Source organism: Coffea arabica, chromosome 6e, assembly GCF_036785885.1.
Source record: "Coffea arabica cultivar ET-39 chromosome 6e, Coffea Arabica ET-39 HiFi, whole genome shotgun sequence".
NCBI lineage: Eukaryota > Viridiplantae > Streptophyta > Magnoliopsida > Gentianales > Rubiaceae > Coffea > Coffea arabica.
Window position 1 is genome coordinate 8,409,089 of NC_092321.1, and position 119,486 is coordinate 8,528,574.

General features: G+C 37.1%; 9 protein-coding genes, 1 long non-coding RNA gene and 1 pseudogene across 29 annotated transcripts; 7 read left to right on the forward strand and 4 right to left on the reverse strand.

Annotated features, from left to right (window-relative positions):
- The first annotated feature begins 9,078 nt into the window (after nt 1-9,078).
- On the forward strand, nt 9,079-21,353 carry LOC113695051 (probable RNA-dependent RNA polymerase 5). Of its 2 annotated transcripts, none has more exons than XM_072054932.1 (19): nt 9,079-9,609; nt 10,358-10,586; nt 10,669-10,804; nt 12,174-12,248; nt 13,458-13,611; nt 13,895-14,114; nt 14,191-14,278; nt 14,382-14,525; nt 15,859-15,906; nt 16,025-16,096; nt 16,933-16,991; nt 17,486-17,634; nt 17,897-18,122; nt 18,378-18,603; nt 19,116-19,258; nt 19,639-19,801; nt 20,337-20,475; nt 20,692-20,864; nt 20,948-21,353. In XM_072054932.1, the coding sequence occupies exons 1-19, from the start codon at nt 9,204-9,206 to the stop codon at nt 21,188-21,190; spliced, it is 3,093 nt and encodes a 1,030-aa protein (XP_071911033.1). In that variant the 5' UTR covers nt 9,079-9,203; the 3' UTR covers nt 21,191-21,353. The 2 variants fall into 2 exon arrangements, with proteins under 2 accessions (XP_071911033.1, XP_071911032.1); XM_072054931.1 differs by having other exon boundaries at nt 9,080-9,609; nt 16,933-17,039.
- A 2,365-nt stretch (nt 21,354-23,718) lies between these two features.
- Nucleotides 23,719-33,537, forward strand: LOC113697478 (probable RNA-dependent RNA polymerase 5). Of its 2 annotated transcripts, none has more exons than XM_072054934.1 (16): nt 23,719-24,385; nt 24,892-25,141; nt 25,221-25,359; nt 25,686-25,760; nt 26,385-26,538; nt 27,376-27,598; nt 27,681-27,768; nt 27,883-28,026; nt 28,869-28,940; nt 29,062-29,133; nt 29,297-29,403; nt 29,802-29,950; nt 30,249-30,480; nt 31,408-31,633; nt 32,245-32,381; nt 33,134-33,537. In XM_072054934.1, exons 1-16 carry the CDS (start codon nt 23,947-23,949, stop codon nt 33,390-33,392), a joined length of 2,766 nt encoding a protein of 921 aa, XP_071911035.1. In that variant the 5' UTR covers nt 23,719-23,946; the 3' UTR covers nt 33,393-33,537. The 2 variants fall into 2 exon arrangements, with proteins under 2 accessions (XP_071911035.1, XP_071911034.1); XM_072054933.1 differs by having other exon boundaries at nt 23,720-24,385; nt 28,866-28,940.
- A 1,191-nt stretch (nt 33,538-34,728) lies between these two features.
- Nucleotides 34,729-37,632, forward strand: LOC113697479 (uncharacterized). The gene is made up of 3 exons (XM_072055990.1): nt 34,729-35,833; nt 35,933-36,501; nt 36,583-37,632. The coding sequence occupies exons 1-3, from the start codon at nt 34,729-34,731 to the stop codon at nt 37,186-37,188; spliced, it is 2,280 nt and encodes a 759-aa protein (XP_071912091.1). The 3' UTR covers nt 37,189-37,632.
- Nucleotides 37,633-48,295: 10,663 nt separating this feature from the next.
- On the forward strand, nt 48,296-53,405 carry LOC113696183 (NADP-dependent malic enzyme). The gene is made up of 19 exons (XM_027215559.2): nt 48,296-48,746; nt 49,308-49,428; nt 49,545-49,619; nt 49,813-49,964; nt 50,052-50,157; nt 50,302-50,367; nt 50,610-50,705; nt 50,802-50,873; nt 51,020-51,103; nt 51,182-51,280; nt 51,589-51,636; nt 51,729-51,782; nt 51,915-52,013; nt 52,097-52,186; nt 52,270-52,347; nt 52,526-52,600; nt 52,693-52,783; nt 52,866-52,994; nt 53,105-53,405. Exons 1-19 carry the CDS (start codon nt 48,595-48,597, stop codon nt 53,191-53,193), a joined length of 1,776 nt encoding a protein of 591 aa, XP_027071360.1. The 5' UTR covers nt 48,296-48,594; the 3' UTR covers nt 53,194-53,405.
- A 464-nt stretch (nt 53,406-53,869) lies between these two features.
- Nucleotides 53,870-65,616, reverse strand: LOC113696186 (azadirone synthase LFS). 9 transcript variants are annotated; one of them, XR_011816872.1, is made up of 16 exons: nt 65,507-65,525; nt 65,293-65,417; nt 62,449-62,644; nt 61,965-62,063; nt 61,812-61,863; nt 60,741-60,862; nt 60,571-60,671; nt 60,425-60,483; nt 60,009-60,065; nt 59,457-59,502; nt 59,116-59,195; nt 58,663-58,786; nt 57,868-57,957; nt 55,093-55,171; nt 54,888-55,012; nt 53,870-54,086 (listed from the first exon to the last, which is right to left on the reverse strand). XR_011816872.1 is itself a non-coding variant. In XM_027215567.2 (12 exons), exons 2-12 carry the CDS (start codon nt 65,359-65,361, stop codon nt 58,714-58,716), a joined length of 954 nt encoding a protein of 317 aa, XP_027071368.1. In that variant the 5' UTR covers nt 65,362-65,417; nt 65,507-65,525; the 3' UTR covers nt 58,626-58,713. The 9 variants fall into 9 exon arrangements, 3 of the variants coding, with proteins under 3 accessions (XP_027071368.1, XP_071911038.1, XP_071911039.1); XR_011816871.1 differs by having other exon boundaries at nt 54,883-55,012; XR_011816873.1 differs by lacking the exon at nt 53,870-54,086 and adding an exon at nt 54,551-54,589 and having other exon boundaries at nt 54,883-55,012.
- Nucleotides 65,617-66,276: 660 nt separating this feature from the next.
- LOC113696300 (homocysteine S-methyltransferase 2-like) lies at nt 66,277-70,559 on the forward strand (annotated as a pseudogene).
- A 2,979-nt stretch (nt 70,560-73,538) lies between these two features.
- Nucleotides 73,539-74,326, forward strand: LOC113696301 (uncharacterized). Its single transcript, XR_011816869.1, has 3 exons — nt 73,539-73,632; nt 73,788-73,916; nt 74,026-74,326. It is a non-coding gene; the product is annotated as an uncharacterized lncRNA (long non-coding RNA).
- A 4,122-nt stretch (nt 74,327-78,448) lies between these two features.
- Nucleotides 78,449-83,310, reverse strand: LOC113696188 (azadirone synthase LFS-like). 2 transcript variants are annotated; one of them, XM_027215568.2, is made up of 11 exons: nt 83,128-83,306; nt 82,411-82,606; nt 81,937-82,035; nt 81,783-81,834; nt 80,712-80,833; nt 80,543-80,643; nt 80,397-80,455; nt 79,982-80,038; nt 79,430-79,475; nt 79,089-79,168; nt 78,449-78,762 (listed from the first exon to the last, which is right to left on the reverse strand). In XM_027215568.2, exons 1-11 carry the CDS (start codon nt 83,194-83,196, stop codon nt 78,690-78,692), a joined length of 954 nt encoding a protein of 317 aa, XP_027071369.1. In that variant the 5' UTR covers nt 83,197-83,306; the 3' UTR covers nt 78,449-78,689. The 2 variants fall into 2 exon arrangements, with proteins under 2 accessions (XP_027071369.1, XP_071911036.1); XM_072054935.1 differs by lacking the exon at nt 79,089-79,168 and having other exon boundaries at nt 83,128-83,310.
- A 1,366-nt stretch (nt 83,311-84,676) lies between these two features.
- On the forward strand, nt 84,677-85,265 carry LOC113696302 (NADP-dependent malic enzyme-like). Its single transcript, XM_027215736.2, has 3 exons — nt 84,677-84,802; nt 84,885-85,013; nt 85,123-85,265. The coding sequence occupies exons 1-3, from the start codon at nt 84,706-84,708 to the stop codon at nt 85,209-85,211; spliced, it is 315 nt and encodes a 104-aa protein (XP_027071537.2). The 5' UTR covers nt 84,677-84,705; the 3' UTR covers nt 85,212-85,265.
- A 6,202-nt stretch (nt 85,266-91,467) lies between these two features.
- On the reverse strand, nt 91,468-96,324 carry LOC113696184 (kihadalactone A synthase LFS-like). 2 transcript variants are annotated; one of them, XM_027215560.2, is made up of 11 exons: nt 96,138-96,321; nt 95,429-95,624; nt 94,945-95,043; nt 94,791-94,842; nt 93,720-93,841; nt 93,551-93,651; nt 93,405-93,463; nt 92,989-93,045; nt 92,442-92,487; nt 92,101-92,180; nt 91,468-91,781 (listed from the first exon to the last, which is right to left on the reverse strand). In XM_027215560.2, exons 1-11 carry the CDS (start codon nt 96,204-96,206, stop codon nt 91,709-91,711), a joined length of 954 nt encoding a protein of 317 aa, XP_027071361.1. In that variant the 5' UTR covers nt 96,207-96,321; the 3' UTR covers nt 91,468-91,708. The 2 variants fall into 2 exon arrangements, with proteins under 2 accessions (XP_027071361.1, XP_071911037.1); XM_072054936.1 differs by lacking the exon at nt 92,101-92,180 and having other exon boundaries at nt 91,536-91,781; nt 96,138-96,324.
- A 5,857-nt stretch (nt 96,325-102,181) lies between these two features.
- Nucleotides 102,182-107,495, reverse strand: LOC113696185 (kihadalactone A synthase LFS-like). Of its 8 annotated transcripts, XM_027215566.2 has the most exons (12): nt 107,344-107,495; nt 107,067-107,230; nt 106,356-106,621; nt 105,890-105,988; nt 105,736-105,787; nt 104,666-104,787; nt 104,496-104,596; nt 104,350-104,408; nt 103,925-103,981; nt 103,411-103,456; nt 103,070-103,149; nt 102,182-102,763 (listed from the first exon to the last, which is right to left on the reverse strand). In XM_027215566.2, the coding sequence occupies exons 3-12, from the start codon at nt 106,492-106,494 to the stop codon at nt 102,691-102,693; spliced, it is 828 nt and encodes a 275-aa protein (XP_027071367.1). In that variant the 5' UTR covers nt 106,495-106,621; nt 107,067-107,230; nt 107,344-107,495; the 3' UTR covers nt 102,182-102,690. The 8 variants fall into 8 exon arrangements, with proteins under 8 accessions (XP_027071367.1, XP_027071363.1, XP_027071362.1 ...); XM_027215562.2 differs by lacking the exon at nt 107,344-107,495 and having other exon boundaries at nt 102,182-102,726; nt 106,356-106,551; nt 107,067-107,316; XM_027215561.2 differs by lacking the exon at nt 107,344-107,495 and having other exon boundaries at nt 106,356-106,551; nt 107,067-107,316.
- Nucleotides 107,496-119,486: the final 11,991 nt, after the last annotated feature.

The following is a 119,486-nucleotide window of genomic DNA, read 5'->3' on the forward strand; positions in this document are numbered from 1 at the left end:
CGATGAGGAATCAGGAAAGATTAAAGAATAACTCCTCCTTTATTTCTGTGTCAAGGGATTTAAAAAAGATTCCTCCTAGTCGTCTATTCTTGTAAGGTTATGTTGGTCCCTTAACCTTTATCTATTCTGTCAGTCGCTTACGTATATATAGATAGTGGAGACAGGCTGCACTTTCTTGTCATCTTTAAACCTTCTTTTTTTTTGTCAGCAACCATCTTTAAACCTTCTTTGCAATGCTCATATGCGATTTATCTACGGATGTATACGCATTTCCAGCCACTGGCCATTTGGTCCAGTGGTCATCACCATGAAAGGTGATGCTGGAGGTCAGGGGTTCAATCCCTGCCTCCCACAAATTTGTCACAATTTGTGGCGGTCTTAATTGACATTCATCGATGGAGTCTGTACTCACATCGAACCCCCTCCCCTTCCCCTTAGACTAGGCTAGATTAGGTTATAGGACATCTATCGTTTCGACAACAAAAAAAAAAAAAAAAAAAAAGTATACGCATTTCCATGCGATTTCTTGTCATCTTTGAACTTTTCCTTACTGTACTAAATCCAGTGCATTGAGTCCGGACAAAGCACGAGAAGAAATCAAGACCGTCCAGTTATCACTTGGAGACGAAGTAACTGACTGCACACTGCTGGATGATCCTTCAGAGGTACGATGTTTCCACAGAATCGCAGGAAAGTGGCCTTTGATTGACGTGTTCTGTTAGCAGCTTTTTCCTTTACTTTTTTGAAAGTGGCCTTCCCCTTAGCATATCAATGGATCGTGGGTCTAAATTACTAGGTCTTTCTTTTGTCAAAGCCAAAAATTTTTGGATTGCAAGAGAAAAGGGTTGCAGATTTACATGTTTCGTAGCAAAGATTTTGTAAGGGGCAGTAAGAATTGACCTTTTTTTTCGTATTACTTTCCCTCTCATTTTCCCCACGAAAGAAATTGAAGACAAAATCTTGATTATGCCTTGTTTGGATTGCTTATTTCCGTCGGAAAATGTTGTCGTTTTCCGTGATCACATTTCTCAATCACCTTTTTCCCTCACATATATCAAATCGCTATAGTAATTTTTCCATGAAAAATGACGGAAAATGCAATCCAAACACAAAGGTAGGATTTTCCAAGAATTCCAGCCCATACAAAATATACAAAAAAATAAAATAAAAAAACATGAAGGTGAGACAATTAACATGGATAAGTCAAGAAACCTCTCCCTCACTGAATTGGCCAGAAGAGCTCCACCACAAATCACCAACTCTCTACGGCCCTTTCTATCAATGTGTTTGGATAGAGTATTATTTGAAATAATTAGTATAACATATGATGTGATGTATATGAAATAAAAAGATGATTAAAAATACAAAAAGGTGAATTGAAAAATGTATTTATTATTTGAAATAATTTATGAGATAGAAACGAAGGAGAAGGACAATATGATGGTGGGCACTTGAATCGTAGGAGATGAAAGGGGCAGACGGGATCCTCTGTCCAATTTTCTGTGTCTAATTTCCTGTCCAACACAAAACTACGTAGTTCCGCTTATTCTTGTGGCTGACATGGCACATAAAAATAAATGCCTGTTTGGCTCGGTGAGGATGTTATGACATCAATCAAATGACCCAAGTGCTTCTCATAGAAGATGTCGATGATAGACTCTCTCTGCAACATCATAAAAAATGCTCAAACAGGATAAACAATTCAAAGACAATGCAATCAAATCACAGCACCTTCTACTTCCCCCGGTTTAGCAGTGATCACAAAAACCACTGTATGTGAAAAGGAAATATATAATTCCATAAAACCAAAAAATAAAAAAACTGGCTAAGCATATAATCTTCTAGGCATTGACATCTGAAACAACAATCATCGTGAACCAAATTGCAGCACATATATTTGTTTACCACCGCAATCCGTATGCCTTATAAAATGTGTGTATGTGGGTGGGGTGGTGTTTTTTTTCTCTGGGAAAGGGGGGGTGGTAAGAAAAGAAAACAGCTATTACATCTTAAAATAGCAGAGGTCTCCATGATGTTTAAAGGTTTTCAATTTTTATCCATCACATGGTTTTTCATTCAATTAGCAACTTTGTCAACCAAGCCAATGAAATATGTCAGTTTTTAACCATATTTCCCCAAGAGATGGATTATAAATTAAATGAACACTGTATCAATGAAGACATAATTCTACTTAAAAAACAAAAAGAGGAATCAATTTACCAGAATAAAAAATAGATTGCAAAAGGTACAAGAAACACTTTTTCTATCTGAAAATGTTAAAACATAATTTGTTTTCCTTCAAAGAAAGCAAGAAGGACAATTTGTTTTCCTTCACCAATTTGTACTTCCAAGGATTTGATTGTCTCTCTGTATGTCTCAAATTTTGCTATGTCTTTCCGTTAGGCTAGTGGTTTACTTTGGAGGAATTCACGGTGAATGGTTACAATTTGACAGGGCTGTTGCTTGGTGCTTGAGCCAAACAAGCATTTATTTTTATGTGCCACGTCAACCACAAGAATAAGCGGAACTACATAGTTTTGTGTTGGACAGGAAATTGGACACAAAAAATTGGACAGAGGATCCCGGCTGGACTTGGAGGCTCACGTCAGCAACTTTAATTACCCGCCAATCTTTCTTATTGTAAGATTATTTTACACTAATTAGCAATGGCTGCAAATTCTGATGCGCACAAATCCAAGGTGGTCCATCTCACAAAACAAAAGAGCAAATACTTGGGTAGACACGGTCCACGGCTGTCATCCATACTGATTAAAGTACTTGGAAACCGGCAGAATTTTGCTTTGCACAACTCCAGCTGAAGGCAGTTTCATCCGTCCTAGCATACGAAGAGGATGTTCAACCTCATAAACGAACGAACAAAAAAAAAAAAAAAGGGCTCTCTCTCCTCTACAATCAACAATTCAGATGGCTTTCCTTGGGCAGAAATTGGCTTGCAACCAAAAGATCCAGGCCTGTAACAAAATGTGAAGTAGGGAGAGATCTTTATTAGCCAACATCCGAAAGAAGCTTCTGGCGAACAGGCAAAGCTACAGCTTATGCAATATGCAGCAAGCCGTCTTTCTTTACTGTTGGCCTTCCCCTTAGCATATCAATGGATCGTGGGTCTAAATTACTAGGTCTTTCTTTTGTCAAAGCCAAAAATTTTTGGATTGCAAGAGAAAAGGGTTGCAGATTTACATGTTTCGTAGCAAAGATTTTGTAAGGGGCAGTAAGAATTGACCTTTTTTTTCGTATTACTTTCCCTCTCATTTTCCCCACGAAAGAAATTGAAGACAAAATCTTGATTATGCCTTGTTTGGATTGCTTATTTTCGTCGGAAAATATTATCGTTTTCCGTGATCACATTTCTCAATCACCTTTTTCCCTCACATATATCAAATCGCTATAGTAATTTTTCCATGAAAAATGACGGAAAATGCAATCCAAACACAAAGGTAGGATTTTCCAAGAATTCCAGCCCATACAAAATATACAAAAAAATAAAATAAAAAAACATGAAGGTGAGACAATTAACATGGATAAGTCAAGAAACCTCTCCCTCACTGAATTGGCCAGAAGAGCTCCACCACAAATCACCAACTCTCTACGGCCCTTTCTATCAATGTGTTTGGATAGAGTATTATTTGAAATAATTAGTATAACATATGATGTGATGTATATGAAATAAAAAGATGATTAAAAATACAAAAAGGTGAATTGAAAAATGTATTTATTATTTGAAATAATTTATGAGATAGAAACGAAGGAGAAGGACAATATGATGGTGGGCACTTGAATCGTAGGAGATGAAAGGGGCAGACGGGATCCTCTGTCCAATTTTCTGTGTCTAATTTCCTGTCCAACACAAAACTACGTAGTTCCGCTTATTCTTGTGGCTGACATGGCACATAAAAATAAATGCCTGTTTGGCTCGGTGAGGATGTTATGACATCAATCAAATGACCCAAGTGCTTCTCATAGAAGATGTCGATGATAGACTCTCTCTGCAACATCATAAAAAATGCTCAAACAGGATAAACAATTCAAAGACAATGCAATCAAATCACAGCACCTTCTACTTCCCCCGGTTTAGCAGTGATCACAAAAACCACTGTATGTGAAAAGGAAATATATAATTCCATAAAACCAAAAAATAAAAAAACTGGCTAAGCATATAATCTTCTAGGCATTGACATCTGAAACAACAATCATCGTGAACCAAATTGCAGCACATATATTTGTTTACCACCGCAATCCGTATGCCTTATAAAATGTGTGTATGTGGGTGGGGTGGTGTTTTTTTTCTCTGGGAAAGGGGGGGTGGTAAGAAAAGAAAACAGCTATTACATCTTAAAATAGCAGAGGTCTCCATGATATTTAAAGGTTTTCAAATTTTATCCATCACATGGTTTTTCATTCAATTAGCAACTTTGTCAACCAAGCCAATGAAATATGTCAGTTTTTAACCATATTTCCCCAAGAGATGGATTATAAATTAAATGAACACTGTATCAATGAAGACATAATTCTACTTAAAAAACAAAAAGAGGAATCAATTTACCAGAATAAAAAATAGATTGCAAAAGGTACAAGAAACACTTTTTCTATCTGAAAATGTTAAAACATAATTTGTTTTCCTTCAAAGAAAGCAAGAAGGACAATTTGTTTTCCTTCACCAATTTGTACTTCCAAGGATTTGATTGTCTCTCTGTATGTCTCAAATTTTGCTATGTCTTTCCGTTAGGCTAGTGGTTTACTTTGGAGGAATTCACGGTGAATGGTTACAATTTGACAGGGCTGTTGCTTGGTGCTTGAGCCAAATAAGCATTTATTTTTATGTGCCACGTCAGCCACAAGAATAAGCGGAACTACATAGTTTTGTGTTGGACAGGAAATTGGACACAAAAAATTGGACAGAGGATCCCGGCTGTCTTTTGGCGCGGGAAGAACAGACGGGATCCTCTGTCCAATTTTCTGTGTCTAATTTCCTGTCCAACACAAAACTACGTAGTTCCGCTTATTCTTGTGGCTGACATGGCACATAAAAATAAATGCCTGTTTGGCTCGGTGAGGATGTTATGACATCAATCAAATGACCCAAGTGCTTCTCATAGAAGATGTCGATGATAGACTCTCTCTGCAACATCATAAAAAATGCTCAAACAGGATAAACAATTCAAAGACAATGCAATCAAATCACAGCACCTTCTACTTCCCCCGGTTTAGCAGTGATCACAAAAACCACTGTATGTGAAAAGGAAATATATAATTCCATAAAACCAAAAAATAAAAAAACTGGCTAAGCATATAATCTTCTAGGCATTGACATCTGAAACAACAATCATCGTGAACCAAATTGCAGCACATATATTTGTTTACCACCGCAATCCGTATGCCTTATAAAATGTGTGTATGTGGGTGGGGTGGTGTTTTTTTTCTCTGGGAAAGGGGGGGTGGTAAGAAAAGAAAACAGCTATTACATCTTAAAATAGCAGAGGTCTCCATGATGTTTAAAGATTTTCAATTTTTATCCATCACATGGTTTTTCATTCAATTAGCAACTTTGTCAACCAAGCCAATGAAATATGTCAGTTTTTAACCATATTTCCCCAAGAGATGGATTATAAATTAAATGAACACTGTATCAATGAAGACATAATTCTACTTAAAAAACAAAAAGAGGAATCAATTTACCAGAATAAAAAATAGATTGCAAAAGGTACAAGAAACACTTTTTCTATCTGAAAATGTTAAAACATAATTTGTTTTCCTTCAAAGAAAGCAAGAAGGACAATTTGTTTTCCTTCACCAATTTGTACTTCCAAGGATTTGATTGTCTCTCTGTATGTCTCAAATTTTGCTATGTCTTTCCGTTAGGCTAGTGGTTTACTTTGGAGGAATTCACGGTGAATGGTTACAATTTGACAGGGCTGTTGCTTGGTGCTTGAGCCAAACAAGCATTTATTTTTATGTGCCACGTCAGCCACAAGAATAAGCGGAACTACATAGTTTTGTGTTGGACAGGAAATTGGACACAAAAAATTGGACAGAGGATCCCGGCTGTCTTTTGGCGCGGGAAGAACAGACGGGATCCTCTGTCCAATTTTCTGTGTCTAATTTCCTGTCCAACACAAAACTACGTAGTTCCGCTTATTCTTGTGGCTGACATGGCACATAAAAATAAATGCCTGTTTGGCTCGGTGAGGATGTTATGACATCAATCAAATGACCCAAGTGCTTCTCATAGAAGATGTCGATGATAGACTCTCTCTGCAACATCATAAAAAATGCTCAAACAGGATAAACAATTCAAAGACAATGCAATCAAATCACAGCACCTTCTACTTCCCCCGGTTTAGCAGTGATCACAAAAACCACTGTATGTGAAAAGGAAATATATAATTCCATAAAACCAAAAAATAAAAAAACTGGCTAAGCATATAATCTTCTAGGCATTGACATCTGAAACAACAATCATCGTGAACCAAATTGCAGCACATATATTTGTTTACCACCGCAATCCGTATGCCTTATAAAATGTGTGTATGTGGGTGGGGTGGTGTTTTTTTTCTCTGGGAAAGGGGGGGTGGTAAGAAAAGAAAACAGCTATTACATCTTAAAATAGCAGAGGTCTCCATGATGTTTAAAGGTTTTCAATTTTTATCCATCACATGGTTTTTCATTCAATTAGCAACTTTGTCAACCAAGCCAATGAAATATGTCAGTTTTTAACCATATTTCCCCAAGAGATGGATTATAAATTAAATGAACACTGTATCAATGAAGACATAATTCTACTTAAAAAACAAAAAGAGGAATCAATTTACCAGAATAAAAAATAGATTGCAAAAGGTACAAGAAACACTTTTTCTATCTGAAAATGTTAAAACATAATTTGTTTTCCTTCAAAGAAAGCAAGAAGGACAATTTGTTTTCCTTCACCAATTTGTACTTCCAAGGATTTGATTGTCTCTCTGTATGTCTCAAATTTTGCTATGTCTTTCCGTTAGGCTAGTGGTTTACTTTGGAGGAATTCACGGTGAATGGTTACAATTTGACAGGGCTGTTGCTTGGTGCTTGAGCCAAACAAGCATTTATTTTTATGTGCCACGTCAGCCACAAGAATAAGCGGAACTACATAGTTTTGTGTTGGACAGGAAATTGGACACAAAAAATTGGACAGAGGATCCCGGCTGCGGGAAGAATAAGAGATCCCCAGTGCCGCTCACAATCCGCATATTATTATTATTATATATATCTACCTATTATATAAGAAAAAAGCCAAGTTACTATAACACCCCATCTTTTTGACACATGTATTGCACATATTTTTGACAAGTGGATTATTGGTCATTTTAGCTAAACTTTTCCTTCCCTTTTTTGATTCAATTGGGCCAAAATAATTAAAATATTTTTTCTCTGAGCCAAGTTACTATAGCACCCCATCTTTTTTACACATGTATTGCACATATTTTTAACAAGCGGATTCTTGGTCATTTTAGCTAAACTTTTCCTTCCCTTTTTTGATTCAATTGGGCCAAAATAATTAAAATATTTTTTCTCCTTCAGAAAATCAACTGTGTCGCTTCTTCTTCTTCTTGCGACAAGTGCTTTTATTTTTTATTTTTTAAAACTAATCTAACTAAAATTGTCGCCATGTTCTTTTTTTTTTCGTCGAGATGATTAGCTACTTAACAAAGAGAAATTTTTTTTTATCCCATTTTACATTTTCTTTTCTTCCTTTTTTTTCTTCATGTCTAATCTCTCATATTTGCTCTATTCTTAGATCATAATGTTATAGTCAACTGGCATTTGTTTGTTAAATTTATAGGATGATGCTATTATTTGGTATTTTTCATGGATAAAATGTGAAATATTAAAATATGTAAAAAGATCTTAGAATTCATTTTATACCAATGATCATTTTCTATGAAGAATAGAACAATAATTCTTTCTTGTCTTTTCTCCTCCCACGATTTGATTTCTTACTTCACATTTTTTTTCTTTTTCTTTGTTTTTTGGTTACATTTTGTAATTATCTACAATTTTGTGTATTTTTAAAGAGAAAATATATATCATGTGATGCTTCCACCAAGATAAATCTAGCTAGGCATTCTTCTACCTATGTGTTCTATAAGATTTTGTATATGTTTAAACTAACGTTAATTTTTGTTTGTTTTTTAATTATTCAGGTTCTGTAGTATCAATTGGGTTGGCATATAAAAATTGTAGTTGGTGGTAGAAGTCACAATTAAAAATTGTTAGAAAATTCAATTTTGATTAGGAAGATGTTTTTGCAATAAAAAAAAATGGTTCAATTCTAATTTGTATATGTAGATCTGGAAACATAGCAATTCATATTTTTTATCTAACCTTGCTATTTATATTCTGGAGCTGCAGGATAATGTTGTCACCTTTAAACGGGATTTAAATAAATAAAGAAAGAAAAATGTGAAACTTTAGAGTAAATTATATTGATGTTGAAGATTGTGACATGTCTTAGTGGCTTTCTAAACTTTTTCTCATTATTAAAATACTGGAAGCATTATGACTGCTTTTGATTTAGTTACAACTAAGACTATGCTACTAATTAATACAGCAATGCACTTGTAGTGTATTGATTTTCTCTCTTTTTTGGGTATTATCATAATAATAGTTCAAAAATCTTTATTCAAATCACAATAAATAGAGGTATTAACTTCATAGATGGAATTTCTCTTCACAACAAATTCTGAGGGAAATTTTATTTATACTCCATATTTTATTAATTGTATTCCTACAATAAATAAAAACTATATGATAAAAATAATAGTGAAAATGTGATTAACAAAAATGAGAGTTCAAATAACATTTGTTAATTTTAATTGTTTTGAGGCCCAATTTTCTCCTATATTTCTATTGATTTATCATGTGCTAAAATAATTTGATATTATGTGTTTGACTAAATTTCTAGGGGGCCCAAGCTGTGCTTTGCACAGCTCAAGTACCTCTAGTAATAATATAATAAGGAGTGGAGAACTGCGTCCTCTCCTATGTGACAAAAGTGATCGTTAGAACCCGGAATTCAATTTCCCAGTCAAAAGTCTCTTCTGTCCCTCCCAAATTCAAAACATTCCTCTGCAGCAAAGACGACTATTAGCACTAGAACTAGTAGAGTATTACACCCCAAATATCTTGCATTCCCGGCAGTACAACAAACAATAATGGATAATCATTTTCGGACTCCACCTCCACCTCCACCGCTTCAAGGTCAAGTCCCTCTTCCACCAAAAGTAGAGGAGGTAATAAACAGAATCTGCGCAGAAAAGCACCATGATCCGCCGGATCACTTGGCCCGGAAAAAGCTGGCACAGGTGGGTGAAGAAGCTGCTCTTGATGTCGTGAGGAGAATTTACAATACCCCGAACCCCATCCGAACCTTGAGCGGTTACATTACACATTTGGTCAATCAGTCAGACTGTGGAGGTGCTGGCGCTAGTTGTAGCCAAGTAGCAAAAGTCTCTTGTGCTACCACTACTGCTGCTCCAGAGGGATCTATTCCTTACTATTTCTCTCCTCTGAAACGCCCTTTGCCCTCATCACCTTCTGCTTCTCCTATATCTCCCCAAAGTAACATTCTTTAACTCTCTTACGACTTGCAGTTTTGTTGGTTCCTGTTATTTTGCACCTTTGGTTTTAGTTGCTTATTCGTATGCAGCTTGTTTTTTGTTCTTTTAAGTGCCTTCCTCCAACCCAAGAAAAACGGGGAAATAAAGAAAAACAATAAAAAGAAGAACTTTTAGTTCTAGGCTGCCGTTGGAGTTGTCTCTCGTGTAACTTTGGCCACAGCCTCCAGCTCTTCGCTGCAGTTGGACTTTGTCCGTCTTGTCATCTTCAATTTGGCAAACAGGCTTGGTTCGAATCTGATGGGCACTTGCTTATGCTTCTTCAAATCTAATAGCAACTCCTTTTGCATTTCCATATTTCCCGGAAAAATGCTCATTTCGAACCAAAAAAATTTCAGTCTTTTTGCTCTTTTTCGAGTCTAATCATTTCCAAAATGTGCCATTTATTTAGACAAGCAAATATCATTACTCTTTCGAATGTCTTCTTATTATCTTACTCGTATTATCAAACTCGGATTTTTTTTTTCTGGGTTACTTCTTCATTAGCGTAATTAAAAACATTTTGGCCAAATCTCCTCTAAAATATCTCTTGCTCGTGAGTGGAACTTCCATGCAATAACACGTCCAATGCTTTTTGCTTCGTGGTCAACAGTGGACTCATTGAACAATTTGGTAGACTGCATTCGCTATGTATATCTGAACCACTCTGTTGAGATGTCGTCTGATTGATGCGGGCTTTAATGAATATACAGATGGTGAAAGCTCTGGCTATCAGAAGTTGGACCTTCATGTGGGCTCACCCTCATCATCAAATTTACCAATGGCAAAGGCTAGCAAAGTTAGTCGCCAGCTACAGTTTTCTGGTGAACCTGAGTGTAATGAGGAGAAGATAACTCCTGAGGTTTTCAGCTACCAGAGGACTATCTTAACTAGTAAACTGGAGTACAGAAAGCTATTCTTAATTTACAGTTACATTGGAAGGTCGGTTAATTCTTTAATTCCAGTATTAAACCCTGTTTGTTTACACTGTAGCAGTTTCTGACTGAGCCAGTTTCATTTGCAGGAGAAAGTTCGAAGATGTTGTCAGTGATGATGATGCAGACGAAATTTTGGAGATGAAAGATCTCCCGATGGGTAATTTTGAATCCCGCATTTGGGATGCTTATGGAAAGCGATACGTTCCAGCTGATAGAAGACAGGTGAAGCTTCCATTCGAAGTGCCGTCCTTTTTTATTTTTATTTTTTGGGATTCTGAATGTCTTTTAGTTTATAATTGCTCATATTTCTGCACGGTCATCATCTGATCATTGAGAACAAATTAACTTGGTGTTTCAATTGTGTAAACTTGAAATTTTGCAAGGATGAAAAATTGATAGAAAATCATGTTTGGTAATTGGCAGTGTTTTGAAAACCGGACCGGATCGGCCGGTTCGACCGGTTGAACCGCGAACCGGCTATGGCACCGGTCCGGTTTCTATGATAGTGTTGACTTTGTCAGAAAATCGGTCAAATCTGGTAAAAGCCGTAAAAACCGTTGAACCGGATCGAACCGGTTTTCAAGTTTCCCCTCTTTTTCTTTTTTTTTTTTTAAAAAAGTTTTGCAAAATGCTTCTATCAAGATTTGAACTCAAGACTTTTGTAACAAAAGACCAATATAGTAATCATTACACCATCATATCTTTTTTTTTTTTTGATAACATATATATATAAAACAAACATCCATTTTTCTTTTTTCCATTTTTCTTACAAAATCTCATTCTCTCACGACTCTTTCTTTTTAATCTTCAACACACACACACACACTTTTTTTTTTTGTCACTCCTTTTTTAATCAAACCTCTTTAGTTTTAATTTATTGATGTTTTCTTCCATCTTTTTAATTTTGTTTTTATCCATAAAATTGAAAAAAGTTAAAAAAGAATTATTTTTCTTTAATCCAAATTATTTAATGCTACAAGCCACTCACTTTTATCTCATTTTTTGTTTCTTATCAAGTTTGCATTTCTATTTTCGATTCTCTTGACTTCCTTTGAACTCCAAACTTTCTTTTTTAAATTGCAATCTCTAAATCCCAAAGACGTAAATTAAAATTTAAGTTTACAATGTCAAATTCTCATAGACGTGAATTTTGTATAATTTCAAAATATTGTGATATGTTTGAGCTAGATTTAAGATTATTTTGGTAGATATAATTGAAATTGAAATGAAATTTATTTGTTTTAACTTATAATTTAAAAAATTTATTTTTGAAAATCCAAGTTATTCAAAAATAGTAAACTTTTCATCATATAAAGTTTTAAATTAATCTATTGCATGTCTTATTTTGTGCATATATATATTTATATAAATTATTTTTAAAAAAATTCATTGAACTGAGGTTGAACCGGTCCGATCGGTTGAATATCGACCCTTTCGCTTCACCAGTTCAATTGACGGTTCGGATTTTAAAACATTGGTAATTGGTGTGCAATTTGACCAATGACATTGGTTTGGAGCAGACCTTCTCAGTGTTGTTCTTCTGCTAGTTTGATAGCATTTACCATCACTATTTAATCTGTTGGTCTTGCAGAGCACCGAGTGGGATACCGGGAAAACGCATCTGTATTATTGTTACGTATACGCAGATGGAAGTTGTTCTTTTAAGGTTCGTGTTTGTAGAATAAAGAGAAAAGCATCTACTAAGGTTTTTTTTTTAACATAATTTGTTTAATTAGTTGCACTACTATTTTCTTGCTTTACTGCACCCTGCAATTTTCTTTGTTTGAAGTTTTCCCAATACTATACTATTTTGTCTTGCGGAAGCCATATCCGTCGTCACCTGCCACTCTAAAACAAACTTTTGTGAGAAACCACCTTGTCTTTTGTGACAAGGCCATGGTTTTGCGTCCTTATAATTAGATTTATTTTTTTGTTTTAAATGTGCGGGACAAAGTCCGTCATTTTCTCTTTTAATTTTGGAGGGGGTAGAATTTTATCTTCTGGTTTTGATTTTTGCCCAAGGCACTGATTACAGCCCATCCTCGTAAAGGTGACGTAAAAACATCCTGATCGCATGACAACAAATTCAGTAGTATGTTCTCATTTTCCGTTGGAGTAATAATTTATTTGTCAAATTTTTTCCTTCCTTTTGTTTTGGTCAATTTTTTATTTCAAATATGTACACATGGGAAACTAACCCAAGTCATCCTTCACTATTTTAGAATTTTTTTTTCATTCCCACATTTAAAATAATGCAAAATCATCCCTAAAATTTTGAAAATGCACCATTTTTGTCCCACAATGCAATTCCAATCAACCTTCAAGCTCAAAGTCTCATGTCCCAGCCACACTGACACACATATTATATGAGGGCCAATTCAAAACCAGAAATAAGATTCTTCCCCTCCAAATTTGAAAGACGAAAAGACCAATTTTGTCCCTCACATTTTCAAATATATATATATATATATATATAATATAATATGTCTATTATTTTACGGGCTATTTGTCAAACAAGTGATGAAAACAAGAGTGGCTGGCAAACTACAAGTCTAAAATTTGATCTGCTTCACAAATGATGAAGTAGAAGGCAAACAATTCATTTCTCATGTTCCAGGCAAGCCTGTAAAAATGCTTCAACTAGCTGGTAATTTACAAGCTCTCTTCTCTGAATTGTATATATGCATGTGTTTTAGCCCCGGGAGAGGGGGGGGGGGGGTTGGTATATTCACCATGGCTTATCTGTCAATTCAGTACAGTGTCATGTTTGCCATAATGACATTATGAACATGAATGCTCAATCTTAAAATTGGAAGCGAAGCTTCTATCTGTCTTCTTATTGCTGTAACACATATGTTAAATTTGTGTTGTTCAGGGACCTTGTTTGGATACTACATCAACTCACCTGCAAAGAACATTAGGAGACGACAATATACTAATTGTCGAGTTTGCTGAAGATGGAAGGAGTTGTATTGACAGGATTTTAAAGGAAGGAATCCTTGTTGGTTTGAGATGTTACAAATTTTTTGGTGAGGTTTTCCCTCCTTTTCCTGATCAGAAATGCTTAAATGTTCTCTGTTCCTTTCTTTGTTAATTATATTGCTCTACTTTAAGCTGCTTTGTACCCAGAATATTCTTGGTAATTATATACCTGTTGAAAGTACGTAACCAAACCTTAATGCCTATTGTGTCTTCTCTTTGACTTACAAGTATTGAACTTTTCTTTTAATAATAATTTACTTGCTTATATGATCTTTTGGAAGGCTAAATGACTTACTACTATTAGGTTTTTTTTTTATCTTTATTTTGCAGTTATTAAAGATGAAAGCAAAGGTACCAAGAAACAAAAGGAGATGGAGAAGGATAAGACTTCACTTTCTCCTGCTGTTAGATGCTATTTCGTTAATTATGACTCTATTGCTGCTCGTGGTAATAGTGAATCATATAGTTTGTGTCCATCGAACTTAAACAAAGCTAGATGCCATTTTATGCACGTTCACATGGTATCTAGCTTGGCAAAATATATGGCAAGGTAAGATTCCTTAACTTTATTAATGACCAAGTCTTAGAACCTTACAAGTAGTAACACTTGTTACCTGTTAATGCAGGTTTTCGCTGATATTGTCGAAAACAATTAAACTTCCTGTTGATCTTTCTAGCATTGTTATTGAGAGAATTGAAGATATACCTTGTCGTGTATAAGATTTGCTTCTTTTTATTCATTGCCATCGCTTGTATACAAGAAATTTGCTTCTACTAAAGAATTATTTATTGTATTTTGAAATTCCATCAATTGTAGGATGGAAATGGTGATGAAATCCGTGATGAAGATGGAGAAGTGCTTGTACTCACAGATGGAACTGGTTTCATCTCAGAAGATTTAGCTCTGAAGTGTCCCCAAAATTTTTGCAGTGCAAAATTTTTGAAGGATAACGATTTTGAGGTGACATGCTATGCTTGTAAACTAAACTGTTAGCGTATCCACCTTTTACTAAATGATTGTTCAAAGGGTCAAAGACTAGCTTCCTTATGTTAGGGTCAAAAGATTGTTTAGACAATGAAGAGTTTGAATGTCTAGATCGCCCAAATGTTTAATTCGAATTCAAGGATTTACAGATAATTTTGAATAGGAAAAACATGTCTGAAATAAGCTGTAGTGCCATGATAACAGATGTTCTTAGGTTGTTGACCTGAGAGCAAATTTAAGAAGTGCCTAGGAGACAAAGTTCTTTTCTTTTCTCAATTAAATTGATCAGTAGTAGTTAAAATGTGCGATGAGATTTGTCTGAAGATGACAATTCTTGTGGGCTGAATTTCTGGATAGTGCGACCTTATCTAGTTATGCCAACAGGGTGCCTACATAATTGTAATTATAAAACATGATAACTATCATTCTGCTGATGTGATACAGAATTTCAGTAGTGCTCAAGCAATGGTTCTTTTACTGTCAAATTTGAAAAACTATAGGAAACTGTGTCCCAGTTTAGAAGGGCTGGACAGCACTTTGTTAGCACGTGATTCAAGGGGATTATCAAATTAATATTGCAACTGATTTTCAATGATGGATTAAAGATTGAAAACGTTCAAGATGAGAACGAAAGTATCACGTAAGATTATAGGATCCTATTGAGCCTTTTATGTCATGTTGCAGTTCTTTTCTGTTTCGTCCTATGTTTTTACTTCTTGTGACTGCTGGTAAACTCTATCATAAGCTTCGTACATGTGGTTGTTCCGTTGAACATATAATCATGCATACATTCATGGTTTCCAACTTGAATTGCAAGCAAAGAAAGTAGCTTGTGAAGCAAAACAATGAACTGTGGCGAACCCAAAACATCTAAGATTCAAGGTAGGGGATGATCCTTATAGCAGTGATCATTCTTTCTTCCACAAAATGATACACGTAACAGATGCTCATATGGGAAAGTTGACTCTTGGATTTGGAACCTGGTTGAAAAGTGGGAAGAAAAATTAAAGCAATGGCATGGGCTTTTAATACTGCTACAACTTTTAAAGCGCTATGAGTTGGAGTATAGAGATGACCATTATATAGTATGACTGCAAAAGCCTCTAGGCAAGCAAATGGCATAGTAGAAGTATTCGGCATGGAAATGTGCTGAGTTGATCTCATAAACTGCCTTGTCTTTAATTCAAATACAATCTTATGGTGGCCTGGTGTGTTTTTGTCTTGAACTTTCTTTTTAAACCTGTTTATGTGTCTTTCAAGTTTTATTCACTTGTTCTTTTCTTACTGGACTATTTTTGTTGAATTTGAGGATGTGCTGCGTCAAGAAAGAAGAGTGGAAGATTGGAATAGGAAACCGGTACAAGCTTAAATCTATTACTTTCTTTGTTCTATTGTTTTGGGAATTTCTCAGTTGATTTTTCCCCCTCTCAGTGGGGATATGATTGTAAACTCTTCTTTTTACCTTTTTGTTGTAGCCTCTACTGATGCAGTGCCGTCTGTTCAGTAGAGGTTTGGCAGTCAAGGGAACACTTCTTGTTAATAGAAAGGTACTTTCTATCTTTTCTTCGTAGTGTTGTAAAATGCCAATTATTTTTTGCACTTGTCTTGTTTACAAGGACAGTGGTGCCTTCTGTATGTGACATGATAATGGTCTTGGAGTGTTCTGGTGGGATCTTCGTGGACAGAAAAAGTTTGCACTCGGTCTCTGTCTCAAGTGGTTTGGAGAGAGACAGTCCGGCTCTTATGCCTTCTGACTTGCTTGTGTTTTCCTTTAAGCCCATATTTGCTTCTTCCTATCTACGTGGAACAATTATCCTTGCACTGAGAAAAGAATATCCAACGATTTGCACATAAGATGACACCAGTCTTTGAACAACCCTAAATCTTACATTAGAATAGAAGAACAATACTTGCAGTTACGTTGCCACTTTTTGGATAACTTTTCCAGGAATGTGGTCCAACATTTACTTTTCAAGGTTTGCTGCATTGAGCAGTCCTGTCATTTCTTTGCCTGTGATTCACGTTGATGTGTAGAATTTCACTTTCATGGTGAGAATGGTGATAACCAACTCAGAGTTATGGGTTTTGTAGAAGATGTTTAGTCAGTGCACCTCTAATTAAGCAATTAGTCAGTGCTCCTCTACTTTAATGGTGATACCCAACTCATAGTTCTGGGTTTTATAGAAGATGTTTAAGCAATTAGTCAGTCCTCCCCCCCCCCCCCCCCCGGGGGCAGGCGACAGAAACCACCCCATAAAAGAAGGAAATTTATCAAATTGTATCAACCGTTATAAATGGGATTTGTTTGCTGTTAAAGCTATATGCCAGTTTGTCTGTTGAATTTGACACCAGACATTACGAATTTATCCTTGTCAAATTTAAGCTTGATGCAGGAACAATTCAGATCAGATCCTCCATGGTGAAGGTCGAGAGGGATATCAGGTGTCCTGTTACTCCAACATTTGACTCACTTGAAATTGTAGCAATAAGGTGTCTTCCTCTCCTGAGTGATCTTTATTCCTTTTGCTCTTTATACTGCTGCAGTTTAGTGAAGCTCAGTGCATGAAGTATTAAGTTGTTGCTCTTTATACTGCTTTCATTTTATTAGAAAATCGATTGATCTGTGCTTTAATTTGGGTTGATCTCAAACTAGTGCAAAATTTTGTCATTCTGGCTTACAGTTCATGTTCTTAATAATCCAAGCTTTAGTTTGCTGCAGCTGACAAGGTTATGATTTATCTGACTGTTTTAATTAATTCAATGTTTTACATTAATCAACTCTTATGTCTTATCTATACCTAGGTTGCAACCAGCTTTGCTTGCTACTTAAAGGTGTTAAACTGCAATTTAAAGATTGAAGAGAGAACAATGCAATGTGATGCATCTAATTACAAGTTTGATTAGTGATCATGAAACTTTTGTTTTTCATATTTCAGCCATAAACCAAGGAGATGCCAGCTATCAAAAAATTTGATTGCTCTACTGAGCTATGGAGGAGTGCCAAGAAACTTTTTCCTGGATATGTTGAGAAATGTTCTTGAAGAGACGCAAGCGTTATTTACAAACTTGCATGCAGCGCTTAAAGGTATTGCAGATCTGAATCTTATCTGCCATATTTGCTTTAGAGGACCAATCATTTTACATGCTCTCCTTTGATTGATGAGGATTTATAAAACTCTCTTGGCCAAAGATGGATGATGATGTCTTTCAAATAGTTGTTCCACTCAGAATCTTTTTTATGTTATTTTACTTCAACAGTCACCACCAATTGCCAAATTTTGAAAAACAAAACCTTCTATACAAACAACATTGAAAAGTATCTCTCTTGGGGGCAATTGATGTTGCAGTTTCTATCAGAAATGGAGACATGGATGATGGTTGGACTACCGCAAGAATGATATTAGCTGGAGTGCCTCTCAGTGAGCCTCACCTTCAGGATCGTTTAGCTAAACTGGCAAATTTTGAGAGGAGATCACTTAAAAAAGGAAAGCTCCCCATTAGTGAAAGCTTTTACGTGATGGGAACAGCTGATCCAACGGGCCTGTTGAAAGCTAATGAAGTCTGTGTGATCTTGTATGTGGACTACTTGGTTTCTTGTTAGTTGCGCATTTTACAATTCAGGCACATTTTGTAGGTGTCATTCACGGGAGTGAGGAATTGTCCTTGCAAGCATTTCATATCTTTTTCGATAATCTGGTTGAGTTTTGAACTTCTTGTTTTCTCCTCTACTGATATTGTTCGTCTATTTTGTACCATAATCAAGAAGTGTGTTTTTGCAGGTATGTAGAATCTTATCTGAATGTTAACATCTATATTCCTGTCTATTAGGGAGAATGGGCAAATATCAGGAAAGGTACTAGTATACAGAAATCCTGGTCTTCACTTTGGTGACATACATGTCCTTGAAGCAGTGTATGTGAAGGAGTTGGAAGACGTAATTGGTAATGCCAAATTTGGCATATTTTTCTCCACCAAAGGACAGAGATCAGTAGCAAATGAAATTGCCAATGGAGATTTTGATGGTGATATGTATTGGGTTTCCAGAAACCCGCAGGTTGGTACTGATATAAGCCTTTAAACCTATCCCTTATATCAAGATACACTTCACTTTTTGAATGCTTATTATGGAGCTGATGTGCTTAATGTAATGATTTAGTCTATGTTGAATTTTTCAGAGAGAGACAAAGAGACAGATAAAGAGAGCACTACAATATTTGGGTGATAGATATGTAAACAATATGGTGGCTGTTTAGAAGTAGCCAAGATATCAATCCGTTGGCTTCTTTTCTTCCTTTTTTCTAAAAAATAAAAAATCATGAGGCCAAGTATTGTGGTTAAAGCTCATGTTGATAGTTTTTTTACTCGACGGACATTATGCTTTAATTGCAAACTTTTCGCGGATCCAGGAAATTGCATTTTTGTCGAAGGATCTGCCTCTCTCTTTATATTTCATCTGGTCTACATCTACTTATGAGCTTCCTTGTCTTAATGATAATTACTATAGTTCGTACTCTTCTGGATATGACAGAAGTTGTTGAAGTTTGTCCACCACTTTTTATATTTCAGCTTTTGAAGTACTTTAGAGCCAGTGAACCATGGACTCGAGTGTATTCATCTCCACCAGCAGAAAACAAGAAGCCCAGTGATTTTTCAGCTGAAGCATTAGAATATGAGCTTTTTCGACTCTTTCTAGAGAAGCAGAAGCCAAGGTATGCAGGCTATGTGCTCATTATAAACACATACAGAGGTAGACGTAATTAAAACTTTCAACAATCTCAAATCTGATACCTTTATAGATGCATGAACCTAGATCTGTGGTATTACCGAAAGGATATGAGTTACTTGTTTGGAGAAAAGTTTTCTGTTGAGTATGAACCAGGAGACCATGGGATGTTGGAATGTTTTTGGACGAATCTGTGCTGTTAGTTAAAGAAGCACTCCTTGAGCATCTCTAGTTGTATCATGTACATTATTGTTTGTTACTCCTATGACATTTTTTTTTTTGACCAGTTAAATCACGCGTTATGTTTGCTGGCTCATTATGTGATGTTTGTATGTTGTGAATGGTTCAAATGATTTGCTGTTTCAGCTTTAACATGGCTGTTGCTGCTGATAGCTGGCTCGCATTCATGGATTGTCTTTTGGTACTTCGGGATGAAAATGCTGGTGACACAGATGGTCTAAGGCAAAAGATACTTAAATTGGTTGACATATATTATGATGCATTAGATGCACCCAAAAGCGGAAAGAAGGTAAGCTTCAGCACTTGAGAATTTTCTTGGCATTTTTATTCAACGTGTTTTGGCCTTGTGGATAGCTTTCTTAATTTTTTATGATCTTGACATGCCTTTTTTCATGGAATTTGATCGCGGAATTACACACTTCTTAGTTCAATGCTTTGGTTAGGTGCACCCATTTGTGAGTCATGTGAATGGGCAACCCTTTCAAAGCTCTGGTTCCATGTTTGGTTTGTCGTGATACCAAAAAATGCCAGTTCCCAAGTACAATCAAATGGTGAATTGAGCGTTCGACCACTTATCTTTGCTTCAGTGAAGAAGATGTTTTGGCTTCCATTTACATGTTTTTATATGCTTATCCTACATGCAACTTTACGTACAAATAGTTGGCAGATGGGGTCTAGCAGGTGGAGGACATTTTTTTTTTTTCCTTTTTTGTTGCCCTTCTCCTTTGAAGGGGAGGAGAATAATTATTATCTGATGAGGGATTGTTAGTCTGTCCACCAACATTCATTTTCCTCAGCATATCCTTCCTGCTTTTCTGAAACAGGTAAATGTTCCCAACGACCTGATAGCAAAAAGTTATCCACACTACATGGGAAAAGGAAACAGCTACCATTCTACATCCATCCTGGGGGATATCTTCGATCAGACTGAGCAGTTTCAATCTGAAAGGCGCTCTATTGGAGGTAAAAAATTGGTATTAATCGAAGTAAAAAGGTCGTGCAAAAATATACACTCGGGATGTTTAGGTTGATGAAACACTTTGTAGTGAAATGCAACGTTGAGAATTGTGGGTTTGTGACCGTCCTCGCTCCTACATTTTTTCTATTTTCTTTGTTTCTTGACTAGAAGAAATTGAAGTAGTATCCATCATTTGGGCATATTATATTATTTTCTGCTAGAAATATGGAAGCTGCCTTGTTTCAATTCACGCATCCCTGAAGAGTACTTGAGCATGTGGAGGGCGAGGTACGACGATTACCGGTATGAGATGCGAGACGCATTGGAACAAAATCCCGCCGCCGACGACTTGAAGAACAAGGCCGCAGACAGAGTGATCAAGAAATACAAGGAGGTTGGTAAATAATTACTCCTAGCGAAATGGATAGGATAGAGGATTGAATAGTTGGCTGAAATGAAGATTTTTTGCTCGTGTAGTTGCTGTATGAAGCGGCAGAGTTGCAGGAAAGTAAGAAGAAGATGGAAGAAATCAATAACGAGGCGCTTGCCATCTACCATGTGAGCTATGATCATGCCATAGGTCGAGGATGTATTAGCAAATGCAGTTTTGCTTGGAGAGTGGCGGGTTCTGCTCTCTGCAATCTTCATGCCACAAATACCAGCACCAACGAATATCCAACGCTAGTTGTACCATCAATCCTCCGGAATGCTTTATTTTAGCCCCCATTCTGCAACTTTTTTTTTTTTTTTTTTTTTTGCTTCTTCTTTTTTGTTTTTTTGAAGTTTGTAAGCGTGAAAATTTTTGTGTTCATGTCAGTAGTGCGCTCGACTTCCCTATATGTAGAATGATTAAAATTATCAAAAAAATAACTTTGAATTTTAACTCTTTTTTTCTTTGATTATTTAAAAAGTTTATAATCTAAATGCAGAAGGAAACAGAAACATTAAAAACTCCATGTCTAAAATCAGAAAATATATTTCCCTCTAGGCATCTAAAGGACATAATTATAGAATAAAAAAGGAGTATATTTATGATGTATTATTGGATATTCACCTCACTCAAACGGAATATTTATTTTGGCTCCGTTTGGATTGTATTTTTCTGAATTTTTTATAAAAAAATTATTGTAGCAATTTAATATATATGAGATAAAAAAATGATAGAAAAATATGTTCATAAAAAAATATAATAATTTTTCTGAGCAAACTCGCAATAATCCAACATGTTCTTTCGTCTCTTTTTGGGGCGAATCCGAAGAGTAATCGACTTACGAAAAGTCTTTTTTTTTTTTTTTTTATGGCTAATGAAAGTCGCCCAATATTATGACAAATTTTTAGCGGGAGACAAAGGTTGGTGGTGATTAATGGCACGAACAGACAAAGGCCAAAAAGGTAAACAGACAAAACTCCCCAGTTATGATGCTACCGCTCGATAAGACATGTCGGTAGATATTTTCCTCAAATGTCACTCAAAAGTAAAAAGTGATCATGCATTAATATTCCGTTCCCACGGCCCACGGGCACGGGAAGTTTTTCTTTTTCCGCTGCCCCCGGGGGCGGTATGTGGGGTCGTCAGTTAGCTATGATCTCGAAGGCAGCAAGTTATAATTACGAAAAGCACACACACACATGTGCTTTTAGATTTGCTTTCCTTAAATCAGTCCGTGTACGATACTGGGAAATTAGTACTCTAATTATTAGCTTAGTTTGGGAGTTTAGAATAGAAAAGAAGAGAAGAGAAAAGAGAAGTTAGAAAATAAAAGAAAAGACGGAAAAGGATTCAAGCTCCGATTTAAGTTGTTTGGAAGTTTTAAGAAAAAAAGAGAAGGTAAATAATTTCTTTTATTTTGGAAGTTAAAAACAACTGAAAAAAATACTCAAATAAATTACTTTAAAAATTTGTTCTTTTTGTAAATAAATGTGAATTAAGTAAGTTGAGAGACTCATCTGATTGGAAATTAAGGTTGTGTTTGGATTGCATTTTTCGTGATTTTTCATGGAAAAATTACTGTAGCGATTTGATATATGTGAGGGAAAAAGGTAATAGGAAAATGTGATCACGGAAAACGACATAATTTTTCGACAGAAACCGGCAATCCAAACAAGGCCTAAAATTTTTTGTATCATAATTTCAGGGGCAATATTATCATATTAAAAATTTTACTTAAGCTTCCCTTCCTTTTCCACCCTACTTTGGACAGAAAGTTTTCCAAAACACAGAGGAAAGTGAAATATTTTCATATCTTTTCTTTTCCTTCTTATTTTTGCTCTCAAATAATAGAAAAAGTTTATAATCCTTTTCAATTCATTTCCTTCCTCCCAAACTAGCCATAAGTAAAATTTTTGCAGCAGCATTTTTACCATTAAAATTCAAATATCAATGGATATCTTCGGATTTGAGCAATTAAGGAGGTTGTCAAAGGAAAAAAAAAAAAAAGGAAGAATGAAAAAGTTAAAAAAAAATCCATAGATACACACAGTAGGCCTACCAATAAGGTGGTTAATGGGATTCACACGCCGAACAGTACAGTACAGTTTGAATAGTAAATTCTTTTGAATAGTTTTTTTTAATAAAAGTATTGCAACACACTTTTTATCTGACACGTTAGAGAGTTTGGATACCACAAATATCTCAAATAATATTTCGCTTACATCATAAATACATTTCTTAATCTACCTTTTTATATTTTCAATTACCTTTTTATTTCACATACATCACATCATAAAGAGTGCTACAGTAATTATTCCAAATAATACTCTATCCAAACAAACTAACCAGTGAAATAAAAATATAATTAAAAAATATGTTGATGAGATAAAATTTTACAAATAATCCCCAATTTCCAAACAAAGTGAATGTATATCTTCTATATAATGCACACTGGGATCTGAATATAATTTTCTCTTTTTTAAAAATTTTTTCTCTTGATGAATTCCATGCATCGGTAAGTGTCGGACAGTAAAATTAATCTGATATTCCTAACACTTACCCTCAGATAAATTGTGCGTAAACTGATTTGTTTGTTTAGGCCTCAGATAAATATTCCCACCCATTTGTTCTTCTTTTTTTTTTTTTTTTGGGTGCGAAATTCTCCTCCAATTATAAACTAATAAAGTTGGTGGTTTAGGCCGGGGCTCCAAAATCCTAGCGCCCGAACCGTTTGACAATCGGACAGGCCTCCTTCGGACTGAAGCTAATCGAGAAGAATCAACCACCCTTTAATTTGCGCGGGAATCTTCCTCTCCTTTCCCTTTTGTCTCCTCTCTCTCTCTCTCTCTCAGAAGTCAGAGTTTATACCTTGTAGACTAGAAAGCAGCGACAGCTATGGACTACTACTACTGCTGCGTAGCGTAACGACGATAGCAAGTCAGTTCCCACTGCCCACTTCCCAAGACAACGCCCGCCACTTCCATTTTCCGGTTTCCTCCTCTTCACTGGTGTACTAAGTATTACAAGTATAAAGCACCTGCGAAGAATGGGAGATTATCATCCTCGTCAGCCCACCGCTTTGCACCACGCACCCGCTACCTCCAAGGCAGCAATAATGGCATCTTCTCCTCAAACTCAACTTCGAGGGTCGGTTTCACTTTCAGAACCAGTGGAAAGAATGATCGAGCAAATCTGCATAGAAAAGCAGCAGCCACCACCTGATCATTATGCTCGCCAGAGGCTTTTTGATATTGGCGAAGAAAAAGCTTACGAAATTGTGAGGAGGATATATTACTCCAAGCAGCCCATCCGGACTGATCTCAGTCGCTACATTACCTGGTTCGCCGACAGCCCTCAAAGTCCCATTCGCCAGTCCTCTTCTCCTCCCTCCCCGCGCACGCCGCCACCCCAACTTCACGCCTGCTCTTCCCCTCCTAAGCGTGCTCTGCATTTTCCTCCGCCTCCTCCCACTTGTTTTTCCCAATGTACGAGTACCTCCTTTTCTTCTTACTCCTACTACTTCAGTTCTTCCATAATTTACTGCACGCTGGAGTATTGATTTACTACTGCGGGTGTTTTGGTTGGTCCTTCTTGCCGTTGCAATTATTCATCTGGACTGTTTTTCTTTTTGTTCTTTGATATACATTATTATGTATTTGTTTCCAACGTTGGCTTTCTTTCTTCATCTCCGTTTCTTTTTTTTCTCATTTTTCACCTCCCCCCCCCCCCCCCCCAAAAAAAATACCCCCAAGAAAAAAAAAAAAACCGTTTGCGGCGCTAGTGGTTGTCCTTATGACCATGATCAGCTTTTTCTTCCCCAAGAAAATATCTGTTGCTTAATGTAAGTGAGCTTCTAGACAAGAGAATAAGTATTAACGAGACTGTATTTTTTAATAGTTTATTCTTTTTCTCGAATTTTTGTTGCATTCATTTTACTAATTTGTTGTCCCTATGATTCGTGATGGGCTTGGACGTTTGTACTGCAATGCAGGTGATGAAAGCCCTTGTTCTCCGATGTCAAAGCAGAATATGAGCTCTCCCTTACCGCATCCTGAGAGTGCAAGCCCTTCACAGACTACTCACAAGTCAATGTTTTGTTGTGAACCTGGCGTTGAAGAGAGCACAAGCACCCAGGATATCGGTTATCATTTTAAAGTCCTCAATGAAAGCAGCTACCAGTTGACGGTCCTTAGTCAACTTGAGTTCAGAAAGTTCTTTCTATTGTACTCTTACATTGGGAGGTTAGTCCTGTTCTTCATCCACATGTCAAGTCTGGTCTATTGTTGGCCATTTCTTTAACCGAGCCAGTTCTTTTTGCAGGAGCAAGTTGGAAGAGGTTATAACTACCGACAATGCCAATAAGATTTTAGAAATGAAAAATCTCCCAATGGGGGTTTACGAGTCTTGCATTTGGGATATGTGTGGAAAACAGTTATGTGCTCCGTCAGATAGAATAGAGGTTAAAATCACATTCAGTCTTTCTGATATTAGTTTTCTTTTGTATATGATTGTCCTGCTTTTTTCCCTGTTAGAGCCACCTTTCTCGTTGAGAGTCATAATTGGCAGGCATTTCTTCTGCATGCTTCCTTTTTTTGTTCAACCCACCCCTTTTGCTTTCCCTTTTCTAAACTTTGAATTATATTATGGTCCAGAGTTCTATATGAAAAGTGAAAGTGTTGATTTACTGAAATGTTAATTAACCAACAACGTTTGGTTAGAGCATAATATGACAAAATGATAAAGTAATATTTATGAACTTTCAATCCATCATCTTTTGTCTTGTAGGTCATCGATTGGGACTCTGGGAAGACGCATTTTTACTATTGTCACGTTTATCAAGATGGAAGTTATTGTTTCAAGGTTTGTGTGAGAATAGTGAAGGAAGATACATCAGGTGTTCATTTTTTTGTATTTTGAAAAGATTTGAATTTTGCAAGAGCCTCAGGCATTTGTAATATACTGCAATTATCATGACTTGAAGCTGTTCAAGTAGTGTAGAAGGTGATCTCTTCATCATGGTTGGTGTATCTTGGCATGCTAACCGAGGCGAGGCTTTCTTATAGTAGTGTAATTTTACTTTATATATCGTGAAGAATATTAGGTTTTAGAAAGATACTGAGTTTTTAGTATTTCCAAATTGTCCTTGTACTGTAAACAAAGTAATCATTAGCTAGAAGGTTGAAAATAAAATGGGTGAACAGAGTTTTCTGAACTGGTCCAAGTTTCCAACTGGCTACCAAATCATCTTTCCCCACATCCTTCTGTAGTTGTTTTTTCCCCTTCGTTAGTAGTTATCTCTACCTAGATAATACTACATGTTTTTATGACCATGTAGTTTCGTTAGCTCTCATTTTGACTTTACTTTATTCACTAGTTTAATAACCTGTGTACGTTATTGTAGAATTTGAACAAATGCTGATACTCAGTTTGAGTATCATTTGTAGAATTTGGCCAAATGCTACATAACAGATTGCATTTTCTCAGGGACCTTACTTAAAGACCATAAGAACTCACCTTCAAAGAGCGTTAGGAGATGACAACGTGTTGATTGTCAGGTTTGTTGATAATGGCAAATGTAATTCTGACAGGATCATTGAGGATGGGATTATTGTTGGTTTGAGGCGCTACCGCTTTTTCGGTTGGTTTCCACTCCTTTCCCTAATTGGAAGACGTTCAATTGTTTCATCTTGATTTTCCATTTCCCAAAACATAATTGCTTGGAATTGCTTTTATATTCTTTGTTCTAGACAGCTATAACTTCTTTAGATGCATTGCTAAACTTGCTATCTTTTGCATTTCTTTGAGTCGTCTGTACTTGAGTTATTTCCTGTCAGCAACAACATAGTCTATTGCCTCATACAGCCTTACCTTGGTCCTGCCAATTACATCAAGATTAACCTGACATTTTTTTCAAGTTTCTTCCAATTGTACCAAGGTTCTGCTTTAAGCTGGCATTATTTAATGAAAGCACTGGCCTACTAGGTCAATATTTGGGTAAGAATGCAAAAGAAAAGACTTAATTGAGCAACCTTGTTATTGTTGTCATCATTTAAACTCTTTTTTTTGCTCGTTTGTAGATGTCATGCTGTACATGGTTATGACACTTGAACAGAGTGCATGAATCGTTCTACGAGGTTTTACTATTGCATTCCAGGCTGCAACTATCCTTCTAGATAACCTCTTTCTCTCGTACACTAGCTTGTTTGCCATTTTTCAATAAGAAAATGATCATCTGTTCTTGGTCAACAGCAATTGGTCGCAACTTTGTTTGTTTCACTTATAAGGATTCTAATTACAGGTTTGGCATATGGTAACAGCTTGCACATAATATGACATCTATCTAATTGGCTGTTGGCACTTTCATCCCATTTCCCTCATGTTAAGCTTTTGGTTTGTTCTTGTACAGATTGTTTTACTAAAAGTAGGCAGTATCTTGTGCAGTCATGTGATGATTTCTTTGTTGTTAATTTTGCAGCTTTTAAAGATGAATGCAAAGATGCCAAGAAGAAAAAAAAAGGATTGGAGAAGAATGAAACTCCTCTTTCTGCTTTTCCCAAGTGCTACTTCGTTCGATTTGACTCTATTGCTACTTCTAGCACTGATGAGCCATACCTTTTATCTTCACTGGAAGTAAATGAAGCAAGGCGCCTATTTATGGATGTGAACATGGTTTCTAGCATGGCAAAATACATAGCAAGGTGATACTTCTATTGTTAATGTGGATGTCCATATCTAAGACTTGTACGAGTGGTAAATGTTCTGTACTTGTTCTAAGTGCAGGTTTTCCCTGATCTTGTCAAAGACGATAAAACTTCCAGTGGATCTTTCTTCTGTTGTCATTGATACAATTCAAGATACAGAATGCCATGTATGACCTTTGCTTCTTTTCCTTGTCGTTTTCACTTCCTTCCTCAGCTAGAAGCAATTTCCTTCTTCCTCTCATAGTGGACATGTTCTTGCTCTATTATCCACTCTACTGTAGGATGGGAATAATCAACCTATCAAAGATGATAATGGAGGACCTCTTATACATACAGATGGAACTGGTTTTATCTCCGAAGATTTAGCACTGAAGTGTCCGCAAGATTTTGGTAGAGCAAAATACATAAAGGACAAGGATTTTCAGGTGAGAACAAAGTTCTTTGAAACGCCAAGTTTTCACTTTCAATTGCATTGATAAAAGTTCCAAGTGTCAAAGAACATGTGCCATGATGGTTTCAGTTGACATATGTAGAGAACTAATCAGATTTTGTTTTGAGATTTTGTATTAACTTAAAGGTCCATTTTGCTATACATATAATTCATAGTTGTGATAGAGGAAAAACCTGTCTGATACCATCATCCTTCCTCTCCTTAATAAAAAAAGCTGTGGAGCTTTCTACTTTTGCCCCCATTGCTGAGTCCTAAAATATCATGACTACATGACAATTTTCTTTACATGTTACTGTTGATTGCATTTCTGTTTTTTAAGGTTCCATGTTGCAGTATAGTGGCACTTCTTGAACCCTGTACTTTTAGGATAAATTTAAGTTATTTGTATTCACCAGGTCGGGAGTGTATACTCCATATTAACATGACAAACATGATCTCAGAGATGGCACTAGTTGTAGTTTCTATCACAAATGTAAACATTGTCTTCTGCGCAAATTTCTCCCACGTTTTGACTCAATTTGAGATGTACTTTGGAGTCAAATATTCCAACAAAGGGATCTACTGCAAAGTGTGGGTTAGCATTTATCTTAAATTGGGCTCAGAACATTTCATATGCATGTCCATATTCTTGCAGTACACCCATAAAATGGAGATAAACATTCACTACCTGAACAAATCAAAATTAATGCTCACCTAGTTGGCTGTCATTTTATTGATAGATAAATAATCTGCTAAATCATCTTGTGTACTGTCTTTTTTTTTTTATGGCTGAATTGTTCAATATAATTTTCTAACTGTTTATTCTGCATGTAGAAGTTTCACAATTTTGTCGGATTCGTGGATGCGCCATTTGAAGTGAGAGGTACAGAAGCTGGGAATAGGGACCCGGTACGGGCACAGATCTTAATTTTTTCTATTAAATTTTATGAATGGATGTCTGGAAGCATCTCAGCTGATGTTTTTAAGATCTTTAGAAGTTTTTCCTTTAATATTTTTGGTTTTCTTCCAGCCTCTGTTGATGCAGTGTCGTCTCTTCAGTCAAGGTCTTGCTGTTAAGGGAACTCTTCTTGTAAATAAAACGGTAGCATACCGTCTTTCCATGTGAATATTCTTATTGCAAAAGATGTATCTAAATGCTCTGTAGTTTTGCTAAACTGAGTATGTTTACTGCACAAAGCATTTGATTTGTTCGTATTTTTTTTTAACTGTCACCATAGCTTATAAAATCATCTCCACAAATTCAGCTTAAAGCAGGAACCATTCAGATTAGGCCCTCCATGATAAAGGTTCGGAAAGGTAGAAAAGGTCCCATTGGGCAAACATTTGACTCGCTGGAAATTGTTGCAGTCAGGTAGGCCATATAAACCCCACACCAGAATCCCTTACTTCCAAATGTGGGATAATCAAGTCCCACTCCCCTTACAGTTGGGTCATAATATGCAATAACTTTGACACTTAAATAAGGCTTTGCATTTTTTAAAATGATTTATGATTATTTATCAAGATTTAATTTGCTTCGAGACATAAGTTCAATTTGTGGAAAACAAATTTGTCCTTTTCAAAAAATTATCTATTCTTTATTTATCACTATAATAATTAGGTCCACTTGCTAGAAGTATCGTAAATGTGGTTAGATATTAGGACAATTTAAAAATTGTATCATAAGGAGGGAGCAAATATCAAAAAATTGTACTGCTTTTGGTGTGTCCTGTTAGAGATTGTAAACTGTTATTATTATTGGCCTTTCAGTCATAGACCGAGGAGGTGTCATCTATCAAAGTATTTGATTGCTCTTTTGAGCTACGGAGGCGTTCCCAGGACGTTTTTTGTGGATCTAGTGACAAGTGTGTTGGAAGAGACAAATGCTGTCTTCACAGATAAGCGTGCTGCATTCAAAGGTGATCTGAGATACTATATTTCATTCTATGAAGAGCTTCTTTTACTTTTGCAATTTTGGGAAGTTACCTATCCTTTTCTTTTCTTTTTTTCTTTGACAGATACAGAGTATTTTGTTAAGCACAAGTTACTGAATTTGGTTGTTTTTCTTGAAATCTTTGTTGTCCTCAGTTTGTTGTTTTGCTTAACTATACAGCAAAAAGTGATAACCTAGTTACTTTTTCGTTATTTTTCTTCGTTTTCCTCATATGTAGTGATAATTTTCTAAATGTTGTTCCCTCTCTGCTTTAATTAATGCAGTTGCACTAAATCAAGAAGGTTTTTATGATACTGGCGGTGCTCTAAGACTGTTGTTAGCTGGAATCCCTCTTAATGAGCCTCATTTACAAAAACGTCTATCTGAGTTGGCAAATAATGAAAGAACCCTATTGAAAGAAGGAAAGATCCCTATTAGTGAAAGCTTTTACTTGATGGGAACGGCTGATCCTACTCCTACAGGCTTGTTGAAAGAAAATGAAGTTTGTGTGGTCCTGTATGTAGACTTTTTACATGCTCTGTTCTTTTAATTGGCTTCGATTATTCTCACCACTTGCATGATTTATATTTAAGTGAAGTGATTTTATTTCATCCTCGTTCTTTATGCATCAAGGGAAGTACTAGTTTGGAGAGAATGCCATGTACTCGAATTAGTACCATTATCTTTAACTTTGTTTAAGGACTCTCATAACAAATGTGGTGAAAACAGGTCCTTTATGCAAGTCCACAACTCATCTTGCAAAGATATGAAGGGATAATATTAGAAACCTCCCTTAAGAGATTTCTCTTAATATCACTTGGCATTCTTGAGGTTTTTGAAATATCACTTACCTCCCCCCTCACTTGACACATAATTCACATATCAAATAATTGTAGCTCAAAAGTAAAAGTAACTTTCTTCTCTTACCTTTTTTTCTATCATTCTCTATTACTCATTTTTTGTAATTGTGATAAAATGGGGTATGATTTATTTGGTTATTTTGAGTTAATTTTTATAATGATTGGTACAATGTAATAGTTTGGGCAAGGGTTTATAAGAAATCAGTTTTAAACATATAGAGTGAAATTGGTGCAAGTGTATTTCATTTCAAATTTATTTTTTATGCGGTATAACATTATGATGTGGTAGTACTATAAGAGATTGTTTTTTAGGCGATGGTTTTTTTGAAGTGAACAAAGTGATTTAGGAATATTGTTATTTAGCAAGTGAATGGGTAGTTTAGGGCTTTTAAAAATTTTGTTACACAAATAACAAAAATAAGGGAGGTAAGTGATATTTTTAAAACCTTAGGGGTGGTGGGTGATATTAAGATAAATCTCAAGGGAGGTTTCTGATATTATCCCATATATGAATAATATACGATTGGAATCCAAAATAATATCTTCATGCTAATTTTGATATTTCTGGTTTCTTGTATATTAGGGATAATGGTCAGGTATCTGGGAAGGTTTTAGTTTACAGGAATCCAGGTCTGCATTTTGGGGATGTCCATGTCCTTGAAGCGGTTTATGTGCCGGAGCTGGAGGATATAATTGGCAATGCCAAATATGGTATATTCTTCTCCACGAAAGGTCGGAGATCTGTTGCTTCTGAAATTGCAAATGGAGACTTTGATGGTGACATGTATTGGGTTTCTAGAAATCCTCAGGTTCGTATTCACTAATCTTGTGATTAAATTAATAGTAGTCATTTTTTGATTCCTATTCTGAATTTTTTTATATTGGTCATAAGATTTTATGTATCTTGAGCGTGTGGGTATTGATGTGAAGGAGACAGAGAGAGAGAGAGAGAGAGAGAGAGAGAGAGAGAGAGAGAGAGAGAGAGCAATCAGAAACTTAAGATGCTAGTCAATCTGGTTTTTGCTTGCAAGTTGCAAATCTATCAATCTAGTTCTCTTGGTCTCGTGTTGCTTATAAGGTAAAACGTGAAGAGAGATGTTGAAAATATAAAATGCTGTGGCACTTTTAAGTTAAATCTGGTCCAGCAATGAGCTGTGCTGTGTTTCTTTGGTACCATGTTATGTTCATGTGTTATGGTACCTGTCTGCTTGAGGTATCCCAGCATATATTACAACTCTGAGATTTTTCATTTAGCTAGATCCACAGAATTGCTTGTCTTGGAATCTATCTCTCCTGGCATTTTTTTTTTTTTTTGGCTTCTAGCATTCATGTATTTGCAGATGTAGCAAAGTTTGCATATGCTCTAAATTTGTGTAAGAAATTGGATCTAGCTTTGATTTTTTATCTCCGTGGATGACAGCTCTTAAAGTACTTCAGAGCAAGTCCACCATGGACGCGTGTTTATCCAAGTCCGCGAGCAGAGAGTAAGAATCCAAATGCATATTCAGCTGAACAATTGGAGCATGAGCTTTTTCGACATTTTCTAAAGAAGCCAAGGTATGCTGCCATCTCTGCATGTAAGAATAGCATGTGCATATCGTTCATGCATTGACAGTCACAAACAAGCATAAACATGCATGGTGTTTTAAAATATTTATGTATCTCTGTACAGGAGATAACATGTTTATCCATATGATACGCATATGTAAACACAACTTAGCATATATGTAGTATTATGCACATACAGATACTTTGCTCGAACATGGTGAATTTGGGCTTATTACTGGATTGATTAGATACTCATGTGACACCACTGGGTTCAAGCTTAGATTTATGTACTTATTCCTGTTTGAATGCCTAAATGTTTTGTGAATCTTTGCAGAGTACTGCCTGTATACAAAAGGAGAACCATGTGAAATTTTGTGAAGTACTTGTGTCATCAATTATTATTCAATTCCAGATAACGGGTGTTTCCAATATTTCTCTGTTGTGTAGTAGTGAGTTAGGAGAAAACATAGAAGCAAATTCCTTTCAGAAGAACATGTTGGAAGTTTTGGATGCTCAAGGATGATGGTGATGAGGCTATTAATCAATAATATTAAGAAAAATGGCTCAAATGCATAGATCATCTACCTTGTTTATGGAAGTGATAAGAGCGTACGAGCCCAAATTGAATGTTTGTCACTGTTATGTCCTTCGATTGCTATCTCCTCAATTGCAAATGCCACATCAATTAATATCTGGAAATAACCTCCCGACAGATTTTGTTTTTGTTGTGAATGTCTCTAACGTTTTGATCTTCTTTTCAGCTATAATATGGCCGTTGCGGCTGATAGTTGGCTAGCTTTTATGGACCGTCTCTTGATATTGGGTGATGACAATGCCAAAGAGAAAGATGCTTTGAAAGAAAATATGCTTAAGTTGATTGATATATATTATGACGCGCTAGATGCACCAAAATGTGGAACGAAGGTCAGTTCTGTGGATACAAATCTTTTTTGCAACTGCCATTCAAATTTTTGTGGACGAGTCTGTCATGGTTACTTTCTAGATTCTTTTTTGGCTTGATGTGCTTGTGTATTTGTGTGCGTTCCTCTAGCACTTTGAAGTTGTGCTTCTTCGCTTGGACTCTAAATAGCTCATCCCTGAGCAAAGTATTGCAAGGAGCCTCAGAAGTTCGTATGTATTTTTGTTGTGGCCTCATCTTCCCTAAGCAACTAGTTGTTTGTTGTTGTGTAAATTTCTGAGCTCCTATAGCTTCTGTAAATATAGGGCTACGCTCAGACAGTCGCATGCATGTATGTGTTGGAGATCGCAGTGGGTCGGATGATGCCGTTGTCTAAGCACCTGCTAATATTATTGCTATATCTTTCTGTGTCTGCCGGTGCTTTTGCATTGGTAAAATTTTCAGTAGCCTTTTGACCTTTCCTGTGTATGCTTTTGCATTGGTAAGTGAAGAAGCGCAGACGCTTCCCCGAGGAGAGCTGACCTGATCAGCTCGGGGTGTCGATGGGAGAGCTGATCCAAGACCTGCAAAACAGAGAAGATGAGCTAACAGAGTGGGCCCTGAGGTGGTCCCCGAGGGCACTCCGACGGTCAAGTTAGTTTTCCGGTGAGTAGGGTTCACGGGGATTAACTTAGTCAGAGTGTATTAGCCGAGTAATCAGCGTCCTTTGTACAGTAGATGTGTGCTATTATTTATACCTGCGAGGGAGTCCGACCTCCGCACGATGCGGGACTTGCCCGGTATAGATAGTGTCCCGCACTCTGGGGGGGGACTTCCCCCGACCTCTTCGGGATGGACCTTCGCCTCCCCTGGGAGCCCTAGTCAGTACGGCCCGGGGCTGCTCCCAGGGGTCTGAGGGTCAAGGCCCAGCTCGGCCATTCCTGGGCTGCCGCGTGTCTGGGCCCGGAACGGGGCCTCTGCACTAGCCCCCTAGATTGGGTAGGACTGTCAGGCAGACCTAATCTACCTCCGCCACGTGGAAGGCCAGAGCCGCGCACTACTCTGCCGAGGTCACTTCTGGTACAGTGCTGTCACAGGGACGCTGTGCCCGCGTCCTTTCAGCTGTCCCGCCTCTTCGGTTTTCGTACCAGCATTAAATGCGTTCACATGGGGGTCGGTTCAAATTCACGCAATCATTTTCCCTCCACTCTTCCCCCTATAAATAGGGGATGCCAAATTCTCATCTGTCCCATTTGCCATTTCCGCTTCTTCTTGTGCATTTCAAGTTATCACGCTCCCTGTGCACTCACATTTCCATTTTCCAGCAACCTCCGGCGTCCTGTGCCCAGATTCCGGCGAGCCTTCAGTCCTTCTTCTGCCGTTCTCAGTAAGTCCTTTCTGCGATTCATCTTCCCCCTCTGCAGTGTCTTTTTTGCCCTCTGCTACCTCCTACTTTTTATGTCGGATCATTCTTCCTCCTCTGTTGCTATAGTATCAGTCCGCCGCAGAGCTCCCCGAATCATCGCTCTTTCCTCGCCTTCACCCTCATCTTCGTCACCATCTTCTCCTCCCCCTCTTTCCCCTTCTTCTGCTTCTAGTCCCAGCTTCCACACCTCAGACCTGCCCGAGCCTACTGACACCATGAGCTCTCCTCCACCCCAGTCTCCTTCATCCCATCCTTTTTCTGCCCGCGCTCTAGAGGAAACGGCTGAGCTCGACGCCTACCTCGAGCGAGAGGCCGCAACCACCTCCCCTCCCCAGTACCCCCATGATTCCCCTGGCAGGGCCCAGGGCGGAGCTGGGGAAGACAGGGACCCCTCTGAGGGGACCTCTACCTCGGAGCAGGGGAAGGATCCCGAATTCTCCTACGGTTACCCAGACCTACAGGAGGCCACCCTATTGCCCCAGGACGTGGCCGAGCTGGCCGAGTCGTACTCCATCCCTCCGGCCTTCGAGCCGAGGGCGGCCGGGCCCGACGACCGAGCCTGCCGACCTCCCCCAGGCTTCGTGGCCATCTACAGGGAGCAGCTCATCGCAGGGCTCCGTCTCCCCATCCATCCAGCTCTGACCAATATTCTGACCTACTGGGGGCTCAGAATCACCCAACTTCACCCTACCTCCATCAGGATCATCACCGGATTCCTGATTTACTGCCTTCTCTGCGACATCCCCTACTCTCTCTCCCTTTTCCGAGCCGCCTTCATTTTTAAGTCCTCCCTTCCGGGGTGGTACTACTTCTCCCGTCGGGGCCCCCAGACCAAGGGAGGGAAAGGGGCCCAGGAGTTGTTCTTCGGCCTCCCCTCCTCCGTTAAGGATTGGAAGGAGGATTTCTTCTTTGTCAGATCCACACATTTTCCCCCCAATGTGTGGAAGGTTGGGGGGGTCAAGGCCGACCCCTACCCAAAGGACCTGGGCTACGAGACCCTCAGCCCGCTGTTGGGCTCCAAGGTGAAGCTCGATGTTACCAGGATCTCTACCGAGCAGATCTCCGCAGCAGGGCTGATGGGGACGTTGTCCGGATCTTCTGGGGAAGTGGCGACCCCCCAGCCCAAACTCGACACCTGTAACGCTGGCTCTGTCCCTGTCTTTATTCATAGCGTATAGATTTTCCCTTTTTTGCCTTTTACTGTCTTTCGTTTGGCTGACCTGGTGTTCATTTCAGTGAGTAAGCTCTCCCAGCTGTTGGGCGCATCTCTCGAGGAGGCCACTCCCGACCCCCAGCCCGGAGCTGCTCGGGGGTCCCCAGGTGGGTCTTCCACCCCGGGGGGCGGCTCAGCCCCCCAGAAGGAGATATCACAACCATCCCCCTCCCAGCAGGCCGCCAGCAAAAAGAAGGCGGCCGGACAGAAGAGGGGCAGAGGGGACGAGCCCTCTCAGGCTGGGCAGAAGAGGCACGCCCTGGTCTCCGCACAGCCTCCTCCTCTTGCGCGGGTCTCCGGGGGACCAGTCCACCTGGGCGTGGGCTCTGCCGGGGAGCAAGTCCAGGAGTCGACTCCCCCGAGCTTGTGGCACTTCCGCCACGTAGCTCCCCTGAAGCCAGGCCAAGCCCCCACGATGCATGACCCCCGCCACTTCTGTCCGTCCTGGAAACTCTCCATCAACGACCGAGCCCAGTTCCCCGAGGTGGCTCGCGAGCTGATGGTGGGATCGGTCCTTCTTAGGGACAGGAAGTGGATGGAGCTGGCCAGCCCCTCCGAGCTCTTGGACGCGTACTACACCGCCCAGGCCCAAGTAAGTATCACCCCTGGGTTAATTTCACCCCCGTGTCTGGGTTAAGTGATGTGACATGCTGATCTGCTCTCTCTTTTTCAGTCCAACGCTGCCGGTGCCGCCTTGGCTACCCGCTTCTCCGAGCTGTCTCCCGACCTGGAGAAGTTGAGGAAGAAGAACCTGGAGGTGGAGAGGAAGCTTTCCCAGGCCCTCCAGGAGGCCAGCTCCCTTAAGGCCAAATTAGACAAGGCCGAGAAGGAGATGGATGCCGCCCAGGTCCAGCTCCCCTCAACCAGGTCGGAGCTCGACCAGGAGAGGGCTGGTGCGGCCAGGCTGAAGGAGGAACATGCCGTAGAGCTCTCCGGCACCGTCAGCCGAGAGCGGAAGAAGGCTGTTCGGGAGTTTATCTCCTCCGATCAGTTCGAGGTGGACATCGCCCTCCTCAACCGGCCCATCCTCCAGGTTGGCTCTACGCGCGCCCTGACCCAGGTGCAGGGCCTTAACCTACCCGGCTTCAACGTGGCGGACTTCAAGGACTACGATCCTGCGGCCGAGGATAGGCTGGACTGGCTCTTTGATGGGTACCGGAAGGGGCATGCCTTGAAGAGCCTGGTCCGCCGAACCGACGTAGGAGCAGACCTAGAGGAGGTTCCCCTGGAGGAGGACGGGTCTCCAGGCAGAGCTGCCGGGAAAGAGCCGGTGGCCTAGGGCGGTGGCCACTCCAGGAGCCCTTTCTGTCTTTTTGTAAGGATGTGACCATGCTCCAGTTGAAAATGCTCTTGGAGGTCCATCCAGGACGGAATGGGTTTCCTGCTTCCGGGCTCCTGAATAGCCTTCACCATACGCCTCTCAACATGCTTGAGGTGTACTTTCAGCTTCCACCCCGGTCGGGCCACCAGCAGGTAGAACAGACATCGAAGGAGATTACCAGCTCGGAAGTTTTACGGTAGATAGGCAGCTCGAAAGCTCTGTAATAGATAGGCTTGCAATGTATACATAAGATTTCGAAGTTATTTTCTTCTTTCCTCGCCCACTCGCAATGCTATGTGCCAACCTCCGGGGTCGAACACCTCACACCTCACGCCCTTGGGGCTGAGTGCTTTAAATATTAAGCGCGTCCTTGCCGACCTCCTAGGTCGAGCAATTCGCACTTCCGACCGAGTACTTTAAGCATTAAGTGCGTTCTTGCCGACCTCCTGGGCCGAACACTTCACACTTCAGTATTTTAAGCATTAAGTGCGTTCGTGCCGACCTCCTGGGCCGAACACTTCACACTTCACCTGCCGACCTCCTGGGCCGAACACTTCACACTTCACCCACCACCCCTAGCCCCCCACTAGGACGTTGAGCGAGGGAGTGCTGAATGTGCTAGTGTAAGGTGCAGGTTTGAAAATTGTAAAATGAAACAAGTACAATGGAAAATGAAAACGAGCTGTGATTGAATGAGAAAACAAAAATCCGGACCTAGAGAACAAGCAACTGGTCATCCTGGTTTTACCTACGCTACAAACAATCGCAAATTGGAGATATGCCATGTCCGAGGTACTTCAGATCCATCCATCTTAGCGAGCTTGCAATAGCCAGCTCGGCTCGCCTCAAGGACCTTGTAGGGGCCCTCCCAATTTGGGTCGAGCTTGTTGGAGCCGTGTACCCGGCTTATCGAGTTCTTCCTCAGGACGAGGTCTCCTGGCTGGTACTGTATGGTCTTTACTTTGGCGTTGTGATAGCGAGCGAGCTGGCTTTTATACTTAGCCATTCGAATAGCCGCTTCCTCCCGCCTGACTTCGAGCATGTCCAGGTTGCACCTAAGCTCTTCCTCATTGGATGTTGCCACGAAGTTCTGTGTTCTGGGTGAGGGAAGACCGACCTCCGCGGGCACCACGGCCTCTACTCCGTATGTTAGGGAGAACGGGGTCTCGTGAGTAGCCGTCCTGGGCGTAGTGCGGTAAGCCCAGAGGACACTGGGGAGCTCATCCAGCCAGCTTGATTGGGCGGACTCCAGTCTAGCCTTCAACCCTTGCAGGACAGTTCGGTTAGCGTTCTCCACCTGGCCATTGGCCTGGGGGTGGCCAACCGACGTGAAGTGTTGGTTGATTCCGAGCTCAGCGCACCAGCTGCGGAAAGGGTTCTCGGCGAACTGGCGGCCGTTGTCGGATATCAGGGCATGCGGAATCCCAAACCGGCAAACTATGCTCTTCCAAAAGAATTTCTGAATTGCCTTCCCCGAGATAGAGACCAGGGGCTCCGCTTCCACCCATTTTGTGAAGTAGTCTATGGCTACCACGAGGTGCTCATATCTTCCCGGGGCTCGGGGGAAGGGACCCAGGAGGTCTATCCCCCATTGAGCGAAGGGCCAAGGATTATGGATGGGAATCATCTCCTGAGCTGGCTGATGACGCAACGAGGCGTGTACCTGGCAAGCTCGGCATTTCCGGACCAGATCCGCTGCGTCTCGGAAGACAGAGGGCCAGTAGTAGCCCAAAAGGTGGCACTTTTTGGCCAACACCCGAGATCCCACGTGTGCCGCATATATTCCTTCGTGGACTTCGCGCAGGACGTAATCACCTTCCCCGGGAGTCACGCACTTTAACCAGGGGGACAAATACGACCTCCTATAAAGGGTACCCCCGATGTAGGTGTACTTGGCAGCCCGGAGCTGGATTCGGCGTGCCTCGGCTTTATTTTCGGGGAGGGCACCCGAGCTGAGGAAGTCAATGAGGGGCGTCATCCAGGTGGCCGAGCTGTCTATAGTCAGGACCTGGACCTGATCGATACTTTTCTGCTTTAGCACCTCCACCCATACCTCCTTGCTCAGGTGGGCAAATGAGGAGGATGCCAACTTTGAAAGGGCGTCTGCCCGCTTGTTCTGGGACCTTGGCACCCGCTCGATTTCGAACGTTTGGAACAAGGCCACCGCCTCTCGTACTTTGGCCAGGTACTTCTTCATAACCTCGTCCTTGGCTTCGTACTCCCCAAGGACTTGAAGGACGACGAGCTGCGAGTCGCTCTTGGCCTGGATCGCGGTTATTCCCATCTGGTGGGCTATCCGCAATCCTGTGAGCAGGGCCTCGTACTCGGCCTCATTGTTGGACGCGGGGAAGTCCAATCGGAGGGCGTAGGTCAGTTCTTCCCCGGTGGGTGAAATGAGTAGCAGACCAGCCCCGCTTCCTTCCTTGCTGGAGGCCCCGTCCACGAACAACACCCAGGGCTCCTTCGGCAGCCGCTCCTCGTGTTGGGGGCTTAGCTCGGTTAGACTCAAGCTAGCCCCTTCAGCAAGGAAATCCGCTAAGGCCTGGGCCTTGATGGCTTTGCGGGGCTGATAGCCGATGTCGTGCTCGGCTAGCTCGACAGCCCATTTGGTCATTCTGCCCGAGACCTCTGGCTTGGTGAGTATCTGACGCAGGGGCTGGTCAGTCAGGACTACAATGCCGTGAGCCTGAAAGTAAGGGCGGAGCTTGCGTGCCGCATGTACCAAGGCAAGGACCAACTTCTCGGCTGGCGAGTATCGTGTCTCTGGCCCCTGTAGAGCTCGGCTTACGTAATACACCGGCCTCTGAGCCCCCTCATCCTCCCGCACCAGGACCGCGCTGACGGCCTCGTTGCAGGCGGATAGGTATAGGAATAAGGTCTCCCCCGGCTCTGGGGCTGTCAGAGATGGTAGCTCGGCCAAGTATGTTTTTAGGTCGATGAAGGCCTTCTGGCACTCCTCAGTCCAGTGGAAGTTTTTCGGCGCTTTCAGTACTCGGAAGAAGGGCAGCCCCCGGACCGCGGAGCGCGAGAGAAACCTATTCAGGGCGGCCATCCTTCCTGTTAGCCGTTGGACCTCCTTCACGCTCCTCGGAGGGGCCATGTCCATGATGGCCTGGAGTTTATCCGGGTTGGCCCGGATTCCGTCTCGGGACACCAGGAAACCGAGAAACCTTCCCGATCTGACCCCAAAAGTGCACTTCTTCAGATTTAAGCGCATCCGGCTCTTCAGTAGGATGTCCAGGACCTCCCGCAGGTCGGGTATGAGGCGCTGGTCAGTTCGACTTTTGACGATCATGTCGTCCACATAAACCTCCATGCTCCTGCCGACCTGGTTTCGGAATAGCTTGTTCACCAGGCGCTGGTAAGTTGCTCCCGCATTCTTCAGTCCGAAGGGCATGGTCCTGTAGCAGTAGGTTCCCTCCTCGGTGATGAAGGAGGTCTTGTCCCGGTCCTCCTCGGCCATCTCTATCTGGTGATACCCCTTAAAGGCATCCAGAAAGCATAAAACGTCAAAGCCCACAGTAGAGTCTACTAACCTGTCAATTCGAGGCAGGGGAAAGCAGTCCTTTGGGCAGGCTTTGTTAAGGTCTGTGAAGTCTACACACATCCTCCAGGTCAGGTCCTCCTTCTTGACCAGGACGGGGTTGGCCAGCCAGGTCGGGTAGTAGACCTCCAGGATAATCTTGGACTCCAACAACTTGCCGACCTCCGCCCTGATCACATCATTTCTCTCGGGGGCGAAACTCCTTTTCTTTTGCTTTACTGGCTTGAAGTGAGGGTCCACGTCGAGGTGATGGACCGCCAGGTCCGTGGGGATCCCGGGCATGTCGTCCACCGACCAGGCAAAGACCTGGGAGTATTCCCTCAACAGAGCTTTCAAACTCTCCTTCTCCTTGGCGGGCAACAGGGCTCCAATGCGGAGAATCTGATCGGGCCGATCCTCCCTTAGGGGGAACTCCTCCATCTCATCTTGGGTGCTTAGCTGCTGGGCCTCATCCCCTGGGATGTAGGGTTCCAAACAGGTTGTCTGGGCGACCACCTTCTCATGCCCCCGAAACGTGGCCAGGTAGCATGCCCTGGCTACCGCTGGGTCGCCGCGCACCTCGGCTACCCCCCCAGGGGTGGGGAACTTGATGCTGAGGTGGAAAGTAGAGGAGACAGCTCGGAGGGCGTTCAGGGCGGGTCTCCCCAAGAACACATTGTAGGGGGACGACTGCTTGACCACCACGAAATCAACGAGAATGGTCCGGCACCTGGGGGCCTGTCCGACGGTGACCATCAGGGTGATCATTCCCTCCGAGCTGATGGGTGGTCCGGTGAAGCCCACCAGAGGTGTCCGGACCGGGGTCAGTTGGTCATCCCTTAATCCGAGCTCCTTGAACACGCGATAAAACATGATGTCAACCGCGCTACCCTGGTCGACATACACCTTCTTCACCCGGTAGTTATTGGTGACAATGTCTATCACAATAGCTTCATGGTTCCCGGAAGCCAAGGGAACCGCATCCCTTGGTCCGAAGGTAATCTCCTCGTCCATGCGCAAGCGCTTCAAGGAGTCGTCCCCCTCGGGGGGAGGTCGCTTGTTCTTCCGAGCCGCATGACTGTCCCCCCCCGTGGGGCCTCCGGCGATGGTGTTTATCACCCCCGCCAGGTTCTGGGTGTCCCGGTCGGGAGAGCAGTCCCGAGGGGCGTCGCGCCGCTCCGGGCGGTCGCGCCTCCGTCCCTCGTGCCTATCTCCGTAGTGGTTGCGTCCAAGCCTCTGACCTGGTCGGCGCACGAACCCCCCTAGAAAACCGCGCTGGATCAGGTCCTCGATCTCCTTGCGCAGGGCCCAGCACCCCTCCGTGTCGTGCCCGACGTCGCGGTGGAAGGCGCAGTACCGATCCTGATTTCTTTTGTTCCGGGGCGTCCCCATCTTGGGCGGCCGATCTCCCAGCCCTTCCGCCTCCATAACGGCCAAGATCTGGGCTCTGGGCCGTGTTAGAGGGGTGTAGGTCTTCTCTGGGAGGGGCGGCGGAGCTGGTGCCCTATCCTTGGAGAGACGGTCGAAGACGTTCTTCCTGACTTGGCCGTCCTTAGATTCAGGAGGGTTTGCCCGTCCTTTCCTGTCCCCGAACTCCCGATCTGATTCCCGTTTCAGGCGGCCGGCCTCCTCTGCATTGGCGGCGGCGTGAGCCCGGGTCAAAAGCTCTCCCAGGTTCTTGGGAGGTTGTTCGACAAGCTTGTAGTAGAGATCCTCTACCCTCAACCCGTTCATGAAGGCGGCCATAACCACCTTTTCGTCCTTATCCCTGATCTGCAGGCTCTCTGTGTTGAAGCGCGTCATGAAGTTCTTCAGGGACTCATCCGGCTTCTGCTTAACGGCCATCAGGTGGGCCGCGTTCTTCGAGTAGGTCTTCGAGGAAACGAACTGGGCGGCAAACTGTCTGGCCAGCTCGGTGAAACTCTGAATAGACCCCGGTGCCAGGCCCTGAAACCAGAGCCGCGCCTTACCCTTGAGAAACATGGGGAAGGTCTTGCAGCGGAGGGCATCCGCGGCGTTTTGCAGACGCATGTGCGTCAGGAAGACCGAGAGGTGGTCTTCCGGGTCGGTCGAACCATCGTACAGCTCGATGTTCGGGATTTTAAACCTCCGGGGTAACGGGTAGTCCTCGATCTCCTGAGTGAAGGGCGAGGCTGCGTAGTTGTCCCCGTACGGTTGTGGTCGCAGGATCTGCTCGAGCTCATCCCGGACGGGCTGCCACTGGGGGGGGTCGCGCGGGCGACTCCTGACAGATCGGGCGGGGGAGCGTGCGGGCCCATTTCGCGTAGGTTTCCGTGGGGAGGGGTCCCTTGGTCGGCTCCCCACGGACCGGTCGTGGGAGTACCTCTCGCTATCCCCGACCACCGAAGCTCGGTGACGAGGGGGAGTCCGCGGCCGTTTCCTCCTAGGGGGCTGGTCCTGTGACCCATCCTCCGAAGGGTCAGGGATCGACTCCTTCTCCTTCTCCTTCCCCTGGGCTTTGGAAGTTGGTGTGCCCCCCGCCTCCTCTCCTCCTTTTGCCTGCCGGATTATATCCTCCAGCATGGGGAGATTCTCTGTCACGAACTGGAGCATCTGCCGTCTCCGGTCTCCTGAGAGGGCCGAGCCCCCAGCGCCCCCGGCCGCTTCGTTCTCCTCTCGACGAGACCCCTCCCCGGCCCCGGCTCCGGTGCTTTCAACTGTTCGCTTGGACCGTGTCCTCGCCATCAACACTAACAATTACCTTTCGTTTCCCACAGACGGCGCCAACTGAAGAAGCGCAGACGCTTCCCCGAGGAGAGCTGACCTGATCAGCTCGGGGTGTCGATGGGAGAGCTGATCCAAGACCTGCAAAACAGAGAAGATGAGCTAACAGAGGGGGCCCTGAGGTGGTCCCCGAGGGCACTCCGACGGTCAATTTAGTTTTCCGGTGAGTAGGGTTCACGGGGATTAACTTAGTCAGAGTGTATTAGCCGAGTAATCAGCGTCCTTTGTACAGTAGATGTGTGCTATTATTTATACCTGCGAGGGAGTCCGACCTCCGCACGATGCGGGACTTGCCCGGTATAGATAGTGTCCCGCACTCTGGGGGGGGACTTCCCCCGACCTCTTCGGGATGGACCTTCGCCTCCCCTGGGAGCCCTAGTCAGTACGGCCCGGGGCTGCTCCCAAGGGTCTGAGGGTCAAGGCCCAGCTCGGCCATTCCTGGGCTGCCGCGTGTCTGGGCCCGGAACGGGGCCTCTGCAGTAAGCATTATTGTTATGCTTATGCTCAGATGAATGTCACATATCTTTAAATTTAAATTTTACTTATATGATATTTATCTAATAATGATAATATATAAACAGTTCGTGTATATAAGATTTACTCATATTTATTTATGATGAATTGATGATGTCAATTCTATGTTCACATTCAGAAAATTGGTTTATTGATAACACGTTGCCTTTTTTTTTTTTTTCTTTCTAATTGAAAGGTGTTTAGTTGTGATTGAGTAAGAATGATTTTTATGTTGTCCCCATTAAAATAAAAAAATAAAAAGAAAAAAAAAGTGTGGGGGATGATTCAAACAAAATGTGGTCACTTTCCTTTTAACTAAGGCTTGGGCATCTACCCATCTAAGCAGTGTGTTGGTTGACTGATTGAATTTTCATCTCTTTTGTTTCTTTTTATTTTTTCGACAAAGGCCCCACTAGAAACTAGAAAGCGAGGGGTTATTAGAACTCAAAGTTGGTTGCAGTTTATTGTTTCAGTTTCCTCCTGTGGCGCCGGGTGGGGCGGGGCTGCTTCTGCATACGAGGGTGGGCCAGGGCTGCTTCTTCATATTATAAAATTAAAGTTGACATTAATCCGATGTAGGCCTGCAAACAAATCGAGCCGGCTCGCGGCTCGAGTCGAGCTCGAGCTGGCTCGAGTTGAAATCGAGCTCGAACTCGAGCTCAAAATATTAAGCTCGTTAGCTCGCAAGCGGGGTATATATATATAATATTTTTTTTTATTTTAAGTATATATATATATTTTTATTTTAAGTATATATATATATTTCTTTATTTTAATAGTAAAATTACATATATATCCTTAATATTTTTATTATTTTTTAAAAAAATATTATTTTATTTTATTTTTTAAAAAATAAAATAATTATTTTTTTTATTTTTTTCGAGCTCGAGCTCGAGCTCGGCTCGAATTGATTCGAGTCAAGCTCTCGAGGTCGAAATTGCCGACTCGTCGATCTCGAACTCGAAATTGCCGGCTCGTCGAGCTCGAGCTCGAGCTCGAGTTCGAGCTTGGTAAAATTTAGTCGAGACTCGACTCGATTAGTCCAAAACTCGACTCGACCCAGCTCTTTTGCAACCCTAATCCGATGCCATGTCAGTCCAGCCCTCCCCGTTTCGATCATGAATTATTGGTGAAAAAAGTCAAGAGTCAACTTGCTGGGCAAATTTATTTTTTAGTTGGATTAATTGACGCGATCGCCGAATCGTATTACTTATTGGGAAAGGGCTACACAAGACTTGTATTTTGTTAAGAAGTATTTTTGTGGATAAAATCTTATATATCAACAACGGCCACGGGTTTCTTCTAAGAGTACATGACAATGACAAGAGGTGAGTCCAATGTTTAGTTGTCTATAAAAAAATAATAATAATAATAATTTTGTATACAAAAATTTTAAACAATTTACCAAATAAGATGAATAAAGTGAACTGCCAATGAGAAAAAAAAATGATAATATTTTGAATTTTACATTAAATCTACTCTTATCTATTTTGTCCGTGATAAAAGCCGCCAGTGTATTATGTAATTATGTATAGCCGAAATCTTCCAATGGTCGGGGCGTTGGGCACGCTTTGGAATAGTATACCAGATCTCAACGTAAGCAACAAATGTTTTTTTTCTCCTCGTTTTGGGAAGGAAGGAACAGAAGTGAATTTCATTTACGACAAATGCGCAAGTGCAGATCTCAACGCAAGCAACAAATTAATATATATATATATAGTACTAAATAAAGTCACCTGAAATTAATATATACTAAAGTACCGTCTAAGCACGTCATGGAAAAAAAAAAAGAATGTACTTTGTCTTTATTCATTCAATTAACTAACTAAGAAGAGCCAACAATCACGGATTCAATCAAGAAATCACATCTGAGGTCTGACCTCAATGAATGTTTCATTGAGTTGTTCGCGTTTTGTTCTTACAAGTTGTTTTCATGAGTATTTTTCTTATCAATTAACTGGTCTCCAACACTTATTTACAATTAGAAGTAATTTATGCTGTGACTTAGATAAAAAAAAAAACGGGGAAAAAAATTCAAAATTTTTACGCGCTAGTACATTTAATATTCAATTAATAAATATTTTTCTTGTAATTAAATAGCAACAACTCATAAAAATCACTAGTAAAATTTTGCTTCGATGCACAACAATAATGTCATTCCGTGCGGTGCCTTCTTTACTTTTCGTTATTAGGTAATCACTCATCCAAAAAAAAAAAAAAAAAAAGATTAACCAAGTTTCTTAAAATAGTACTGATACTGCAGCAATCCAAATATTCAGAAATTAAATTGCAGATATCTCCTTTAAATGTGTACAAATTTCCTTACTATTTGTGCCCATGTTAAGTTCCAACAATTATAATTATATGTTTCTTTATGGTCATTATGTTAAATTCCCTTTACTTTTACTCAATCTCTCTTTTTTTTTTCCTCATATTGGGAGCGGACAAAATGAGAACATCCATTTTCCGCACAGACAACAATTCTGACGTTGACTGGACCGCGTGATGGGCTTCATGAGTCATCGTCGTCAAATTACACGCGCCTGAATCTCTGAAGCGGAAGTCCTTTTTTTTTTTTTTAATTAATGATGATTAGCACTCCATCACATCATATCGGACAAAAGATCTCCGACAGTGGCTCATAATTGTGGAGAATCTTTCTAGATAATCATTATCGTAGACTTGTAGTTGGAGGACTAAAATTTAAAAGGCAGAAAAATGTGGATCCAAAATAACTACTATTAAACATGTTTAATAAGTAGTTAGTTCAACGGTAATAGAAAAGTTCTACTTTGATAATATTTAATTACATGCTAATTTACATGCTAAATAGGATTCATTTGATATGTTGAATGAAATGAATTGGGATCCTAAAACTTTTTATTCGATTAGAAAATAACTATTAGACATATATTTGATAGTTATTCTGAATCGGCATAAAATTTTTCGGATTGTAAATGATCAGCTCGATAGAAATGCAAAGAAAGATCCATCATAGTCTTCCCACTGCTTTGAAAAAAAAAAAAAAAACTTTTCGTTTTGGGTTGGCATATACTGTAGCGCTGATTGAGGTTATCCCAAGGCCTAGGATTATAGATTTTTTGTAACGTTCTTAGAAGCGGGGAAGACCTGATTGACTAATACAACAAGTGGTCGTTGCCATCTGGCTTATATAATTGGGGGATAAGTTGTGGACCCGTCCTGTGGATTTTGATACTCCGGTTCAAAGCTTATGACGTCGTCATGACAGCAATGCAACACAGGTTTTGTTTTCCCGGTCGACGACCCCACCATACAATATCCAAATGTTTGATTATTGGAAGTTGCCAACAGATAGATAAGCTCTCCCCACCTTTCCACAAATAAATTCGATATTATTAATAAATAATACTAGCTGGTGCTACATGAACATTGTAGCGTGTCCGAAAAGAAAGATTTGACCGTCGTCAGGACCAACAACTCGATAAGTTTAGTAGTTAGTAGTGTTTGATCAATAAAAAATTACTACTGTCGATTAACGAAATAACAACACGTCACGATCTTATTTAGATTGTACTTAACGTGGAGTTAGCGGGGTCTACAATTTTAGATAAAATATTTTATTTTTATTGGTCAAAGAATAATAACCAATTTGTCAAATAATTAGCCGGGGACGTGATAAAATTTTGAAGACTTGTTCCTGTGGCATATACTGAATTTGGAGACAATTTAGACTTGGCAGTGGTTTACTAGTGGTAGTCGCGGGTAGGGAAACAAACAAATTGAGTGGATTGTGACCTGACCGATCAAGCAATTGACTCGACTCTGAGTCGATCGAATTCCAGTAGATCTCGAGCGATTTATTTAGCCAAACGAGTTGAGTATCGATCATTTTTAATTAAGATTGATAGTTCGTCGAATCTTATCAAACAGTACATATAATATGTATATATTAGTGTAGAATAAACTACATGTATAGGAATTAAGTTATTGTAAATTTTTAAAATATCTTATTTTCTAATTGAGTTCAATACATCAATTTCCAATTCAAATTCGAGTTCCATTGGATTTGAGTTTGCTCAAGCGCAGATGAGTCAAACTCGGACATCTCAAAAATATTACCGAATTAAGTTTAATCTATAGAATTTCATATTCAATAGTTCGAATTTGAACAGTCCTGGCTGTTGACTAGGGGCTACGTACGTGTGAAAGCGGTGCGGGAATAACTGAACATGGGAGTATGATATAGCCGAAATGTAATAAAACGATGAAATACTTGAGACTTGAGAGGTGTGGATCTGGTAAGTATATACTCCCATATACTACTACGATATAGTACTTCCGTTTCTCTGTGTGCGTGTGTCTATATATACATACATAGAGTTCCCCCTCACGTCCGTCGGGGTAGCAGTACCATTACTTGCTCTGATATTTTGTGTGTGGTAGGACTGCAGAGTATCATAAAGTCACCGGAGTACCTTGCCTTACAGGCTTGCTTAAAGTTTGCACTGTTATTGTTGCTTCGGTGTGTGACTGTGCTTTTTGTTTTTCTGTCCTTTGAGAGAGAGCGAGAGAAGGAAGCGCAAACCAAAAAAAAGAAAGAAATGGAGAGCACGATGAAGGATTTGAGGGGAGGGGAATCGGTGCTGGACATGTCACCGCGCGCAACTGTCGGAGGCGGTGTTGAGGACGTCTACGGCGAGGATCGTGCCACTGAGGAACAACTCGTCACCCCCTGGGTTACTTCTGTCGCCAGGTCCCTCTTCTTTTTCCTTCGCCCAAATTCCTTTTCTTCTTTCCGTTTCCTTTTCCGTCAACTTCTTGTACAACTAAACTAATTGAGTGATGAGAACTACTGCTAGTGTTTTGAATGAATTTTAGTTGGCGTAGTAGATAGGCTAAAATTTTAGTAAGCGATAGTAGTAGTAGTAGTGGTAGTGATTCTTCATGCCTTTTTTTTTTTTTAGTTAGTGATTCTTCATGCTTGTTTCTTCTTTTGCTAAGATTTTGCTGTTTGTTTAACTTCATAATTCAAGGTAGATTCTGAGAAATCTTTGTTGCTTAGTTCCAACAGTTTGCTAAAGTTGAATTTTTTCTTTTACCGATGCTAGTAAAATTTGGTGGATCTGATCATTGTTATGTAAATAAAACAGAATTTAGCCAGATTTTTTACTTTCTGCTGACCCCTTTTTGATTCAAGTGTATTTAAGTTCCTCTCTTCATGCATAATTTGCATGTTCTGAAAGCTTTCGATCACATTAGTAATTGTGTAATGCTTTATTTTGTTAGTGATTTGACTTGACTTGTTTGAGAATAGTGGTTATAATTTGCTGAGAGATCCTCGTTACAACAAAGGACTTGCATTTTCTGAGAAAGAGAGAGAAGCTCATTACTTGTGCGGTCTTCTGCCTCCGGCTCTTATGACTCAGGAACTTCAGGTACTATAATCTGGTCAACTTGGGGCTTGGAGAATTTGCTTATGTTTTATCATGTACTCTGTGCCTTTTGCTTGACAGTTCTTTTTAATCAAGTACTTTTGCTTCTACCTTATCAGGAGAAGAAATTGATGCACAGCATTCGCCAGTATCAGGTTCCTTTGCAGAAGTACATTGCTTTGATGGAACTGGAGGTAATGCAAATTGGCTTCTCGGTTCTAGTTTCTTCTCACTTTTAACTCAGAGCGTTCGTGTGGTATTTGACTCAGAAAATTAGATTTTCTGGTTTTGATGCCAAAGAGTATTGAAGTTTCCACCTTCATATTGTATCTGAGGATGGCCAGTTGATTGTCTGTTTAAGATTTTCTTGCTACTAACCTTTTACAGGAGAGAAATGAAAGATTATTCTACAAGCTTCTTATTGATAATGTGGAGGAACTGCTCCCTATTGTGTATACTCCCACTGTTGGTGAGGCTTGCCAAAAATATGGGAGCATTTTTAGGCGTCCCCAGGGTCTCTTCATTAGTTTGAAGGAGAAGTATGATCTGTGTGGAAGCTATTCTTTCGAAGGTTACTTGTAGGGTATTATTTTACTCATCCAAATTAAATTTTTTGGAGCTTGCAGGGGTAAGATTCTTGAGGTTTTGAAGAACTGGCCAGAGAGGGCAATCCAAGTTATAGTTGTGACTGATGGTGAAAGAATATTGGGACTTGGGGACCTTGGCTGCCAGGTAAAAGCTGAAGTTCAACATATTTCTGCTTTTCTTCTGTGAATGCACATAATTTGGATTTAAATGTGCTGTATTTTCAACAATTCAGTTATGATGCTCGATTGGTTCGGTAGACTTCACTGGACTTGTTTTGCACTATTACAGGGAATGGGAATACCTGTTGGGAAATTGGCTCTGTACACTGCACTTGGAGGTGTCAGACCTTCAGCTGTAAGCATCAAAGTTTCCCTAAGCTTCTCGTTTTACTTGAAAAATATTAGATTAGAAACTCTTTTTTTGCACCATAAAGGGTGTCTGGAGTCATAATCATTTTGCATATGTTGAACCTGAGCAGTAAAGTTAAAGCTTCTATTCAGGTTTGTTGTGGGTACAACCTTCTCTGGTTGATTGGAGTTTTTGAGTGAAATTTGGTCATTTGGATTTCTGTGATGGCTTCGATCTTACTTGTGCAGTGTTTGCCTATTACCATTGATGTGGGGACAAATAATGAGAAGCTACTAAATGATGAATTCTACATCGGTCTCAAACAGAAGAGACCAACTGGAAAGGTGAAAATTTAGTACATTCTGCATGCGTGCTTCTGTATCACCATCTTTTGATTATGGGTTCCTTAGGGTTGACGTGATTTGTACTTTTAATCACAGGAATATTATGACTTCCTCCATGAGTTCATGACTGCTGTAAAACAGAATTACGGAGAAAAAGTCCTTGTACAGGTTAGTCCCCAGACCTGTCAAAAGGTGGCCATATGAGATGATACCATGCTTTCAGGGTGTGTGTGTGTGTGTTCTTTTTTTTTTGCTTTTTTTTTTCAATAATGTAGTTCTGGATAGAATTATTAATTCAATCTCTAACTCTGCAGTTTGAAGATTTTGCAAATCACAATGCTTTTGAGCTGTTGGCCAAATATGGTACCACCCATCTGGTATTCAATGATGACATACAGGTATGTGGATGCTTACTAGTAGAACCTTGTTGCAGGATTCCCCGTGCTTATTTATAAACATGACCTTGTTTATTTCAGGGGACAGCATCTGTTGTCCTTGCTGGTCTTGTTGCATCACTTAAATTGCTTGGGGGGACCTTGGCTGAGCATACGTTTTTGTTCCTTGGTGCTGGAGAGGTAAAGCTCTGGCTTTTGCTCAAACTATTGAAGTGCATTTCTGTATTATGAAGATAAAATGTAAAACCCCATTTTGACCTGTCTCTTCGACCGGCATGAGCACATCTGTATGTATTAAAACAAGTAGAAGATGAAAGGAATGATAATTTAGGCTTACATTTTTTTTTAATCTTTTGGGTACCATAGAGGTGTTTCAACTTTCTTAGTGTATATTTTCCTGCTCTACATGGTTCCCTTGCTGAGACACATGACGCAAACATGTGCAAGATTGAGCTTTCATATCTCACCTAGTTGTCTTGTAATTGCAGGCTGGTACTGGCATAGCAGAGCTTATAGCCCTTGAAATGTCAAAGAAGGTAAGGACTTGTACCTCTCATTCTGTGTACGGTGAGGAATTCTATTCAGCGGGTTATTTGCAGTAATGTTTTATATCCATGCAAAATTGCAGGCAAATGCTTCTGTTGAAGAGTTGCGTAAGAAGATTTGGCTGGTGGACTCAAAGGTCGTAAAATATTTAATGATTTTCTCTTGGACCATATTTTGGTATTGGTCTTGTTGGTTATTATTTTGTACTGTTACATGGATATGATTATCTAGATTCTTGAATATGCACTCATCGGGAATCATATTGCAGGGTTTAATTGTTAGTTCTCGTAAGGAGTCCCTTCAACACTTCAAGAAGCCTTGGGCTCATGAGTGTGAACCCGTTAACAATCTTTTAGATGCTATTAAGGTTGGTTTATTCTCAATACATCTATGCAACCTTTAATAAAACTTTCACGAGCCTTAATCTTTTTTTCATGTGAACTTCATCAGGCTGTCAAGCCTACCGCCCTAATTGGGACCTCTGGAGTTGGAAAACAATTTACAAAGGAGGTCATCGAGGCTATGGCTGCCTTGAACGAGGTTTGTTAATCTCTCTCCTTTCTCGAGGAAATAAAAGCCAGTACAGGCTTAATTCAGTCTCATATTAAATGCATGATATGCAGAAACCTCTTATTATGGCTCTTTCCAACCCAACGTCACAATCTGAGTGCACTGCTGAAGAAGCTTATAAATGGTCTGAGGTGAGATAAATAAAAGTTTTTACTGAGCATTGGTTCTCGTCTTACGGCCATTAGGTCTTGTAAAGTGTTTTTGTTGGTTTGTTTATTTGTGATCAAATTATATGGTAGTGTGACCGTGATTCTTCAATAAGTGATTCTATAACCAAATCTTTCTTTTCAATGTGTGGTATTGGAAAAGGGTCGAACAATATTTGCAAGTGGAAGTCCATTTGACCCTGTTGAATTCAACGGCAAAGTTTACGTCCCTGGCCAGGTTTAATAAATTTCTCATGTTCCTAATTTTGTCACAGTTTCCTTCATTAACCGAGCGGACAGTAATTAAATTATGCTGTCTTGGGAATGCAGGCAAACAATTGCTACATATTTCCTGGATTTGGTTTTGGTTTGGTCATGTGTGGTGCAATTCGTGTTCATGATGATATGCTTCTGGCAGCATGTAAGTATTTGCATGTCGAGGTTTGCTGTCTTGTTAATTGTAGTGTAGTATGTTGATACGTTTAGTCTCTATATTGGAACAGCGGAAGCATTGGCTAAGCAAGTTACAGACGAGCATTATGCACGGGGGATGATTTATCCTCCATTTGCAAATATCAGAAAAATCTCAGCTCATATTGCTGCTGGTGTTGCTGCAAAAGCATATGAGCTCGGTGGGTGCTCTCTACATATTTTCCTATGCGGGGTGCTTAAAAGCCCCTCCTTTTTTCTCTCTAAAACTCAAACGAGATTTGTGCCTAAATGCTGTTTGCTTATTATGTAGGTGTGGCAACACGGCTTCCTCGACCTGCGGATCTGGTGAAGTTCGCTGAAAGCTGCATGTACACTCCAAACTACCGAAGTTACCGGTGATTTCTCAGTTTTTCCTGCTGCTGGTGTGCCTTCATCCAATGGTTTGTCTTATGGATGACTCGGGTGTCACAGTGGTCTCTAATAAGCTGCGACGAAATGTGTCTGTACCCTGCCACGTTATCAGCTGATTTGTTGTAAAAATATGACTCTGTGTTTCTCCTTGCTGTTGTGAGATCAATAAAATATTTTCCAGAGTTTGGTTGCCCTTCAAATCGAATATTGTTGCTCCTTAATTAGTCCGGGGAATTTTTTTTTTTTTTTTCCGGGAGCAACTAGTTGAGGAGATCCAGAAGTGCAACGCACAGAAGTACTACGTAATTTTTAGTTTGAACAAAAATGCAGGGGAAAAGGGAAGGGATTTCTTTTGGCACTGCAGAACTTGCATGTTGCATAACGTGGTTGATATAGACGAAGTGAAGATGCTGGGAGGAAAAGACATTTTCATTTATTTCGTACTCCGTACTTGGAGAAGGGAAGGGCTTTCTCTTTGCTACTGCAAAGCTTGCATTTTGTATAACATGATGGTTCATGGGCTACGTCAAGTAAATCCAGGAGCAAAAACAACATGGCTGATTGGCCTAGGCCTTGGAGAAGTGATTCAGCAAGTGAGCCGCCATTTTCATTTATTTCGTGCATTTTTTTTTATAGTCGCAGAAGTATTTAGTTGTTCACGGGGTATTTTAAGGGCATTCATGAGTACATTCAAACTAGTGTGAATACCCGTGCCACGCACGGTGCTGACATTATTGAAAAAATGAAAATAAAAGGGTGAATTAAAAAAGGTTAAAAAATTATACCAACACAATTAAAATATAATATATGTCTAATAATAGTTTGAAATATGATAGAATGTGTATATTATTCAAAAATTACCTTTTTTCGAAAAATAGATCCTGAAAAAATAATAGAAATTTATATTAGAAAATGAATGATATATGAATAAAAATGAATGTAATTAAATGTTGTTAAAATAAAATACTTACAAATATTATGCATTCGATTTGACAATCTTGCATGAAGGTGCGAACACTCTTCACACCAATCAACTTTTAGTACGAAAGCCAAAATTGGTGATTTAATTAATTCTGTTGAATTTTGTGGAATGCGTACTACAAATGAAAATGCACGATCTTTGCATGAATTGATTCGTTAGTTGAACAATCTATCACTATTGTCCTGAGAATTAAGTACGTGTGAAATTCAAAATTAGTGTATTTTTTTTTACATAGTTTATAAATAGCATTATAAAAAATAAACATATATCAAGAAATTCTACCTTCCTTTATATTCTCTGAGATAAGAAGCATTACAATCAAATATGAATCGTGCATGTCTATCCTGTAGATTAAGATGCATGTTACCACTGGAATCTTTGATTTATATATTAACATTGTACCTGTTTGACAACTAAAATGTTATAATACAATACAGAAAAATTTGTTGAAATTAATTACCTAACAACAGTGTCGACCACGTCATTACAATGCATACACACTGTTTTTGAAAACGACCTTTACATAGTTATCTACAATTTTTGCATAGCTCATAGAACATGTTTTCTATGTTAATGTTCTGAATATAAACGAGTATTCGAAAATATTTAATCTAGTAAAAATGAAAGAAGGTATAGGTTACGATTATAAATTTAAAAAATTTGTGCAGTAATTAAATTAAATAGAGTAAGTTTACCGTACGCATGATTGTATATTTGAATATCCATATTCTCTTTGAATTTGCTATCAACAATGCTTGTGATGTTGTAAAATTGCTTGACCTCAATTACGTAACTAACTTTCGAGCATATGTATCATTTTCAAACCTACAATTTTTTGAAATATATGTTGATAAGAGTATGAAACAATATTAAAAGTTTGATGTAGTGTTACTGATGGAACTCACCAACTGTGCAGGTATCGAGCAAAATTTAAATTGTGATCGATATTAAATTTGCTAGCTCCAATTGTACAGAGTGATGGTCCTGCATAATATGATTATATTCATTAAAAAACTATTCAAATTATATAGAGTATAAGTAAAAGCATTTGATTTACCTCTGAAATTTCGTACGCAAATACCACATGCTAGTAAAATATTTTTGTTTTGTAGTATATTCAATAACTTGATACTCAAATCACCGATGAGGCAAAGTTTGTCTAAATAAACTTTACAGTGTCCTAACTCCTTGCAAAAAAAAAAAACACTAAATAGTCCTAATTGGCATCGCAAGTTACGGCAACGTGCCAGTGCCATCTAGGCCTAATTTTTTTTTGGGGTCAAAATCTAGTCTTAATTGGTTCTGTTGTTTCTTGATCATGTTGTATGCTTGTGAATTAAAATTGTATTAAAATAGCATGTGAATAAGCACTTGTCTTTAATTAAGGAGTAAAAAGGATTTAAAGTATAAATAACAAACTTAAACGGTTTATGAAATAGATTATGAAAAAGATTTTAATTTTAAATTTGACTGGTGATAGGGTTGGTTATAACCCACTATTTTTTATGTATTAAAATAAATACAAAAATCTATAACCCACTACTTGTTACGTTTTTGGGATTTTTTTTAGGGTTAAATATAGTAAACCCCTTAATTTTACATTTAGCTGCACTTTACCCCCTCAACTTTACATTTAGTTGCACATTTGTGATTTTTTTGAAACGTGATTGTAATTTGCAAAACTCATTTGCAGGGTTGGTTATAGGGTTAGTGTGATGACAAATATTTCTTAATTATAAAAATGTAACATGGTATTAAAATAGCATACGAATGAGCATATGTCTTTAATTAAGGAGTAAAAAGGATTTAAAGTATAAATAACAAAGTATAAACGGTTTATGAAGTAGATAGTGGGAATGTTTTAAATTTTAAATTTGATTGATGATAGGGTTGGTTATAACCCATAACTTTTTATGTATTAAAATAAATACAAAAATCTAGAAAAAAGAATGAGAAGTTTGGAAGTTATTGAGAGGGTCTGCTAAAAATCCCTTCTGCAATACATACAGACTAGTGTGAATACCCGTGATATGCACGGTGCTGACATTATTGAAAAAAATAAAAAATAAAAATAAAATGGTGAACAAATAAAGGTGAAAAAATTGTACCAACAAAATTAAAATGTAATATATGTTTAACAATAGTTTGAAATATAATAGAATGTGTATATCATTCAAGAATTGTCTTTTTTCGGAAGATGGATCCTGGAAAGAAAAATAAAAATTTATATTAAAAAAGGGAATGATATATTTCTACAAATAAATGTAATTGAATATTGTTAAAATGATAATCTTGTTTGAAGGTGCGAACACTTTTTACACCAATCCACTTTTAGTACGAATGCCAAAATTGGTGATTTAATTAACTTTGTTAAATTTTGTGGAGTGCGTACTACAAATGAAAATGCACGATCTTTGCATTTTTGTAATAATGACTTGTACTTCGATTGCACTTGAAAATTTTTAGTCCAATGAAACTACTGAAAATTTCCCGTTACTGAACCTTCCCATCCCACGCGTCCGATTATGAGCACCAAGGCGAGGAGACTGTAGAGTAGCTCACTTTTTCCCTCTAATTGCTTTTGTCTTTTTAGATTTTTTCACATGTCGCTAACTGCTTCATTCCCTCTGCTATCACTTGTATATTTAAAATCAATTTTTAATATTAAATAAAAAGGAATCCATTAGTTTATAAAATGTTCATAATGTAGATAAATTATTAAATTTGGAAAAGGGTGTATGTTCTTATAGGCTTCTTTTCTTTTCTTTTTTTGGGGAAAATGAGTTTGTTCTTGTAGGTTTTTTTTTTTTTTTTTTATATAGAATTGTTTTTCAAAGATTTTGGTTCTTAGTCCCTACTATGTTTAAATCATCTTTTAATATCCAATTCAATATAGTCTTTTAATTTGGCAGCCTCTATAATTTTAATTTATTCTTTTGGTTTAAGTTTAGTTAGAATTCAGAATTTTTCAAATACCAAGAGAAACCATATTTTTTTTTAGTCACCGTCTTCAATTCCCCATCTAATGACCCTTGTGGATTTACCGATTATGAATAGGATAGATGATGTGATTATTAGAATTTAAAAGCTACCACCATATTGTTCCTATTCCGTTTTTCTTTATTTCTTTTGGGTCAAGGTAATCTCTAATCCTTCCAAGTGAAGTTTAAATATGATTGAAAAAACAGGGCCTTCAAGTACATTGCCAAGTAGCTTTAATGAGCGAGGCTATTGCAGGCCTAAAAATTGAAATTCTAGAAGATCACGTTGGTTAATTATTAGAGGTTTAACAGGCCCTACTCTGATGGTTCGAGTTTGTGTCTTATCATGAACAATAAGTGCAACTAAACTTTACAATTTTGTTATTCACACACGTCGTTTCCACTTTCCATTTTCGCTGAATTGTTGCTGTTTGAGTAGCAACAGCACGGTCGGTGCATAAATCATGCCTTTAATGGATATTTTTGGAGCATATGCTTGTGATTTTGTGTTTATACTTTATCCCACTGTTGAGTATCTTTACTTTACGATGTAACAATAAGCAAACAACCGTACATAGGATTTTGTAAAAAAAATTCAGGAATAATGGATGATCAGAAATTCAATGCAATATCATTCATGACAAAAAGCAAATCAAAAGCAAAACATACTTAAAAGGCAGAGGGGCAGAGGGGACAGACCTGAAAATTTAAGCTGGCAAGAATATACTTCCAATTCTCTGCAAGAAGGCTGATTTCCGCTAAAGTCTCTGCACATAATCTCTTTTATAACTGCTCACAAAAGAAACAAAATCAATACATTTACAAATCAATAGAGAACTAAAAACAAATAAGAAACTGAGAGAGAGGGTGGGGGGAATTGGGGGTGGAATTCTTTGGAGGAGTTTTAATTGAGGTGGAATTCTTAAATTGGAGGACTCTTAATTGGAGTAGACTCTTAATTGAAGTGGGAAACGTGAGAGAAAATGCAAGGGGAAACGTGAGATGATGATTAAAGGATTTGTAGGAGCGGTTGTATGATGAGTTAAGAGATAGTTGGAGTGGACTCTTAATTGGAGTGGGAAACGTGGGAGGAAATGTAGAGAGAAACTTTGGATGATGATTAGAGAATTTGTAGGAGTTGTTATAGAATGAGTTAAGAGATAGTGGAAATATTTTAAATTTAAATTTGATTGGTGATAAAGTGGGTTATGAGTCATATATAGATTAGATTTAACTTATTATGTCAATAAATATGCTTAGATACTTTCCAAAATTAACTTCTACTTTTATATAAAAATTTAACCATCTCCACTTTCCTTGCATCTCCCTCACCAGCCCCCCCGGGCCCCCCCAACCACCAAAAAAAAAAAAAACACCCAACAAAAAAGGAGAAAAAAAAAGGAACCTGCCACCCACAAAAAGAAAAAAGAAAGAAAAAAGAAAGAAAGAAAGAAAAGTTAAAAGTGGAAACCAACAGATAGAATGTTTATCTACCATCCGTTACATGAAACAACTGATGCCTTGCCAATCAAGGGTCGAACTATCCTAGGAGCTCTGATCACCATACGTATCTTCATATCTCTGCATCAAGTAAGCTCCACATGTGACGGGTGGGAACCTGAATACAGATACAATAAATCAATGGCACAATAAGACCATTACATCTGGCCAAAACATACAAAAAAGTTTTCCGCTGATCCACCTTGGGTGGGATGTCAGAGGTCAAACTAAATTTACTAACTAAATAGCTTGGCATCTACTATTACCGGTTCCAAGAGCGATTTTTGACGAAAAAAAGACAAAACTTGTAATTGAGAATTAACGACCAAACCTTTTACGTACGTGAACATTGCAACCAATAGCAGATCTCTTCTGGCCAAAACAACTAAAAGAAGGATAACAATGACCTACAAAATCCCATATCATGTATCTAAATGCAATACATACTTCGGAGGATCATCCTCTGAGTGGCAGGTTGGCAAGCATTTGACAACACAATTGAAACTGGGCAGCGCGAAGAAAGCAATCTGCCCACCATCACAGAGAGAAGAAATTAGCAAGGCACTGATCGCTGCTTACAGAACTAAATTTCTCATGGAGAAATCAGCTGAGCTTGTAATGTCCACTGTATCTGTAAAGCTATGGCTTGAGAAAGATTTAACTATTTAGAATTACGTCTGAAACTTTCCTTGTGCTAATATATTTGACGCACACACTGTTTAAGATGAGGATCTCATTCCAACAAAACATTGCTGTTACAGAACATAAGGAGGTTCAGAAAGCCTTACAGAATATCTTTCTTGACCGCCAACCAAGACTCGATGTAGTGTTGACCTGAAAATGATCCCCACAACAGAACAATTTCAACATCACGGAGATGAAAGTTCAGTAAATTAGATATTCAATTATTTTATCTCCAAGAAACCATAAATTCCAGGCCCTCAACTATAAATTTTCAGGTTTCCTGAATTATGAAACTTCATAACCCAACCAGTGAATATGGATGACTGCTTTTACGAAGAGTTTGTAACTTCAGACATCAGTGATTGTTTTTCTTACACCGAAACCACCATAAAGATAATTAGGTTCAATGTGTGCTAGAACATGAGAGCTCCATGACTGAAACAGCTGTCTAATTAAAAACTGAATGCTTCTAGAAAAGACTGGTAAAATATGGGAACTCCTTGTCTGTGTTAGACATTCAATTATTGGTGCATGATTTGTGTTAAAACACAGATAAGAAAAATGAGAACTAACAGTTGCAATAGCTCAAGATCCATTCTCATTTTTTCAGGAGGGGGAAAAAAGGATTACTGTGCTTAGTAGAAACTCATAATTACCTAAAAGAACAATTGCTCCAGCGCTCCAGTAAATCTCCAAGATTCACAATAAATGCTCTGCATATCGTGCATCAACTATTTATTTGCAGCCATCATAGAATGCAGCATGATACTTATCATTGGGACTAATCTATAACAGTTATGCTGCAACAATAATTTAACAAGAAGTCCTCAAATAAAAATAAGAATGGCAGAATGCCAAGAGCATAACCATAAGAAAGTTCTTTAGGTTAATGACCTATACTAATTCATGAGCTGAAGACTTTTTGATCTATGGAGTGACTGCATAATATCCTTTTTTAATTTTTTTTGAATATATGTACGATGAAATGTCCAAACACACCAAACAAGGAATCAGGAACAGAAAATTCCTTTCTACTCGAGAGAAACTGATCGTTGAGAGAAAAAGGCCTTACCCTTTTACTGGTGACACGTATTCCCAAATCTGAGGCTCAACATGCTTGTCCTTGCATATCTGCAATGGAACAGCAGGTTCATGGTCCCACTCAAGAATAATTATGGGATCATTCCTAAGCAATCTAATTCCAACGTTTGTGCATACCTGAAGACCAGTGACATCATCTGTGGCTAACAAGGTAAGCAAGCCAAAGTCACTGTGGGCACCTGCACCATATATTCCTCTCTCTGGTTCAGAGATTTTACCTGAAATTAATCAAGCTCATGTCAGCTTATAAATACAGCCTTCTTTTAGGAAACTGTCCACAACCTGACCTTCATAATGTAGCAGCCGCAAAATTGCAATAGGATCGCCTAGCATTTCTGATTGATCAAAAAAGTTTCCATCCAGGTCAAGTGCTAGGGCTATAATTCTAGCAACTGCCCTTGCAACCTCACTGAACGCAAGAATAAAGATAGAGTGGATGTCAGTATCAAACAAGCTATAAAAGCAGTCTGCAAGATGTAGAGCTAAATGTAGGAAGATTTGGAAAGAACTGCTGAAAGTACATCACAAGATAATAATCAAGAACCTTTCAAATTTGGCAATAGAAAAGATGCAGAACCAGACAATGACTTCAGTTTCATTTCAACGTCATTGACTAGTATTGTACCTTGGAACAAGATAAGCCTTTCCAAAATGAAAAGCACCAATATTTCAATGGTCAAATGATAAACAAAATGATAGGTTCTCGCTTGAGAAATGTGGTGATCATTGTTTAATTACCTGATAATTAAACACAGAATTCCATTCTTCAAACTAGGAAGAATTAACAGTGAATGTGTAGATTCAAGCAAGTGCTTAAAGACATCATAGGCGAGTCAAAAGATTGTGTCTAAGTCTAATCAATTAATGTATTAGAAATGACAGAAAATACAAAAGCTATGTATTTGGACTTATTCAACACGATTTGATGACACATATTCATCAATAATGACTGTTCCGCTAAAAGAAATAATGATTTATCTGATTTTGTAAATATACAACCGCATGGGAGCAGAGATATAACATCTTATGCATCAGTGACATCGAAATAAGTAATTTAACCGGATGGCCAGCAATTTACAATCTAAGTGGCCCATCAACCAATTTCATCAGAATTTAACACATCAAATGTTGTTAAGGTGATGGAACTGCAAATTGGTTAAGAAAAAAATATACCCTTGCACGCAAAGATGATTAATCAATATGATTAACTAAATTGATCTGCTGCTTACTCATACAACAGCAAAGATGATTCAGGTCAGTACTTGACATTAAGTTACTTCTGCAGCACCGAGGAGTACAACCACATGCAAGAAAAATAGATAGTTTTTCTGTTACATGATAGGCATCTCAATACTTACAGTGCTTCGCGGTGGTATCTCTCCATAGTTTCTCTCCATCCAGGCAAAATATCTTTACGGAAAAAAAAATTCCACTTTTAACCAAAAGATTTGCAAGATTTATGAAGCAAGATTGATGTTCAACATGTAACAATAATTGCGTAGCAAAGTTACCTGCTGTAGGCCACAAGTTTGGTCCATGAAGTGGTTTTTCGGCTTGAGGATCATCTTCTGGTACTTCCACACCAATGGAATATCCTTCTTTATAATCTCCTACAAGAACATCAGGGCGCAGAAATGCTTAGCTCAAATAAAAACACGAACTTAGTTCTGCTGCTCATTCTGGTAAGTAGCATGTACAAACATCACATAAGAGAACAGAGGATGCAGAAAGAAAAGGAGCATATAAACAACATAAAAGAGGCCTGATAAGTGACATTTGATAGCAATGCAAATATAGCCACAACCAGGAGTTGATATAGTCAACATGTAAGGCCGGAAAGTGTAGCTGAAAATGAAAATACTCTAAAGCGACAAGAGAATGAACTCCAACTATTCACTTGTATAATGCATTGGCTACACCTGTCCTTATATTCTGGTATTAACAACCATCGGATATAAAAATTAGGATAAACGCAATAGGTATGAGAAAACAAACCATGTATCTGGTTGGCAGGATCCAGATGCTGATCTAGAAGAGGAGTGTAACCACGGTTTTTTTCATTCCTGAGAAGCTTCATCTTTTCATCAAGTGGTAGACTAAAGAACCTTTTGCTTTGAGAAAAGACCTCATCCATAAATTCTGGGCTGATACCATGATTGACTACATAAAAAAATCCAGAGTCCAAGCAAGCCTAAATAAACGATAACATCGTTAGGAGTAAGTAACTCAACTCCCAGAATGATGCCAATCATTGGTAAGCACTGATATGGAGAGTGGAAACGGCTTTAGATAAAGGTGTATATTATTGTAAGAGTATTTGTGCAGGCAAGAACAGGTTATCCATGTATAGCTGCAATAACAAATTAATGCAGCACTAATCAATAAAAGTGATCATAGAATTGAGATGCAGAGTTACGGAGAAATTTCTAAAATTGTGATGATTTTTAAAAAAATTCTACAAAGGAGGCATTTTTTGTATGGAATTCCGTTCAGGGGGTCTTCGCATTCAGCAAATGCGAGCTCAAGAAACTCGCATTTGCTGAATGCGAGGTCTCCCTGAATTTTCCTAGCATTCAAATCAAAAAAAAAAAAGAAAAAGAAAAACAGACCTCGCATTTGTTAAATGCAGGTCAATACCTCGCATTTAACAAATGCGAGGTTCTCGCCCAGGCAACTCACTCAACCGTAGCTCTCTTACAAACCCAGCTGCAAAGTTCCTCCTTTTTCTCTTAGTTTCTCCTCTGCTTTTTTTTCTTTCCTGCTCCAGCTCATCCTTTCCAACCCTCCGAAAGCTTCTTGCTTCCACTCTTCCCTTTTCCCCTCATTTCACTCTTGCTCTTTGTCTTCCTCAGCCCCTCGAAACTCTCAGCCCCAGTTCTTCCTTTTTTTCCCAGTTTTTCTTCTCCCCGAAAATCTCAACCTTCTTGCTTGCCCTTCTCGCTTTCTTTCTCTCCAAATGCCACTCCAATTTCTCTCCCCTTCCAAGCTGCGTTCCTCCGCTTTTTATAACTTCAAGAAATCCCTCAACCCTAGCATCCATGGTAATTGTTTGCTGCATTTTTATGGCCAGAATTTGAGCCGTTTGATGCTCTTAATTCCAGAATATTCTTGGGATCTTCTGGTGAGTGAGGTGGAATTGTGTATTGGTAATCTTGGAGAAAAAAGAAAAATGAAGAAAAATCCCATTTGTTGCTTCTCATTTCCAACCGCGAGGTCTTGTACTTCATGCTGGTTTTTGTACCAGCAAATGGAGCAAGAAGATTGAGTACCTCGCATTTCTTGAATGCGAGGTATCTCAGCTCGCATTCTCCAAATGCGAGCTTATAAGCTCGCATTTGGAGAATGCGAGCTTTTTTTTCTTTTTTTCTGAAAACACTTACCTCGCATTTGTGAAATGCGAGGTACCTGAACTCGCATTTCACAAATGCGAAGATCACATTTGTGGAACCAACTTCACAAATCACCCCCTTTGTAGAATAACTTTTTTTTTTCATCACAATTTAAGAATTTTCTCCAGAGTTACGTTACGTTACTTACTGTATCTATTGCATCGTTGAGAAATTTCCAAAATGATGATGAAATTTAAAAAATTTCTGCAAAGGAGGCATTTTGAGTATAGAATTCTGTCCAAGGGGTCTTCGCATTCAACAAATGCGAACTCCTGAGCTTGCATTTGTTGAATGCGAAGTCACTTAAAATTTTTGACCCACAAAATCCAAAAAAAAAAGAGAGAGAAGAGCCCGACCTCGCATTTGTCAAATGCGAGGTCAGATTTCTCAGTTTCTGCACTACTAGTTATGCTTACTTTTCTGCACTACCGGTTATGCTATTGTTATCTTTTCTGCGCTACTAGGTCATTTTTTGAACTAGTTTTTCCCGGTGTCTGAAGCAATATTTTAAAAAGCTACTACTTAGCTAGCTACACTAACTTTCACTGGTCCGAGATGCTCATTTTCCTTTTTCTAGCTTTCTGCTGTTGAAACAGCAGATGCAATTCCTAGTGATGCAGCAGGGCTGATGCATTTCCAGTAGACAACGGAAGGAACAATAACAAATTAGAGAAACACACAGTGATGACAGCAAATCATGAACAACACCTATCTCAAGCACGTCGACGTTTTCAAGCTTTCCAGCGACTACTTTTCCGGAGATGGAGTGAGTTTTTGCAGCTATTGGGAAAAAATCTGGAACTCCTTCAAATGTTTGAAAGCTGATGCTAAAATGCTATGTTTGTAGCGGTTTGACTCTTGGTATTGGCCTCAATTTCGTCTTCGTTTTGGTGTTCCCAAATCGAAATCGCGTTAGGGATTTAGAATGTTAGAGCTGCTCTGTTTTGAACATTCACCGGCTATTTGGGAAGATAGCTCACAAGCTCGCATTTTACAAATGCGAGCTTTGTGGTTTTTTTTTTGGCCAAAGACATTTCTGAAAGCACTAACATCGCATTTGTCAAATGCGAAGTCCTTGAACTCGCATTTCACAAATGCGAAGATTCTAGTCTTAGAATTAGCTTCAAAAATAACCCCTCTTGTAGAACAATTTTTTTTTTTCATAATAACTTAAGAATTTACTCTTGCATCGTTGCATGGAAATACTATATACTAACTTAACAACTGAACAATTCATTACTTGCTAAGAAGTATTAGTCCCACTTTCTACTCATATATTCACTCTTTTAGTTCTTCAACCTTCAAACTAAATTACTCATCATCGGAAAAAACTGTAAATTTACCCCACAGATAGACCAAAGAATGCACAAAAATAAACTTAAATCGAACGATAGCAGGTGTTGGGGGGGGGGGGGGGGAATAAAAAGAAAAGGAGGAGTGGAGTGCCTGCCTGTCTGAGGAGAGAAACAGATTTTTGTATGTCGGAATCGGAGAGGTCTATACAATTCAGTGCCGCCATATTTGCAGATGCTGCCGGAAGCTTTTGTTCGTCGATGGCTTTTTCAACTCTATGGTCTAAGAGCAAATATGAAGAACACCGAGAAAAGTGATGAGTCCGCTATATATAAAAAAAATAATTAAAAAAATCTGACAGTATCACTCACCTCTTGACTTTGTGGTTAGAAATTGGAATTTTGCAGATAAGATAACACCGAAACAGGGCCACCACTGGGCCAATGGCTCAGTGGCCACCAGGGACCAGCAGCGAAAAAAATCTAAGGATTATGCCATAACACTTCTTTGGTCTAGTTGGATCTGTATACCCACTAGCCCCTATCACAGCCTCCTTAGGCTCCCCCTCCTCCTAGATTAGGATAGAATAGGTTATACAAATGTATCGTTGCTGACAAAAAAAAAAAAAAGATAACACCGAAACAGGTCTCTTATCCGGATAATATGAAGATTATGATGCCATTAATTTGAGAGTTATAAACGTTAATAAACCATTAATAGTTTTGTTATATAAATAATCTTTCAATCTAATTTTACTAACCACTTATCCCTAACTTTTAAACGCTTATCCTTAACTTTTAGGTAATTCCATTGTTAGATTGTAATGTAGACTTTCATCCCAATTTTTAAAAATCGGAAACGAGTTCGACTACAAACAAACGTGTCTTGTCTGGTCCTAACTTTACAGTTTCCATTCCAATCGACCACGTAACTCGTCAAGTTAAATCCATTCTAGTCTGAGCCAACGAACAAAAAGAAGGCGTCGTTTTTCAACATAAGTAGATAAAGTGCGAACGCCCTTCGGCCAGAGTTTCGTCGTCCTCTCACGTGCCGCACATGTGGATTGAGAACATTGTGTTCTTCGCGCATTGCGTGCCTCTTCTCCTCTGACAGTATCTCATGTGCCTCCTGCTGCGTTGTCTGTCGCGCTGCCTATTTGGTAAACTTGTTTCTCTATCTGGGACTATCACATGGCTCTTTTTATCGTTGCCTTCTCTCTCTCTCCTTCTTTTGGACAATGCTGCTCTGTTGCTTATCCGCCTATTCTAAGCCTGGTTCACGCCCTGCTCGGATATCCGGTTCTCTTCATTCGTTGCTTAAGCTGTGGCCTTGGGGTTTGCTCTTCCTCCCTGGTGAGCTTTCTTCCTTTTCCTTTTCCTTTTTCCTTTTCCTTTTCGGTGAGATGCAGCCTTTGCCGTGAGCTTTCTACCTGATCCTTAGCTTTGAGACTGATATTTTTTCCTTTTTCTTTTGTTTCCCTTCTCGCAGCCGCACAAGGCCCATGTAGCCAGACATCGGCCAATTCTGGGTTTCAGTGGTCGGGATCAGCTGCCGCCCGTTCGTTTCTCTTCCTCCTCATCCGTTGTAAGTCTTCTTGATCTTCCTTTACGGTTAGTTGCGGTTTTTTGTGCGAGTTTTCTCTGTAAGTTTTTTTTTTGTATTCTTTAGTTTTTGGGTCCTTTAGGTCCTCTAGATTTACTATTTTGCTCGCCGGAAAGTTGCAAACTTTAGTAAAGCCAGTTATGTGGTTTGTGTGTTTTTTTTTTCTCCTCATTTTTTTCCTTATCTTATCTTATGTTATGTTATCTTATCTTATGTTACTTGATTTGAGAATATTTTCTTGCAAGGTATGTTCCGGCTTGTGTATTTGGGAGACTTGGGTTCTGTTCTCTTATTGGTTCTAGCTACGTGTGCATTTGTGAGTATTTTGAATCGTCCTCTTGCCTTGTGTCTGAGTGGTTTCGGCAAATGAACTGCGAATGTCTGCTATATAGCTTATGTTCACCACTGATGTGAACCATCTTCTTACTCTCTCAGTGCTTTTCTCTTTTACTGGTTTGTGGGGTGATTCTTGAAACTGTTTCCTTACAGGCCAAGGAGGTGCCATCTTTGACCTTTTTTCCCACCCCGAACGCAGGCCTTCTGTTTTTTCTCTCGAAGCAAGGTACGATCTTGCCCCTCCTGGTTGTTCCAAGGTTGTTCCAGTGTCTGGTGCGTTTTGTCTGTGGAATGTTGCGTTTTTCCCCCCCTTCTGGTCCCCCACCCTTTGCTATATTGTCTTGTGCTCCAAAAAATAAAAGGGAACCGTCCCTTGACCAAAAAAATAAACTCTTTTGTTTTTTGTTCCTCTTCTCTGTTCTTGGTCTGTTGCTGATGCCTATCTCTACATAATTTGGTTTTCTTTCATCATCATTTAGATAAATTTTGAATTTTTTGTTGTTGCTTGGTAAAGTTTCTGCCTTTTTGGATTTTTGTTTAATTGGTGCATTGGAGGGAAACCAGTTTTTTTTTTTTTCCCTTTTGCTATTATGGTCTGTGAAACTTTATTGCCCCTTTTTTGCCCCTCATTTATTGCAATGTCGCCAACCATTGGATGGTCAAGGCCTATATTTCTGAGATTCTTTGATAATGTGCCTATAACATCGTGATGTTTAGTACTTCCAACGCGTGGGTTTACATTTTTAAAAATTTGAATATTTCGATAGTTCATGGTTGATTAACTTGGTTAACCAAATTAGTTTGTTTCTAGCTGTATTGGAGAACTGCTTTTCCCTTTCAGCTAAACTTAGTTTTAAACTTGCATGTCCTTTTTTGCGTTGCTCCTCTTTTTTGTGTTGCCGTCTGTTCCAATTCTTACACCTAGGGATCTGCTCCTTTAGAGAAGTTTTGCCTCATGCATTTAAATTTTTTTCCCCTGGCTTTAGATAATTAGTTTTTTTTCACTTAGAGAAATTTTGTTGTTTTTTGGTTGTTGTTTGATAATTTTCTGCCTTTTTGGATTTTGGTTAAATCGATGAATTGGAGGGAAATCTGCTTCCCTTTTGACCTTTTTGCTATCGTGCTTCATGATACTTTATTGGTTTTTTTTTGCCTATCTATAGATAATTTGTTTCTTTTTTCATCATCATCGTCATCGTTTGGAGAAATTTTGATGCTTTTAGTTCCTGTTTGATAAGGCTTCTGTCTTTTTTGGATTTTTGTTTAATTGATGCATTGGAGGGAAATGTGCTTTTCTTTTTGCCTTTTTGCTATCATGGTCTGTCACACTTTACTGGATTTTTTTCCCCTACCTCTTGATTTTTTTTTTCTGCACTCGGAGAAATTTTGATGCTTTTTGGTTGTTGTTTGATAAAGTTTCTGTCTTTTTTGGATTTTAGTTTAATTGATGAATTAGAGGGAGATCTGCTTTTCTTTTGCCCCTTTAGCTATCATGCTCTGTGATACTTTATTGGATTTTTTTTTTGTTAATAAAAAACTCGCAAATTGCCCTTTTTAAGGTACTACCTTCTTTGTTTTGATGTTCTTTCCCATTTTTTCTATTTCCCTTGTTCAATCTTTTGTGGATTGTCCTTTGTTCGAGCTTTTGTGGATTAGCCCATATTTTCAAAGCGACATCGTTAGTACTCGTATATAGCTGGTTCACACCATGGTCACATCATGAATTTGTTTTTATTCTCAGGTATGAAGGTGCACGATCTGCAGAAGCCTTGCTAAGTTTGTGAACAGTGGAGAAGGTAATGTTATTGGCTAGCTGGCTTATATTTTATGGTCCATAAGTGTAATCCATGTTAATGAGTTTGATAGATTTATGTTAAACCATATTTTTGTAAAAGTGTTGAATAATCCATGAGGTTGTTAAAATCCAATCCATATTACTTATGAAGATTAGAAATTTACTTCACCTTAAGATATCACACGAAGAATTGTGCGGTGATTTCTTAAGGGGAAAAAGATCAATCCATTTTTTTAATGTTTTCTATATTGGATAAAATTTACAATGGATTATTTCAGGTTGTGATAGCAGTGAAGGCTACAATTAAGAAACAGGTTAGTTATTAATTTGCTTCTTATGTGGTTTTTCTTTGCCACTCAGTGGTCTATTATTAACCCTCACTATTTCTTTAATTCTTTCTTCTATTTCGATTTTTCCCTTAACAAAAGGTCTATCTACAATGGATTATTTCAGGTTATGATAGCACTGAAGGCTATGATTAAGAGACAGGTTAGTTTTTAATTAGCTTCTTATGTGGTTTTAATTCTTTTTTTGGGCTCTGTGGTCTATTACTAACCCTGCATTGCTACCAGTGATGGCAAAGAAACTATTCAGCATAATTTTAAGAAGTTCCAATGTAGCCAGCTTAAAAAGTTGTATGAATTTGGCCTTATTCTTTTAACTACGATTAAATATTAGCACCTTGGCCATGTGGTTTTCTTGTTTTGTTCTTTATTGTTTGTTTCATGTGACAGGCACACCTTGATTACCTAAAAATTGGTGCTAATATCATAATATCTGCATCATATCAGATTGTATGGCTGTCTTTTTTAATTTTTTCATTTTTCGGGCCTTCCTATGGATATCGTTTAATTATTATTGGAAGAATTTATTATGAAGTTGAGGACTTCTGATTTGCCTTGTTTGGGAGACAGGCTACTCTTCAGGGATTTGTAACTAAGGGGATATCAAGAGAAGATGGTGAAGCTTTACTCAGGAAAAGTGTTGAAATAGCCCGCGAAGATATGGGATATATATTATGATAGAGCCAGCAAAGGTTCTTAGGATGTTATTGGAGATCCAAAAGCTTTAAACGTCCACTCCTTGTTGCTGCTTCTGTTGGTTCTGAATATAGGTGAAACTTTTAATTCTCTTCTTACATTGGAAACAGAGTAGTATTTCAGTGCCCAATGCTGAATTGAAATATTTGAACTTGTGCTACAAACTTTTCCTCTCAAGCACTTGTGACCTTCTCATGCATTGCAGTGGCATATATGGGGATGCAGTGACTCTAGCGACTTTGAAAAATTTCCATAAAAGAAGAGTTCAAGTTCTTGCTGACTCTGGTGCTGACCTGATTGCATTTGAGACAATTCCAAACAAATTGGAAGCTATGGTATTGTTTTTGAGTTGTGACTATCTCAGTGTACCTCAAACATTTATTTCGCTAGAGCAATTTAGATTATTTGTTGTCCATTTTGCCTAATAGCTTCTTGATATAGGACTATACTGAGATTCTTGAGGAAGAAAACATAAAAGTTCCAGCCTCGATTTCTTTCAATTCTAAGGATGGGATCAATGTAGTTAGTGGGAATCCTATATCAGATTGTGCTGCAATTGCTGATTCATGCAACTGAGTTGTTGCTGTTGGAATCAACTGTACTGCTCCTAGATATATTGATGGGCTTGTCCAATCAATCAAGAAGGTATAACCAATTCTAGGATGCATTTGAAATGAATGAAATTGAAAACGACAATCAAATTTAATTAGGAACATTGATTTTAATTATCTCGGGAAATCCAGTTAGTTTGTTTTCATGTCTTAGTTCTAATTGCAGTCTTTTAATCACAAGATCTTTTTTTTTTTTTGGTTTCTAAGAATTCTCATTAGAGAAACCAATTCTAGGTCATGATTATTAGACGTATCTCCATTGCATCAATATATTAGAAAGCAGAAAATCTTGGATGTCCATTTATGTATGTGGAACTTATTGCTTTACTTGCTAATATACTAAACCGATCTTGATATATTAGCGTTTTCCTTTTTCTCTTTCCACAGTCTTCCCAAGTTAGGGGCTCAATTGAAAAAAAGAAAAGAAAAAATCAGAAACCATATATATATATATATATATATATATATATATTCTAAGTATAAAACTATGAAGTGAAGTACATCTTTAAACAGATGTACCAACGTTTCGGCTGTGTGTGAAGTGATGAGCTTCCTGACAATGTTAGTTATTCTAAGCATAAAACTATGAGAGTGTTTGTTGATACTTTTTGTTGGCTGATTTCAATTACCGAAGAAAGGAAAATGCTGTCTTATTAGGATTTTATGGTTCTTAAGCTATTTACACTTGCTAAATTGCTACTGGGTATTTTCCTTCGATTTCTTGTTGGATTATGGATCTGTTTGCACGAATGTTTTCAAATCACTTATTCTTAGGGTGAGGATTACTGATCAAACTTTTGTTTGCTTGTACTTGTCACTCAAATTAGATAATGGGATAAGTGAATAAAGAGAGGCTAGGAGAATTCCTTGGGGAGTTGTAGAGGAAAGAGGATACAAATGACAGGTATGTTGCTGCTCTGCGAGGGGAAATGTTGATTAGAAACCCATATGTGAGAATGCAACCTTTCCCGGAGCAAAGCACAGTTGAAGTTAGCAAGGAACAAGAGTAGATAATGAGATTGCTGTTGGTAGATTTTTGTACCCAGAACTTTTTTCTATTTTTTCCTCCCTTTTCACTATCATTGTAGAGCACTATTATGTATGTCTAACGGTGGCTTCTGGTTTACTGGTTCTTTATTACAATGGGATCGCCAAAACTGAAGCTTAGCTTGTATACATTTGTACTTTATAAAAAGGACAAATATTAGATGGTACAAGGATAGACATTATAAAAAGGACAAATATTAGCTTTGTTTTAACTTCAGAATTTATCTTTAGTTAGTTTATGTAAACTAAGAAAGTGTACCACCACATGGTGGTTATTGATTTTTATATTGTTAGTTGAAATTTGTATCCATTCTTTTGTGATTTTCCTACTTTTGATATATTTGAGTTCTCATATGAATCAGGAAGATTTGGAATATGGTCTATTTTCTGCATTAAAAGCCCAAAAATTATATTAATATAAATATTTTCACTATTTTGAGAGCATATCCATTTTGGAATAAGTATGAATCATTTTAATGGATTGAGTATAAATCATTTTATTAAATTGGGCATGCTCATCTCTTTTTTCCACCGCGCGCAGCGCGGTTTATGCCTCCTAGTTTCACGTGAAAAGATTGAGACAACTTTCCGTTCTTCCGATCGTCGTATATGATACTTTGTTTGACGGCATGCGATGGAAATGAACGTGTGGAGCTGATTCATCATCATTTACGCAACATTTTTGTGCCACAAAAGTGTGCATGGACTCATTTATGAATTCTTTTGTAAACAAGTACTTGATGCGTTTATGTGTTAAATTTTTTTTCTTAGAAGAGTGGAGATCAATTGAAAAGACACATAAATGCGAGGGAAGTTAATAACTACGAGTGTCTTCTTTATTCATACAATAGATTAGGTATTATTTAGATATGCTAACAAAGTGTCCGTAAACACTAATGAGAAAAACCCAGGAATAAGGAACTGTTTGGATTCATCAGTTTCTTAAAAATTAATTTTTTATATACTATAAAATTTTTTAAAAATATTTTAAAAAGTAGTCAAAATTTTTTTTAATATTTAAGAAATATTTCAAAATATATTCTAAAAACTCTACTACTCTTAAATATCTCAAAATATACGCTAAAAGCTCTGCTACAGTAAGCCCAAAAGGATTTCAAAAACACCCTAAAAATAAAAAAATAGCTAATCCAAACGGATAGATTCGTTAACCCCAGAAGGAGAAATACGTCTTTAAACTTTTACAACACAAATGCTTTAACGCAGCTTTGGATCCTATGTCTCGGTGCATTACATGTCTGCTTATAAAAAAGAGAAACAAAGGGGAAAAATGAAAAACTCGGGGAATAGAAGGAAGTAAAGGACGTCTGCATCTTCCAATCGATATCTAATAAAGGAGCATGAATATTCATAACAAATTGTAGCGTCTGATTAATCAGCTCCAAGTCTATATTTATGACAACGGAGCATGATTCATGTTACAGAAATAATTAATTGATGCAAAATCGAAGGGGAAAAAAAAAAGAATGTGTATTTTCAAATGATGAAGTGACAGGAAAAGATGTTTAGGTGGCAGTGAGAACTGTGGATCGGCAAAGAGGACAAGAATTGTGATCTGAGAGCCACTGAGCCATACAAGATGAATGGAAGACGTGCCTACATGGAACTTGTTTGCCGGACTCGAAAACTTCCATGCAAATTATGCAGTCTCCAACTGCTTCGACCATCGGCATTTCACTCAGTTGATTATGGTTCAAAGTCTTGGCTTCAAACAACTTTGTCTGGATATAGTTCTCCTCCATAGTTGTCATGGACAGAGCCATCTCCAGATCAAACATTCCTTCCATTGGCTTCAAACAACTTTGTCTGGTTATAGTCCATTTGACCCTGTTGAATTCAACGGCAAAGTTTACGTCCCTGGCCAGATTTAATAAATTTCTCATGTTCCTGATTTTGTCACAGTTTCCTCCATTAACCGAGCGGACAGTAACTAAATTATGCTGTCTTGGGAATGCAGGCAAACAATTGCTACATATTTCCTGGATTTGGTTTTGGTTTGGTCATGTGTGGTGCAATTCGTGTTCATGATGATATGCTTCTGGCAGCATGTTAGTATTTGCATCTCAAGTTTTGCTGTCATGTGCGGTGCCGTTCGGGGATTTTCCGGTTAATTCTACAATATCTTCATATTTCAGGTCTTGATATTTGCTTATGTTAATTGTAGTGTAGTATGTTGATACGTTTAGTCTCTATATTGGAACAGAGGAAGCTTTGGCTAAGCAAGTTACAGACGAGCATTATGCACGGGGGATGATTTATCCTCCATTTGCAAATATCAGAAAAAGCTCAGCTCATATTGCTGCTGGTGTTGCTGCAAAAGCATATGAGCTCGGTGGGTGCTCTTTACATATTTTCCTATGCGGGTGCTCAAAGGCCCCTCCTTTTTTATCTCTAAAACTCAAACGAGATTTATGCCTAAATGCTGTTTGCTTATTATGTAGGTGTGGCAACACGGCTTCCTCGACCTGCGGATCTGGTGAAGTTCGGTGAAAGCTGCATGTACACTCCAAACTACCGAAGTTACCGGTGATTTCTCAGTTTTTCCTGCTGCTGGTGTGCCTTCATCCAATGGTTTGTCTTATGGATGACTCGGGTATCACAGTGGTCTCTAATAAGCTGCGACAAAATGTGTCTGTACCCTGCAACGTTATCAGCTGATTTGTTGTAAAAATATGACTCTGTGTTTCTCCTTGCTATTGTGAGATCAACAAAATATTTTCCAGAGTTTGGTTGCCCTTCAAATCGAATATTGTTGCTCCTTAATGAGTGCGGGAGATTTTTTTTTTTGCACGGGAGCAACCAGTTGAGGAGATCCAGAGAGTGCAAAGCACAGAAGTACTACGTAATTTCTAGGTAATGCAGGGGAATAGGGAAGGGATTTCTTTTGGCACTGCAGAACTTGCATTTTGCATAACGCGGTTGATATGGTACTGGGACAAGCGAAAATGCCGGACGGAAAAAGTATTATCATTTATTCTGTAGTCCGTACTTGGAGAAGGGAAGGGCTTTCTTTTTGCTCCTCCAAACTTGCATTTTGGATTACATGGTTCATGGGCTAGGACAAATAAATCCAGGAGGAAGGACAACATGGCTGATTGGCCTAGGCCTCGGAGAAGTGTATCCGCAAGTGAGTCGTCATTTTCGTTTAGTTCGTGCATTTTTTTTTTGATAGTCGTAGAAGTATTTAGTTGTTCACTGTGTATCTATATCTATATCTATATGTAGTGTGGAAGGGGTTTCTAGCAGAAACCCTATAACTTCCAAACTTCTCATTTTTTTTTCTAAATTTTTGTATTTATTTTAATACATAAAAAGTAGTGGCTTATAACCAATCCTATCACAAATCAAATTTAAAATTTAAAACATTCTCACTATCTATTTCATAAACCGTTTATAGTTCGTTATTTATACTTTAAATTCTTTTTACTCCTTAATGAAAGATAAATGCTTATTCGTATGCTATTTTAATACAATGTTACATTTTTATAATTAAGAAATATTTGTCACCACACTAACCCTATAACCATCCCTACAAATGAGCTTTGCAAATTGCAATTATGTTTCAAAAAAATAACAAATGTGCAACTAAATGTAAAGTTGAGGGGGTAAAATGCAGCTAAATGTAAAGTTAAGGGGGCTTACTATATTTAACCCTAAAAAAAATCTCAAAAACGGAACAAGTAGTGGGTTATAGATTTTGTCTAGATTTTTGTATTTATTTTAATACATAAAAAGTAGTGGGTTATAACCAACCCTATCACCAGTCAAATTTAAAATTTAAAACTTTCCCATAATCTATTTCATAAACCGTTTATAGTTTGTTGTTTATATTTTAAATCTTTTTTACTCCTTAATTAAAGACAAATGCTCATTCACATGCTATTTTAATACAATTTTAATTCGGAAGCATACAACATGATCAAGAAACAGCAGAACCAATTAGGACTAGATTTTGACCTCGAAAAAAAAATTAGACCTAGATGTCATTGGCACGTTGCCGTAACTTGCGATGTCAATTAGAACTATTTAGCACTTTTTTCTATTGTAAAGAGTTAGAGCACTGTAAAGTTTATTTAGACAAACTTTGCCTCGTCGGTGATTTGAGTACAAGTTATTGAATATACTACAAATCCTATAATATCAGTCTGCTACAAAAAATAATTATTTTACTAACATGTGTTATTTGCGTATAAAATTTCAGAGGTAAATCAAGTACTTTTACTTATACTCTATATAATTTGAATAGTTTTTTAACGAATATAACCATACTATGAAAGACCATCACTTTGTACAATTGGACCTAACAAATTGTACATCAATCACAATTTATATTTTGTTGGATACCTGCGCAGTTGATAAGTTCCATCAGTAACACTACATCAAACTTCTAATGTTGTTTTATACTCTTATCAACATGTATTACAAAAAATTGTAAGTTTGAAAATGATACATGTGCTCGAAAGTTAGTTACGTGATTGAGGTCAAACAATTTTACAGCATCACAAGCATTGTTGATAGCAAATTCAAAGAGAATATGGATATCCGAATATACAATCATGCATACGGTAAACTTACTCTATTTAATTTAATTACTGCACAAATTTTTTAAATTTATAATCATAACCTATACATTCTTTCATTCTTACTACGTTAAATATTTTCGAATACTTGCTTACATTCAGAGCATTAACATAGAAAACATGTTTTATGTGCTATGCAAAAATTGTGAACAATTATGTGAATGTCATTTTTCAAAAATAGTGTGTATGCATTGTAATAACGTGGTCGACACTGTTGTTAGGTAATTAATTTTATATACCTTTAATTTCAACAAATTTTTCTGTATTGTATATAACATTTTATTTGTCAAACAGGTACAATATTAACATACAAATAAAAAATTTCAGTGGTATCACGCATCTTAATCTACAGGACAGACATGCATGATTCGTATTTGGTTGTGATGCTTCTTATCTCACAGAATTACAAAGGAAGATAGAATTTCTTGATATATGTTTATTTTTTATAATACTATTTATAAACTATGTAAAAAAAAAATACACTAATTTTGAATTTTGCACGTACTTAATTCTCAGGACAATGGTGATAGATTTTTCAACCAATGAATCAATTCATGCAAAGATCGTGCATTTTTATTTGTAGTACGCGTTCCACAAAATTTAACAGAATTAATTAAATCACCAATTTTGGCTTTCGTACTAAAAGTTGATGATGTAAAGAGTGTTCGCACCTTCATTCAAGATTATCAAATCGAATGCATAATATCTGTAAATATTTCATTTTAACAACATTTAACTACATTCATTTTTATTCATATATCATTCGTTTTCTAATATAAATTTCTATTATTTTTTCAGGATCTATCTTCCGAAAAAAGGTAATTTTTGAATAATATACATATTCTATAATATTTCAAACTATTGTTAGACGGATATTATATTTTAATTGTGTTGGTACAATTTTTTAACCTTTTTTAATTCACTCTTTTATTTTCATTTTTTCAATAATGTCAGCACCGTGTGTAGCACGGGTATTCACACTAGTACTCTATATAATTTGAATAATTTTTTATCGAATATAACCATACTGTGCAAGACCATCACTTTATACAATTGGACCTAGCAAATTGTACATCAATCACAATTTATATTTTGTTCGATACCTGCACAATTGGTGAGTTCCATCAGTAATACTATATCAAATTCTAATATTGTTTCATACTCTTATCAACATGTATTTCAAAAAAATTGTAGGTTTGAAAATGATACTTATGCTCGAAAGTTAGTTACGTGGTTAAGGTCAATCAATTTTACAACATCACAAGCATTGTTCATAGCAAATTCAAAGAAAATATGGATATTCGAATATACAATCATGCATACGGTAAACTTACTCTATTTAATTTAATTACTGCACAAATTTTTTAAATTTATAATTATAACCTATACATTCTTTTATTATTAATAGGTTAAATATTTTCGAATACTTGCTTACATTCAGAGCATTAACATAGAAAACATGTTTTATGTGCTATGCAAAAATTGTGGACAATTATGTGAATGTTATTTTTCAAAAATAGTGTGTATGCATTGTAATAACGTGGTCGACACTATTATTAGGTAATTAATTTCATGTACCTTTAATTTCAACAAATTTTTCTGTATTGTATATAACATTTTATTTGTCAAACAGGTACAATGTTAACATACAAATCAAAAATTTCAGTGGTATCATGCATCTTAATCTACAGGACAGACATGCATGATTCGTATTTGATTGTGATGCTCCTTATCTCAGAGAATTACAAAGGAAGATAGAATTTCTCGATATATGTTTATTTTTTATAATGCTATTTATAAATTATGTAAAACAAATACACTAATTTTGAATTTCGCAACCAATGAATTAATTCTTGCGAAGATCATGCATTTTCATTTCTAGTACGCATTCCACAAAATTCAACAGAATTAATTAAATCACCAATTTTGGCTTTCGTACTAAAAGTTGATTGATGTGAAGAGTGATCGCACCTTCATACAAGATTATCAAATCGAATGCAAAATATCTGTAAATATTTCATTTTAACAACATTTAATTACATTCATTTTTATTCATATATCATTCATTTTCTAATATAAATTTTTATTATTTTTTCAGGATCTATCTTCCGAAAAAAGGTAATTTTTGAATAATATACACATTCTATAATATTTCAAACTATTATTAGACAGATATTATATTTTAATTGTGTTGGTACACTTTTTTAACCTTTTTTTATTCATCCTTTTAATTTCATTTTTTCAATAATGTCAGCACCGTGCGTAGCACGGATATTCACACTAGTTTTATAGTATTCATGAGGACATTCAAATTATATTTAACTTATTATGTCAATAAATACACTTAGATACTTTCTAAAATAAACTTCTACTTTTACCACAAAAAAAAAGGAGAAAAAAACGGAGCCTGCCACCCGCAAAAAAAAAAAAAAAGAGTGAAAAAGTGGAAACCAACTGATAGAATGTTTATCTACCATCCGTTACATGAAACAACTGAGGCCTTGCCAATCAAGGGTCGAACTATCCTAGGAGCTCTGATCACCATACGTATCTTCATATCTCTGCATCAAGTAAGCTCCACATGTGACGGGTGGGAACCTGAATACAGATACAATAAATCAATGGCACAATAAGACCATTACATCTGGCCAAACCATACAAAAGTTTTCTGCTGATCCACCTTGGGTGGGATGTTAGAGGTCAAACTAAATTTACTAACTAAACAGCTTGGCATCTACTATTACCGGTTCCAAGAGCGAATTTTGACGAAAAAAAGACAAAACTTGTAATTGAGAATTAACGACCAAACCTTTTACGTACGTGAACATTGCAACCAATAGCAGATCTCTTCTGGCCAAAACAACTAAAAGAAGATAATAATGACCTACAAAATCCCATATCATGTATCTAAATGCAATACATACTTCGGAGGATTCTCCTCTGAGTGGCAGGCTGGCAGGCATTTGACAACACAATTGAAACTCGGAAACACGAAGAAAGCAATCTGCCCACCATCACAGAGAGAAGAAATTAGCAAGGCACTGATCGCTGCTTACAGAACTAAATTTCTCATGGAGAAATCAGCTGAGCTTGTAATGTCCACTGTATCTGTAAAGCTATGGCTTGAGAAAGATTTAACTATTTAGAACTACGTTTCAAACTTTCCATGTGCTAATATATTTGACGCACACACTGTTTAAGATGAGGATCTCATTCCAACAAAACATTGCTGTTGCAGAACATAAGGAGGTTCAGAAAGCCTTACAGAATATCTTTCTTGACCGCTAACCAAGACTCGATGTAGTGTTGACCTGAAAATGATCCCCACAACAGAACAATTTCAACATCACGGAGATGAAAGTTCAGTAAATTAGATATTCAATTATTTTATCTCCAAGAAACCATAAATTCCAGGCCCTCAACTATAAATTTTCAGGTTTCCTGAATTATGAAACTTCATAACCCAACCATTGAATATGGATGACTGCTTTTACGAAGAGTTTGTAACTTCAGACATCAGTGATTGTTTTTCTTACACCGAAACCACCATAAAGATAATTAGGTTCAATGTGTGCTAGAACATGAGAGCTCCTTGACTGAAACAGCTGTCTAATTAAAAACTGAATGCTTCTAGAAAAGAGTGGTAAAATATGGGAACTCCTTGTCTGTGTTAGACATTCAATTATTGGTGCATGATTTGTGTTAAAACACAGATAAGAAAAATGAGAACTAACAGTTGCAATAGCTCAAGATCCATTCTCATTTTTTCAGGAGGGGGAAAAAAGGATTACTGTGCTTAGTAGAAACTCATAATTACCTGAAAGAACAATTGCTCCAGCGCTCCAGTAAATCTCCAAGATTCACAATAAATGCTCTGCATACCGTGCATCAACTATTTATTTGCAGCCATCATAGAATGCAGCATGATACTTATCATTGGGACTAATCTATAACAGTTATGCTGCAACAATAATTTAACAAGTAGTCCTCAAATAAAAATAAGAATGGCAGAATGCCAAGAGCATAACCATAAGAAAGTTCTTTAGGTTAATGACCTATACTAATTCATGAGCTGAAGACTTTTTGATCTATGGAGTGACAGCATAATATCCTTTTTTAATTTTTTTTACTATAAGCATGATGAAATGACCAAACACACCAAACAAGGAATCATGAACAGAAAATTTGTTTCTACTTAAGAGAAACTGATCGTTGAGAGAAAAAGGCCTTACCCTTTTACTGGTGACACGTATTCCCAAATCTGAGGCTCAACATGCTTGTCCTTGCATATCTGCAATGGAACAGCAGGTTCATGGTCCCACTCAAGAATAATTATGGGATCATTCCTAAGCAATCTAATTCCAACGTTTGTGTATACCTGAAGACCAGTGACATCATCTGTGGCTAACAAGGTAAGCAAGCCAAAGTCACTGTGGGCACCTGCACCATATATTCCTCTCTCTGGTTCAGAGATTTTACCTGAAATTAATCAAGCTCATGTCAGCTTATAAATACAGCCTTCTTTAGGAAACTGTCCACAACCTGACCTTCATAATGTAGCAGCCGCAAAGTTGCAATAGGATCGCCTAGCATTTCTGATTGATCAAAAAAGTTTCCATCCAGGTCAAGTGCTAGGGCTATAATTCTAGCAACTGCCCTTGCAACCTCACTGAACGCAAGAATAAAGATAGAGAGGATGTCAGTATCAAACAAGCTGTAAAAGCAGTCTGCAAGATGTAGAGCTAAATGTAGGAAGATTTGGAAAGAACTGCTGAAAGTACATCACAAGATAATAATCAAGAACCTTTCAAATTTGGCAATAGAAAAGATGCAGAACCAGACAATGACTTCAGTTTCATTTCAACATCATTGACTAGTATTGTACCTTGGAACAAGATAAGCCTTTGCAAAATGAAAAGCACCAATATTTCAATGGTCAAATGATGAACAAAATGATAGGTTCTCGCTTGAGAAATGTGGTGATCATTGTTTAATTACCTGATAATTAAACACAGAATTCCATTCTTCAAACTAGGAAGAATTAACAGTGAATGTGTGGATTCAAGCAAGTGCTTAAAGACATCATAGGTGAGTCAAAAAATTGTGTCTAAGTCTAATCAATTAATGTATTAGAAATGAGAGCGAATACAAAAGCTATGTATTTGGACTTACTCAACACGATTTGATGACACATATTCATCAATAATGACTGTTCCGCTAAAAGAAATAATGATTTATCTGATTTTGTAAATATACAACCGCATGGGAGCAGAGATATAACATCTTATGCATCAGTGACATCGAAATAAGTAATTTAACCGGATGGCCAGCAATTTGCAATCTAAATGGCCCAACAACCAATTTCATCAGAACTTAACACATCAAATGCTGTTAAGGTGATGGAACTGCAAATTGGTTAAGAAAAAAATATACCCTTGCACGCAAAGATGATTAATCAATATGATTAACTAAATTGATCTGCTGCTTACTCATACAACAGCAAAGATGATTCAGGTCAGTACTTGACATTAAGTTACTTCTGCAGCACCGATGAGTACAACCACATGCAAGAAAAATAGATAGTTTTTCTGATACATGATAGGCATCTCAATACTTACAGTGCTTCGCGGTGGTATCTCTCCATAGTTTCTCTCCATCCAGGCAAAATATCTTTACAGAAAAAAAAAATTCCACTTTTAACCAAAAGATTTGCAAGATTTATGAAGCAAGATTGATGTTCAACATGTAACAATAATTGCGTAGGAAAGTTACCTGCTGTAGGCCACAAGTTTGGTCCATGAAATGGTTTTTCGGCTTGAGGATCATCTTCTGGTACTTCCACACCAATGTAATATCCTTCTTTATAATCTCCTACAAGAACATCAGGGCGCAGAAATGCTTAGCTCAAATATAAACATGAACTTAGTTCTGCTGCTCATTCTGGTAAGTGGCATGTACAAACATCACTGAGGATGCAGAAAGAAAAGGAGCATATAAACAACATAAAAGAGTCCTGATAAGTGACATTTGATAGCAATGCAAATATAGCCACAACCAGGAGTTGATATAGTCAACATGTAAGGCCGGAAAGTGTAGCTGAAAATGAAAATACTCTAAAGCGACAAGAGAATGAACTCCAACTATTCACTTGTATAATGCATTGGCTACACCTGTCCTTATACTCTGGTATAAACAACCATCGGATATAAAAATTAGGATAAACACAATAGTTATGAGAAAACAAACCATGTATCTGGTTGACAGGATCCAGATGCTGATCTAGAAGAGGAGTGTAACCACGGTTTTTTTCATTCCTCAGAAGCTTCATCTTTTCATCAAGTGGTAGACTAAAGAACCTTTTGCTTTGAGAAAAGACCTCATCCATAAATTCTGGGCTGATACCATGATTGACTACATAAAAAAATCCAGAGTCCGAGCAAGCCTAAATAAACGATAACATCATTAGGAGTAAGTAACTCAACTCCCAGAATGATGCCAATCATTGGTAAGCACTGATATGGAGAATGGAAACGGCTTTAGATAAAGGTGTATATTATTGTAAGACTATTTGTGCAGGCACGAACAGGTTATCCATGTATAGCTGCAATAACAAATTAATGCAGCACTAATCAATAAAAGTGATCATAGAATTGAGACGCAGAGTTACGTTACGTTACTTACTGTATCTATTGCATCGTTGCATGGAAATACTATATACTAACTTAACAACTGAACAATTCATTACTTGCCAAGAAGTATTAGTCCCACTTTCTACTCATATATTCACTCCTTTAGTTCTTCAACCTTCAAACTAAATTACTCATCATCGGAAAAAACTGTAAATTTACCCCACAGATAGACCAAAGAATGCACAAAAATAAACTTAAATCGAACGATAGCAGGTGTTGTTGGGGGGGGGGGGGAGGGGGGGAATAAAAAGAAAAGGAGGAGTGGAGTGCCTGCCTGTCTGACGAGAGAGACAGATTTTTGTATGTCGGAATTGGAGAGGTCTATACAATGCAGTGCCGCCATATTTGCAGATGCTGCCGGAAGCTTTTGTTCGTCGATGGCTTTTTCAACTCTATGGTCTAAGAGCAAATATTAAGAATACCGAAAAAAGTGATGAGTCCGCCATATAAAAAAAAAAAAAAAAAAAAAATTTGCCAGGCGCCTGTATTAGTGTAGTGTACAATTTCTACCTCTTGACATTGAGGTTAGAAATTGGAATTTTGCAGATAAGATAACAGGTCTCTTATCCGGATAACGCCGAAACATTTTTGTGCCACAAAAGTGTGCATGGACTCATTTAATTCTTTTGTGGATAAGTACCGATGCGTTTACGTGTTAATTTTTTTTTAGAAAAATGGAGATCAATTGAAAAGGCATATAAATGCAAGAGGAGCTAATAACTACAAGTGTCTTCTTTATTGATACAATAGATTAAATATTATTTAGATATGCTAACAAAGTGTCCGTAAACACTTATTAGAAAAACCTAAGAATAAAAGAACTGTTTGGATTTATTAGTTTTTTAAAAATTAATTTTTTATATACTATAAAAATTTTTTAAAAAGTAATCTAAATTTCTTTTAATATTTAAAATATATTTTAAAAACTCTACAACTCTTAAATATCTAAAAATATACTCTAAAAACTCTGCCACAGTAAATCCAAAAGGATTTCAAAAACACCCTAAAAATAAAAAAATAGCTAATCCAAACGGATAGAATCGTTAACCCCAGAGGCAGAAGAAATACGTCTTTAAACTTTTACAACACAAATGCTTTAACGCAGCTTTGAATCCTATGTTTCAGTGCATTGCATATCTGCTTATAAAAAGAGAAACAAAGGGGAAAATGAAAAACTCGGGGAATAGAAGGAAGTAAAGCATCTTCCAATCCATATCAAATAAAGGAGCATGAATATTCATAACAAATTGTAACGTCCGATTAATCAGCTCCAAGTCTATATTTATGACAACGGAGCATGATTCATGTTACAGAAATAATTAATTGATGCAAAATCGAAGAGGGAAAAAAATAAAAGAATGTGTATTTTCAAATGATGAAGTGACAGGAAAAGATGTTTAGGTGGCAGTGAGAACTGTGGATCGGCAAAGAGGACAAGAATTGTGATCGGAGAGCCACTGAGCTATACAAGATGAATGGAAGACGTGCCCACATGGAACTTTTTTACCCCCAACGCCGGACTCGAAACCTTCCATGCAAATTATGCAGTCTCCAACTGCTTCCACCATCGGCATTTCACTCAGTTGATTCTGGTTCAAAGTCTTGGCTTCAAACAACTTTGTCTGGATATAGTTCTCCTCCATAGTTGTCATGGACAGAGCCATCTCCAGATCAAACATTCCTTCCATTGGCTTCAAACAACTTTGTCTGGTTATAGTCCATTTGACCCTGTTGAATTCAGCGGCAAAGTTTACGTCCCTGGCCAGATTTAATAAATTTCTCATGTTCCTGATTTTGTCACAGTTTCCTTCATTAACCGAGCGGACAGTAATTAAATTATGCTGTCTTGGGAATGCAGGCAAACAATTGCTACATATTTCCTGGATTTGGTTTTGGTTTGGTCATGTGTGGTGCAATTCGTGTTCATGATGATATGCTTCTGGCAGCATGTAAGTATTTGCATGTCGAGGTTTGCTGTCTTGTTAATTGTAGTGTAGTATGTTGATACGTTTAGTCTCTATATTGGAACAGCGGAAGCTTTGGCTAAGCAAGTTGCAGACGAGCATTATGGACGGGGGATGATTTATCCTCCATTTGCAAATATCAGAAAAATCTCAGCTCATATTGCTGCTGGTGTTGCTGCAAAAGCATATGAGCTCGGTGTGTGCTCTTTACATATTTTCCTATGCGGGTGCTCAAAGGCCCCTCCTTTTTTATCTCTAAAACTCAAACGAGATTTATGCCTAAATCCTGTTTGCTTATTATGTAGGTGTGGCAACACGGCTTCCTCGACCTGCGGATCCGGTGAAGTTCGCTGAAAGCTGCATGTACACTCCAAACTACCGAAGTTACCGGTGATTTCTCAGTTTTGTCCTGCTGCTGGTGTGCCTTCATCCAATGGTTTGTCTTATGATGGAGGACTCGTGTGTCACAGTGGTCTCTAATAAGCTGCGACAAAATGTGTCTGTACGCTCTGCCACGTAATCAGCTGATCTGTTGTAAAAATATGACGCTTGCACGGGTCTCTGTGTCTGTGTCTGACGCTTGCACGTAAAATTAATTAGTGAGAAATGAAAAATTTATTTTTTGAAATACGAGGGATGAAGAAATTCATTTTGTGAAATGTGAGGGATGAAAAAAATCATTTTATAAAATGTGAGAGACGAAAAAATTTATTTTATAAAATGTGGAGAACTATAGATCAGATTATGTAAAATATAATTTGACAAATTTACCCTTCAAAAATGATCACGTGCCTTGCACATGATGGATTCTGGCCAAAAAATGATCGGAAACCTAGTTAGAGACTAAATTTGTCCGATGTGAATATGTAAGGGATATAAAATTACACTTTTAAAAGTGAGGGACGAAAAAAGTTATTTTACAAAATGTGAGGGACAGTTTGGACGATTTCCCCAAAAATATTTTCTAGAGTTTAGTTGCCCTTCAAATCGAATATTGTTGCTCCTTAATGAGCGCGGGAGATTTTTTTTTTTTTTTTTTTTGCACGGGAGCAACCAGTTGAGGAGATCCAGAAGTGCAAAGCACAGTAGTACTACGTAATTTCTCGTTAATGCAGGGGAATAGAGAAGGGATTTCTTTGGCACTGCAGAACTTGCATTTTGCATAACGCGGTTGATATGGTTCTGGGACAAGCGAAAATGCCGGGCAGAAAAGGTATTACTCCCTCCGTCCCACTTGATAGTTTTGTTTTCCTTTTTCATCTGTCCCAAATTATAATACACTTTCCAATTGAAGAATGTAGTTGTATTTTAATTTTCTTAAAATACCCTTATTCAATGTAAGTTGTTGTTACTATAAACCTACCACATTTAATGAGAGTTGACTCTTTTTTTACCATCAATTCAAGTTCCCATAAAGTTGTACTCTATTTAATGTGAGGATATTTTAGAAAAATAGCAATCTAAATTTACTTTTCCAACAAAGTTAACTACTTTTTCTTAAACTGTGTGAAAAAAAAAACAGGACTATCAAAGTGGGATGAATGGAGTATCATTTATTCTGTAGTCCGTACTTGGAGAAGGGAAGGGCTTTCTTTTTGCTCCTCCAAACTTGCATTTTGGATAACATGGTTCATGGGTTAGGACAAATAAATCCAGGAGGAAGGACAACATGGCTGATTGGCCTAGGCCTCGGAGAAGTGTATCCGCAAGTGAGTCGTCATTTTTGTTTGGTTCGTGCATTTTTTTTTTTGATAGTCGTAGAAGTATTTAGTTGTTCACAGGGTATTTATATCTATATCTATATGTATTGCAGAAGGGATTTCTAGCAAAGACCCTCTTAATGACTTCCAAACTTTTCATTTTTTTTCTAAATTTTTATATTTATTTTAATACATAAAAAGTAGTGGGTTATAACAAACCCTATCACAAATCAAATTTAAAATTTAAAACATTCTCACTATCTACTTCATAAACCGTTTATAGTTTGTTATTTATACTTTAAATTCTTTTTACTCCTTAATTAAAGACAAATGTTTATTCGTATGTTATTTTAATACAATGTTACATTTTTATAATTAAGAAATATTTGTCACCACACTTACCCTATAACCACCCCTACAAATGAGCTTTGCAAATTATAATCATGTTTCAAAAAAATCACAAATGTGCAACTAAATGTAAAGTTGAGGGGGTAAAGTGCAGTTAAATGTAAAGTTAAGGGGGCTTACTATATTTAACCCTAAAAAAAATTCCAAGAACGGAACAGGTAGTGGGTTATAGATTTTTGTCTAGATTTTTATATTTATTTTAATACATAAAAAGTAGTGGGTTATAACCAACCCTATCACCAGTCAAATTTAAAATTTAAAACTTTTCCATAATCTACTTCATAAATCGTTTATAGTTTGTTGTTTATACTTTAAATTCTTTTTACTATTTAATCAAAGACAAATGCTCATTCATAGGCTATTTTAATACAATTTTAATTCGGAATCATACAACATGATCAAGAAACAGCAGAATCAATTAGGACTAGATTTTGACCTCGAAAAAAAAAATTAGACCTAGATGCCACTGGAACGTTGTCGTAACTTGCGATGCCAATTAGGATTATTTAACACTTTTTTCTTTTGCAAGGAGTTAGGACACTATAAAGTTTATTTAGGCAAACTTTGTCTCATGGGTGATTTGAGTATCAAGTTATTGAATATACTATAAATCCTATAATATCAGTATGCTACAAAAAAATAATTATTTTACTAGCATGTGTTATTTGCGTACAAAATTTCAGAGGTAAATCAAATGCTTTTACTTATCTATATCTATATGTATTGCAGAAGGAATTTTTAGCAGAGACTCTCTTAATGACTTCCAAACTTCTCATTCTTTGTTCTAAATTTTTGTATTTATTTTAATGCATAAAAAGTAGTGGGTTATAACCAACCTATCACAAATCAAATTTAAAATTTAAAACATTCCCACTATCTATTTCATAAACCGTTTATATTTTGATATTTATACTTTAAATTCTTTTTACTCCTTACTTAAAGACAAATGCTTATTCGTATGCTATTTTAATACAATGTTATATTTTTATAATTAAGAAATATTTGTCACCACAATAACCCTATAACTACCCCTACAAATGAACTTTGCAAATTACAATCATGTTTCAAAAAAATCACAAATGTGCAACTAAATGTAAAGATGAGGGAGTAAAATGCAACTAAATGTAAAGTTAATAGGGTTTACTATATTTAACCAAAAAAAATATTTCAAAAACGGAACAAGTAGTGGGTTATACATTTTTGTCTAGATTTTTGTATATATTTTAATACATAAAAGGTAGTGAGTTATAACCAACCCTATCACCAGTCAAAAAACTTTCCTATAATCTATTTCATAAACCGTTTATAGTTTGTTGTTTATATTTTCAATTCTTTGTACTCCTTAATTAAAGACAAATGCTCATTCACATGCTATTTTAATACAATTTTAATTCGGAATCATACAACATGATTAAGAAACAGCAGAACCAATTAGGATTAAATTTTGACCTCGAAAAAAAAATTAGACCTCGATGCCACTGGCACGTTGCCGTAACTTGCGATGCTAATTAGAACTATTTAGCGCTTTTTTCTTTTGCAAGGAATTAGAACACTGTAAAACTTATTTAGGCAAACTTTGCCTCATCGGTGATTTGAGTACCAAGTTATTGAATATACTACAAATCCTATAATATCAGTCTGCTACAAAAAATAATTATTTTACTAGTATGTGTCATTTGCGTACAAAATTTCAGAAGTAAATCAAATGCTTTTACTTATCTATATCTATATGTATTGCAGAGGGGATTTTTAGCAGAAACCCTCTTAATGACTTCCAAACATCTCATTTTTTTTCTAAATTTTTGTATTTATTTTAATATATAAAACGTAGTGGGTTATAATCAACCCTATCACAAATCAAATTTAAAATTTAAAACATTCCCACTATCTATTTCATAAACCGTTTATAGTTTGTTATTTATATTTTAAATCATTTTTACTCCTTACTTAAAGATAAGTGCTTATTCGTATGCTATTTTAATACAATGTTACATTTTTATAATTAAGAAATATTTGTCACCACACTAACGTTATAACCACCCCTACAAATGAGCTTTGCAAATTACAATCATGTTTCAAAAAAATCACAAATGTACAACTAAATATAAAGTTGAGGGGGTAAAGTGCAATTAAATGTAAAGTTAAGGGGATTTACTATATTTAACCCTAAAAAAAATCTCAAGAACGGAACAGGTAGTGGGTTATAGATTTTTGTCTATATTTTTTTATTTATTTTAATACATAAAAAGTAGTGGGTTATAACCAACCCTATCACCAGTCAAATTTAAAATTTAAAACTTTCCCATAATCTTCTTCATAAACCGTTTATAGTTTGTTGTTTATACTTTAAATCCTTTTTATACATGTAATTAAAGACAAATGCTCATTCACATGTTATTTTAATACAATTTTAATTCGGAAGCATACAACATGATCAAGAAACAGCAGAATCAATTAGGACTAGATTTTGACCTCGAAAAAAAAAATTAGGCCTAGATGTCACTGGCACGTTGCCGTAACTTGCGATACCAATTAGGACTATTTAGCGCTTTTTTCTTTTGCAAGAAGTTAGAACACTGTAAAGTTTATTTAGGCAAATTTTGCCTCATCGGTGATTTGGGTATCAAGTTATTGAATATACTACAAATTCTATAATATCAGTCTACTGCAAAAAATAATTATTTTACTAGCATATGTTATTTGCGTACAAAATTTCAAAGGTAAATCAAATACTTTTACTTATATTCTATATAATTTGAATAGTTTTTTAGCGAATATAACCATACTATGCAAGACCATCACTTTGTACAATTGGACCTAGCAAATTGTACATCAATCACAATTTAAATTTTGCTCGATACCTGCGCAGTTCATGAGTTCCATCAGTAACACTACATCAAATTTCTAATGTTGTTTCATACTTTTATCAACATGTATTTCAAAAAATTATAGGTTTGAAAATGATACATGTGTTCGAAAGTTAGTTACGTGGTTGAGATCAAGCAATTTTACAACATCACAAGCATTGTTGATAGCAAATTCAAAGAAAATATGGATATCCGAATATACAATCATGTATACGGTAAACTTACTCTATTTAATTTAATTATTACACAAATTTTTTAAATTTATAATCATAACCTATACTTTCTTTCATTCTTATTAGGTTAAATATTTTCGAATATTTGCTTACATTCAGAGTATTAATATAGAAAACATGTTTTATGTGCTATGCAAAAATTATGAACAATTATGTGAAAGTCATTTTTCAAAAATAGTGTGTATGCATTGTAATGACGTGGTCGACACTGTTGTTAGGTAATTAATTTCATGTACCTTTAATTTTAACAAATTTTTCTGTACTGTATATAACATTTTATTTGTCAAACAAGTACAATGTTAACACTTAACATACAAATCAAAAATTTCAGTGGTATCATGCATCTTAATCTACAAGACAGACATGCATGATTCGTATTTGGTTGTGATGTTTCTTATCTCAGAGAATTACAAAGAAAGATAGAATTTCTTGATATATGTTTATTTTTTATAATGCTATTTATAAACTATGTAAAAAAAAATACACTAATTTTGAATTTCGCACGTACTTAATTCTCAGGACAATGGTGATAGGTTGTTCAACCAATGAATCAATTCATGCAAAGATCGTGCATTTTCATTTGTAGTACGCATAGAGATGTAATCGAGCCGAGTCGAGCTCAAGTAGTGCTATACTCGAGCTCGACTCGACTCATATATCCCTAGGCTCGAGCTCGGCTCGATCTCGACCGAGTCAAAAAAATTGATACTCGAAACTCGACTCGATGTACTCGCTCTAAACTCGAAACTCGACTCGATAAGGCTCGATAACGAAGGGTATTTTGTAAATTCCATATAACTTATACCCATAATAGTCATTTTATAATTATAATACATATATATTATTTAAATTATAAATATATTATTTAAATAACCCCGGCTCGACGAGCCTCGAGTCGGGGATTTTTGACTCGAAACTCGACTCGATTTTCATTCGAGCTACTCGAAACTCGGCTCGAACTCGGTCAACCCGAGTTCGAGCCAAGTCGTTGACCAAGCTACTCGCGAGTAGCTTGGCTCGCGTATACGGTACACCCCTAAGTACGCATTCGACAAAATTTAACAGAATTAATTAAATCACCGATTTTGACTTTCGTACTAAAAGTTGATTGATGTGAAGAGTGTTCGCACCTTCATGCAAGATTATCAAATTGAAGGCATAATATCTGTAAATATTTTATTTTAACAGCATTTAATTACATTCATTTTTATTCATATATCATTCATTTTCTAATATAAATTTCTATTATTTTTTCAGGATCTATCTTCAGAAAAAGGTAATTATTGAATATTATACACATTCTATAATATTTTAAACTATTGTTAGATAGATATTATATTTTAATTGTGTTGTTACAATTTTTTAACCTTTTTTAATTCACCCTTTTATTTTAATTTTTTCAATAATGTCAGCGCCGTACGTAGCATGTGTATTCACACTAGTTTTATAGTATTCATGAGTACATTCAAATTATATTTAACTTATTATGTCAATAAATACACTTAGATACTTTCTAAAATAAACTTCTATTTTTTCCACCAAAAAAAAAAAAGAGAAAAAAAAGGAGCCTGCGACCCGCAAAAAAAAAAAAGAGTTAAAAAGTGGAAACCAACTGATAGAATGTTTATCCACCATCCGTTACATGAAACAACTGATGCCTTGCCAATCAAGGGTCGAACTATCCTAGGAGCTCAGATCAACATGCGTATCTTCATATCTCTGCATCAAGCAAGCTCCACATGTGACGGGTGGGTACCTGAATACAGCGACAATAAATCAATAGCACAATGAGACCATTACATCTGGCCAAAACATACAAAGGTTTTCCGCTGATCCACCTTGGATGTTAGAGGTCAAACTAAATTTACTAACTAAACAGCTTGGCATCTACTATTACCGATTCCAAGAGCGATTTTGACGGAAAAAAAAAACCTTGTAATTGAGAATTAACGACCAAACCTTTCACGTACGTGAACATTGCAACCAATAGCAGATCTCTTCTGGCCAAAACAACTAAAAGAAGGATAACAATGACCTACAAAATCCCATATCATGTATCTAAATGCAATACATACTTCGGAGGATCATCCTCTGAGTGGCAGGTTGGCAAGCATTTGACAACACAATTGAAACTGGGCAGCACGAAGAAAGCAATCTGCCCACCATCACAGAGAGAAGAAATTAGCAAGGCACTGATCGCTGCTTACAGAACTAAATTTCTCATGTAGAAATCAGCTGAGCTTGTAATGTCCACTGTATCTGTAAAGCTATGGCTTGAGAAAGATTTAACTATTTAGAACTACGTCTGAAACTTTCCTTGTGCTAATATATTTGACGCACACACTGTTTAAGATGAGGATCTCATTCCAACAAAACATTGCTGTTACAGAACATAAGGAGGTTCAGAAAGCCTTACAGAATATCTATCTTGACCGCCAACCAAGACTCGATGTAGTGTTGACCTGAAAATGATCCCCACAACAGAACAATTTCAACATCACGGAGAAGAAAGTTCAGCAAATTAGATATTCAATTATTTTATCTCCAAGAAACCATAAATTCCAGGCCCTCAACTATAAATTTTCAGGTTTCCTGAATTATCAAACTTCATAACCCAACCAGTGAATATGGATGACTGCTTTTACGAAGAGTTTGTAACTTCAGACATCAGTGATTGTTTTTCTTACACCGAAACCACCATAAAGATAATAATTAGGTTCAATGTGTGCTAGAACATGAGAACTCCTTGACTGAAACAGCTGTCTAATTAAAAACTGAATGCTTCTAAAAAAGACTGGTAAAATATGGGAACTCCTTGTCTGTGTTAGACATTCAATTATTGGTGCATAATTTGTGTTAAAACACAGATAAGAAAAATGCAGTTGCAATAGCTCAAGATCCATTATCATTTTTTCAGGAGGGGGAAAAAAGGATTACTGTGCTTAGTAGAAACTCATAATTACCTGAAAGAACAATTGCTCCAGCGCTCCAGTAAATCTCCAAGATTCACAATAAATGCTCTGCGTACCGTGTATCAACTATTTATTTGCAGCCATCATAGAATGCAGCATGATACTTATCATTGGGACTAATCTATAAGAGTTATGCTGCAACAATAATTTAACAAGTAGTCCTCAAATAAAAATAAGAATGGCAGAATGCCAAGAGCATAACCATAAGAAAGTTCTTTAGGTTAATGACCTATACTAATTCATAAGCTGAAGACTTTTTGATCTATGGAGTGACAGCATAATATCCTTTTTTAATTTTTTTTTAATATATGTATGATGAAATGTCCAAACACACCAAACAAGGAATCATGAACAGAAAATTCGTTTCTACTTGAGAGAAACTGATCGTTGAGAGAAAAAGGCCTTACCCTTTCACTGGTGACACATATTCCCAAATCTGAGGCTCAACATGCTTGTCCTTGCATATCTGCAATGGAACAGCAGGTTCATGGTCCCACTCAAGAATAATTATGGGATCATTCCTAATCAATCTAATTCCAACGTTTGTGTATACCTGAAGACCAGTGACATCATCTGTGGCTAACAAGGTAAGCAAGCCAAAGTCACTGTGGGCACCTGCACCATATATTCCTCTCTCTGGTTCAGAGATTTTACCTGAAATTAATCAAGCTCATGTCAGCTTATAAATACTGCCTTCTTTAGGAAACTGTCCACAACCTGACCTTCATAATGTAGCAGCCGCAAAGTTGCAATAGGATCGCCTAGCATTTCTGATTGATCAAAAAAGTTTCCATCCAGGTCAAGTGCTAGGGCTATAATTCTAGCAACTGCCCTTGCAACCTCACTGAACGCAAGAATAAAGATAGAGAGGATGTCAGTATCAAACAAGCTGTAAAAGCAGTCTGCAAGATGTAGAGCTAAATGTAGGAAGATTTGGAAAGAACTGCTGAAAGTACATCACAAGATAATAATCAAGAACCTTTCAAATTTGGCAATAGAAAAGATGCAGAACCAGACAATGACTTCAGTTTCATTTCAACATCATTGACTAGTATTGTACCTTGGAACAAGATAAGCCTTTGCAAAATGAAAAGCACCAATATTTCAATGGTCAAATGATGAACAAAATGATAGGTTCTCGCTTGAGAAATGTGGTGATCATTGTTTAATTACCTGATAATTAAACACAGAATTCCATTCTTCAAACTAGGAAGAATTAACAGTGAATGTGTGGATTCAAGCAAGTGCTTAAAGACATCATAGGTGAGTCAAAAAATTGTGTCTAAGTCTAATCAATTAATGTATTAGAAATGAGAGCGAATACAAAAGCTATGTATTTGGACTTACTCAACACGATTTGATGACACATATTCATCAATAATGACTGTTCCACTAAAAGAAATAATGATTTATCTGATTTTGTAAATATGCAACTGCATGGGAGCAGAGATATAACATCTTATGCACTAGTGACATCGAATTAAGTAATTTAACCGGATGGCCAGCAATTTACAATCTAAGTGTCCCAACCACCAATTTCATCAGAATTTAACACATCAAATGTTGTTAAGGTGATGGAAATGCAAATTGGTTAAGAAAAAAATATACCCTTGCACCCAAAGATGATTAATCAATATGATTAACTAAATTAATCTGCTGCTTACTCATACAACAGCAAAGATGATTCAGGTCAGTACTTGACATTAAGTTACTTCTGCAGCACCGATGAGTACAACCACATGCAAGAAAAATAGATAGTTTTTCTGATACATGATAGGCATCTCAATACTTACAGTGCTTCGCGGTGGTATCTCTCCATAGTTTCTCTCCATCCAGGCAAAATATCTTTACAGAAAAAAAAAATTCCACTTTTAACCAAAAGATTTGCAAGATTTATGAAGCAAGATTGATGTTCAACATGTAACAATAATTGCGTAGCAAAGTTACCTGCTGTAGGCCACAAGTTTGGTCCACGAAATGGTTTTTCGGCTTGAGGATCATCTTCTGGTATTTCCACACCAATGTAATATCCTTCTTTATAATCTCCTACAAGAACATCAGGGCGCAGAAATGCTTAGCTCAAATAAAAACACGAACTTAGTTCTGCTGCTCATTCTGGTAAGTGGCATGTACAAACATCACATAAGAGAACAGAGGATGCAGAAAGAAAAGGAGCATATAAACAACATAAAAGAGGCCTGATAAGTGACATTTGATAGCAATGCAAATATAGCCACAACCAGGAGTTGATATAGTCAACATGTAAGGCCGGAAAGTGTAGCTGAAAATGAAAATACTCTAAAGCGACAAGAGAATGAACTCCAACTATTCACTTGTATAATGCATTGGCTACACCTGTCCTTATATTCTGGTATTAACAACCATCGGATATAAAAATTAGGATAAACGCAATAGGTATGAGAAAACAAACCATGTATCTGGTTGACAGGATCCAGATGCTGATCTAGAAGAGGAGTGTAACCACGGTTTTTTTCATTCCTGAGAAGCTTCATCTTTTCATCAAGTGGTAGACTAAAGAACCTTTTGCTTTGAGAAAAGACCTCATCCATAAATTCTGGGCTGATACCATGATTGACTACATAAAAAAATCCAGAGTCCAAGCAAGCCTAAATAAACGATAACATCGTTAGGAATAAGTAACTCAACTCCCAGAATGATTCCAATCATTGGTAAGCACTGATATGGAGAATGGAAACGGCTTTAGATAAAGGTGTATATTATTGTAAGAGTATTTGTGCAGGCAAGAACAGGTTATCCATGTATAGCTGCAATAGCAAATTAATGCAGCACTAATCAATAAAAGTGATCATAAAATTGAGATGCAGAGTTACGTTACGTTACTTACTGTATCTATTGCATCGTTGCATGGAAAAACTATATACTAACTTAACAACTGAACAATTCATTACTTGCTAAGAAGTATTAGTCCCAATTTCTACTCATATATTCACTCCTTCAGTTCTTCAACCTTCAAACTAAATTACTCATCATCGGAAAAAACTGTAAATTTACCCCACAGATAGGCCAAAGAATGCACTAAAATAAACATAAATCGAACGATAGCAGGTGTTGTGGGGGGGGGGGGGGAATAAAAAGAAAAGGAGGAGTGGAGTGCCTGCCTGTCTGAGGAGAGAGACAGATTTTTGTATGTCGGAATTGGAGAGGTCTATACAATTCAGTGCCGCCATATTTGCAGATGCTGCCGGAAGCTTTTGTTCGTCGATAGCTTTTTCAACTCTATGGTCTAAGAGCAAATATTAAGAACACCGAAAAGAGTGATGAGTCCGCTATATATAAAAAAAAAAAAAAAAAATCTGACAGGCGACTGGTACGTATGCCTCCTCATGTCTACCTCTTGACTTTGAGGTTAGGAAAAAAAACCACCGGTCCGCACCAGACATGAGGAGGCATACCTGCCAGACGCCTGTAGTAATGTAGTGTACAAGCAGTCGGTCCAATTTCTACCTCTTGACTTTGAGGTTAGAAATTGGAATTTTGCAGATAAGATAACACCGAAACAGGTCTCTTATCCGGATAACACCGATCTTATGAAACTAATAAAATAAGCTATTATTATATCAAGTGAAATATTGGAGAAAGAAGTAGAGAAATAGAGAGTGATATTCTTATATTCCAATAAGATACAAAAGTCAAACCAAAGGGTGTCAATGTATCTCTATATATAGGTACTACAAGATTAAAGGTACATCAATTCTATTAAACACCCACTATTACAAGAATATGAAGAAACTCATGAAACGGTTTCTCCACTACATGAGTAGATTTATGGATTGTAACTTCTATACATAATATAGTCATAAATCATGAATTAATCCTCTTGAAAATACAAAGGGACATCCACACTTTAAATTGTTTCATAACACTCCCACTTGGATGTCCATTACACAAAAAATATGCCTCGTTAAAACTTTACTAGAGAAAAATTCATCGGGACAAAAACCCTATGAAGGAAAAAGAGTACACTATTCCTGTGTATTAATTTCTCCCACTGATGCAAACATCATTTGAGATCTTTTAATCGTCGCATTTCAATATTCTTCGCCAATTGCACTGAGATATGGTACTTCAGGACCAAGTATCTCTTCATTTTCCTCTTGCGGTCTAAAAGGATCCTTATTAGGATCTAATGATCTGACAACCATTGGAATACTTAATGTATGTACCTTATTCATATAAAATCGCTTTAATACCTTCTGGGTATAAGCAGTTTGGTGGACAAAAATTTCACTTTTCAAATGCTCAATTTGTAAATCAAGGTAGAATTTTGTTTTTCCAAAATTCTTGATCTCAAAATCCTTCTTCAAATATTCAACATTATTTTGAATTTCTTCCGGAGTTCCAATCAGATTTAGATCATCAATATATATAACAATGATCACAAAATTTGATGCATTTTTTTTTTATAAAAACACATGGACATATTGGATCATTGGTATAACGTTCTTTAGTTAGACATTCATTGAGGCGGTTATACCACATACGTTCAGATTGTTTGAGGCCATACAAAGACCTTTGTAATTTAATAGAATAAATATCTTTAGGATTTGATTTGCATGCTTCAGGCATGTTGAATCCTTCGGAGATTCTCATATAAATATCATTTTCAAGATTTTCATATAAATATGCAGTAACGACGTCCATTAGACGCATATCTAGTTTTTTCATGTACTGCAAAACTCATAAGATATTTAAATATGATAGTATCCACTACAGGTGATTACGTTTCATCATAATCAAATCCAGGCCTTTGTGAAAATCCTTGGGGTCCAAGTCTTGCCTTATACCTCACAATTTTATTTTTCTTATTTCTTTTTATCACAAATACCCATTTATATTCTACTGGCTTTACACCTTCAGGTGTTTGGACTACAAGTCCAAAACTTTTCTTTTAACCAGTGAGTCTAATTCAGATTGGATCACATCTTTTCATTTTGACCGATCATTTCTATACCGACATTCATCAATCGATTTAGATTCATAATTCTCGTTAATTTCTATAATATCAAGTGCTACATTTTATTAGGCTCCAATTAAATTTTCTATGATTTCATTCTCTTCAGGAGTTGGCTCTTCGGGAGCGACCTCTTCAAGGGGTTGAATTTTATCATGACATTTATTTAATCTCCGGAGTTATTCGAAATCAATTTATACCTTATTTAGGTAGGCCGGCCTTAAATTTATTTATAGCACTTGTGCATGTCCTTCAGGGACATCAATTTTAACCAAAGTATTTCCTGCAGGAATAGTTGATTTAATGACTCTTCTGGAGTCGATAAATATAACTTTCTACAAATGAAGAATTTCTTGAACTTCTAGTTTACATTATTTTGTATGAGGATCGAGGAAATTCAATTTTTCAGGTGATTTTCTTTCGGTTGATTTTTTCCTCCCCCTAATGTCGGGAATCGTAGCTCATCAGAATAAATAAATCATTCAATAGATCACTCATCAATACTCATTAATATTTCTAACTCAAAAACTTATTTCAATTTCTAACTGCTAATCTTACAAAACAAGAGTTCGTACCTCTTGATATTTCTGAAAAAAATTATTTATCATAGGTATTAGATGTTGAAATTCATCTTAAGGCAATGGGTCTTGGTAATACTATTGTGGAAAAAAATGAATTCTCAAGTCAAGACCGTGCCAAAGTTATGATTTTCCTTCGTCATCATGTAGATGAAGGATTACAAATAGAGTATCTTACTGTTAAAGATCCTCTTGTCCTTTGGCGAGATTTGAAAGAAAGATTCGACCACCTGAAGTTGGTCGTTCTTCCAAAAGCCCGATATGATTGGCTTCACTTACGCTGCAAGATTTTAAATCTGTCAACGAATATAATTCAGCCATGTTCAGAATAACTTCTCAATTATCATTATGTGGCGAAAAAATCACTGATGAAGATATGTTAGAGAAAATATTTTCTACTTTTCATGTCTCTAACATGCTCCTGCAGCAGCAATATCGAGAGAAGGGATTTAAAAAATATTCTGAACTTATCGCATGTCTTCTCTTGACTGAACAAAACAATGAGTTATTGCTGAAAAATCATGAGTCCCGACCAACTGGTGCAAGTCCATTCCCTGAAGCGAATGCGACCCAATTTTAAAATTCTGGTCGAGGCCGTGGACGTGGCCATAGATGTGGCCGTGGAGGAGGCCGTGGACGTGGCCGTGGCCGTGGACGTGATCGTAGTAAATTTGTGCCCCGCGAAAATTTTAACCGTGGCAAACAACAAAATGTTTTCCAAAAGAGGGAAAATAACTACGATCAGAAAAATGGAGAAAATAAAGTTTATGAAGAAAAATGCTACCGATGGGGTATGGAAGGTCATTGGTCCCGTACCTGTCGTACGGCTGAACATCTTGTTGACCTCTATCAAGCATCATTGAAAAAGAAAGACAAAGGTGTTGAGATAAATTTCATTGATCAAAAGAATGATTATGATGATGGTGATGATGTTGATATGACACACCTCTATGTAGCTGATTTTTTTGAGCATCCTGAAGATGTCAACAAATATCCCATGATTATTTAAATATTTTTATGATGTTTTATATCTTTCATGTAATTTCCTTTCCATTGAATATTTATTTTCGCATCTTTATTAATATTTATTTTTGTTTGAAATTTTCTTCCTGAAGAAGAAATAGATGTCAAATATTTGAAATTAAATAATGGTGATGATAATATTTGTCTCATTGATAGTGTTACTACGCACCATATTGAAAAATAAAAAATATTTTTCTTGTTTGAAAATGGGGGATACAAACGTTAATACCATTAGTGGTAGTGCAAAATTGATTGAAAGCTCCGGAAGAGCCACTATATTTCTTCCTGAAGGGACTAAAATTATTGTAAATAATGCACTATTCTCTACCAAGTCTCGAAGAAACTTATTGAGTTTTAAAGATATCCGCGAAAATGGATATCATATCGAGACAATGACTGAGACAAATGGTGAATTTTTATTACTCACAAGTATCATTTCTGAAAAAAAATGCGTAGTAGAAAAATTACCTTCTTTTTCTTCTGGATTATATTATGCACAAATTAGTGCAATTGAAATTCATCACCTAGTAGACCAGAAGTTTACTCTTCCTAATGATTTTATGGTTTGGCATGATCGTCTCGGACATTCCGGATCTATAATGATGAGACGAATAATTGAGAATTCACATGGCCACTCATTGAAAAATCAAAAAGTATTAACAGCCAATGAATTCTCTTGTGTTGCTTGTTCTCAAGAGAAATTAATTATTAGACCATCACAAGTCAAAGTTGGGACTGAATCTCCTGCATTTCTAGAATGAATTCATGGTGATATATGTGAGCCTGTAAATCCACCATATGGACCATTTCGATATTTTATGGTGCTAATTGATGTATCAACTAGATGGTCACATGTATGTTTATTATCTACTCGTAATTTGGCGTTTGAGAGATTGCTTGCTCAAATAATTAAATTGCGAGCACAATTCCCAAATTACCCAATAAAGAAAATTCGTCTAAATAATGGTGGTGAATATTCCTCACATGCTTGTGACGATTATTGTATGTCCATTGGAATAACTGTTGAACATCCTGTAACTTATGTTCACACACAAAATGGTCTAGTCGAATCACTTATTAAACACCCACTATTACAAAAATATGAAGAAACTTATGAAACGATTTCTCCACTATATGAGTAGATTTATAGATTGTAACTTCTATATATAATATAGCCATAAATCATGAATTAATCCTTTTGGGAGTACAAAGGGACATCCACACTTTAAATTGTTTCATAACAACCGAAACATTTTTGTGCCACAAAAGTGTGCATGGACTCATTTAATTCTTTTGTGGATAAGTACCGATGCGTTTACGTGTTAAATTTTTTTTAGAAAAATGGAGATCAATTGAAAAGGCATATAAATGCAAGAGAAGTTAATAACTACAAGTGTCTTCTTTATTGATATAATAGATTAAATATTATTTAGATATGCTAACAAAGTGTCCGTAAACACTTATTAGAAAAACCTAAGAATAAAAGAACTATTTGGATTCATCAGTTTTTTTAAAATTAATTTTTTATATACTATAAAATTTTTTAAAAATATTTTAAAAAGTAGTCTAAATTATTTTTAATATTTTAAAATATATTCTAAATATTCTACTACCCTTAAATATCTCAAAATATACTCTAAAAACTCTGCTACAGTAAACCCAAAAGGATTTCAAAAACACTCTAAAAAAAAATAGCTAATCCAAACGGATAGAATCGTTAATCCCAGAAGGAGAAGAAATACGTCTTTAAACTATTACAACACAAATGCGTTAACGCAGCTTTGGATCCTATGTCTCGGTGCATTGCATATCTGCTTATAAAAAGAGAAACAAAGGGGAAAAATGACAAACTCGGGGAATAGAAGGAAGTAAAGGACGTCTGCATCTTCCATTCCATATCTAATAAAGGAGAAGGAATATTCATAACAAATTGTAACGTCCAATTAATCCATATCTACGTACCTTTGTCTGGTTATAGTTCTCCTCCATAGTTGTCATGGACAGAGCCATCTCCAGATCAAACATTCCTTCCATTGGATTTGGCACGAGATTTTATAATTAGGATATAGGCTAGCTAGGAATTACTCACCAGTTATCTGGGATTGCGGGTATTTTGTAGTGTCTTGCGATCTTTCTTTTGCTTGGACGTGGATGTACTATACTATAGTACATCATAAAATTAAATCTGAATTTTAAATCTGAATCCAATTAAATCATAAAAAATTAATGGAAGTAATCACTAATAACTGTAATCTAACCAGGCACAATATTCTGGCCTAGATCATCTCCCGAGACAGGGACATTAGGCATTTGGGCAAAAGATGGTGTGTATGGCAACATTAGTCGTTTGGGCAAAGATGGTATGTCATTTATGAAGCAGTATCAAATTTTCGGATCATCCACCGCAAATAATAAAAGCCAGCCAGCCAGAGCCAGATGTCTTCTGACATCCAAACAAATATGCACACAGGATATGGTGAATCAGAAGCATAGACGAGAGATTAATGACCTGCTAATAAAACTAACGTTGTTTACGTCTAACCTGCTGTCTACCGATAATCCGGAAAGAGTGACCAGCATGATGGATCTCTTGGAAACAACAAAATTTTATGTACTAGATTTCTGTAACATTTCATATCATTCATAATGTAACGGCTGAATATACAATTTCATGTATTTTAACGTTTCAAAATCTGGACTATTTCAGCTAAGTCATAATTTTTGTGTTCCTAACCATCAAATACTAGGGAAAAACCAACTGATAAGAATGTACATCTACCATCCGTTACATGAAACAACTGATCAGCAAAAGGTTCAACAACCTTGCCAATGAGGGACGAACGCCCCCAGGGCATATGGTGCAGCGGTTGAGGGGTCAACCTTGTGTTGCTGGTTTCCCCATTAACCAGGGTTTGATTCGTACCCTGGTCCCCACTGACCAGGGTTCGTGCCCGCTGCGTCGCACATCCTGACTCGCCCAGAAAAGCTGTATGGGGCTGTCGGCTTCCCTCCGGTTTGGTGTGTCGGCTCGGATCCAAAGGCTTTGGGTCGGGACATGTTCCGGGTTACCCAAAAAAAAAAAATCAGGGACGAACTATCCTAGGAGCTCAGATCAGCATGCGTATCTTCATATCTCTGCACCAAGTAAGCTCCACATGTGATGGGTGGGAACCTGAACACAGATACAATAAATCAATGGCACAATGACACCATTACATCTGGCCAAAACATACAAAGGTTTTCCGCTGATCCACCTTGGATGTTATAGGTCAAACTAAATTTACTAACTCAACAGCTTGGCATCTACTATTACCGGTTCCAAGAGTGAAAAAAAAACTTGTAATTGAGAATTTACGACCAAACCTTTCACGTACGTGAACATTGCAACCAATAGCAGATCTCTTCTGGCCAAAACAACTAAATGAAGATAATAATGACCGACAAAATCCCATATCATGTATCTAAATGCAATACATACTTCGGAGGATTATCCTCTGACTGGCAGGTTGGCAGGCATTTGACAACACAATTGAAACTGGGCAGCACGAAGAAAGCAATCTGCCCACCATGACAGAGAGAAGAAGTTAGCAAGGCCCTGATTGCTGCTTACAGAACTAAATTTCTTACGGAGAAATCAGCTGAGCTTGTAACGTCCACTGTATCTGTAAAGCTATGGCTTGAGAAAGATTTAACTATTTAGAACTACGTTTGAAACTTTCCTTGTGCTAATGTATTTGACGCAGACACTGTTTAAGATGAGGATCTCATTCCAACAAAACATTGCTGTTACAGAACATATGGAGGTTCAGAAAGCCTTACAGAATATCTTTCTTGACCACTAACCAAGACTCGATGTAGTGTTGACCTGAAATGAAAGTTCAGTAAATTAGATATTCAATTATTTTATCTCCAAGAAACCATAAATTCCAGGCCCTCAACTACAAATTTTCAGGTTTCCTGAATTATCAAACTTCATAACCCAACCACTGAAAATGGATGACTGCTTTTACGAAGAGTTTGTAACTTCAGACATCAGTGATTGTTTTTCTTACAACGAAACCACCATAAAGATAATTAGGTTCAATGTGTGCTAGAACATGAGAACTCCTTGACTGAAACAGCTGTCTAATTAAAAACTGAATGCTTCTAGAAAAGACTGGTAAAATATGGGAACCCCTTGTCTGTGTTAGACATTCAATTATTGGTGCATGATTTGTGTTAAAACACAGATAAGCAAAATGAGAACTAACAGTTGCAATAGCTCAAGATCCATTCTCATTTTTTTAGGAGGGGGAAAAAAGGATTACTGTGCTTAGTAAAAACTCATAATTACCTAAAAGAACAATTGCTCCAGCGCTCCAGTAAATCTCCGAGATTCACAATAAATGCTCTGCATTTTGTGCATCAACTATTTATTTGCAGCCATCATAGAATGCAGCATGATACTTATCGTTGGGACTAATCTAATCTATAACAGTTATGCTGCAACAATAATTTAACAAGAAGTCTAAAAATAAGAATGGCAGAATGTCAAGAGCATAGCCATAAGAAAGTTCTTTAGGTTAATAAGCGATACTAATTCATGAGCTGACTCCACAAAAGACTTTTTGATCTATGGAGTGACTGCATAATATCCTTTTTTAATTTTTTTTTTAATATATGTATGATGAAATGTCCAGACACACCAAACAAGGAATCAGGAACAGAAAATTCGTTTCTACTTAAGAGAAACTGATCGTTGAGAGAAAAAGGCCTTACCCTTTTACTGGTGACACGTATTCCCAAATCTGAGGCTCAACATGCTTGCCCTTGCATATCTGCAATGGAACAGCAGGTTCATGGTCCCACTCAAGAATAATTATGGGATCATTCCTAAGCAATCTAATTCCAACGTTTGTGTATACCTGAAGACCAATGACATCATCTGTGGCTAACAAGGTAAGCAAGCCAAAGTCACTGTGGGCACCTGCACCATATATTCCTCTCTCTGGTTCAGAGATTTTACCTGAAATTAATCAAGCTCATGTCAGCTTATAAATACAGCCTTCTTTTAGGAAACTGTCCACAACCTGACCTTCATAATGTAGCAGCCGCAAAATTGCAATAGGATCGCCTAGCATTTCTGATTGATCAAAAAAGTTTCCATCCAGGTCAAGTGCTAGGGCTATAATTCTAGCAACTGCCCTTGCAACCTCACTGAACGCAAGAATAAAGATAGAGAGGATGTCAGTATCAAACAAGCTGTAAAAGCAGTCTGCAAGATGTAGAGCTAAATATAGGAAGATTTGGAAATAACTGCTGAAAGTACATCACAAGATAATAATCAAGAACCTTTCAAATTTGGCAATAGAAAAGATGCAGAACCAGACAATGACTTCAGTTTCATTTCAACATCATTGACTAGTATTGTACCTTGGAACAAGATAAGCCTTTCCAAAATGAAAAGCACCAATATTTCAATGGTCAAATGATGAACAAAATGATAGGTTCTTGCTTGAGAAATGTGGTGATCATTGTTTAATTACCTGATCATTAAATACAGGATTCCATTCTTCAAACTAGGAAGAATTAACAGTGAATGTGTTGATTCAAGCAAGTGCTTAATGAGATCATAGGGAAGACAAAAAATTGTGTCTAAGTCTAATCAATTAATGTATTAGAAAAGAGAGCAAATACAAAAGCTATGTATTTGGACTTACTCAACACAATTTGATGACACATATTCATCAATAATGACTGTTCCACTAAAAGAAATAATGATTTAGCTGATTTTGTAAACAAAGAACCACATGGGAGCAGAGATATAACATCTTATGCATCAGTGACATCGAAATAAGTAATTTAACCGGATGGCCAGCAATTTGCAATCTAAATGGCCCAACAACCAATTTCATCAGAACTTAACACATCAAATGCTGTTAGGCTGATGGAAATGCAAATTGGTTAAGAAAAAATATACCCTTGCATGCAAAGATGATTAATCAATATGATTAACTAAACTGATCTGCTGCTTACTCATACAACAGCAAAGATGATTCAGGTCAGTACTTGACATTAAGTTACTTCTGCAGCACCGATGAGTGCAACCACATGCAAGAGAAATAGATAGTTTTTCTGATACATGATAGGCATCTCAATACTTACAGTGCTTCACGGTGGTATCTCTCCATAGTTTCTCTCCATCCAGGCAAAATATCTTTACAGAAAAAAAAAATTCCACTTGTAACCAAAAGATTTGCAACATTTATGAAGCAAGATTGATGTTCACCATGTAACAATAATTGCGTAGCAAAGTTACCTGCCGTAGGCCACAAGTTTGGTCCATGAAATGGTTTTTCGGCTTGCGGATCATCTTCTGGTACTTCCACACCAATGTAATATCCTTCTTTATAATCTCCTACAAGAACATCAGGGCGCAGAAATGCTTAGCTCTAATAAAAACACGAACTTAGTTCTGCTGCTCATTCTGGTAAGTGGCATGTACAAACATCACATAAGAGAACAGAGGACGCAGAAAGAAAAGGAGCATATAAACAACATAAAAGAGGCCTGATAATTGACATTTGATACCAATGCAAAAATAGCCACAACCAGGAGTTGATATAGTCAACATGTAGGGCCGGAAGGTGTTGAAAATGAAAATATTCTAGAGCGACAAGAGAATGAACTCCAACTATTCACTTGTATAATGCACTGGCTACACCTGTCATTGTATTCTGGTATATAAAAATTAGGATAAACGCAGTATGTATGAGAAAACAAACCATGTATCTGGTTGACAGGATCCAGATGCTCATCTAGAAGAGGAGTGTAACCACGGTTTTTTTCATTCCTGAGAAGCTTCATCTTTTCATCAAGAAGTAGACTAAAGAACCTTTTGCTTTGAGAAAAGACCTCATCCATAAATTCTGGTCTGATACCATGATTGACTACATAAAAAAATCCAGAGTCCAAGCAAGCCTAAATAAACGATAACATCATTAGGAGTAAGCAAATCAACTCCCAGAACGATGCCAATCATTGGTAAGCCCTGATATGGAGAATGGAAACAGCTTTAGATAAAGGCGTGTATTATTGTAAGAGTATTTGTGCAGGCACGAACAGGTTATCCATGTGTAGCTGCAATAACAAATTAATGCAGCACTAATCGATAAAAGTGATCATAGAATTGAGATGCAGAGTTACGTTACGTTACTTGCTGTATCTATTGCATCGTTGCATGGAAATACTTCTATATACTAACTTAACAAGTGAACAATTCATTACTTGCTAAGAAGTATTAGTCCTACTCTCTACTCATATATTCACTCCTTTAGTTCTTCAATCTTCAAACTAAATTACTCATCATCGGAAAAAACTGTAAATTTACCCCACAGATAGACCAAAGAATGCACAAAAATAAACTTAAATCGAACGATAGCAGGTGTTGGGGGGGGGGGGGGAATAAAAAGGAAAAGGAGGAGTGGAGTGCCTGCCTGTCTGAGGAGAGAAACAGATTTTTGTATGTCGGAATCAGAGAGGTCTATACAATTCAGTGCCGCCATATTTGCAGATGCTGCCGGAAGCTTTCGTTCGTCGAAATTCATGGTTAATATTCTTCTTTTGGTTTTCCTCGATTAAGTTAGGGAATGTCAGCAAGCTGCAGGGTTGACAAAGGAGAAGGGAGAAGCTTTTGAAGAAGAAGTCTTCTTGGGAAGTTGAATAAAAAAAGCCAGAGTGGGTCATTTTGTTAGTCTTGATTTGAGTTTTTACCTGCACAAAATCGGGCTTCATTGGAAACCGATTCCAGTATTCTTAAAACCCATTTTCGATTGGGTTGTGAGTTGGGCTTACTTCTCATGTCTCTAGGAACATCTTCATACTTTTACGGCAACATAGGATCAAACTATTCTGGAAAAAATATAAAAATATATTTGCATTCTTCACGGACGTCGATTAGCGTAGGATTAAAGCATCTTCATTGTCTACAGTAGCACAGGTTTATACTAGTTTGCCACATTATTTAACTCTAAATTTCATGGTTTTTCCAACTCTATGGTCTAAATGGCAAATATTAAGAACACCGAAAAAAGTGAAATAAAAAAAAAAAAAACTGACAGCTAAGATAAATAATTGGTATCACCTACCTCTTGACTTTGAGGTTAGAAATTGGAATTTTGCAGCTAAGATAACACCGAAACAGGTATCTTATCCGGATAATATGAAGATTATGATGCCATTAATTTGAGAGTTATAAACGTTAATAAACCATTAATAGTTTTGTTATATAAATAATCTTTCAATCTAATTTTACTAACCACTAATATTTTCAACCTAACTTATCCCTAACTTTTAAACGCTTATCCTTAACTTTTAGGTAATTCCATTGTTAGATTGTAGACTTTCATCCCAATGTTTAAAAATCTGAAACGAGTTCGATCGTTGAATTGTCTGGTCCGACTACAAACAAACGTGTCTTGTCTCTGGTCCTAACATCCCAGTTTCCATTCCAATCGACCACGTAACTCGTCAAGTTAAATCCATTCTAGTCCGAGCCAACGAACAAAAAGAAGGCATCGTTTTTTTCACGTGAAAAGATTGCAACAACATTCTGCTCTTCGGATCGTCGTATATGATACTTTGTTTGACGACATGTGATGGAAATGAATATGTGGAGCTGATTCATCATCATTTACGCTACATTTTTGTGCCACAAAAGTGAGCATGGACTCATTTAATTCTTTTGAAGGCAAGTACTCGATGCGTTTATGTGTTAATTTTTGTTCTTAGAAAAGTGGAGACCAATTGAAAGGACACATAAATGCAAGAGGAGCTAATAACTACAAGTGTCTTCTTCTTTATTCATACAATAAATTAAGTATTGTTTAGATATGCTAACAAATAAGTGTCCTTTAACACTTATTAGAAAATCCAAGAATAAGAATTGTTTGGATTCATTAGTTTTTTTAAAAATTAATTTTTTACATACTATAAAAATTTTTAAAAATATTCTAAAAAGTTGTCTAAAATTTTTTAAATATTTTAAAATATATTCTAAAGACTCTACTTCACTTAAATATTTCAAAATATACGCTAAAAATTCTGCTACAGTAAACCCAAAAAGATTTCAAAAATACCCTAAAAATAAAAAAATAGCTAATCCAAACGGATAGATTCGTTAACCCCTGAAGGAGAACGTACAAATCCGTCTTTAAACTATTACAACACAAATGCTTTAACGCAGCTTTGGATCCTATGTCTCAGTGCATTGCATATCCGCTGATAATAAAAGAAACAAAGGGGAAAAAGAAAAACTCGAGGAATAGAAGGAAGTAAAGGACGTCTGCATCTTCCATTCCATATCTAATAAAGGAGCATGAATATTCATAACAAATTGTAACGTCCGATTAATCAGCTCCAAGTCTATATTTATGACAACGGAGCATGATTCATGTTACAGAAATAATTAATTGATGCAAAATCGAAGGGGAAAGAAAAAAAATAAAAGAATGTGTATTTTCAAATGATGAAGTGAGAGAAGATGATGTTTAGGTGGCAATAAGAACTGTGGATCGGCAAAGAGGACAAGAATTGTGATCGGAGAGCCACTGAGCTATACAAGATGAATGGAAGACGTGCCCACATGGAACTTGTTTACCCCCAACGCCGGACTCGAAACCTTCCATGCAAATTATGCAGTCTCCAACTGCTTCCACCATCGGCATTTCACTCAGTTGATTCTGGTTCAAAGTCTTGGCTTCAAACAACTTTGTCTGGATATAGTTCTCCTCCATAGTTGTCATGGACAGAGCCATCTCCAGATCAAACATTCCTTCCATTGGATTTGATGATGCTAGTCACACGAGATTTTATACTTAGGATATTTAGGCTAGCTAGGAAGTACTCACCAGTTATCTGGGATTGCGGGTATTTTGTAGCGTCTTACGATCTTTCTTTTGCTTGGACGTGGATGTACTATACTATAGTACATCATCAATTGCTGATGAATTTGGTCTATATATATAAGCAATTAAGCATACGCAAGAAGGGATGGAGGAGGAGGGGGGAGCTCAAGATGCATTGGCAGCCTTTGGATATGTGGTCAACCGTTTTGATCCTTCTGATTAGTTTCCTATATTGTGGTATTCTGTGGGACCATCGTTCGACAGAATTTCGACAGGGAAAGACCGACCATTGTATTTGTGGGCCTTAGCTAGCATTCATTGAGAGGGGTCAGATGTTAATTTTTTTTTTTATATATAAAAGTATAATTATTTTGAGAAAGTATGAGTGTGCGTTTTCACATGGTAAAGACTCAGGTGCAATCCTTATTAAAAATTGTATGTGATATGGGATCATCTGACTTTTTTGTACGGTAGGAAAGATGGCTGGTGCATCTATATATATATGGAAAAGGCCCGGACTTTTAGTATTTTGTAATAAAGCAAAGGGCTAATATATACATTTTGGTCCAGATTAATTATTTTGCCATGAGAGCAACTATGGTGATAAAGCTATTATATAGTAATTTTCATTACGAGTTATCGTCATGTTACTTCACAGAGGATTAGGTACATAATTGTGGATCTAAGACAATTTCGAAGAGCTTTCGTAGTGTGTGGGAGGTTAAATCTGAATTCAATTAAATCATAAAATTAATGGAAGTAATCACTAATAACTGTAACCTAACTCCCAGGAAAAAAAAAAGAAAAGAAAAAGCTTCCTTCTTATCATGTGATTGATTAAGAACATTTATGTGGTCAATTAATTTGGTTTCTACGGTCTTTGTGAATTAATTGTAAGACCATAGAAAGATCTTGTTCAAAATTGCAAATATTATGTTAATTTGAAACTTTCATTTTCTAAAAAAAAAAATAAAAGGGCATTATGTTGACTATCCTACACGTGGTGAACATGTTCAATGTGTATAAAAATAAAGTTAATGCTTAGATTTGCTTTCCAAATTAAAGCGTGGCGGCGTGCTTCTAGTACTAACTTCAATTCAAGGTTGACGGCAGCTGTTTCTGGCTCAGACGGTGTTTTACATGCATAGCGAGCAGAATGACTAAAAAGCAGAAGAAAACAAAGAAGAGGGCTGTAGAGAAAGACGTTTTATGACGACTTCTTTGAAGCTCCCAGCATCGTTATTCATGAAGCTGACGGTCCCCATCCGCGTTTAAGTACGTAAACGTAAGAGAAACTTTTATCACGGACCTTTCCACCAACAAGGTGAATACGTAATTAGTATTTGGTTTTTTCGGAAATACAGTTTACTACTATTATGTAAAGGGGGTGTGACTAACATATTAAATTAATACTAAATCATTTCATTTAACCTTTTTTATTCCAAGTCTTTGCTGAACACTATGTAGATAGTATATAAATGTCATGTAAATTTGAAAATTATGTTTGGATAGCAGATTATTTGGAAATTTTCTTCTTTTTTTTTTCTTTTAGAATAACACTAAAGTATCTCTTTTGTGGTGTAATATATGTAAGATAAAAAGGTGATTGAAATGATAAACAAGATAACTAGACATAATTTATTATGCAAGCCAAAGAAAAATAAAAAGGAAAAGGCTATCCAAACGCAGACAGGATTCTCTGTCAATTTTTCCTGTTCAATACAATATTACGTAGTTCCACTTATTAATATTGCTCATGTGTCACATAATATTGAATGCATATTTAAGGGGTGTTTGGTAAATAGGTTTCAAATTCAATAATATTCTAATTGTACTTATAGTTTTCTACTTTGGAATTTCACGCTGCATGATTCAGATGAGCTTAGACAAGCATTTGAGGACAAGATCCTTGAGTTTGTCAGAGTTGCAGTTAACGTGCAGTTTTGTTGATTCAGAAAATAGGCCGTCCATGCTAAAATTGAATTTAAAACTCATTTATCAAATATCCCCTAAATATGCATTCAATGTTACGTACCACATCAACAATATTAATAAGTGAAATTACGTAATTTTACATTGGACAGGAATAGAGGATCCGTCTGATCCAAACGATGTAGGGCTTTAGAAACCAGATTTAAGGTTTTCATGCATTAGCCTGTATTAACACATAGATAGAAAGGCAAAAATGGGATGGATTTAATTGCATCATGAAAGGCTAAAATGGCCATTGGCTCTTTTGATCAAACACCGCCAGCTGCGATGAAGCCCACTGGCAATTGATCGTGCAAATCGAACTGCAACTGCAAGTTGACGCTGACGTTGCCCTTATCTTTCTTAATTTCTTCGTCAGGTATGAGTAATATCTTCTTATCTTCTTCTTCTTTGAAACAAAATATCTCACCTTGCACTGCTACTACACGAATACCCATGTTGTATGTTTTCTCTCTAGTCTTGATGGTAATTGATAATGACACGCACACTTTCCAGTGATACAAGTTCCCAGTAAAAATTCGACCATTGTTTGAGGACCAAAACTGTCACCATCAATTTCTGTACAAGTTATGCTAAATTTTAAAACATGTACTACTCTTCAATATTTCATTTGATTTGAGAGAGAGAGAGAGAGAGGCTTGATTGAATGAATGAAGGTGTGAAATTAAAAATATCAGAGCAGCTGTTTAGGAATACGACTGCGGTCGGAGTGCGGGCCGCCATCAACTCATCGAAAAGATCTTAGACTAAGTCGTAGTAGTAGTAATTTGGACTTTGTACGGTAGCATATACTTATTAATATAGCGGCAAAAAGCAATCTCAATTAATCAATTTGTTAACTTAAGAATCTTTGCTGGTTGACGTGCAATAGTAAGAGGAGAAGAGAAGACCATATCCACTTTTTTCTTCTTTTTTTTATTTTAGCAAGAAATCCTTTATAGTCAAACCTAGAGGTGCTTGCGTGAAACGTCCCTCGAAAACTTTTTCAACGTTGAATGAATCTGCCGCCGGGGACAGCTAAATTTTGATTCTTGACCGGAGAGAAGATGCGGATAGAAATTTTCGTGATTAATGTGGTTGACCGGACAAGGGAAGGGAGAAAGAACCCAAAAAAAAAAAAAAAAGACCTTTACCAGTTCGTACGTTTGGTTCCACAGGCTGCTGTGCTTGGTTGGATTTTAAGTTGTACTGTTCTAAAGTAGAACAGCTTAATTAATTAATTGGAAGCGTGGCCAAAAATAAGTCATGAATATTAGACGGCATGGGGGAAACAATTCACACCAAATTAAGCCGTAAATTGTACTAGTAAATGGAACTCCGATTACATGGTATATGCGTATATTCCATGCTACAGTAGCGCTGGAAAATTTGAAGGACCTAGCTAAGAAGTGGTGGTGGAAGAAGTTTGGCCGGCGGAAAAGACTGAGAACCGGCAAAGGGGGCAGGAATTCCGAACTGTGAGCCACTTTCCAATGCATTCTGCGTGAAAAACATGGCCACAGGGAACTTGTTTGCCGGTTTCCACAAAGGCTTCCATGCAAACAGTACAGGCACCGGTGGCCGCAACTGCCGGCAACTCGACTTGACGATTATGTCTGGAAGCATTGGACTCCGACAGCTTCATTGGATTCGTTTGATCGTCGCTGCTGGAACCGTCCAACCTTGTCGTCTCCGGTATTGATGAGGCCGTGTCGAGGTCGAACATTTCCTCGAGATCAAAAAGTGACATTGGGCTGTGGATAATACGTACGAGGATGATTAGTACTGCAAAGATATGATTAAAAGATAATTTGCACTTTGCAGGGCGTATGTGTGTATATATAGTTGCGGAGTGCGTGAGTGTGTGCTCTGCTGATCGACCGTCGGGTGCGGGTGTTGCAACTTGGAAAACTGTCAATGGCGTCGTTGTCAAAATTATTTAGGGGTCTGACGGCATTGGCAAGCTTTTCAACTTGTGACTCTTTTGTCTTTTTACCACTTTCTTCCCTTCTAACCTACCGTATTTTGCAAATGAGCAGGCAGCTGCAGAAAACAGTGGGACAGCTAAAAGTACTAGCACAAGTTGCTAGTGGAAGAAATGCATTGTGATAGGGAAGCTGTATTTTGTAGCGACTCTCAAGTGGCAAGTGGCAACCATCACCTATTACCTGGCAAGGGCCAATAGATGGCCGGAAAGATTTGGACTCGTTTAAAGAAAGGAATCTTGTGAACACAGTAGTGTGTTAGATATTTTTCAAAATTTGATATTTTCAAATATGATCACGGTGAACATAATGTCAGATATTTTTTAAAATTTGATCATGTGCATTGATGGGGCCGTATTAGAATCCGACATAAGATTCATCTTTCTCTGATTCATGCAATCGTCAGAAGTTGATCAAGTTTGTTTCGCAACTCTTCATGCTTTTTTACAGTTAATTACCATTTAAACCGGTGTTTAAACGTCCAAAAATTGTCTGAATACTTATATTGATGTTGACGAACCTTTTGACCAACACAAATACACAATAATTCAAGTGGTGAAAGGTTGCAACTCTTGATAATTACGAATCTCAACTCTCTAGGGGCCTAGTAGGGATAGTTTACTGCAAAAAAATCATTTTTCCAACTACTAAAATTCTCTATAAAAATACACCATAATTTAAGGAGGTGTGTCTAATTTTGTGCAAGAATTTATGCAAATACCCTTCAAATTATCTTAAAGGATATTTGTCCAAAATCTTTACACACAAAATTCTAGATAAATAAAATCTAGATGAAAGTGTTCTTAAGTCACGATTTGAAATCTTCTTGCATTATTTACTTTGTAACTTTTAGTTATTTTCTCTTGTATTATCCCCAACACATAGTAAACTTACAGCCACCTAAACTTCATTAGTTCATTGTTTAGGGTAACTTCAGTTCCAATTTACACCCTAAATCCATGCGAACAGTGAAGTGTAGATGATTTACCTCTATTTCGAAAGGTATTTGGCTTGCATCTTGGATAGTTGAATTATTTCACATAATATTTGATTTGCATCATGAACAGATTTTTCAACCGTTTTTTTATATTGCTAACTGTCTTTTTATCTCACATATATCGCATTCCAAAAAATATTATAGTAATTATTATTTTAAATAAAGTGTTTGGATACCAAAATTATTTCAAATAATATTTCGCTTGCATTACAAACACATTTCTCAACCTACATTTTTATATTTCCAATCACCTTTTTATCTCACATACATCATATCACAAAAAGTGCTACAGTAATTATTCTAAATAATATTTCAAATAATACATTAAATATTTCAAACCATACTCTATCCAAACACTAGATTTCTCATTAGAGGTAAATCATCTATACTTCACTGTTCGCATATATTTCTCATTATTTTCGTGTGGACACCAACTAGTTAAATTGCTAGTCTATCTGTCCAGTGTATTCTAGTTGACCTAGTCCGACCGCGCGAGCACGCACATTTTAATTTTACTTTGTTCAATTGAAGCTATGGGGGCAAACTTATTTCAAATACGACCTCCTAGATTTTCTAGCCCTTCAAAAGACCCTTTTCACTTTTTACTTTCTTCGTTACTGGTCCACGCTGTTATAATTTTCCATGACTCTTTACTTTTGACGCTTTAGTTGTCAAGTAAAGCAATTATGAAAAACAATTCATGACCTAGAATGGATTGACGTGATGTGGTCCAATCATTTACTTTCATAACATTTTTTTAAAGTGAAATTTCATATAACCGATTAAGATCGGCCTTTGGGCTGGTGGCCACCACCTAGCTTGATCCAATCAAAATGTCACATTTAAGTGGTTTGATTCAAAAAATTCAGGCGGGTGTGTTGTGTACCCGTTTGGTCCGGTGATGGTTCAGTCCCCTCCGGGTTATTCCTGGATCTCCTTAGGTCTGCCCCCTTCCCCTTATTGTAGAATAAATTAGGTTATACAACAGTTGTCGTCTCCGGAAAAAAAAAAAAGATTAAGATCGAGCTGAGCTAATATTGCCGTGTAGTCCAATTATCAATTGTAATTAAAAAAATATCTTTTTGGTAGTTCCAATGCAGTAGCCATGTGGTTCAGTTGTAAATTTTAAAAATAAATTTTTATTGTTGGATGTTTAAATAAATAAAGAATAATTTCAGAAACCTCCCCTAAAATTTTTAATAATTATAGCCACCCCCATGAGATTTAAAAAATTATAAAAACCTTCCTTAAAAAAGTATATTTTGGTAACAATTAATGATGTAAGTAAAAGAAAAAATCCAATGAATATCCAATATTACCATTTCTTGGTACGTAAAACAAATTAAATGCTAAAAATTCAACTATCACCATTATCCGTCATATGAGAATTTCAAGTTAGTTTTTTTGTATGAAAATTTAAATCATGTTTTGAAAGCACTATTTTTTGGTGCTTTGGACACTTTTTTCAATTTAATAATTTTTTAAGATACTTATTATAGCAAATGCCTCCCTAATTAGTTGGTCGACTTTTTGTGAATTGATTAATAAATCTAGTCAAAAAATTGGAAATAAAATATAATGCGCTAGATTAGATGATATTAGAGTTTTAGGATAAAGAAGTATTACCATGAAAGAATTTCCATTTTTCTTTTTTAAACTCATTCTCAGTTAAAATTTGTAAAATTTGTGAAGGCTATCATAGTCATTTCATAGCATTAATGGAGGTAAGTATAATTTTTTAAACATTAAGAGAGGTGGCAGTAATTGTCATCAATCTTAGAGGAGGTTTCTGAAATTATCCCAATAAACATTAAGAGCAAGTTGAGCTGATATGACTAGATTTGTCACAAATATGACAATACAGTTGCCATTGACAACTTATAATCCCCTGCCGCCTGCATGGTGCCGTGCTAATATCACGTAATGCTTATTTAATTATTGGACTAATATCAATGCATTAATACCTCAGTATGCTGGTTTTTGGACATCTAGTAAATCGGTGCTAGTGAAAAAGCCGGATAAACACTTTTGCATACTTTTGAATTACTTCTAAGCAGGCTCCTAAAAGTTCAATTGCGCCGGTCAAGTTTGAGCAAAAAAAAAAAAAAGAAAAAAAAAACCTTCGACACGGGATTAACATTGTTGCAGTTAGTGAATTAGCGTACTGCAAAAGTTTTCACTCGAGATTCTTACGGTGAAAAGGGTTAAACTTATTTGGGATAATTTTTTGAAAAAAAAAATGTAACACTTTTTTGGATAATAGATTATTTGGATAAATTTTTGTAAGAAAAATATTATAGTACTTTTTTGATGTGATGTGATATATATATATGTAAGATAAAAAAAATTTAAAAATAAGTTGATGATGCAAATAAATAAAATTTAGTAAATAATCTATTGTCCAAATTTTGATTTCTCGAGTGCGCATTGGTCTGGGTCCTGAGGGACCCATCTAGGGCCTGGGACACTCAGTACTACGTCTATCTATTGCCAGAATTCAATTGATAAATTTTACTACATTTGCACCCCTCAAATTTTATAAAATTCCTTTCTTTAATTGTATTTCCCCCCACCTCCCTATAAATTTCTTCTATATCTAGATAATTTATGAGATTTTGTGAAAGTTTTTCCTTATTTTGCATTGACCCCCTAAACAATAAAATTTTTATAGCACATGACCATTAACAAAAATATTGGACCGATTCCAAATTAAATATTGGTGTGGCTTTAATAGAAAAATAAAAATGGCTTCAATATTATATAAATACAAATCCATGGTATTTTTACATACAAAAATCTACTAAAATAGTATGCGAATAATATTTTTATATACTATCACTGTATAATTTTTTTTACACTAATAATTTTAAATTATATTATAAATTTAAATTTAAAATTTAAATCATGCACATATAATATATATACAAAAGTGCTAGCTAGTGTAAAAAAAAATTACTATACTATATAAAAAGTTAATCCATAATATAAACTTGTGATCGTGAGATGCACATAAACGGCAATGAGCATTCGTCGATGGCCATTATTGTCAAAGCAATTGACAAACATACTCCCAAAATGGTCAAACCTTTCCTGCTCCAGTAATCTCGTCCAATAACCAGCGGACCCAGTTGTCCCCAAATTTCTAAACCCACTCCTTTGACTTTGCCTCTTTCGTTAGCTCGCGCCGCTCAATTTTTTATATATATATATATATATATACTAGAAGGAACCAGACTGTGCAAGCACGGTCTAGGCCCATTTATAAAGTTATGACTAAAATTCATTACACTATAATTTGCTTTCAAATAAAAAAAAATTATAATTGTCAAAAAATGAACCTAAAAAAGTATCTTTAGTGGAATGTTCCAAAAGTTTGCTCCAACTTGCTTATTGTAATGCAATAGGGATATATACTGTGTTGTGTGGACAAACAACAGTAAAGAATTCAAAAATCAAACACATGAGAAATGCAAGACCGGGTCAATATTAACATAAATGATACATGCTTCATAAAACTCAAGTATCATGCTATTATAATTGCAAATGCATAAAATTTCACTACTTTTTCTTTTTTAAACAAAACACCATCATGTAAAAACTTCTATCCCATAAATTCACAATTAAACTTTCAAGAAAGTTGAATGGAAGGCTTTCAATGCATAAAAAGGGTACAAAAATTCAATACCAAAGAATTAGTAAAAGAAGTGCAAGATTCAATTATGCATTAAAAAGGAACTAAAACATCATAATTGCAAAAAATAAATTTTGCATTTAGATTTAAGACAAACCACACAAAAGGAAAATTGTTTTGCAGAACCAAAATAATGGAAGGCTCAATGAATATCAAGGGGATCAAACCAAAATAAATAAATACACAAAGGTAACATTATAAAGAGGCAAAACAAAAGAAAAATGATAAAGGCTAAAAAAAGTACAGTAAATAAAAAAAGTTAAAAAATATCAGTGTGTTTGGATTGTCAATTATTTCACTTTACTTACACCTTATTTACACACACTGATTTGCTTGAATCATCAACACATTTTCCAATCACCTTTTTATCTCACATACATCATATCAAAAAAGTGCTACAGTACTTTTTCACAAAAAGATCTCAATTAATTTACAATCCAAACATAGTTAATAAAAAAATTTAAATCCATATTTGGCAGCGTGAAATGAGGGAAGAATAGGAATAAAAAGAAAATGGAATATACCAGACAATAGGAGTAGTGGAGGTAAAAGGTCTATTGTCTATGTTTTTCCTAACAAAAAAAAGATGATCATGATTTTTGAACAATAGAATAAAAGAAATATCCATTCCCGTGCAAGAAAAATATACATTCAATTAATTATAGAGGAAAAAGGAAAAAAATGCATTGATTGAGCGGAACGAGGAAAGGTAGAGAAAAATTAGAATGAAGGAAAAAGAAAAGAAAAGAAAAGAAATACTAGATTAAAGAGTTAAAATTGATGGAATAGGAAGTGACAGTATAAATCAGTTGATTGTTGCGACACCTCTTCATAATCAACAATAATTATCTTAAAAAATAGTAAGAAAATAATCTTAATAAAATTAATTATGAAGAAAAAATTTGAAGGGGGAAAAAGAAAGATGAAGAAAAAAAAGGGAGATGAAGGTTAGAAGCATAGGCAGCAAAAGGAAGAAAAGAAGAATTGGGAGGAGAGATATTTATGACTTTTGAGTAACTAAAAAAAATAGTGGAGCAAAAATTCAACTACAAATAGAAACTGACACTTGTCAAAATAAGAGATTATACGCTTGGCAAAAAAAAGAGGTTGCTACAGTAACCTCTCTTTCTTTGTATATACAAGGTAGATATAGATATGTATATATATATATTATTTTTTATTTTAATAATAAAATTAAAGAGGTTGCTACAGTAACCTCTCTTTCTTTGTATATACAAGGTAGATATAGATATATATATATATATATTATTTTTTATTTTAATAATAAAATTACATATATATCCGTTATATTTTTTTATTTGTTAAGAAGGGACCTTGAACTGCAGAAAATTGACTTACATGAGGAA

Bases quoted from the DNA above. Each gene is read 5' to 3' on its own strand.
- LOC113695051 (XM_072054931.1), top strand. From the start codon at position 9,204: ATGGATAATCATTTTCGGACTCCACCTCCACCTCCACCGCTTCAAGGT. The intron at 15,907-16,024 runs GTACAAGCTTAA...TTTTTGTTGTAG, and splicing joins AAGATTGGAATAGGAAACCG to CCTCTACTGATGCAGTGCCG. The intron at 20,865-20,947 runs GTTGGTAAATAA...TTGCTCGTGTAG, and splicing joins TGATCAAGAAATACAAGGAG to TTGCTGTATGAAGCGGCAGA.
- LOC113697478 (XM_072054933.1), top strand. From the start codon at position 23,947: ATGGGAGATTATCATCCTCGTCAGCCCACCGCTTTGCACCACGCACCC. The intron at 25,761-26,384 runs GTTTGTGTGAGA...GCATTTTCTCAG, and splicing joins ATGGAAGTTATTGTTTCAAG to GGACCTTACTTAAAGACCAT. The intron at 30,481-31,407 runs GTATGTAGACTT...CTTGTATATTAG, and splicing joins AATGAAGTTTGTGTGGTCCT to GGATAATGGTCAGGTATCTG.
- LOC113697479 (XM_072055990.1), top strand. From the start codon at position 34,729: ATGTCGGATCATTCTTCCTCCTCTGTTGCTATAGTATCAGTCCGCCGC. The intron at 35,834-35,932 runs GTAACGCTGGCT...TGTTCATTTCAG, and splicing joins CCAGCCCAAACTCGACACCT to TGAGTAAGCTCTCCCAGCTG. The intron at 36,502-36,582 runs GTAAGTATCACC...TCTCTTTTTCAG, and splicing joins ACTACACCGCCCAGGCCCAA to TCCAACGCTGCCGGTGCCGC.
- LOC113696183 (XM_027215559.2), top strand. From the start codon at position 48,595: ATGGAGAGCACGATGAAGGATTTGAGGGGAGGGGAATCGGTGCTGGAC. The intron at 50,158-50,301 runs GTAAAAGCTGAA...GCACTATTACAG, and splicing joins TTGGGGACCTTGGCTGCCAG to GGAATGGGAATACCTGTTGG. The intron at 52,014-52,096 runs GTTGGTTTATTC...GAACTTCATCAG, and splicing joins ATCTTTTAGATGCTATTAAG to GCTGTCAAGCCTACCGCCCT.
- LOC113696186 (XM_027215567.2), bottom strand. From the start codon at position 65,361: ATGGCGGCACTGAATTGTATAGACCTCTCCGATTCCGACATACAAAAA. The intron at 60,672-60,740 runs GTCAGGTTGTGG...GATTAATTTCAG, and splicing joins GCGGCTGCTACATTATGAAG to GTAAAATCTCTGAACCAGAG. The intron at 58,787-59,115 runs GTATGTATTGCA...ATCTGTATTCAG, and splicing joins TCAGAGGATGATCCTCCGAA to GTTCCCACCCGTCACATGTG.
- LOC113696188 (XM_027215568.2), bottom strand. From the start codon at position 83,196: ATGGCGGCACTGCATTGTATAGACCTCTCCAATTCCGACATACAAAAA. The intron at 80,644-80,711 runs GTCAGGTTGTGG...GATTAATTTCAG, and splicing joins GCGGCTGCTACATTATGAAG to GTAAAATCTCTGAACCAGAG. The intron at 78,763-79,088 runs GTATGTATTGCA...ATCTGTATTCAG, and splicing joins TCAGAGGAGAATCCTCCGAA to GTTCCCACCCGTCACATGTG.
- LOC113696302 (XM_027215736.2), top strand. From the start codon at position 84,706: ATGCAGGCAAACAATTGCTACATATTTCCTGGATTTGGTTTTGGTTTG. The intron at 84,803-84,884 runs GTAAGTATTTGC...ATATTGGAACAG, and splicing joins TGATATGCTTCTGGCAGCAT to CGGAAGCTTTGGCTAAGCAA. The intron at 85,014-85,122 runs GTGTGTGCTCTT...CTTATTATGTAG, and splicing joins TGCAAAAGCATATGAGCTCG to GTGTGGCAACACGGCTTCCT.
- LOC113696184 (XM_027215560.2), bottom strand. From the start codon at position 96,206: ATGGCGGCACTGAATTGTATAGACCTCTCCAATTCCGACATACAAAAA. The intron at 93,842-94,790 runs GTAAGTATTGAG...TCTTGCGTTCAG, and splicing joins AGATACCACCGCGAAGCACT to TGAGGTTGCAAGGGCAGTTG. The intron at 92,181-92,441 runs GTAAGGCTTTCT...GATGGTGGGCAG, and splicing joins GCGGTCAAGATAGATATTCT to ATTGCTTTCTTCGTGCTGCC.
- LOC113696185 (XM_027215561.2), bottom strand. From the start codon at position 107,177: ATGAATTTCGACGAACGAAAGCTTCCGGCAGCATCTGCAAATATGGCG. The intron at 104,409-104,495 runs GTATACACAAAC...GTTCCATTGCAG, and splicing joins ATGATGTCATTGGTCTTCAG to ATATGCAAGGGCAAGCATGT. The intron at 103,150-103,410 runs GTAAGGCTTTCT...CATGGTGGGCAG, and splicing joins GTGGTCAAGAAAGATATTCT to ATTGCTTTCTTCGTGCTGCC.